Source organism: Sander lucioperca, chromosome 5 (genome assembly GCF_008315115.2).
Source record: "Sander lucioperca isolate FBNREF2018 chromosome 5, SLUC_FBN_1.2, whole genome shotgun sequence".
Classification (NCBI taxonomy): Eukaryota; Metazoa; Chordata; class Actinopteri; order Perciformes; family Percidae; genus Sander; species Sander lucioperca.
Genome location: NC_050177.1, coordinates 44,080,216 through 44,204,334, shown reverse-complemented (window position 1 = coordinate 44,204,334; position 124,119 = coordinate 44,080,216). Strand labels below are relative to the sequence as shown.

Genomic DNA, 124,119 nt, shown 5'->3' with positions numbered 1-124,119 from the left:
GCACCCTGGTGGAGGAGATGCATTACCCCATCACCCGTTATCATCCACTGTTTGCTTGTTTGCTTTACTGTCTCTTGCAATTCTTATTTTTTGCAGAAAGTCAAGGTCGATGAAATGGAGGCCACAGAGAAGTAGTGGAGGCGACTGGAATAAACAAACTATCAGACTAGAGGAAAAGAGCAGAGCATCAACACAGCATGGTGCTGGCAGACTTCAACTTCTTCTACTGTTGTTTTGACAGTGAGCAGAAGTTTGAGGTCTGTTGTAAAAATATTAGCCTGCAAGATAAGCTTTAAATGCACCCACCATTTTAATTTCCATTATCTTTTGCAAAAAGCTCAATTACTGGGCTTGTCATTTTCAAACAGAATGTTAAGCAGTAATTAGTATTGAATGAGTCTGAAGGCTTTAAGATGTTTTAGATTAGATGTGGAAGGGGTACTCCAGCAATTGAGTGTTGCACTTGGAGTGATTTAAAAAAAAAATTGATCAAAATATAGCAAAGCAGCGTTAGGTTTCTTACATGGGAACCTAACACTGGAACCTAAATTTCCGATTACACAATCTCCTTTGTTAGACCCTCCCTGATTTGTAAACATTCCTGTCTATACTTCAAACTCCACACGCCCAGTTTATAACTCAAGCTCTCAGGTACAAATCTGAAGTATCAATATAGTATCAGTCCATGTTTTTTCATGCTTTGGCTCCCTTCAGAGCCACAAAAGACATCATGCGTACATGTATTAAGACAATAAAGTTGAATTGAATTAAACCTTGTGATTATTTTCGTTATAGATTACTTTTTGATTTTTAATAATGAAATGGCAGAAAAATCAAGCCATTGCACAAGGTGATGTCTTCAGATTGTTTGCTTAGGCTGACCATCATTCAAAGATCAGAAGATATTCATTTTACAATGATTTGAAACTGAGAAAAGCAGCACATTTGAGAAGCTGGAACCAGTAAATGTTTGGCATAGATGCTTGAAAAGTGTCCTGAACAACATCGATTACAAAAAAATTGTTGTTGGATAATTCTGTTAAACAATCAACTAATCACTGAAGCACTACACAATGGCAATCTGACATAACAGTGGGGAGTGCTATTTGTCTGCAGTACCAGGTAACACTAGTCAGACTATGCAGAGAGATAAGGTGATGCAGTCATAGAGGGGAGGTGGCTGTAACTTGTTGGTATTGTAAAGGCATGTCGGCTAAAATACATTTATGTATGAATAAAGATGGAGATACATCTGTAATGATGTTATCACACTGCTTTGCCATAAACATGCGTCTGTGTGAGTAGAAAAACAATCATAATCACCTGTTATGCCTTCCTTTTAAGATCCCTTGCGGCCGTGATTAACCGTTTACCGCTCAGAAAAAAACAGGTTCAACCCTGGTTTCGAGACAAGCCGGCTGGCCTAGTGCTTTTAGAAACATTCAACCACGCACAACCTGATTAGCAAGTCCAACTCCTCTCTGTCTCTGTACAAGATCAAGACCCTGTTTTGCACCACAGCAACACACAAGCAAGCATGACTCTAATCTCTTACCTTTAATAGCAAACGACGGGTAGTTGCAATATGTAGCCTAGTGGTTGCTCAATGGGTGGCTTTATGCAATAAGCAGGCGCTTTGCAGGCAGCCTCCACTCACAGGATTAATTAATATTGTGACATGGTCTACGTAGTGGTGGGGTGAGCTAGCATGTGTGTGTGTGTGTGTGTGTGTGTGTGTGTGTGTGTGTGTGTGTGTGAAGGAATCATTGCTTCCTAAAGAGATTGTTTGAATGGGGTCTTTTGTGTGCCGACGTCATCGTGCTTTCACCCACTCAGCTAAGCAGGCAGGCCTTGCAGTTTTGCAGAAAGTTCAACATAACCATTGTTGTGAAGCAACACACGACTCGTTCTCAAGGGTCAGACTGTGTGTGTGTGTGTGTGTGTGTGTGTGTGTGTGTGTGTGTGTGTGTGAAAGAGAGAGAGAGAGAAAGAGAGAGAGAGAGAGAGAGAGAGAGCGAGAGAGAAGAAGTATGTGGTGGGTTTGTGCATGTGCGTTGGTGTGTGGGGGTGCAGGACAGATTTGCACACATTAAGTGTTTATCTATTTCAACTAGTGACATAATCAAAAGCTTTAAAAACAAGAATTTTAAGTACGATTGCATTGAGTGTGAAAGCACAAAACATATTTGGTTGGATTATGTGGATCAGACTGCAGCTTTTCTCTGCTTTTGTGTGCACCTGGTGACATAAACTACTGGCAGACATGGCAGTCAGCAACCTATTCCTTTCTCTACTCTATTTATACAACAGCCAAATCAATAAAAAAAAGTATATTTATTATAACACCATAATAATGCAGACTTGTGTCCTCCTCACTTGCCCTTCTGAGAAACATGGCTTCCAAGGAGGAAGAGTGTGTGTCTGTGTGTTTTATAATCACATCGGACCATCCTTGCAAGACAATAGCATCTCTGTCTGTAGGTACGGGAGCACTCTAATGGACCTACATCATTTGATAACCGTTGCGGCAGGCCAGTTCACTTCAGCTGTGTAAATAGATCTTAAAAGTGGCAAGCAGCTTGAGGTTGTAAAAGTTAGAGTGAGGGCTTTGGTGAGGTGACAGATTTTCATGTCTTGCCTTTGATTAAAACACACACTGTTATAAATTGTGTGATACTTGTCTGCATTTTATAATTGTATTAAATAGCTGTGTCTACCAAAAATATATAATAGTGTGCTGGTGTTTATAAAAGCTCACCTCAATGTTAAAATGTGCTTATTACAATGACCATATAAGCTAGTGAGCATGCTCACATGCAGAAATACTGAAATCATGACACGTATGAATCATAATAATGAGAACAAAAGACACACAACATATTGTGAATTGTAGGCCTATATGTCATTATAATGGTGGTATCAATGAGCTACAGATGTTCAAGCTGCAACATCCAAGACCAAAAGTGCCATCCAACTGACCAACAGTGGCAAGATAACTTCCGATTTAGAATTTCAAAACAAAATATTTCAAACCGTGTTGCGTCATTTTGACTGCTGTAAAATTCATTTAATCTGTATTTATGGCAAAACAATGTTTACGGCGCCGGCCATACGAGGTAGCCTAATTACCACGTTTAGTCCAAGAACACATCAAGCAGGGGTATAGCCTGTCTTAAATAATAGGCTAGTCGTTTTGAATGCAATGCCATTTAAACACATTCATACCTAGAGTTCTCAGCTGAGAGTTAACAATATGACTTGACGTCAGCTGGTTCTCTCTCAGATTTGATTCTCATTTTGGTGGGAGACTCTTTACTTTGGTTCAGATGATAATACTACGTTAACTAGCAAGTGACAGTATACGTTGTACACATACGCTACTCTGTGCTACATTCGTAACGACATTATAAGAAAATCAGCAACATGGGAAGTCTCATGTCTTCATTTTTAGAATAAAGTTCGTTACTTCCAGAGTTGTCTCTGTATTTCTGGGGCAAATTGACGCATCTGTATCCGGCACACCTAAAGCATCCCAAACGGCACCTGGAACGAAAAAGAAACTTACCACAGGTGTCAGTTCATCCAGGCTACAGCAGCGGAGAGCTCTAATTTATATATACATATATATTTATAGCGTTGATTGCACTCTGCAATCTGAGCCCGGAAGTGAACCGCGCGTCGTTGTGTTGCCGTATGGTTGCTGTACGAGGATGGATGGCGGTGTTTTGGAGCGACGGGGGAGGCTTTCCATATCCCTGCTTTATGATTGGACTCGTGGAGGTGGCGCGTGCTAGGGGATGGGCCAGATGGAAGGAGGTGACTGCATGGGTTACTATCGTTCTCTTACATCCATGGTTACTATGCTAGAGGCCAGGCGCACGGCACTCACACATACAACCACACGCGCACACAGTGCAGTTCAGAATCCGGAAACACTTATGTTGAAGCTGACATGTGTGATGCTCCTGTTTCGCTGGTTACAGCTCTTGTAAAAGTGAATACACATTATTTATAATTTGGTTAATTATGATTCAAGTGGGCATCCTGGACTGGGCCCATATTAACGGAGGCATAGTTTTGTAGATGAGTACAGCAATGTGATTGTAGTCTAAATTTAAACTTATGGTCACATGCTTTGAAGGGTGTGGCTGGGGATCTGACAGGTACAATGCACAATTCCAAACTTTACAGAACCCCAACACAAACACTACCGCGATCATGCAAAACCAAACCTTGAAAAAAAAAAACACTACTTTGATTTGTATGTTGGCCTACTGAGAATTGACCCAGATAGTGCAATTTATAAAGCCCCCACACCCAGCCAAAAAAAAACAAAGACACTTGCACAGTTGGATACCAAATATCGATGATACCAAGGGCCTTTGTGAAAATGTACCTCCTATTTGTGCTGAAATGAAGGCATATACACACACATGGGAGTTGTTGAGGGCAGGCAGTGCACTTGCTATTCAGAAATTCTAGGACTATGAGTGGATTTGAACTGGCAACCAATACAATGCCGAAGCATGATGCTGATAATGTTATCTGGAGGTTTGAAGTAGAGGGTTTATCTGATGTAAAATATCATAATTTCTTGTCTGTATTCTCTAATAACTGTCATGCATTATGATTGACTTTTTTTCTATCCAAATGTTTTACTCTTTACATTTTGACTGTTGTATTGTTGTAATCCTAAGAAATTACGGAGCTATACAAGTGTGACACTGGCAGTGTGATGACTCACTCTGCAGTATGATACAGTGGCAGTGTGATATATAATGGAGACAGAAAGACAAGCAGAAAACAGATTGACTGTCATAGCTACTTATTAATGGAAAAATGACACGGTGAAACAAGGCTTGCTGCTCCACTTTGTCGTTAGTCAGAGTTGTAATAAAAATCCTTCCTTCCCACCACTCTGTTTGCTAATAGAATAATATGGATAATCCATCATTGCATGATTGGAATGTATCTGTCATCAATTTTAACCACTATGCACCAAGCAGATTTATAATTTGAGTGACATCTGTTTTTTGCTGTCCTTGATACTTTTTTCTTATTAGGGTGCCTTCTCTAAACATATTTTGCTAACAATACAACTATTTGATGTGAGATTGTTCTTTCAACCGTTCTTTTAATGAAATAAATCCTTTCATCCGTAATTCAATTTCTCATTATGCATATACATGCTGTGCCACAATCTGTTCTCATAGTTGTCATTGTTATCGTGAATAATTTCCTTGATACTGTGTGCATCATTATTTCAGGTGCATTCAGCCCATGTACCTTCTGATTCTTTGCTGTCATAGAATTCTATGTGTCACAATTCACTAGGACAGGAACCCAAAAGCAGACAAGGACAAGGTAAGTAGAATGAAAAAAAAGGTGAGTTTTTATTTGGCTTTGTACGTGGAAGCAGGTGAGTCCAGCTGGTGAGGCAGTGGGTGGAAGTGGGTCGGCTGACAGATAAATGCAGATCCAATAATGATGGTGAAGCAGACAGCCAGGCAGAGGTGGAGAGAATTTCCCAGGTCACAAAACTGCAGACAGAGGAACAGGCAGATTAGCAACGGCACAACGTCACAAAACAGCAGAACAATTGTTCTCAAACTCACTAACTGATACTCTAGCAAACATACTGGTGAGGCTAACGAGCCAGCAGGGAATGGATGTCAGTTCATGGCTTAAATGGTGGAGAGGTGATGATCAGGACCAGGTGTGCAGATTGCAGATGAGACACAGGTGTGGGTGGTTGCAGATTATCCCGCCTTGCTTCGTCGCCAGGCAACCAGACAGGGTGCGTTCAGGAACTCCCAGAAAACAGACTCACAGACAAAAAACAGGAACTGAGGCAGAACATGAACTCAGGAGGCGGGATTCATGGCACTATGTCCATCTTCAGCTCTATTTGTTGTCTAAAATCCTTGAAAACATGGTCTCTGCAACTGTTAGACATGCTGGAATCTGGCCTTCACCAGAAACATTCCAATTAGATTGCTTTCCTCAGATTCATGTATAATATTTGAATGCATCTTGATTCTAATGAGCTGTATGTGATATCACTGATATTTTTTCTGATGTTTCATTAAGACAACTTTTCTTAAACAATAGTTGCATTTTTAAACTAAAATCATCAATCATTCTGAAGTGGCCTAATACTTAACAGTAGCCTATGTCAATCATGACAATTGAATGAGATTGTTTGATGTGATATTGGTATTTGTAGTTATGCCAGCTGTATGTAGCTATGTTTTGAACTTTCAAGACATTGTGCTGCATGTTGTTTGTCTCTTCTGTTTTCATTATCATGCGCTAATGTTTGTATTACTGGAGAGCACTTTGTTTTTAAAAAGCATAATTAGTTACACTATTTGTGTTCTCATTAAAATAATCAATATTATTTATGAAAACAATAAAGGGGCTTCAATAGTATGGAAGCCCACTTATTGTTTTCATATTTTATCCACAAATTATTTGATACTAATTAATTGGATTTCACTCAGGCACCGCACCAGACAGCTACAGCCTGGTGGGGTCCTTTTCCACTGGGCAGAGGAGGATTAGCAGTCAACATGCCGACTGTCGGAGTAAAAAGGGATCTTCTCTTTAAAGCTTTGGGCAAAACATACAGTAAGTCATGTTTACTACATATTCAAGTAATTGACAAATTGTCCGCTTGGTTATCAAATGTTCCTTTGGCTCTAGAAGACCGAGGAAGTCAGAGTACTGCCTGAAATAATTAGCCTGATGGTTAGCAAAGCAGCAGCTGCTCACGAGCAACTTACTTTACCTGTCTTTATTAAAACCGTCTTAAATGAGATTTTATTTATTTTAATATTTTTTAAAGGAAATTCGTGCTTAATATACATTGTATTTGTGACAATAAAAAAGTAGTATTAGTTAGTGCGCCTCTCTGAGCCAAAGAGATTGCATCATTTCCCCCGGCTTCTGTCATTTAAATCTGAGCAGGCTGCTGTTAAGGACCTTTTATATATGTCTACTCTATGTTAAGGACCAGCAACGGGAAGATAGCAGCCAGTGAGTACTTAACGCATTGTAAAGCTGTTTTAGTAATAACTGTTTGTTTCTTGTTTTAGCTGATGAGGAGTTTGATGAGCTGTGCTTTGAATTTGGGCTGGAGCTGGATGAAATTGTGAGTAAACTACGTTAAAGGATATCAAACCATAGTGTATCCTAATCCTTTTTCATAATCACAATAGACCCTTCTCATGGTGTACAGTTTTACTTGTCATAGCAATAAAAAAAAAATAAAAGAAGGAAAAAAACAAACTGTCATACCTGTGTTTGACAAGTCTGTCCAAATGTCCAATGTGAGAAAGGTCGGATTCTACATTTGTGTCAAAACGATCCACTGAGCTATGAACTTGGTTCTGACCCCATTCCAGACCTCAGAGAGGGAGATAATCAGCCGAGAGCAGGGTGACTCCAAGGCATCAGGAGCATCTGACGTCATTCTGTACAAGATTGATGTTCCAGCTAACCGCTATGACCTGCTGTGTCTGGAGGGGCTGGTCCGTGGACTGCAGGTCTTCAAGAATAAGTGAGTGGTGTCCTGTAATGCTAGAATTGGCGTACTGCTGTGGTTGCTACAATCTAAGTGAAGGATGATTGTAATTGCATGCCAAGGTTGACCAACCTACAGCATACCTCAGCGCTCCAGCGTTTCAAAGTAAAGGCCGTTTTATAGTCGTGCGTAGAATCGACCGCAGACCCCTCTGCGTCTACACCGGACCCTATGCCGTAGCCTGACGTGCACCTCTCAAATAATTTAACTACACGTCGCGGCCACGCACTGACTCATTTCCAGGTTCTCCTTCTCCATAAACAACATTAAATCAAGGAACGGGTTAACTCTTCCAGCTACGGATTTCCCACTGTGTTCAGAAAGCACAGGGAAGACACTTTGTTTTTCTCACTATGCCTCTAGAGTCACAACTTGCTCCGAAGACAATTGCCGTCACTCTCTCACTTTCTCCCTCGCGCTATCACCCACTCCCCAGGCACACACACATGCCAGATCGAGGCACACACCAACGCACAAGTAAACAAAAGTTTCGCGATTGACCCTCCGGAAACCACACCCCCCCTAGCGTTGTTGCGGTGAAATGCACCGCGATGCAAAGAAACACGTTCAACCCCGACGCAGAACTCCGAAAGGGTCACAACGCCGTAGGAGCGACGGCGTAGCTATGGTGTGGAGTTTGTGCACAACCGTAAAATGGCCTTAAGGAGGATGGATATGTTAAGGACTAAAATGTATGACTATGTTTCGTTCAGGGCTGCACGATTATCAGGAAAATATCTAATTGCGATTATTTTGACCGATATTGTGATTGCGATATGATTCCCCATATTGGAGGGAATGATCATTTTTGTATCATTATTCTCATTTTCATTGAAAAATATTGAAATTAAAATGATTATAGTGGGATTTTTGCGAGGATTTAGTCTGTTGGATACAATTTGTAGGCTAGGATGTCTCTGCAGCACCACAATACTTAATTCAGAATGGTTTGACACATATTTTGCCTTTAACAAATATTGCGTATTTGGATATTGCACTAGCGATTTTGATAAAATTGTGATCAATTGTGCAATTTAATTTTTTTAATTTTCTAGTTTTGATATTACTAAAACATGTGTTTTTGGTTGAATGAGGCTTGCTTAAATACAAGGCGCTTCTCCATTGTGGTTGTAGTGCACGCAGACTTCAGGCTCTACTGTTGCTACAGATATTGTATTTGTCTTGCAGGTTGGAGGCACCTCGCTACAGACGTGTTAGCCCAGTCAGCGGGGAGCCTCAGAAGCTGTTTATTACTAAGGAGGTGGGTGGTAACATTCAGACTTTTTAAATGGCAATGGTTTGTGGCCTGAAGCTGCCATTAGTTTGGTTTATAAATCAAACCAATGTGTGTATTACCATGGTAACCATAGTTTGTTCACTTACTAACATATTTGTTCTGTGCAGACGGCGGCAGTGCGACCCCATGCTGTGGCAGCAGTGTTGAGGAACATCACCTTTACACAGGAGCGCTATGACAGCTTCATCGAGCTGCAGGACAAACTCCACCAAAACATCTGCAGGTCAGATTAGCGGTTACACAAAGTACAACTGCACACCTGCAATACCTGTCGCCTTCTGCTAAGTGATGCCATTTAAAAGTAACTGCAGGAAATCTGGTTACTACCACTGTGTGTATAGTCTTTATAGTCCCTTTGTTAGGTACACCTGCCTTGTATAACCTGACCAACCTCAATTTGTTTTCAGCGCTTTATGAACATGCTTTGAACAATTCAGTGGAAGCACCATACAGATGCTACAATGTCCTGTTTTTTGTTTTTTTTTGGCCACATGTTGCATGGGTGGCAGCGTCCGGCCAATAGTTATCAACAAAAAGTGTTGGCAGAGAAACAGCAAAAGATTAAAAGGACTGAAGAATGCAAAATTAAAAAAGAAATTGTATGACCGGGAAAGGAGGAAAGCCTTGTTAACATCGTTGAGGCTTTTCAGCGCTGCTGAAACCTCCGTGATTTCAAAGGAATTAAAACTGATGAGGGCTTTTGCCGTTTTGGACAAGTGAGTAATAACTCACTCCGCTGTTTTACTGTTTTCTTTTTTCAATAGGTCAGTTTAACCTCGTCCGTTTTTATTTGTGATGGCTGCCCCCAACTGGCTGGCTTTACAGCAGTAGCGACAGTTTGCTAATCCACGTCCAATCCAAACGTGAGCTAACATCGATTCTGCCATATTTCGTTTAGTCAGCAGAGACACAGACAGCAGAGACAGAAGTGGTTGCAATCAGTGTGCTTCCATAATTCTGGGGCGGAGATTCTGAAGGGAGGGTTGTATTTGTTTGGCAGTTGAGTTCAAACACCTACAATCTTCACGCAGCATCGCTTACTGCACCTTTTAAATGGTCTTTTTCGTCAGACCAAAAGTCAAGAACACAAAGATATTCACTTTACAATGATGTAAGACAAGAACAATGCACGAGCTGGAACCAGCTAATATTTAACAATTTTGCTAAAAAATGTATTGATTATCAAAATAGTTGCAGACTAGATTTCTGTCGATTCACGGTTACACTTTACTTCAAGGTATCTACATAAGAGTGACATGACACTGTCATGAATGTGTCATAAACACTATAAACAAGTCATAAACGTTTATGACATAACGCTTCTTTTAGTAAGTGTCATTCGGTTTTTATCATGACACGTTATGGTTAGGGTTAGTTAGGGTTCATGAGTGTCATGACACAGTCATGACACTCTTATGTAGATACCTTCAAGTAAAGTGTTACCCGATTCACTAACTATAATCGTTTCAGCTCTACAATAACTTGTACTTATTAGCATCTGTTTTGTTCACTTCCTTTTCCAAGAATCAAGTAGGGTAATATGTTACTATTTAAAGGACAATGCTTGTGTCATTTAATTCTTTTTTTCCCTTTTAGAAGAACAAAAGCAACTGTGAACTTATCCCACTGAAGTATATTCTGTGTAGTTGAAGCCTGATATTGCTTTTGCCTTCATGCCATTGAAAGCCATTTATAGTGGTGCGTTTGGTGACATATTCTTTCATTTCAGTAAACATGACCATGTAGTGTAGTCTGCTCACTCCTCCAAATGGGGAATGTTAGGTCACATCATCAGGTTTCTGCTCACACCATGGCAGAAAACACACCTCTGTGGTTGTTTTTTTTTTATAGTAGTTGGGAAGAAAAAAGACTCATAACTATGTTCATGCAGGAAGAGGAGCCTGGTGGCCATCGGGACCCATGACCTGGACACCATCTCTGGTCCTTTCACATACACAGCCAAGCCTCCCGGAGACATCAGCTTTAAACCCCTCAACCAGACTAAAGAATACACTGCCACCCAGCTCATGAGCCTCTACAAGGTGAACAGATAATTGGCATTTAGAAGGGCAGTTTGTCTTTTTGGGTGGCGCTAACCTGCCGTTGTTCTTCTGACTCATACAGACAGACAGCCACCTGAAGCATTACCTTCACATTATTGAAGACAAGCCTGTGTACCCCATCATCTACGACAGCAATGGCGTTGTCCTGTCCATGCCTCCCATCATCAACGGTGACTACTGTCTCTGTCTTCATGTGTCTGCCTTCAGTTCTGGCTATGTTTTCTGCCTGTCACACAAAGAGATCTGACCTATTACATCAGGTTTTTTTAAATCCAAAGCTTCAACTAAATAAATATGGTTAAAGCTTTAGTGCGTAACTTTTTGATATTACGTAAAGTTTGTATTATGTGACTTGCGACAGTTTGGTTGTCATTACTTAGAATTCCTCATGGGGGCGGCAGAAACCAGTCACTATAGCTTTAACCAGCCAATCATGAGCTAAAGTTTTAAAAGAAAAAGTAAATGTGAACTTTAGAATTCCAAGGTAAAAAAGAAAAACAACCTTAAAATATATGATCTAGTCTTATAATATTAATCTTTTGTTTTTCCAGGTGACCATTCAAAAATCACCCTAAAGACCAAGAACGTTTTTGTTGAGTGCACAGCCACCGACCTGACCAAGGTACTACTGAGAGGAGAACCGAACATGTTGTCCTGTCAATGTTATCAAGGAAAACAGACTTGAGCTTGTTCTCTTGTTTTCTCCAGGCAAAGATCGTGTTGGACATGATGGTGACCATGTTCAGCGAGTATTGTTCACAGCCTTTCACGTAAGTCCCATATCTGGCTCAGATACTAGCTTGTTGACGGACAAGAACAACAGCATTTTGGAGGTGGAAGATGAAATTCTCTGGTTATTGTGAAACACTTGCTTAGAGCCATAAAATGGTGATGCTGATCATTTAAAACATGTTTGCCTCATCTTCCAGATTTAAAGAATTGCTCATTTACAAAAATGTCCTGTTTGCATTGTCTTGCTGAAAACAGTCCTGCTTTGACCACCTCCTTCAAGTGAATTAGCTACCATGAACATACAGTAAAGTGTCCATAATGGATGTGATGGCATTTCTTTGTGCAATATTTCCAAGTGTTACCTTTTTTTCATCTTCAGACGGCATGAAATATGCCGAGCTTTACCAACCCTGAATAACAGTAATTACTTAAAACCTAAAGTCTCTCTTATAGAGGGTTTGTGTCATATGCCCTATGTTCAAGATACTGATGTTTTCTCTTCATATTAGGTGATGTACATATACCCAATACCATCATAAAAGATAAATAAATGACTAAAGTGTAAGAGGATTACATAGATAGTGATATTTGCTTCTGTTGCTCTTTCAGGGTAGAGGAGGCTGAGGTGGTGTACCCAGACGGCAAGACCTGCAAATACCCAGTACTGTATTCACTACAACCGTCTTGCGCTGTGTCCTTAATATTTTTTATTTATTTATGTGACATGAATTTCTTCTTTAGTCTCCTAATTCTCTGGTTTTCTTTCCTGGTCTGTACTTTAGGAGCTGGCCTACAGGAAGGAGAAGTTGTCCAGTGAGTTCATCAACCAAAAAGTGGGCATCAAGTGAGTCATTTGGACCTACTCTGTATAATAGTGCAAGATCAAAGTAAAATATATGGAAAGTGCCTGCAGGTAAATGTTTGTTAAGATTTTGCTTTGTCACAAGTTTTGCATCAACATGCAAATTCACAGACTGACCGGTTTGAGTTGGTACACCTGTACTATCTAACACAATCTGGAACAGCAGCCCTGCAACAAATCCTTTGTAATATGAGAAGAACAGAATATTAGAAACACCTCAATATCAGTATCACCACTAACTACAGCCTCATAAATGACCACATTGTTCATACCTCTCTGAGACAGTACCGACAAATATAAACTTCTCAGATTATAGTTTGGGCTGTAGTATTGGATTGCATTATTACATTGGGCCTCATGCAAGAACATTTTATATCTTAAACTTCTCTTACTTTTTTCTTAGAGGTTTTCTCATACAAGTGTCCCAAGACACTTGTTGTAAATCGCTCATTTCAAACTGATGAATGCCACTTGTTCATGAGGAAATGTGTTCATGAGATATGATCATTTGCACAATTGACAGCCCTAAATAGCTATATGAAACTGCTTGTTCCATTCTGTTTGGGGGCAACTTTCATTCACAAAAATTCCACCTAAAAGTAAAAAAAAAAGAATTTCACACTATAGAGCTTTCAAGTCCTGCTTTCAGAAATCAGCAGAAAAAAACACAACAGATATAGCAGTGTCAGTTTAGTATTATGGGACCCAAAACAATACAAAAGATTCTCACCAATAATGTGTCATCAGAGCAGCGCTGTACTGTGTAACAGAAATTAAGAGGGAATGGTTTGACATAAAGTTCAACGCTATAAAACGTTCTGCTAAAGCAAACCACTTCACGTCTTAGATGGGAGGCGGTTAACTGGTAGTGACAGTCAGGGAGATACAAGACAAGAAATAGGAGCCGTATACAGGTGATGTTATGCAGTCTGTTACAGTAGAGGATGTTCCCCCTGACAGCAACCTGCATAAAGACCCTGAGGCAGCTGGCGGAGTGAGAGAATTTTCCTATCTACTCAACTGTAGCTGTTTCCATGTCAAAATATGCCAATAAAATAATGAAAAAGAAAATTAAAAAATGAAAAGGAAAACTTTGTCCAACCTCTCAGTAAACTGTCAAGCCATAATGATGATATTGTGAGTAGAATATTCATTTTGCTTCAAAATATTTTAGTTGATTTCTGTAACGAACTCCAAACTTTTTATTAAGGCATCAAATGTTCCACTGTGGAGAGACTGAGGCAGACAATCTGTACATGACTTGTATGACTGGTCTGCACCAAATTCTCTTGGTGTTCATTATTATTTTGTTAGAAACCTTAATAAGTCCTACTTTTTAATAGTGTTATTAATAGTGTTTGTTTTGTGTTCTCCTGACAGTGAATCAACTGAGAAAATAGCCCAGCTGCTGACCAAGATGTGTCTGCGCTCCCAGGCTACAGGTGTTGGTGATGAGATCGAGGTTGAGATCCCGCCTACACGGTCAGACGTCATCCACGCCTGTGACATCATGGAGGACGCCGCCATGGCCTACGGATTCAACAATGTCCCCCACACCACACCACGCACCTACACCGTAGCCAACCAGGTGCCTGGGTTTAACTTCTACATGTTTGATGCCTGTGTAACCAAATGTCATTGTATTTTACCAAACATGCTGTGTGTTCTTATGTATTTACTCTATATGTTGACAGTTTCCACTGAATAAACTGACAGAGCTGTTGAGACAAGACCTGGCAGCTGCTGGATTCACGGAAGCCCTCAACTTTGCCCTAGTAAGAAAAAAACACAAAGGCACACATCTTTTAAGGGAAGAAATAAAACAGTCTTCCTCTTATGAATGAAAAGCTGAATTCATAAGCAGCCTTAGGGGTTTTGTTGCTACAGCTTTATTTGGTCTGGTATGAGCTTATGGTGGCTAATGTTAGCTAATATTTGCAAATTTGGGTTAAATATTGCTGTATAACAAGTTTATGACTGTGCTCCACATGTGTGACTGTTATAGTACGGTTAGCTAAACAGTAGCATTTAGCATTATCCCATAACCATCACTTTTAGCCAAAAAGTTACATTGTCTTGCCTCCATAAAGGAATTTGTCCCTCTTTCTTCCTGTAGTGTTCTGAAGAAGATGTAGCAGACAAGCTTGGGAAAAAGATCTCAGAGACCAGGGCGGTTCATATCTCCAACCCCAAGACAGCTGAGTTCCAGGTCAGTAAGAATATAACATGAGATTGTGTAAATAACTCTACAATGCTTTAATACGTTGCACCTCTGCAGAATTGTTTGAAAACAAGAAAATATATACTATTTATAGATTTAGAATAATCTTCTAGCCTCAAAGGAAAGTTAACCTGAAACTGAAAATTTCATTTTCTACCCAGCCATGATTTGGTTAAAAAAAAAAACAACAACCTGCAGCTAGATCATGTGGGCTCAAATTAATCCGAAAGGCCTTTATCTGAATTTGTCATGAGACAAGAGAATAAATGGTCATTTAAAGGCCTGTGCTGTCCCTTTTGGCTCCAAAATGTATTTGCAGTTGTGCAGAAGAAGATGAGTACAGTTTCACTTTTGCATATTTAATGTTCATATTGCACATACTTGGGTAAAGTTGTAATATATTCTCTGTGCTTCGTGGACACTTTAAGGTAGTTCTGTGCCATCTGAAAAATCACCTTGCTAACTAATGTCAGTACAGAAGTGAAACCAATCTTCTGGTCACAACACAAAGTAGCTTTTTGCAAATTAGTACGCAAATTATGTCCAGGGACATAATTTAAGTGTTGCAATATTTATTTCTGTGAACTCATTAAAAAATGTTGACATTACGTCAAGAAAATTATACTAATTTGTTTCTTAGTTCATTTTTCTTACTAAAAATCTTATTAATTATGAAAAATCAGGAAAGTAATGGAAAGTATTAATTTAATAACATAGACAATGATGCAGGAATGTTTTAAAAAGTCAAAACCATAAACTGTGGTGGTGTTTCTCCAGAAGTGGGCACTCTTGTCCTCTCTGAAAGATTGTAGCTATATGTATGTATCCAGCTTCACCACTGTTTATCACCACCAGGTGGCGCGCACCACCTTGTTGCCAGGCCTGCTGAAAACCATAGCGTCCAACAGGAAGATGCCCCTTCCCCTCAAACTGTTTGAGATATCTGACGTGGTGCTGAAGGATGAGACCAAAGGTAGGCGAAGGGGAGAAAATCATTTTGTCTTAGATAACACGTACACACTGTACCTAACACACCATTAAAACAGTTGAAACCCTGTTGCTCTCAACAGCTCTGTCAGTTTATTCAGTGGAAACTGTGAACATATAGAGCAGGGGTGTCAAACTCAACTCCCCTAAGGGCCACACTAGAAAATGAGAATCATATCAAGGGACAGACATAGAGTTTATTGCTTTTATGTCATGGGAAAAGTCAAATATCATTGACTGTATTATTGCATGTCTCATATAGTCTTCTCACTTACAGTTTGGTTGGTAAAAATGTCATGGAAAATGCCAAAAACGTTTGGAAAAAGCATTTAAAGCAGCCATATTATGCTAATTTTCAGGTTCATAATTGTATTTTAAGGTTGTACCAGAATAGGTTTACATGGTTTAATTTTCAAAAAACACCATCTTTTTATTGTACTGCAGTGCTCTCTCTCACTGCTGCAGATCCTCTTTTCAGCTGGTCTCTGTTTTAGCTACAGAGTGAGACCTCTTTTCTTCTTCTTCTTCTGTACTATCTTTGATTGCACTCGCACGTGCAGTAGCTCAGATGTAGATCATGTCAGCTAGCTAGCTCCATAGACAGTAAAAGAAAGGCTGTTTCTACAACTTCGGTCAGTTACAAGGCAGGATTAGCTGGGAGACTTCTAAATGAGGGCGCACATGTAAGTAGTTGTTTTGTAGATTATGGTGAACTTGTGTGTGTTGTAGCAGTGCTTTGCTATTGAGAATGAGGTAGCATGCTAGTGTTAGCGTTAGCATTAGCATGCTAACGCTAACGCTACGAGCTAATGGTTGCGGTTAGCCTGCTCGTTTCAGCTTGTGACGTCACAAGCCGTGCCAATTTTGAACAGCTCACCCAGAGACTGAAGGCAGGACACATTCAGAAACCGTATCTCACTCTAAACAGCATGGGTGGATTTTTTTCAAAGTTTGTATGTGTGTGGAAGCACCAGAGACACAACATAACACCCCAAATCCCAGAAAAAGTGATTTTTTTCATAATATGGGCACTTTAAAAAAAAAAGTGAAAAGTGACAAAAATTAGGTGGGCCAAAATGTATTGTGAACCTAAATGTATATAGGGGCCGGATCAAAATTAGCAAGGGCCGGATTTGGCCCATGGGCCTTGAGTTTGACACGTGTGATATAGAGTAAATACATGAGAACACACAGCATGTTTGATACAATATAATACAAATACAATTATATTTGGTCACACACGCATCAAAGTAAACCCAGGCACCTGGTTGGCTACGAGGTAGGTGTGTGGTGTGGGGGACGTTGTTAAGTTCGTAGGCCATGGCCTAGAAGGCACTAGGATTAGGCAATGGTTAGGGTTAGGTGCCTTGAAGTCTGCGGTCGCAGCGCTGCCTTGAAGTCGACGTTGGGGGCTTAAAAAACCATCGAGCAAGCTGATAATAGGTGGTCAAGATGTAGTTTGACAATGTTAATAAAAATAACAATATTACTAATAAGTACCCAGTTTATTCTTCACATCTAAACATCTTTTAGATAAGAGGATGCTAAAAGTCTGTTGGTTACTTACGTGATATGATTAATATGATTTAAATGTATACACTTGTGAGAAATCTGAACAAATTGTCTTATTTTAATCAATTTGAGTAAAGAGTTTACCATAGACGACCACTGTAGTCTTGATTGACACTTACTGGCAGATAGATAGATAGATAGATAGATAGATAGATATAAAAAACAATGTTGGCTTGATATTGTATAGCCCTTTTCTCAATGTCCCTGACACCCCACCATCCCACCAACCAGATGTCGGGGCGAGGAACAGCCGGCGTTTCTGTGCTGTTTACTACAACAAGAGTCCGGGCTTCGAGGTGATCCATGGCCTGCTGGACCGAACCATGGAACTGCTGGAGGTGAAGTCGGCCCGCGTGGACGGCTACCATATCCAGGCTGCAGAGGGTAAGAAGCCTTGAAAGGGAGGGGGTTGAAAACTAACAGTCAGGTCTATATGAATATACTTAAGGGGTCGCTTTGGTGGTAAATAGCTTTAAAATACAGGGAGGAGAAAATCCCAGGGATTTTAACCCCTGTGATTAAGAACATGTTCAGTTACCTGCCAAGCCGGTGAACAAATAAATCTGTGTCATGTGAGTTATGTAAATCCATTCTAGCAGCGACTGCATTGTTGTTTGTTACCAGGGTGTTGTGTGCATTTTTAGGCCTTTATTTGTATGGGACAGCTTAAACTTGAAAGGGGAGAGAGCGAGGGGAATGACATGCAGCAAAGGGCCGCAGGTCGGAGTCGAACCCACGGCCGCTGTATCGAGGAGTAAACCTCTATATGGGCGCCCGCACTACCAGGTGAGCTACCCAGGCGCGTTTACCCTAGTTTATTGAGGGGGCACAGTTTCCATGGCAATGACATGCAATATTTTGCTGTTAGTTTCGATTAGATCTATGGAGGGGATGGCCAAAGAATTTGGTATACAAGAGAAAACAATAATATTGATAAAGGTGGCAGAGACATGGGCTAAAAATATAAATGCATACTTTTATAATGAGATACTTGGTTTTGATGAGAGAGTTCTGTTGCACTTAAAAAGGGTGATTGATGTGTCTTTAAACTGCTTAATCACTTTTCTGGTTTAATATGCTTCATATTATTGTAACTAGAGCTAGACAGATCAATCTGACAATATTAGCTTATTTTAGATATATCGTATCGCTGTATATGTCAGCTGATAAGTAACAAGAAATTGCAGTGCCGGAATGCAAAGCTAGTTTTGAGGTCATTCACCTTTGTTGAACAGAGAAAAACAAATTACTATCGGACAATATATCTTTAGCTTCCAAATATCAATATCGTATCAGCCTATAAAATCCAGTATCACCCGGGCTATAATTGTTAGAGTATTTCAATTATTATTTTTTTTTTCTTCTATTTTTAAATAAATGGTTGGCTATTTATCTCTTTACACATTTATCTCTCAACATATTTTGATTAGAAAGTTGAGTAAATTGAGAATCTAAGTTTGACAAGCGCGATTTCCTAATCGCAAAGGCTGCGATTTGGTCACATGACTCGCGAGAGCAAATCAGTCTGCACTCCGCAGAGAAAGCATCAACTAGCACGCTAACACTACACTGTACCTTGAGCTGATTTCTGTCATTCAAACAACTCTGAGTTGTAGTTTAAAACTTCTACAGCCATTTTAATAAAATGAAGGGTTTTATTCGGGCTCGAGTCCATACATGCAGTTAATGGATACAGGCACACAGAACTCAAGGCTCGGTTGGCAACGATTAGCTCTGATTAGCGGTTAGCTCCGCTTAGCGGTTAGCTCCGTTATAAAGATATGAGTGGAGGAGCTGCCACTGAGAGGGGTAACAACCAGACTGATAAATGACGTTCGGGGAGCTTTCACAGCAGCGTGGCCGCGGTGTTTCAACAGTTTTATTAGTACAGTTAATCCCACGGCAAGAACACCAGCAACTAGCTAACGTAACGATAGCCTCTCTGAGCAAGTGCACACGGCAGCGCGCAACTTCACGAGGGGGAGGGGCTGGAGGCAGCTCCTCTCTGTGCACTGTAAAAAAAATACACTGTGTGTATATATGTATGTATGTGTGTGTGTGTGTGTGTGTATATATATATATATATATATATATATATATATTTTTTTTTTTTTTTTTATGTATTTAACTGTCTAGTGTGTAATTGTGTGTTGTTCATACTATGAATGAATGATTTATTGTTTGTCTTTGTTGAATAATACAGAAGACAAAGAGCTTAAAAAAATAATCAAATATCTAATCGCAGTATTTGGGAAAAAAATCGCAATTAGATTATTTTCAAAAATCGTTCAGCCCTACAATCCAGCATGGTCAATAAGATGTTTACTTTGGTCTGATTTACCCAGGCAAAGGAGAAATGATTGTCCAAATGTTTGGAATTTTTTTTCACTAAACCCGTGGTTACACTCTGATTAAATTAATATACCACCAGACTTTTTACACAGCATTGTAATGAACCAAAAACACTCGGTCACAGCTCTAGTGATGGTCAAATGAAGCTTCGCTAACCACTGTCTTTATTTTCTGAGCTCACTAGATGGCGCTCTCTGTTCACCAAAGGGTTGAAAACACACTGAATTGCCATTCCTTTAACCTTTTTTTCTTTGAACAGAGAGCGCCATCTAGTGAGCTCAGAAAATAAAGACAATGGTTCGCGAAGCTTCATTTGACCATCACTACACAGCTCCATGGATGTCTTTAGACTGAATCATTCAAATGAAAATGTTGTGTGCACAGTCACACAGCCTTCTCTTTTCTGGTGTCATCTGATGCCGTCTGGCATTGTCTATGTTTTTCTGTGCAATTGACACAAGCTAAAACTAAACAGATAGGACTTGTAGTCAAAACTACTGACGCTAACATCAGGTAAATGTCACTTGTGCGTTCTATCTGGTAAAGTGATACTGTGAGTGAGATATGAGATTATATATCGTTTATAAAAACGATACCTCACACTGTGCATAGCTTACAGGTCATTGAGCCTCCATTTTCTACTGCCTATGGAAGGAACCAACACAACATACTTTTTATGACAAAATGTTGTAAAAGGTACTTAAAGCGCAACTCTCGCCAAAATGCAACCTAGGGTCTTTTTGTGAATATACCCGAGTCCAACTTTTGTTTAAAAGCATAATTGGGACGGAAACGCCACTTTTAAGATTTACAGTATTCTCGTTTTCAGTCAAAAGGCCTTTTGAATGGGAGTGCTGGGGGCACTACTATGATAGCATCAAAATCACTATTTTTAAAACACTAAGGAGGCTCGACACAACATGAAACTTTGCTCGAAGTATCACCAGGGGCTCTACACATGAATCGAGCATTGAGAACATTGTTTACACAGAGTTTATTAAAAAAGGTTTTAACAACTCACTGTAGCTGTTGGTTTTTCCGGTTGCCGCCATCTAGCCATTCAAAAAGAGTCGATCTCCGAATGTGAATGAACGGACCCCATAGGAGGAAATGTCATTCTTATATGAGGCTCCGTTTTCAACTACAAGGTCAATGTTGTTTTTCACTAACGACAAAACAACAAATTATCCGTGCATTTATATGGAACTAAGCTTCAGGAGCTTTCCATCTTTACTCTCCTCCCTGTTAAGTTGCATTCAGAGATCGACTCTTTTTGAATGACTAGATGGCAGCGACCGGAAAAACCAATAGCTACAGTGAGTTGTTAAAACCTTTCTTTTCAGTAAACTGTGTGTACACAAACAATGTTCTCCATGCTCGATTCATGTGTAGAGCCCCTGGTGATACTTCGAGCAAAGTTTCATGTTGTGTCGAGCCTCCTTAGTGTTTTAAAAATAGTGATTTTGATGCTATAATAGTAGTGCCCCCAGCACTCGCATTCAAAAGGCCGAAAACGAGAATACGGGCAATCTTAAGTGTTTTTTTCCGTCCTAATTATGCTTTTAAATGAAAGTTTGACTCGTGTATATTCACAAAAAGACCCTAGGTTGCATTTTGGCGAGAGCTACGCTTTAATGATTAAAAAAAGGTGCTTCATTTCATTTGATAGGTTTAATTCATTTAAAATAGAAACCACTTTAAAAAGACATACAATAAGAAGCTACAAATGAACGTGTTACTTTTACGTCATGGGCTTTAACTTAAAAAATAAAATAAAAAATAAACTCTGGCCCACTCTTTATCCCCTCTGAACCACAATTCCCTCATTTCCATTTCATTTATCTTCTCTTCTACCTCCAAAATCTCCAATTCGTCACCTTACCCTAATACATCAAGATAACGCTGCTCAGTCGATGATGGATACCAAATAGCAGTGATGTACAATGTTCTGTCATCGCTTGGCTCAATACAAATTAAAGCTGTCACTCATGGTTCATGGGTTATGGGCCAAGAACTAATTTCAGACAACTTCGCTGTGTCTCTAATGATGAAATGCATTAAAGGAAGAGTGCAAATGTGTTCTCTCTGAAGTTTCATCATGAGTGAGATGGCTAGGTCAGTCATGTTGCATCAGCACTCCGAGTCTTTGAGACCTTCGATGAGCTTCATTCTGAAAGGCTGTTTTTCACACTAATGGAGAAAAACAGTCCTGTAAACTGTAGAGTCCAAGTTGATTTGACATTTACCAGTGGTGCCATGTGACTGGCACAATAATACTTGAAATACAGTAAAGCTGTGTTTAAACGGCTTGGCCAAGTTGGGTTTCATCTTTCTGATGCATCCGATCTGTTCCTGCAAGATTAGTAATCCGAAAGGTTCGACTCAAGGGTCTGACGCACTGCACAGGCCAATCTGCGTGCATTTTCCCAGAGAGACTCTCATACAACATTTGAGTGTTGTGTTCCTCGCTCAGTCCTTCCTCTTTCTCTCTCTCTCTCACTCCACCCTGTCTACCTCTCCACCCACCTCTTTTCCCCCCTCTCCCCTTGACTTGCATGCTCCAAGGTCACACTGCAGCATGTCTACTCTGTTGGCCCATTCAGACTGCAAATCAATGGGCTCAAGTATCAGCGAATGAGAGCAGTGAGGAGAAGGGAAGGCTGCCAGGGGAGCGGATATGAGATGAGACTAGAGAAGAGGGTGGGGGAGGCAAGAAAAGGTATGAAAGCATGTAAAGTCTGCAGTGTGGTAGAGTGCATAGGAGTCACGTCACCCACTGCAATGCTGAGCAGCAAGGCTGAGACTGGCACATACAACACCCACCCACGGGTGCTTTAGACTGTCCATCTGACACACACACACACACACACACACACACACAAGCGAGCTGAAATGCTCTCACAGTATTCACTAATGCATAACACACTGGACACTCACTCCCACTCAGTCTATCTTCTCTGCCAATTTTTTTTTCCACACTTAATGCACCATTAGCCCAACTCCCATATGTCAGCGTGTCCTTAACCCCATTACAAGGTCCTGACCCAGTCTAGGAGCTCACCTGTCACAGACACACACCCTCAGGATGTGTCGATCAGCAGGGCAAAACAGAACTACAGCTAACTCCCCATCACTCCCAGCATAGAGAGAGTGAGGGGCTGAGGGAATACATGTCAGCTGAGTTTCCTCCACTCAGCAGAGGGAAAAAGGATAAAATAGCAGGTCAGGGGATCAGAAGTGGAGGAAGAAACCACTTAAGAGGCAGATGCCCGTGTTTCACTCAACAACTGTGTCCAATGCAAAGTCTTGGCCCATATTCTCCATCAGGAAAGCGTTCATGTGACTCTTTCTTTGCTCAGTAATTGACCTCAAGTGTTCAGTTTGTATGTATTTTTGAAGGTTAGTAGTACTGTCGTTTGTTTGTTTATTTAAATCTACAATAATAATAATAATCTTTTTTGGTCACTTGGGCAGCAGAAACAAGCTACAAACACAACATTCACATGTCATCACCTTTTAAGTTAATATGGCATACTTGCTTATTTATACATCCAGATGTAGGGCTGGGCGATAGGGAGAAAATCAGATATCACAATATTCGTGACCAAATACCTCTATCGATATTGCGGCGATATTCTAGGGTTGACAATTGGTGCTTTAACAAAATATCTTCACACTTAGATTTTAGATAAATGATCATCAGTAATGTGGACATAATGTCTAAGTGGGGAAAAGGCAAATAATAGAACAGTTACAACAGTCTGGTAAGTTCAGAAAAGTACATCACTTTACTGTAATGCAGCCTTTAAAACCAGGAAAAGACAACACTTATGTCATATTACGATATCCAAAATCTAAGACGATATCTAGTCTCATATCACGATATCGATATAATATCGATATATTTCCCAGCTCTATCCAGCAGTTGTAGAGAAACATTATCATTCATTTGGAGTCATGTTTCTGTCCACCTCTTTTAGCTCTGTTTTCTACCAACTCCTGGGGAAAATATCTGGCTCATTAGCTGCTAAATGCTCCACTATGTTCACTAGCGTTATAATGGAACCCACGCAACTTCTAGGCAAGACCCGTCCTGCAATAACATTCACACACTACAATGCCTAACCCCAACCAATCGAGCTGCATCGTAGGGTGGGACTTGCCTAGAAGTTACGTGGGATCCATAATAACACTGTTCACCAGCTAGTCAGTAACTTTGTCTGTCTACCGTTTGGTGCTGAGCAGGTAGCGCAGAGTTGATTTCTAGAACTTTTTTTTTCTGAAAACAGCTGCCTGCCGAAAATGTCTATAAGAGCAGTGAGAGTGAACCAAAAACAAATGCAAAAAAAAAAAAAAAAAATTGCCCTGCAAATGAATTGCTAATATGTATGTATTATTGTCGTCGTACAAAGACCACAACCAAAATGAAATGAAACTACTAACAAGTATTGTCTGTGTATCTATAGACTGATATATCCAATTTCGTCGTGCTGTAGAGCTCAGTTGTTGTCCAGAAACTATTAAATACACATCAATGAGCCACACTGTTGTAGCCTGGCTCCGCCCTCCTACGTACTTCCGCTCAATTTTCATTTTCCTTCAGTATGTCTCTGTACAGATGAAATGCACGAGAGTCTGGTAGGACCAAGGGGGTAAGCTTCGCTTCAGAGCTCGAATCTCCTATGGCGCCATTTTGATTCTACAAAGTGATCACCCCCCGTTAGCATTCCATTGACTGCCATTCATTTTGGCGTCACTTTGACAGCAAATAACTTTACATCTGAAGCGTTTAAAGACTTTATTTGTCCATTGTTTATTTCTAAAGAAACATGACAATGTATAAAAGGCTCCATTACCTTGTACCTCACGTTATGGCTCCGTAGCAGACGTTTTTGTAAAAATAGGCTAATGATTGTGTCATAACCACGCGACTTACTGTCCCATAGTAGAGGAATTACCGTATAGAACAGGAGAAGCTCGCAGACAGTTTAGACTTACATTAGCTGTTTAAGTTTAATTACTAATGTTAACTAGCATTTTAGTTAGCAATAATTAGCCTGTGTCCATGTTATCTCCTTACATATACATACACTCTCCATCTCTGCAAGATTGGGAATGATTGAGATTTCTCTTGGCACAGCTACCAGAAGACTTCCAACTTTCAGACACGTTGCTCACGTCACATTTACGTCGTCTCTCTCAGTTGGAGGCTGCGCAGTAACGCTCAGCGCTCACCGGAAAAGTGCTTCTAAAGGCCTTCACTGGTCTCCGTCCAGAGACACGGGATCTGTTGGTCCATTCTTATATACAGTCTATGGGTAGGACCAGGCTAACACTGTTGCACTGGGTGACATGTTCCTTAATTATCATGAACATGCGCGCGCACACACACACACACACACACACACACGCACACACACTTTGACTCAATGCCACATACGGCGTACTGCTGCAGTAAATACTTAGTAGAGCAACAAATGTGTATTCCGCAGCTCAAAATAGTTCCTAACAAATGCACCATTATCTCTCGTTCAAGTAACGTTTGTTAAAAACTACAGTGCCCATCCCTTTTTTAGTCTTGTTTTAAGAAATGAAACTTCTTGACATGTATGTCTTTAGTAGATGTAAATAGCAGAGGTGTGACGAGATCTCGCGATATTAAAACATGACAATATTTCTCGTCGAGGTGAAAAGTTGTCTTGAGATATCAGTACACGAGTGCAGAATTAAATTGGTACTACCAAGGACCGATTCACGTTAAATCAATCGGTGCCAAATGTCGGTACCTGCGAGCTTCTCTGTCCTCTGCATGTTACACAGAGAGCTCAGCGCTGACACACGCGCAGAGCTGCGGTGCAGACGAATGAGACTACGTCGCCTCTGCAGCTTGTTCAAGTCACAGTGAGTCACGGCAAGGCCGGTAAAGCGGTCATAAATGTGGTTACAGAATTCAAAACTTAACGCAGACAGCGTTTGCTGCAATATAATATAATATAATGGCGAGATTGCGGTGCAGTTAACGTTACACTTCTGATTCCAAATGAGACAGGCCAACAGCTTTCTCTATACCCTGGTCACTGACTGACAGGCACAAAAGCGTTTTCTTGCCCTGGTGACAGACTGAAGTTGGAGGGCAAGGCAACTTTATTTCTATAGTACATTTCAGCATCAAGGCAATTCAAAAAGCTTTACATTAAACATGAAAGAGCAATTAAAAACGGTCTAAAATAGAATAAGATACAAATACAAGAATAAAAGTTCCAGTGCAGTGTAAAGAAAATGAATAATTATTTGATTTAATAGGTTGTAGGGACGGGTTTGGGAAGGGAGAGGGATGATGTTCTAAATGAATAGGATAAATAGGTTTGGTATTATTTTTTACAACTGAAATATTCTTTGTTATTACAGAGGGACAGTATCGTAAAAAGGTTTGTGTGGCAGCATTTTGGATTCCCGGTGGAAACGCTGCAGATATTAGGTCTGAAGAGATTTGTTATACAGGAGAGAAGCTATTTGAGTTTGTGGCAAAACCTTTTCTCGTTTTTTCATTTTGTGACTTTCGATTCCAGTCATATTTTATCATTGAAGTTTTCTTTAAAATAGTATTAAAATGTTGTCTCGTGAACCCAATATTGTGTCTCGTCTCGTGAGCTGAGTGTCTCGTCACACCCCTAGTAAATAGGCTTGGAGCTATGAGGACTAACACATTGATGGTTTTGGTCTTTTCATGGGATTTGCCGACAGTAACCAAAAATATAGAATATCGCCAGCCTTGTTCTTTACCTGATCGTCCGAGTGCTCGTGTTATTTTTCCCATTGGAATTTTTGTTTGTCTGTTTTAGACATGTCACCGCATTCTCCTATATCTACAGTTACTTTGGTGAGCACAATGTTATCATAACCAACAGAAATGATGACCGTCAATTAAAGTCACTGATACTAATAATCCATTTAGGTGTGTTAGCAGGTCCTTCATGCAGGATGAGGCCTTCATTTCACTGCAAGTTTTTGTTGCTTCAGTAAGAACCTGTGTGAACTTTATATCCAGTTGTCTCCAATAGTCATAAATCCTATGGCAAAATGTTGGCAACATCAGCCAGTTATATTGGTTATCTGATACAACCGTCTAATTCTCCTTTCCGCTGAGAGCTTTGCTGAAAGTTGGAGGAGAGTGGGCGGAAAGTGGCCTGGCTCAAGTGTAGGATTTTCATTGACTGATTGGTTATTTAAGATGTACCAGAGCTATTTATATAGTTGCCATGGCATCCTGCTCATGGTACAAGTAGATGACGTGTGAACCGACAAAAGCACATTCCACTGATTTAATACACCTAACAGACACAGAACAGGCAACCAAAATAAATGATAGAACTTTCAGCTTCAGTTGCCTACACACACACTACACGCACACACACACGCACGCACGTACGCACGCACGCGCGCGCGCGCTTGAAAGTACAGTCCATGTGTTTGGTAAGCCTTCATCCATAGTGATGAGTGAATATCTAAGTAGTGGGCTCTGGAACCCATTTCCCAGCGTGGGAAGAAGCAGTGCACTCTGGGAGAATGTCATGTCTCTGTGTGTGGGGCTGTTGTCATGGCAACCCCTGTATCTTGTTAAATCTCTGACAAGTCCGTCTTTCTGTCTGTTTGCATGTTGGTGTTTTTGAACAAAGGGATCCTTTCACATTGACTGTACATACTAACCATCAGATTTTAATCAGAAGAGGAGAAATGTGTGTATATGAAAGTGACCGAGACAGAAAATCTAATTATGATCAAATGGCCTGCAAAGGTAGTTGCTTTAGAGTAAATGACCTGTGGCATTTTCACATAACCAACAGCGATCCTGCTTCTACCCTGATAAAGCTACGTTTTTCACTTCCTAAAGGGCTTTCCGTGGAAAAATGAATCATTAATAACCAATGTTGGTGAACAAATGATTATCAAGAGAAAATCTAGGAACAAGAAAGCCAGCACGGTACCGCCCACACTGTATGACTCATGATCTCTGTGATATGGTGAGCGCTCATCACCAGGGATGTCATCAATACTTAATAGAAAAATGAATGCTTCTGCAAGTGCAAATACATTTTACAGTGTGCATGTTTCAACTATGTAGTGGCAGAAACATGATCCAAGAAGCAGCCAGATCAAACAGATGGCATGTTAGATAGTAACACACTGGTCAAAAATAGTTTGTCAGGATGAAAACTGAAGGTGATAATTGTTGTTTTAGAAAAGGAAGCTACAAAAGGATGTAAAGTTCCCTGGCAGTCTGGGCTTTAGTAAGAGAAGAGGTGCCAAGTGGAGGTGTTATAAAATTCACTTCTCACTTAAAGTCATGATGTAATAATGATGATCTGTTTTCTTTTTTCTCTTAGATTCCACCTTTTTCCCCGGTCGCTGCGCAGAGATCTTTGCCCGTGGAAAGAGCGTAGGGCGTCTCGGGGTCCTCCACCCGGATGTCATCAACCGCTTTGAGCTGACCATGCCCTGCTCGGCCCTGGAGATGGACATCGAGCCCTTCCTGTGATTTCACCTTCCTAAACTCCTACTCAAAAATACAAAGAAGTCAGACAAAAACAGGAAGCAATGAGATTCATGAGGAAAATATCTGAGGCTTGAAATTTTTCAAAAAGATAACCGGTGTTTGGCTTTTGTGGTTGAAGTGTGTTGCAGATTATCTGTCAGCTGTTGCATTAGGAAACTAAAGGATAAAGAATATGTGCAGCATCATTATGTGCTGCCATTGTGTTTTATGTATTATAAACAAGGCTGCAGAAGAAGGAAAACTTAACGAGACTCTATTGTGTTTTCGATGTGAATGGTGTGCATCTGTGTGTAGGCTCGTACATGCATGCCTGGTCTTAATTTAGGTTACTTGTGCTTTGGGGTTAGTGCATGGTAATTCAACTCAGTGACTCATTACCTGTTGCTTTGTTGCCTTGGTTCTTCCAGTGGCCACACTGCAGAAACCACCCTCACACATGACGTCCCCATGCAGGAAGTCATCGAGCACAAGTTCCCCACGCAAGACGAATCCTTGCAGGCCCCGTCATCCCGTCCAACTTCCACAAAAACCGCGTTTGGGGACGTGAGCACGGCAGCCGGCCTTAAATCGCTCAATGATTTTCTGGCAGACAAAAGCTACATAGAGGGCTTTGCGGCGTCCCAGGCTGACATGGCAATGTTTGACGCCATCCCCTCTGCGCCCTGCTCGACCTTCTGTCACCTCATGCGCTGGTATAACCACATCAAGTCTTTTCAGAGGGAAAGAGCCAGCCTCCCGTCAGCTAAGAGTCAGTTTGTCCTCCCAGCTACGACAAGCGACGCCAGCGACGATGACATTGACCTATTTGGCTCGGACGACGAGGCCGAGAGCGCCGAGGCGGATAGAATCAAGGAGCAGCGCCTCGCTGAATATGCTGCCAAGAAGTCCAAGAAGCCAGCTCTCGTCGCCAAGTCCTCCATCCTGCTCGACGTCAAACCCTGGGACGACGAGACGAACATGGCCGAGCTGGAGCAGTGCGTCCGCAGCGTCAGCATGGACGGGCTGCTGTGGGGGCAGTCCAAGCTGGTCCCAGTGGGCTACGGCATCAAGAAGCTCCAGATAGGATGCGTGGTGGAGGATGAGAAAGTGGGCACCGATCTGCTGGAGGAAGCCATCACCGCCTTCGAGGATTATGTTCAGTCTGTAGATGTGGCTGCCTTCAACAAGATCTGAATCATATCGACAGTATAAAATCACTGATGGTACCATCTCATGTTTTCTGGTGTTTATAGGTGATGTAATATGAAACACAATTTTCAACTACTATTCCAACGTCCATGTAATAAAATAATGAAAGCTCAGGTCCTTCATTTGAAAATGCTGTTTATCCTTTGATACAAGTACAACATATTCTTGCTTTCAAACATCAAATAAAGCCTTTATAACTTCTGACTTTCTAGCTTTGAATCTTTTTTTGTAGTGCACGTTGTTAGAGGCACAGGTTCATTACACAGACTTCCACTGTTTATGTTGATGTTCACTGTCAATTCAAGGAGAAATTGTTGCAGCCAGTATGAAACTGAGCTGTGCCGGATAACAAGCTGTCTTGTAAATTAAGTCTGACAGGTTCTCCAGCATTCCTTCAAACTCTACTGTAGCAAAGGGAGGTTAACTCTTTCATTACTACACTGCTCCTGAACATACAATAACCAGGCCCATATGGTGTAGCAGATGGCCTGTTCTAACCTGCCAAGTAATAAGACTAAGGAGGGGGGGGGGGAGACGTGTGCCGTTGAAATTAATTTGCCAAGTTTCAGTTAAACTGATTTTGACAGGATTATCCTGACTGATATGTGCATGTCTGGCTCAAGGTGGGGTAACCGGGAACTTGGCGTGTGGACATTTTTTTGCTATTTGTTGCTTCTGTAATACACAACGCTCCAAATAATGATCAAACTGGGAAGTCATAAAAACGACATTGCTATGTGAGCAAAATATTTATTTGCTTTCAGCTCATTTACAAGTACACTTGTGAATTATTCCCAGCTGAAGCTCATTGTATAAGAGTTAACAAAAGGTAATTTGATACACATTGAAATAAATATGAGGTACATTTTTGTTATGGCAAGTTCAGATAATTATACAGCAGTCTTGTGTTAATAGGTCACAGTAGTCCCAGTAGAATGAATACTTTATTGACCAATATAGAATTGACAAGTCCAACAGCTGTGTATGTGGAAAACTTATACGGCACTTCAATCTCTCTTCTCCTCCTGGCACTGTCGTCATTTTTTGCCACTCTGTACCACAAATACAACACCTGCAGGCTCAGTGTTTTCATAATACGCCGAGTTCCCACTAATGCTAAAACTCCCACAATGAAGCGGGCAGCACCTAATGCCAGTGCATGTGCTGTCAGTGTGGGTAGGGGTACAGGTAGCAACCCCTGGGGTTCAAAAGTCTGCCCTAGCTGCTCATTCACCCAGTATCCCACAGAGCACCCGGCCCCTACTCCTAGAATGGTGGTGGTATCCCCCCGTGTAGTGCTGTAATGGTCCAGCTCAGGGTATGTGTAACTGAGGAAGAGGGGCAGTGTCAATGCCGCGATGGGGGAGATGTGGCTGGTGAGCTGGAAACGGTCAAAGGTTTCCCAATATGGGTAGGTGAGGAACATGATGATAGCTGAGATTAAAGCGCCACAGATCACATCCTGAAAGCAGAATAATGACAATATTTTACCAGGAGCGCTTTAAGCAATAGGTCAAAATACACGTGAGTTAGACGACAAGATCAATTAACACTCATACATGTGTTATTTAGTGAGCTTCAGAGGTGCTGGTAGGTGGATTTTGGTACCTCCGGACAGAGCCAGGCTGGCTGTTTCCCCGTTTACAGTCTTTGTGCTAAGCTGCGCTATCTGGCTGCTGGCTTTAGCCTCGTGTTAACCGACAGATTTAAGAGTGGTATTAAACTTCTCATCTGACTCACAGCAAGAAAGTGAATAAGCACATTTCCCAAAATATCACACTATTATATTTTGTATATTCAGAAAAAAAAATCTTTTAATTATGAGGTTGCCCTGATAAATGTGTACTTAAACATAACTGATTTAATAACATAACTTCACATTATGGCGTCAAGGTTTGTACATGAAATAAAGGGAACATTGTGTCACACAGTGCCTGCTGAATTAGTATAGTATTTTAGTAGAGTATTGGTTCAAAGCTTAAGCCAGACAGTTTAACCAGACACATATGAATTATGAAACCTGAGTTGAGCTTGAATGTTTTATGCATATATGTGTGTGTGTGTGTGTGTGTGTGTGTGTGTAGGTAAGGACTAGCATACCAAAACTGAGTGCATGCCTGTGTAGAGGCGGCTCAGACACACCAAAGACGACAGCGTCAGTGCGATCAGCAGACCCACCTCGAACTGAAACTGTGACACAGAAACACACACTTAAGATCACAAACCATCACAGCGTCTGGTATGAAGCTACCTTACACACACACACACACACACACACACACACAATGACAAACACCACTCCCTGATTAGGATGATACAATCTGTGAAAGTAGAATGGTATGTGTCACGTCCCTAAAATCCCTAACATTCCTCTGTGAATACACATTTGTCATTTTTTTTAACCTTCTTCCTCTTTTTTCCTGTAAGTTTGTGATCAAATCATCCATTCGTCATCCTCTTAATGGCGACGTGTAAGTCCTCTCTCTGCCACTCTGTCCATTCTGCCGGGTTGACGTACTGCCCGTCATCAAGTCACTGCTCCTTTATTCCGCTACTGTCTCTCCATCCTTTCACCCCTCCTTCCTTTACCTATGGCGGCAGGTTTTGTTCTCCCCTCCATTTCAATAACAGTGAGAAGAGAGGCCTTGTGTATTCATTCACCTCCTACACCCTCCCCTCCTGTGCCCCCCTCCTCTCCGCCTTTTTTTCCCTTCTGTCTTTTCCTGTCTTTTGCAGCTGGAAGCCTATTCACTGGTAGTTCATGAAGAGAGGTTTTTTTGAATGGCCACAAAGGATGCCAGGGACAGGAGGGGGTCACTCTGTGATTGACTGTCGTGACCTCCGACCTGCGCCGGGAACTGGGTGAGCTGCCCCGAGGCCTTGTGGCTTCAGGAGCCTCTGCAACAGCCCGCTACTCATCTATAGCAATGCATGTTTTCTTTTCTTTCAGGGGAATCCTTGAGGAATTTCAAGTCACAGTTAAGTGTTCTACTGTACATAGGGTTTCTGGGGGTTGAAGAGATGATCTCTCGGACCTTGAGAACGGCACTGCAAGAAACTTGAGGCAAATAGCTGAAATTATGTGACCATAAATCAGGCTGACAGCTGCCGAGGCTGTAAACTACTTACTGAAGGATTCAGCATTCGCTCAATTCTTCATTAAAACACAGTGCTTTACAAAGACAGCCTATGATTGAGCCACTGAGTGTTTTATTGACTTGGCAGTCGAGTGGAAGAGATAAAGAGGGGAAGAGTCAGGAGGAGGAGGAGGAGGAGGAGGAGACGTGGACTGACAGTCATTGACTCAGTCGAGTCCATCAGGAGACCAAACAGCGGCTCGACGGATGTGGCTGACGGTGACTGATGGTGACTGCTGGCCCCGCCCCTCCCTGCCCATTGTCCAACAGCTCAGTCAAGACTCGGTGATGGACAGCGGGGCCACTCCCTTCATCCCAGTCAGCTACCAGTGAGCTGGCTGCCATCCACAGGCTCCCACTGCCTCAAACTGTTCATATGGATCGACTGATTAAACACTGACTGGTGCCTCGGCTAATTTTAAAAGGATTGCATAAATTGCAATGGCATTTTAATAGAACTGTTAATGAGATACCTATCGTCATAACTACAGGTCAACATCCACTTATCCTATGTTTCATAGCTCTAATGGGGTTTAAGTACATCATTTGCTGTCAGCAATGGCGGTATTATCTTTTTTATAGGGATGAGTCAGGTAACCATCGACTATCACAGTTTCAGTAATAATATCACAGTTGCCAATTAAGAAACAATGTACAGTAATGGTTATCGCCATCTCTAAATATCAGAGTGATGTTGTAGCTTGTTGAAGTTGCTCATATACCATCTAACTTGGTTATTATTGATTACAATCCTGACACATATCATGGGGCAATAATGGTATTGTGTTTCCACAATCACGGTAGAAATTATGTATTTAGATTTTGAAAGTAAGACAAAATGAACAAATCATTTAAGAATTTGAGCAGGAAAATACATTTTTGACTTTTGGCAAGAGTGTGTGTAACAGTGTGTGACCTGTTATGGACCCAAGCCAGCTCCATTTGCTGAGAAAGAGAGTGCGAGATGCAGATGAAAGCGTCTCACAGACCATAATAAAATACACTACATTATTAAGCAATTTCATATTTGTGACTAAGTGCTGTAGCTCACAACTGCCAAGGGTACTTTTGTGCCGGTTTACTGCATGTAATCATAGCTTGCAGTGACGCTCACCTGTATCCTGGACGGAGCGCTTAGTAAAACGGTGAAGGAGATGGCGGTGGCGGCCATGGCGTGGGTGGAGGGCAGCCCGTATTCGGCATCAACACGTGTCTCCAGCTTGACCACGGGGGGGGAGAGAGGGCGAGGCAGCTTCAGCGTATCTTTCATCACCTGGCCGATGTACATCACCAACTGTGAGAGGAAGCAGGGGTCCCACCAAATATATTTAATTATATTCAGATGTTTATTTTTAATGTTTTATCAATGTCGACATATCATTTTTAGAAATAGAAATATTCAACATTTTTGATCAAATTTCACACTTGTTTACATGAATTCTGTTGAAATAAAAAGTTTAAATAAAGTGTGAAACAATCTTGCTCTTTGAAGTGCCTATTGGAACCAATATGTATGTAGGTATATTTCTGTTGCAACATTAATGTATTTAAAGAATGCAGAGAATTTAAAATGGTATTGTTGGCTTCATCATCAATACCTGAAAGTCTACAGCATCATCACAATTAAATAGCCAAAATGACTACAGAAGAATGCTGCAGTGTGCGGACTACAAAATCTGAAATTAGAGATGGAGGAAGATGATAATAAAGTAATGAGTAGAGGAAGCAAAAGCCTGATCAGGCTATGCTCTAAAACTAACCACACAGTCTTATGAATAAGTAATCACCATTCCTACGCCACAAAAAAAAGAACTGCACAAGAGTGGAGACCCACCCTGGTATGAAGTGCATATGCTGCAGTCATACAGAAACTAAATCTATTGTGAGGAACTGAGAGTTGAAGAAAGGATTTGCTGACACAGCGTCTTCAGCTGGCGGGGTCAGACAGAGAGCTCTTGACAGAATGACAAGGTGTTTGTGTGTAGTGGTGGTGTATACAGTAGGTATTGGTGTGTGTGTGTGTGTGTCCTGCCAAATGTGCTGCCTATTCTCTTTCATGAGATCCCCAGCGGCCCTCGAAGGGGCAGCCTGCTCCAGCTCCAGGTTTATTTAAAGCTTTGCCTTGTATATTTAATGAATGGCTGTCTAAGCGAGGAGCAGGGAGGCAGCGCACAGAGAGCAAGCAGGATACTTATGTGTGTGTTTAAGGGAGAGAATAGAGAGGTTGTTATTACCATCTCTACTGACACTGTAATCAAGAAATGCTAGTTGTTACCATGGCAAATCAGATATTAAAGTACGTTTGCTGATCGCTGTTAGTGCAGCAACTTGAAGACATATAAGGCACACAGATAGAGAGGGGCAGACAGTGACAGAGGAAGAGATGAAGTACACAAAACGGCCCAAAATATGTGAACACCAGAACAGCTTTTTTTAAAACGGATTATTACATTGTCAGAGTTTTTCCGGCATTGAGGAATTTTTTGGCACCCCCCAAAGAGGTTTTAGCCAGCCCCAAAGGAAAATCACCAGCGCCAAAATGATAAGAATTGTGAGAAAAAAATAGTAATTAAAATCCTCTTTGAGCGCTTATCTCAGTTTTTCCGTCCAGAGTCTGGCTTTGTCGGACTCTCCCAGTGATTTTAACGGTGGTATTTACATATTAATATATTTTTTTAAAGCAGTTTTGTTGATTGGGGTTGTACTTACTTAAGCGTAATCAACATTTTTGTTTATCAAATTGTCAGAAATAACAGGCAAATGCATGTAGATTTCTGTCAAACAAGGTAACACAGACTTTTACTGTACGCTGACCGATCATGCTTACTGTTGTGCGTAGCCGACTCAACACTAGGCAACTCACACCAAAACAATCTAAATTGATAAATAGCACTGCAGGTAAGAGGACAAATATGTATTTTTGATTTTCGGGTGAACTGTCCCTTTAAAAGGTGCAAAAGTATATGTATGTCCACATACTTTTATAGGTTAAGAGACAGTATGCTAAATGAACATAAATAAAAGGAGAGAATGAGATTAATCCTTACAACAACAGTGTCTTGTTCTTTCCAAAAGCTAAATCGTTTTTCATCTATCCTGCTCCACTGGTACTGCATGAATATAAAGTTTGTTATTCCAATATTTGCATCTACCTAGACTGTAGCCGACCTACACACATGCACCCAGCCAGAATAATTGGCACCATGAAGTGGACAATAAACAGAGGACAAGCAATGGTGAACTCATGTAGCACGTCTGACCCCATCCATTCACCATGACTGTATTCATCCACTGACTGTGCTCCCCCCTCGGCCTTCACACAATGAACAGTTCAAGTGCTTGCATGATACGATACCCTCGTCCCACCCCCTGCACACCATCACCACAAACATATTCAACTGCCTCATGAGCCAGTGTCTCATTGGTGTCTTTGTACAAGTCACATCAAAAGGACTGACCCAGAGACAGCCTGGTCAGATTAAGGGAAGAGTTAAAGACAGGTCAAGACACACACACAGACAGATAGTTGTGCCTGGGTGTGTTTTCTCGTGAATAAGTGTATTGATCGAGGCCAGTGCGGCTTTGGACTTTGATCTGTCAACATGTGGCTCAGAGAAAGAGAGAGAGAGAGAGAGAGAGAGAGAGAGAGAGAGAGAGAGAGAGAGAGTGTGTGTGTGTGTGTTTAGGGAAGAGGGGCTACAGGTCACTGTTTGTATGGAGAAAACACACACTATGTTTGTTTTGCCCCACAGCGACATGATAAATAGGTTACTAATTGCTACTAATTGTTACTACTGATTTGGTTACTAGTTCATATTTTTGTGATGCGTAACAGCCCAATGGCCACCAAGGTACTTGAAAATAAAGTTATGTTGATAACATAGATTTTGGAAAGCTACTCCCCAACACTGATGGTGATAATAAATTAAACTCTTAGGGTCAATTCTCAGTGACATCCAAATTATCTGTGCACACAAAACAGTAACTATCTGAGAATACAACACATTTTGCTTTTATAAAGATCTTAGTTTTTAACTGTAAAGCCACTGGAAGTTTAACTTTACTGACTGTAGAACTCATAACATAATAGATAGCAAAACTCAGGAAACTCCAAGGCACTCTCTTTAGAAACATTAAAAAGCCTTTATTGTTATGGCTTGGTCATCTCAAACATAATAGAGGTCCATTTGTGCAATAGGTATTTTGGGAATCATGCTGCTGCCTGCTCTCTTGAACCAAGAAGTATTTTCTGCAGATATGAAAGAGTTCCTCCATATTTTGACTGTGGAGCCAATATGCCAAATCCTCACAGCATGGTTCCTTCAATTTACTGAGATAGCCTTAATGAGGCAGGACAATTTCTTCTGGGTCCAGTTTTAAAGTTGTGCTCAGCCTTCACTGGACTGCTCATTGACTTACAAGTCTCTTGTGTTCTTGAAACTTGCATATATTTCTTAGAATATTGCTTTTGCAGAGTTTTGTACATTTCTTGTTTTGCTGAGTGGGCATTCACTTATCCATTAATACAAACACAAAATAATTAATTTACAGCAAATGGTTTTCAAGCACTCTGAATGTGTAGAACCAGGGCTGGACTGGCCATCTGGCATACCAGGCATTTTCCCGGTGGGCCGACACACTTTTGGGCCGAATCGCCGATATAATTTATAGGCCTTTTTTTTTTTTTTTTTCAATCAAATCCAGGATTGGATTCCCCACTCCCGGCCCTGAGACACGAGCTGTAATAGTTATGCTTATGCTGGAAGTTTAGCATCCACGTTAAAATGGACAAACGACCACCAAAGCGCGAGGGAGGTACAGAGAAATTACGGGATAAAAAGATTAAGAATCTACAGGCGGATGCCTCAAAATGTGCCAACATTTCTGACATGTTTGGGGCATTACCTGAAGTCGAGGAAGGAGGAGAGGTGGCTGGCTATACAGAGAAGCAGAAACAACATCATGACAGGGAAGAAGCTGATCAGGAGGAGAGTGACCATGACAGGGCCATGGGAGCGAGTGAGGAAAAGATGGAAGAGAGAGTAGATGACGACGTGGTAAGGAGTAGGCACATCATTAACAGGGACTCTCAGGAAGGGAGGGAAGGGAGGGAGGCTGTGTGTGTGTGTGTGTGTGTGTGTGTGTGTGTGTGTGTGTGTGTGGGCTTGTTTAACTATATTCGTGGGGCCAAAATGCTGGAGGGTTAAGACTTGGTTGTAGAATTAGGGATAGAATTAGGTTATGGTAAGGGGCTAGGGAATGCATTAGGTCAATGACGGGTCCCCACAAAGATAGTGCCACAAACCTGTGTGTGTGTGTGTGTGTGTGTGTGTGTGTATGTGTGCGTGCGTTATGTGCACCTCACATCATAACGACAACAAGCAGTTTGGCTGTAACATTAAAGTGAGTGGCTCTCAGGTAACCTAACTGTTTAAGCTTACATTGAAAATGCTAGCGGTTGGCCTGTTGGGTAGCTGAAAAGTCTGTGTGATCTATAAAATCAGTGTTGATACAAGCATCAGTGTTCCTTGAATTGCTTAATTAGCTTCTCTTGTATTGGTGCTCTTTTCCAGGGCATATACTACTCTCAGCTTTATTGTAGCTTTTGGGAAGGGTTATGGTTATGGTTATTGTATTTAGCAGACACTTTTGTCCAAAGCGACAAAATATGAATCTTACAATAGTTAAAATTAACAGTAAACAGTTTTTAAAAGTTGCTAAGCCAATATTAAGCAAAATAGTAATAATAACAATAATGGTAATACAATATCAAAAATCAATAATAAAAAAATAAATAAACAAATACCATAAATATACAAATCATAACTCTAAGAATGAATTAATTATTTAAGTGTAAGATCAACAAATAAGTCTTGAGACCCCTCTTGAAGGATCCAAAACTATTACATGAACGCAGAACACTCATATCATAGAATGCACGCATATTTTAAGAGGACTGTCTGCAGGGAATGTGTCTGACCAATCACGGTGGGTGTGGGCCGCCTGGGCCAAAAATGCCAGGGCCGATTTTTTGTCCCAGTCCAGCCCTGTGTAGAACAACAAGTCTACTGTCATGGTACATTTCCTTTTACCAGTGCAGTGCCTGTTCAAAACGTACCGGTTTGGAACAGGACGATTACTTGGCCTCTGGTATTGCTGCTTGCAGCTTTCTTGAGAACCGCTCATCCAAACAACTTCACACTCAACACTGTGCTTCCTTGGGCCCTGAGCAATACACTTGCCATGATGTAGTTGCATCCCCTAACAATGCTAGAGTGTACGGGTGATTTGCTACCAACTAGCTTTTTGGGACCAGGCTATTCCCAGGAACAAAATGTTCATTCCAAAAGTTACATCGCTGATGCTTGAAATATTTTAGTTTGCTACAATGTAACATCTCTGGCTAGTCTTTCTTCATTTGCTCTTGAATGTACTGTAGCAAGCTCCATTAACACTATACTAATATAATCTTTAGCTCATGGCTTGTTAATCATTTTTGTCAATGGTTATTTTTTGTCATGGTTATTTTCAAGCACTTTGTGGCAGAAAAATGTAGTTATTATGCCACATCGACCACTGTTTCCTTGTAGTGATGACAGGACAGGATCCCACTGGCAGTGTCTTTTAATTCACAGAAAGACAAATTCTGATGTCCAGCCTTTATCACTGATGGCTGATCCAGGACTAAGGCCATATAGCTGAAAAGGTTTTGTCTCCTGGAAACAGAATGAGCTTGGTCATTGAATGTGAAAAAACTTAACATGCAGTTCCTTTCTAAACATTATCCACATCATAGTGCATGCCCTCTATGTACAACTTGAGCTTTTTGATATTCCAAATAGCACAGTAGGTTCATGATTTGCATACCACTATGCTACAATAATACCATACAACACGGCAATGTAATTCATGACCATATGGTTAGTGACAGTTAGTGTTTTCTAAGTCAACCAAAGGCACCCTGCAAGTAAGGCAACAGAGAATAGTGAAGGACACACAAGGTGTCTGAGTGTGTGAGTGTGTGTGTGTGTGTGTGTGTGTGTGTGTGTGTGTGTGTGTTTGTCAGTCAGTTATGGACCTGTAATGTGTTTGCTCATGCATACAAGTTTTAATTTGCATGGATGCACTTCAAACATTGGCATGAGTTGCCAGTTTTGAGTGTGGGACAGAGACAGAGGAGAGAGAGAAAGAGAGAGAGTGTGCAGCCCTCCATGAACCTTAGATAACTCCACCAGCACAATGGCAGGGTGCTGTTAAAGTTAGGAGTGCCGGGTGATGCGCCCCGAGGGCTGACAGACCAAATGTTTGGTCCAGAGAGAGAAAGCTCAGCGTGCTGATGAGGCCAATAAAACACTCTGCTGGTAGACTAGGGGGAGGAGAACACAGAGAACAGCTAGTAATGTCTAACTAGAGGGAGGGCAATAAGTGTCTTTAGCAAGCGAGGCGGGGAGTGTGAGCATCTGTGTGTGTTGGTGTTTATGTGAGTTTAGAAGGAGTTCACACAAGGGCCTGGTGAAACCAGGATGCCAGAAGAATAGTGTCTCTTCCCCTGGGGGCCAAACAAGGGGTTCAGACACAGGGCACCCACCAAGCGCTCGGGGCGGGGACACAAAGGGCACAAAAACACACTGCCCATCTCACACAGTGCGGGAGTGAGGGTGTATGGCTGACTGTGTGTCTATAGAAGTGTCAAATACACTCCTTCTGGTGGACCCGGTTCTAGGCAGGGAATGCTCCGTCTGCCCCACAAACGCCAGTACCCTCCCTTCTGGGATTACATTTGGCATTTTTTAGGCTCTCTTGTTGTAATGTGCTGGATTCTGTCAGAATAAACATCTAAAAGGGGATATCCTAGCCTAGTCTTTTTCCACTAATGTGTCCCCACGTGCGGCCTCTCACCATGTCAGGCCTGGGGATATATGAACATGGTGGTGTCAGAGACAGGTCACTGAAAGGGGGAGAAGGATGAAAAGAGGTTGAAAGGTGAATAGAGTGAGATGAAGAGCAGAGAGAAAAGAGAGGTGGCTTTGTGGAACGAACCGAAATCAGACTGACGAAGAAGGAGACTGAAGTAAACACACATTTTCTCTCTAGCTGTGACTTACACACCACATGTTGACCAGGCGTCGGCACAGGAATGGGTCCAGGCTCCAGTGTATGCAGGGCAGACAGGTGATGTAGAAGATTTCATGCCCCAGGCCTGCAGAGAACAGGAAGAGAAAGTGCAAAAGCCAGTTCCTCACCTCATACTGAGGCCTGCTGCAGCCCTGCAGGGAATAAACACAGATTAACACAAAATACAATAGGGCCAGGTGCCTAAAGATGGCTCCTGGAATGGTATCACATCAGATTACATCTATCCAGCAGGTCAAAATGTATTGAATTTCTCTATTCAAGTGGTTGAAGTAGCACATGAACAAATACTAAGCCAAATTTAGTATTGCACTTCCACGAGTTAGGGGACTCCCAAGAGACAAATTAGAAAAAGAGTGGTCCAATGTCGTTGCAGCAGAGGCAGACGTTAGTTTCTATGCATGCAAGTTCCAAAAATGCTGGATCCTACATTTCCCATAATTCAACGGATTGGCATCTTTCATTGGATGCCCCTGCCTCATAAATGCCCACTTCTTTTAAACCTCACACCTCTGGTTTGTAAAGCAGACATTCTGTAGTTGCAAGCCCAACCTAAGATAACCCTGATGACATCATTATGACATCATCAGGGTTCACAAAGCTCTTCCAGAGCCATAAAAGACATTATACAACAGTTTGTACAGGCTAAGTAATCCTCATAATGAGTAAACTGCAGTGCCCATAAGACTTTAAAACGTATCCATCTAAATAATGTCATAGTTTCTACATGTATATTTGCTTAACTTACACCATTTAGATTAGCTTTTTGTTTGTAATATACAGGATTATTTTTGCAGCTATTGGAACTTCTTAATATTGTAAGTATTGTAAGAAATAAATAGCTTATTACCCTTTGTGGATTAATTAATATAAAACAATGTCCATGCTAAACACCACCATATAGGAGCTCCATTTACTGCACATTATCAAGTGATCCTAAAGTCCTCCAGAAAGTAATTTGACTGTGTTCATCTTCACCTTACAACAACCTAAATACATTGTTTGCATACGGAAAGGGAGTCACATCCACACTACTACGTTTTCATTTTAAAACGGCATTTTGAAACAAAAATGATCTCTGTCCACACAAGCGAAAGCTCCGTAGCATGTAGCCTATAATAAAACCGCTCCATTTTGGAAATGATTTCCATCCATATTAACACGTCTGACCACGCATATCACATGACCATTCGCATTATACTGGGCATGCGCATGCGTGCCGGTATAATAGTGATGGGACAACCGCCTCATTTACGCAAGTCGGTTCAATCGGACGTTCGGTCGTTGGTTGGCCTACCGAGTTAATAGATTCAGTCACCTATGGAGAAAGAACAACAGTGGCGAAAAGTATTTTTTTCAACTCAAACAGGGTTAGCAGTGTTTTTTAAATGTCTCCGTTTTAGGGGCTCTAAAACAGCGGAGTAGAGTGGACGCCAGGTGTAAATATACCAAAAGATATGCATTTTTAAACAAAAAAGCCTATTAGTGTAGATGTAGCATGCTGCTGAGGCAACAGAAGAACGTAAACATCCCACACAGCTGAGGATCTTGTGGCTGAGGGAGACACCCAGACAAACGAGAAAAGCCAGTCAGTTTATTAGGCCATGTTATTTACACTGTAAACCTGGGGTGTGTTTTAACTCTTCCTAAGTTTCAAGAATTCCATGTAAATCAAAGCTATATTACCAAAGGTTTGTCCATTTATTCCTTTTAAATTAATCTCACACGCTGTGGAAATCAAATGCAAATACCCTATATACTTACTGCAATAGCATTTTGGTTTCCATTTAGAATTAAAATTACGTTGTAGGGTTCAATGCATTTAGGCCTATATGAGAATACCACATTTTCGCAGTAGTCGACTTACAGCAACAGCACATCCATTCTCCTTGTAGTTTGAATTATTATCCTGGTGGTCCCATCTTCCCTTCAGCTGTCCACGTGGTACGTCGGCATGGACCGGGGTTCCACTCGGAGCGCTCAACCTCACTCGGCTGTGATGCGCGGCTTCGACCAGGAAGAGTCCGCAGCGTCTCTGGAACCGGGCCACGAGCTCCGAGTCATGGAGGTAAGTCAGGAGCTTCGACATGTCAGGTGAAAGAGACAGAAGTGCAGGAACAGGATACCGTGGATGTTCTGAGCAGGAGAAGTAATGGAAGGTGATATTTGCCTAGGCAGGGCGCAGCTGGCTCCGTACAGGTGCGGCTGCTGTGCGCCACAGGTGTGCGCAGTGGGGCGGGGCTAGACCGAGGTTGTCTTGAGTAGTAGTAAGTTTGTCTGACTATACTGGGCTGGTTCAGCTGTAATCACAAAGTATTTACAGCGAGCGGAAGTTAGATTTATTGTAGCCTGTATCCAATGTGTCAGGTCAATCTTTATATTGCTGAGAAGAACTATAAGCAATGTAGCTATAAAGTTAGGGATATAAGTAAGAAGGCAGCTCAGTGGTCCACAACCAGGCTGCTGTGGGATTCAATTATATTGTATGAGTTATGACATAGAAATATTGATAACTGACCATACACAGCCAAAGTAGATAGCCTAGTTAAAGTGACTATATGTAACTTTTAGATGTTTCTGAAACTGTGTAATGTTCCATCTGATGATCATAAATGACCTGTAACAGCAAACAACACTAACAGTGAAAAGAACGCTATTTGTATATAGTTTTTATTAATGTCTTTACATGGTCCGATTTTTCCCACAAAGTCACAAAATGATTTAGGGCAGGTAGACAGCGCTTCAGAGCACACATTCTCAAAGGTCACAGATTTCCTTGTAACACCGGAAAAGCCTGTGTTACTGTATCCAGTCAGGTAAAAGGTACCAGGAGATTTCTTTATATAGCTTAATTGTATTTTAATTTTATTTTAGAAGTTATCTGTTGTAGTTATGGCTGATACTGGGGCAGGGTCATCACAGGAAAGAAGGAAATTAAATGAAGAACAACTAAAAGCTTAAAGGACAAGTGAAAGACAACGTGTAAAAACCTGAGTCGGGCTTTCAATTGATGGAGACAATTACGGGATTTTAAATTATTCAAAATCAACCTCAAATTTAATAATTGGAATTATAAAATAACTTTAGATTGCGCAATGTGGTTGACTTTTTATTCCTTTCAGTCCGTGTTTGTGTTGGCCTACTATTTTCTTTTCCCTTGTCACCCTGTAGTTGTGTAAAGCATCCTTAGGTTTCATGAAATGCTCTATATAAATCTAAGTTATTACTATGTTGGTTGCTACAACAATCTCTTAATGCTTTGGCTCGTGACACAGTGACAGTGATACCCGGTTTAGCTCACGATACATCCAAAGTAGGCTAAGTTACCGTATGCAACACTGGAAATTAGGGCTGTCAAACGATTAAATTTTCTTAATCGCGATTAATCGTTGAATTTCTATAGTTAATCGCGATTAATCGCATGTTTTATCACATGATTAAAATTCTATTATTTTGCATTTCAGAACTGTTTTTAAGTACATATTAACAATGGAAAGCCATTCTTCCCAGTGTATCTTGATTGGGAATCAAATGAATGCAAAGAAAGTGACTTTATGAACTTGATTTTAAGATTTGTATTTGTTTATTATATATTTAATCTAGTCACACATTTAAATTTAACAACAACTTTGAATGCACCACGAGGCTGTAAATTACCAGTTTCATTGAACGCATCGTCTGTGTTTTTCCGACAACAGCAGCTGCAGATTGTTACAATCATAGATATATATAAAGGCTAGATGTCTCGTCCGCGCTGCTGGCCAATGGAGGTCGACGTCCGCACCTGGCGGCCATCTTGCCACAGTCAGCTCGCTCACTCGTAACATTGTGTTTTAATGGTGCATGTACTTTTTAAATAAGCATAACTTGCTCAATTTTCTACCGATTTTTAAACGGTTTGGTTTGTTATAAACGTCAGAGATGTAGTTATGACACTGCATACTTATGAATAATTATAACCATGGATTTCCATATGAAAATAACAAACAGAAAATATAGGTGCAATGAATATACACAAGCACAAGGTATTTATGTTAAATCAATATATAGGCTACTAAAACTCATATATATATATACACACTTTTATGTATATATGTATATTACTAATATATACTTTTATATGTATATTACTAATATAATAAAATAATTTGAATTATTACATGTTTATTTTAAACAAGTTTAAACTATTATAAAAGTGACATTTATTTGCAATAAAAAATAGGTACAAGATTTCCCTTTACAAATATACATAAAGAAATGCTGCATGTTGAAATACCCACCCTGTAGAGAGAACTACACTACTGTGGAGGTATACACATGGAGGATAGAGATAAAAAATTCAAAAAATTCAATTCAATTAATTCATTCAATTTTATTTGTATAGCGCCAATTCATAAAAAAAAAGTTATCTCAGGACACTTTTCAAATAGAGCAGGTCTAGACCGAACTCCTTATAACATTATTTACAGAGACTCAACAGTACCACCATGAGCAAGACTTTGGAGACAAGGGCAAGGAAAAACTGCCTGTTAAGAGGCAGAAACCTAGGACAGACCATTCGGCTCTAGGTGGGTGGTCGTCTGACTCGACCAGTTGGGGTGAGAGAGAAAGAGAGACAGCGAGAGAGAGAGAGAGACAGACAGACAGGTGCACAGCAACAACAGTATTGGCAATGGCAGTCAAGCAGGACCATGGCAGGAGGCTCCACTAGGATCCATGAGAACCTGCGAGACGAGAAAGCACAAGAACTCCGGGGAAGAAGTGAAGTTAGTAACATGCATTAATGGGACATGAATGAGTGCAGAAAGAGAGAGAGAGAGAGAGGAAGAGACAGTGCACCATGGGAAATCCCCCGATAGTCTAGGCCTATAGCAGCATAACTAAGGGATGGTTCAGGACTCACCTGATCCAGCCCTAACTATAAGCTTTATCAAAGAGGAACGTCTTAAGACTTCTCTCAAATGTGGAGAGGGTGTCTCCCTCCCAAACCACAACTGGAAGCTGGTTCCACAGGAGAGGAGCTTGGTAACTGAAGAGACTATAGGAACCACAAGTAGCCATGCATTCAGAGAATGTAGTGTTCTAAAGAGGTAATAGAGTACTATGAGCTCTTTAAGATATGAAGGGGCCTGACCATGAAGAGGAGGATTTTATACAGACAGCAGCTCTGCTTGCTGGTCCCAACTCTGGGTTGGCTCTTTTGATTGAAAAGGTTGCCTACCCCTGGGTGTAGTTTCAATGTTCACACATGTTTATTCATTCAAGTGTATGAGTGACAGAGCAAGTGAGATAGCCAGTAGTTCTCAAACTTTTTACACAGAGTACCACCTCAAATAATATTGGGCTCTTAGACTACTAACACCATCATAGACCTTTCTGGGTACCACCAAGATAAAGGATTTAAAATAATAAGCCATATGATGCTCTCATTTGTTTGATATTCCACATGCAAATACTCACAACATCAGGTTGAGGTGCATCCTGAGACAAGTCCATTGGCAGGTTGTTTTCCGCTCTTCTAGAGGTGGTTGTGCTTCTTGTTGCTACCAGCTAAAATAAACGTAAGTAAAGACGTTTTGAGTGTCTAAAATGTGCTGTAATAAAAAACACATTATATAACTTGCAGTAACAAAAACTAAAGTGACATTTAATCACATATTGATATATCAATCTTATACACCTTGAATTATTGTTGGTCAATGATACACATACCCTTTAAAGATGAGCTGGAAAGTTGTAAATGGTTGGCACCACACCATCTTTAAGACAGACATTCTGCCCCATTCTGTCAAAGTCCTCACTCCTGAAGTTCTCACTGCAGAGCAGTGTCCTGTCAGAGGCAACAAAACCGTCCCTTCTTAGAGCAAGTTCCCACTGCCTCCTCATCTTTCCGGTTTTGGGAAACCTTAAAAACGTGAGAAATGTACCCAGATATATAAATTATTGTCAACATTTCCAACCCTTTTTTCCTTCTTTCAATATTAACGGTAAGTTAATTAACGACAAAAATACACACCTAAATTATCATATGTTTGGGGTAATTGTATGTATGCATGTGCATGTATGCATCATGTATGCATGTATGTACTTCAGAATAAGACAACCACACTAAACTAGTTATAAAAAGGTGTCCAAAAGAAACATTCAGCGATTGTGTAAACAAACTTCTAAAAAGCCTTGGGTCAACAACAATCTTGTAATACTATTATGTCATAGCTATGCTAAACTGTAACGTTAGTTGCTACTAGGTCTCACTCAAAGCTTCTTGTTATTAGCCAGCTAGGCTAATAACTACAACCACACTCACAGCTTCTTGTTATTAGCCAGCTAATAACTACAACCACATCCACAAAGACTGTAATTTAGACAAAAGATTAGTCATCATAAAATCGTTATTGGTGTCAGTAAAACAGCTCGATTGTGGCCTCAGACTTGATAACTTGCGCAAGTAGTAGTGATACACAACTATGCTGCACGATTAAGTCGTTTTTTCGAAAAGAAAAGCTGCAATTTCAACATGTGCAAGCATCCAGAATTATAGCCACGTTAATAACGTTTGTAAGAAACCAAACCATTTGTAAATCCGTCAAGATTTCAGCGAGATAAGAGTATTTGTGTTCGTGCAGATCACTCACCTTACATCAGGTACCACAAAGCCCGCAAGAAAGCTTGACTGTGACAAGATGGCTGCCGGTGATGACGTTAGAGACTCCACCGTAAGACATCTAGCCTTTATATATATCTATGGTTACAATCCTCTACAGTGAAATACAGACAAACTTTACACTGTTTAGCGTTAGCTGTCAGCATTGTAACCGTGTTTAATCCAGCTACTAGCTAGCGGTAGGCTAACGTTAGCTGCTGTTGAGTGTAGTGTTAGCTAGCGTCTAGGGCTGCTCCCTCTTAGTCGATTAGTCGACTAATCGGTCGTTTTGGTCTTAGTCAACTTAGATTTCTTTAGTCGATTAGTCATGTTTTATGCTTTTTTCATGCTGAATGACTTATTTCCAAGAAACGTATGAGCACATCTCTGGTAAACTAAATTAAAGTGGTGCTTTTGCATGACTCTTTGCAGAGAAACTCAGATTTACAGATCTGTTGATTAAATCAACTAATCGATTAGTCGATACAATTGAATAAGTGTTAGTCGACTAAGAATTTCTTTAATCAAGCACAGCTTTACTAGCGTCACGTGCAGCGATGCCTGTAACGTCTGTTTCAGAGCATCAGAGAGAAGTGCAGACATATCAGTGGCACCGGAATGAGGCACCGAAATCCGCGTTGCTATTCCTGCAGCAGCAGGATGTGTTACGAGGAAGTACGGCAAAATAGTAGCCTGTTAGGCACGACGCAAAGCCGAGTGAAGTGAAAATAAATTAATAAATGGCAGCATGCGATTAATACGATTAAAAAAAATTAACGCATTATGCTCGACCCTTAATCGCATCGCGATTAACGCGTTAATGCTGACAGCCCTACTGGAAATACAATGATGCATCTGTAACTTATTCTCTTATTGTAAATTAATGATTATCTGTCTGAGCAAAACATTCATCGTAACTATATGACCTCCCGGTAACACTAACTCAGTAATCTGCAGTGGGCAATACAGCACCGTAAAGAAAAGACCTTTACGATAGCAGGTGTGGCAAAAACACTACTGCTTTTGTCCAAAGGGGCCACTAGAATCAACACAAACTGAAAGTTACAAATAGCCACTTTAACTTAGTTGCAACTTTTATCTGTACTGGTCATTCTGCACTTCTGCAGTAAATTATCATTTTCAACATTTTGGACACAAAGCACAACATATGTTTTAGGTAAAATATGACTGCATTATTAAAATATGATCCTCCTCTATCATCATCATCATCATCATCATCATCATCATCATTACCATGGTAATGAAGATTCAACCTTGAATGTTGAAGGCTTTAGGCGCTAGCGTTGTTCCTGTTGGAGCGCTTATTAATCTCCCACCAACAGAGATCCAGTAATTGGTTGCTAATTGTTAAAGAAATTGCAAAAGAGCAACATTTAGAGGACGCTTTCTAAAAGTGGACTTTTGGCTGGGACACTCAGCAGGTCCTCAAGGGGTCAAAAAAAGGGGATTTATTCATATTTGTACCATAAACTCTGCAAATTGGACAGAATGACAATTCAAGGATCTACTCTCACTACATTTGTCGTTATACAGTAGGGGACTGTGGCAATGTGTTCACCCCCTTAATTTAGAACTATATTTCCCTGTGCATTAACCACTTATAGGCTGCATATAATAATAATACAGTAATATATCAAGCAGGGGACATAGGCCTCTGACCCAAGTCAAATCAGGACTAATGTGTTCACGGATAGTACGGTCTCAGTGATGTAAATAGAATGAATACAACTCTCACTAAGAATGCATAGTTATCAGCTTCAGAACATATTGTGAGTACAGTTTGAAGAATATTTCACAATATGATCACACACATTTGCTCATTGAGTTCATTGAGTGATTTTTACACGATTTATAAAAAGCTTTTAGACAACCCAAAATCAGCAATATCTAATACAAATGCTGTTTACAGTGCACACATAACATGATCTACAACATGTAGACCTAAGGAAATATTTGCACCATGCTGAGATGCCAGCCTCTACACTCCAAATGATTCTGACATGATTCCAATTCCCATCATCAAACTAAGATCTTCTCTTTTTCTATGGATTGAATAACAACATTGTTCTACTTAATCCCTTGTGTTGTAAGACAAGGCCTATGTTTGTTTGGAGCATTGCTAGATGATCTTTGACAGTGAATTGACGCCCCCGGTTGACCAAATTAGCGCATCCTGGCATATAGGCCTACGTAATTGCACACACAAACAGCAATACACACTCTCTCTAACGGGGACTTTCAGGCGACAGTTTGCTCTCTCTCTCTCTCTCTCTCTCTCTCTCTCTCTCTCTCTCTCTCTGGATGGATGAGCCCTCGCATCGGAGTCGCCATCATTACATCACCTATCCCCACTCAGCCGAACACGAAATGAGAGCTTTTAAATATATTTAACCGGGACCCCGATCGTCGTTTAGACTGAGTAGCAGACGCCCATCCCATAATAAAAACAAATCAACAATATATATCTGCGGGGATGGTGGCGTTTCAATGAGCGGGGAGGAGAGGAGGGGGAGAGGAGGAGAGACGTGTACCGTCATCAGCATCTGTCCGCCAGCTTCCTTTTGTTTTCACCGGAGAATGTGAATGGCGAAAGATGACATGGCAGAGGTAGATTTGGCATCAAACGCAGCGGAACCCCCCGGCGAGGCCCCCTCGGCGTTTCCCTACGAGGAGTACGAATGCAAAATCTGCTACAATTATTTCGACCTTGACCGCCGGGCTCCAAAGATCCTCGAGTGCCTGCACACGTTCTGCGAGGAGTGCCTGAACACGCTTCATCTTCGGGAGGAGCGGCCATGGCGCATCAGCTGCCCCGTCTGTCGCCACCGGACTCCTGTGCCGGATTATCGGATACAAAACCTGCCCAACAACACCAAGGTGACGGAGGATTTCCCGCTCTACATCGACTCGGACCCCCTGCCTCAGGACGCTCTGCCGCCGTACCCTCCCCCGCTGCACCCAGCTCTGGTCGCCCTCCGCCGGGAGGAAGCGTCGGGGACGTCCAGTGTCAGCCAGGCGACCCCGTCCACCACCGTGTCCACTGCCACGACCCTCTCCCAGGACTCGGTGCGCTACGACAGCTGCCAGAGCTGCAAGAGAGTGGCACTGACCACCGGCTGCGTCTGCGTGATCTTCTCCTTTCTGTCCATGCTGGTGTTGCTGTTCATGGGCCTAATCTTTGTGCACAGTCATAGCATTCCTCCCTCGCCGGCGGGACCCATTTGCTTGTCGGTTGCCAGCATCCTGGCCATGTTCTCGGTGGTCGTCACATGGCTCATCTGCTGGCTCAAATACAGGCCAGACCATGAGACAGGCCGGTCATCCGCCACCAGTAACTCCCGGAGAAACGCCTGATAGGCTGCTGGCTCTGATTATTGCTGGAGATGTTGTACTGTGGATGTGTGATTGTGTACATAATACCTCCCTTTACCTTTTCTAGGAATACATCTTGTCCAAAATGGCCTTTTATCAGGATAGCAAACACCCAAAGGCCTTCATGTTGTTTGGAGCAATAGGCCGACATGATCCTTAATAATCTTTTCCTTAAGTTGTGTAGCCTACTTAAATTCACAGTAGGCCCAGCTGACTGGGCATCTCAATAAGTGAACGTGTCCAATACTTAGACCCCTGTTGTTGGTCTAAGCTGAGGTTGGTGGTTTGAGGACTGAATGTGAAGTGCTTATTTCCAGGGTTTGATACCCTCCCCACCCTATCTTGCTAAATTATATGAATATGCCACTATGGTAACTGCCCATGATGATCCACTCTTATATCTCAACAACACACTGTTGTATTGTACAGATACTTTGTAATGTTCACTTCTGATTTTCCAGGTGATGGATTTTGGTTTTTATGGAGGCTTGTTTATGTTTATGTGAGAAGCCTCCAAAATGTCACTCTGTTACAAAAAAGTGATGTCCACAATCCAGCTGTAAATAGTCAAAAAGTGGAGTGGTATACTGAATAGGTGTCATAAGTTTTTCCTGAAGACCTTCCTAACCCCTGTCATTGAACTTATTCTGATGGCACTGTTTCCTTTATCACTATATGAAAACTGCACCTCTTCCAGGGATTCGAAGAGATAGCTTGTGGTTTTGACCATATTTTTGGCTGCTTTTGTGCATGTAAGGCCCCTGAAAAGTCAAGGCCTTTTTGTTTCTACTTTTTTTTTTTTTTTTTTTAACCAAAGGGACATTGTCTCCTGACTCGTGTGCCTCACCTTGTTGCTAAATGAAGTAAAACTTCACTGTAATCATGATCAAAATCATGAAATCATGCACAGGCCTCCTGCCACCGACAGCGTCCAGCTGGAGTGTCGGCAGGGATTTCCTCTTTCTGTCACATGATTTACACAACGGAAGTTTAAAGCAGGGTTTCCAACATGGAGCTGCCTCCCAAATCGGCACCTTTTTATACTTGTGAAAAATGTGGGTCTTCGCATCTGGCTTCGAAGAAAGGTCAGAATAGATACCCATGACTACAAGTAGGCAATGTGTTTAACCGGTATAATCCAGGCTAAAGTCCACTTTCCTTTTCTTTCTTCAAAGTGTGAGAATCTAAAGTATCTGTTTCTTAGCCGGGCCAGACACGGTGAAAAACTGATTAAAGGATATATTTGGTGTCACTCTGGTTCCTCTGAGATTGTCAGGAGTCATAATTACTTCTGGAAAGTGAAAGAGCCCCATGAGCTTTGTGGCTGAGAATAGAAAGAGGCCTATAAGAAAGATATAAACACTTTGTGTTATTTCAGTACCTGCACCAACACAATGCAAATATTTAATTTTCCTAAATCAGTTTGTATGGGCTTTTTCCTCAAATGCATTGTGGGTCTGAAAACAGAAACACTGAACTAACCTTTGAACACAGTGTAATCAAAAAAAGGCTAAAACTTAAAAGGCCTATAATGGGAAAACTTCTTACTATGAACATTACTGTGAACCGTTGGTAAATACTGTGTATGTAATCGTTGCTACAATCTATACAATTATTTATTATTCTTGCATATGGCAAAAAGTGATACCTTATTTGTGTTGCAGTGTAAGACCCTCATATTGACAAGTGTGTGATGGTCTGCATGTGTTCTGGCTCCCTGACATTCCTGTCAGCATTTAGTATAGAATTTGGAGATGATTTGGACACCAACGTGGTTTAACCTATAAACACGTGTTGCCCTTGCACACTCATGGTATCGCACTGCATGGGGGGAAAAGCAGAAATACAAAAAGCACTATTCAACATGATTCTTACACTCCCCAATCTGATTCATGCTTGCTTCAATCATCCTGCTCAACCTTTTTCCAACTTTTAGATGATGCACTTTCACCCTCTTATTTGACACAAGTAACAGGGTATACCTTTGTTAAATGGACGCATATTGTATTTATTTCAGAGGACCTAGAAAATGTTGTTGGTTTTTATGAGAACCTGTGGTTGTTGTTAAAGTACCAAAATTATTTGCACAGAGAAATGTTATTTATGTGCTGTTTTACATAAACACATTTCAGTAATAAAGGAAACATGAATACCCATGACATTCATTCTTTGTCTTTGTACAGTGAAGCTGATAGAACAGCCTGTTGCCAAGGCTGTATTTTATCATGCTTAGTCTTACATAATGACGATATATAAATACATAATGGTTATACATGGGATATGATTTAACCCTGTACACAAGTTGATAAGATAAGAGACTTTATTAATCCCACACTGGGGAAATTCCTGTGCTACAGCAGCTCAAAAGAAAAAAAATGTACACCAGAAAAAATAAAGTACACACGTGACACTCACATGTCCACACAAGTAATACACATTGTGTTTAAATAGGAATCGCATGTTAAACATAAAACCAGTGTGGTTACTGCTGGTGTCAGTTAAGCAGGCTGGAGGATAATCTGCTGTGCAACAAATATGCCCCCTACTGGTAGACAAAGAATGCTACACAATGTAAACCTACCTCTCTGGCTCAACTGGATTGCACTGCTGATGTAGGTCTAGTTGTGTAAACTTCTTGTGGCTAAAACTTGATTAAAAGTAAATACATTTTTCAATATGTTAATATCACAGACTGAGCTTGTGTTTACCTGTTCGTACAAGGCTCCCTTTAAGTTCATATAAATTAAGTCATTCAACAAGATTTTCCCCTCATAAACAAACAGAATAGATAAAAACCAATGTTTGACCAATCACCATCGAATTACAGGTTACTATTCATGCTTAACATAACTAGAAGTTCCATGCACGATAAATTAGAGCTGTCACACTGTTGCCTGAAATAATACAGCTCCCTCCACTCTTTCATTCTCAGTCTCTGGTTGGTCAGATCAGTGTAGCAGCACAACACTAAAGCCAATTGTATCTGTGCCTAGCTGTATTTTTCAATCAGCTACAGTTGCACTGATTACTGGAAAATAGTTTGAGGCAAGTGCTTGTTTACAAATGAGGCATGGCAACTAAACAACGTGAGAGACAAGTTTTTGTAAGGATGCTGGGCTAATGAATTTCAATGCCTCTCATTAGACATTCGGCTCTTTTTTTTTTTTTTTTACCTTTAGACATTTCCGGTCTCTGTTCTAGCGATAGCGTGACGTCGGTCAACAGCGAGGATTTAACTCTACAGTTACATACAAAAACATAGCTTAGCATATAGCCCAGCATGCAGCCTAGGGGAATATGTGGTTTATGTGTTCAAACGATATTATATATTGACAGAATAGTACAGTATACAGGTCTGCAAAAGATTTTTTTTTCTCATTTCAAGGTGTGCTTTTATTTGCGATACAGTGGCCTAATATGACAAATATTTTCAACAATTCTGACTTCTTGCATTGAGCTACATTTTATATTATTGTCCTTATTAGTGAAAATATATCAATTGTATTATTAATTAGTGCACACGTTTGTGTATTTCACGTAGTCTGAGAGTTATGAAGGAAAATGTAGAACATGTTGAAATTGCCCCCGGTCTCCCCTGCAGGCTAATTACTTATATTTTCCTTGTTTTGTATTCCATGTCATGGTAGACAAAACATGACCTCGACATACAATGGTGACATTTTACGCTGCTTACAGTTAAACATTAAAACTATTACACCATGAAACACTGAACAAAACTGCATTAAAAGTGCGTCAGGAGACAGTAAATCATAGTTCTCACTATAATAAATAGCTAGATTTATGTAGGCCTATTTCAAGAAGTATAAACGATATGAACCTAAAAATGTAAACAGTGGTGGAATGTTAAGTATGCCTACTTAAGCACAATGTGTGTAGGCCTATACGAGTATTTCCATTTTATGCGACTTTACACTTCCACTCCACTGCATTTCAGAGGAAAGAAATCCTACTTTTTACTCCACTATATTTATTTGATTGCTGTAGTTGTCAAGTGTTGTTAAGATTAGCAATCTGTAAGAATATTCCAGCAATAGGCTATAATATTCCAACATTGCTATATATGATAACAACTTTTTGAATGGGGCCATTTTCCATAATGAGCACTTTTACAATAAATAACATCCTTATGTATGGTACTTTTACTTCAGTAAAATGTCGATGACTAAGCAATTTTTTTCATTGTAGTAGGCTCCTGTTACTTTTACTTAGCCTAAGTCAAATATTTAAATACTTCTTCCACGCCTGGAACACAGATGAGAGATGAATATATTTTTCTCTCTTTTTCCTCTCTCCCTCTATCTCTTTACTCTTTATTTACGCCTGGATCTAAATTATATTAACTTATAATTTAGATCATGAATAATGTTAGATTTTCCCATTGCTGATAAAAAAATACAAAATACTGTATATTAAGGACAATGACGTCATTGCATAGCCTACTCACTGGTCTATTAGATAATATTAAAGTGTTAAATAAATACAATAAAGTAGATCACTCTGAACGTTCCTCTCTGTGGACTCACTGTCAGTCATAATAAAAATTATCATACAATTATTTAATGGACATTGCTCTATTTTAGCCCCTTTATCTTTGTATGAATTACAACTGTAATAGGGTGCAATGGAAACTAATTGATTTGACAAAATGTGTGTTTGTGAATGCCGTCCACGCAGAGCATGTGATGCAACTCATTTATTTCTCATCAAGCGAGATTTCTGACTTTGAATTTCATCCCCCGGTAATGGATTGGACACGGAGATTCAGTGTCGCTTTTAAAGAAAGGGGCCGATGTATGCATCATGCCTTTCTCTGTTTTCCATTTGCCCCCTCTTTTTTTTCTACTTGGCTGTAATATCCAATATCAATAAGATCACTGACACTCCCAAATCGTCACGTTCGTCTGCGTAAAGACTGATGGTTTCTTCCTTTCAGTACAAACACAAAACAAATATTACTATTATAGTCCAGCCTAATAGTTCATCCTTTATTCTGTTAACTCAGACTGCTGAAAACATTTAAGGTCCACGTGTTAACAGTGGCCTATTCATTTATTTGCCTAAAGCCCGCAAAAGCCAATAATAGCCTACCACTCATTTGATGATACTGTGGCCTGAATTGGAACTCAAATAACACCTAGTATAGTAGCTAATTAAGCCATATTCTCAAAGCTTATCGGTTTCATTACAAATTTACAAATTCCCCTCTACTTGAAGCTATGTTATGACAACTTGCAGGAGTCATTCATGTCTATATAATAATCCTCCGCCTGAAGATAATGACATCCTTCTCAGCAGGTGAAAGGCCCCCCGTTAGCCCTGCTTATTTTAAACTCAGCGTCCACCCATTGTTCGCCCGCGTTTTTGACAGCAAAGTCAACATTTGAAGTGCGTTTTTTTCCAAAGCAACTAAAAGAGGCGATTGTTAATTGAAGCCTACTTAGCCTGTGGGACATCTCTTCCCTGTAAAGTAAGGTAGATGACAGGGACTCCGATGGGCACCCCCGTCAGGCCCCCGTTATGTATAGCCCATAGGTGTGTGGGTTGAGACATGAAAGTGCTGACCATGCGCTGGGGGTGCTTTTCAGCATTAGTTTGGCATGAGTCACACAAAGGTGTCAGGGCTTTCTTTGCAGGCGTTAAACAGAGAAAACATATTTTCAACTCTACTCCACGATTTTTTTTTTCATATAGGCCTGGGTCTATACATTTGATCATACATAGATTTACCAATGTGCTTTCTTGTACTGTACCTTGATTGCCTATTGATACCTGAGGTAAAACCCCACCTGATCGACGTGAGGAAAGGTCGGCCCAGCTGCGGCTCTGCCATGTGTCCGAAATCACATGGAATGAATGATTAAGTAGAATAAATCCAAACACCGTCTGTACTCTGTTCGTGCATCGGTGCAACGAATCAACGTTGATGCTAAAATAGTGAGGACGGAGTGGCCTTTTTTCGAATGATGGACAGCAAAGTAAAACGACCTTTTGTCTGATTTCAAAGCTCAGGAGCGGAACCTTTGCTTCAGTGATTGATTAGGGACTAAAGGATGCTGTGACCCAAGATACTCAGCGCCTAAAAAGAGAGAGGGTCCATGGCTACACTTTAAAAAGAAACAACTCACCACTCCACTATTCTTTTTTTGGGCGGTGACAATATTGATTATTAGACATTTGTTGATGGAAATACACCCACTTCTCTATTAGTGGCACTGAGCTAGACTGGCTTTACGGCCGCCCTGGCGTCGTATCCTGCTGTGGCGCACGTCCCCCTTTAGATCGTTCTCGGCTGGCTGGTGCTCAGTCTGAAAACCACAATAAATTCCTTGAGGTGCACACACTTTAGCACCATTTGTGTCATATATGAGGCCATGGGGTGAAAACAAATTAGGGGTCGTGTGCGACGGCATGCATTAAACAGTTTACTGATAATATTACGCACAGATTTGTGACTAGATTAGCAATAGAGAAATCTCAATGATGAATATATTGTTTGTTTTATCAATTCAGATCTAAAAAAAAAGGTTTGGCCTCATAGGTTTTGCCTCATAGGCTACTGTATTGTTGAATACGGACAGAATCCAGGTTTGTTTTTGGTTTTATAATTTGAGAGTTTAGATGAAGAAAAATTCAATAGAAACCGTATAGCCGAAAAGAACAATGTCAGGAACATTGGTCTCTGTGCAAATGTGACCTGTTGTGAAATAAACTGATGAAATATGAAGAACCTTTCACTCAGCATTGAATTTGGTCGACAAAACGTGGCTGGAAGTCATTGTGTCAAATAATATATGATCTATATCTAAAGATCCATAGATGGAGTCGTCAATGAAGTACAATATATAATGTATATAACACAAAATAATCCCAATGCAATGCAATTACAACAGCCCAGAAATAATTATATTATTATAAATGTTCCGTTTTATTTAGGATTGAGACTCTTACGTGGGTTGTTTTTCTTAGGCCTATATGTTATTTCGAGGCTGTGCTGGTGCTATATTGGTCTGAAAGTGTTTTCTAATATGTTGTAATTTACATATAGGCCTATGAAGAAAAGTGCAATTTAATTTTCAGTTACATTGGCTTACATCACACATTACACAGTTTCTGGTCAGTGCATGCCGACAGTGTAGGAACATTGTCTATGTATTACTCCTATCCTTGTTTTATTTTATTTTAGAATAGAGTGAGTGGACGATGATTCATCGACTTAGCCGACTGGAAGAAAAACTCACATCAGGACCAATGTGTGTCTGTGAAAAATAGTTTGTGACCTACTAATAATTTACCACATTAACTAAATAGCCTAATTATACCTCGTAAGTCATCGTGTGTTGCTCCACTTTCCTCCCAGTAGTTCCCTCAACACATAAGCAGCTTTTGAGACTTTTTGGTGGTTAAACAGTACATGCAGTGACTCTGCCATAGCTTTGGGTTTTGTGAATTGACGCCCCTGTCCCATCTGAGCGGAACTGTGACAGCGTCTCTGATAGGACAGAAGTTTTCAGCCTCAGCCAATCACCGCGCCCCACTGCGTACCGGGTGTAACCTCTTGACCAATCACAGCCAGGAGCGCTGACGGGGAGAGAGAAGAGCTCCGCTACTTTTGACTGTCTCCTCTCACTTTGAAACAGTGTCAACAAACAACAACAACAACAATATTTTCGTCCTAACAGCATCGTCTTCGCAACCAAATTTCGAAGAAGCCCAAATACTGGCGAATAAAACGGAGGAGACTGAGAAACTAAGTCGTATCAACATCAAAAATTAATTCTCTTCCTTTTTTTTGTCGTCACATTTGACTCCTCAGAGGGTTGTGGCTGCCCCGGGATACACTGGTGCTCGGCTGTAGCCCGGGTGCGGCTAACTAAGGCTAACCAAGGCTAACCTTTCAGGAAGCTTCCTCACAGGAGAAAAGGCGATTTCAACGACGACCTCCTGCTGTAAACTCTGTGTTGGAGCAGCAGCCTCCCCGTTAGGAGGAGGTATCGTTAGTCACTGGGGTGTTGGAGGTATGACTGCGTTGGCGGGGTCAATACCCAGGATGATGCGACCCACGCTGGCTCAGAACTACCCCCGCAGTGGCTTCCCACTGGAAGGTAAAGCATCACATTGCCAAAGGAAGGTTGCCCTGGATGTTGACGGAAGATATGTGGGTTTCAGTGCTAGTTAGTCAAAAGTCACTATTACTTTTAATGTAGCCATAGACCTTACATCCAGTCTTCTCCCTTACCTCGGTTATGGTATTTCACTGTTTATTTCTAACAATTTTTGGTGTAATTTGAGCAACTTTCAGCAAACTTGTTTGCAGGCTATATAATATAGCCTATGAAATAGAGGCATTAACATTATGTTTAGTCTTTACACATTACATAATGTTAATGTTTTAATGGGATAGCCTACTTTTACACAGTATGTTTGCAAACATATTTATTGTCAGCTGTTTTTGGAGCAGTAAAAATAAAACGACTACTTCATATTGTTATTGGTGTATTCAGTTACATTTGGGGTCAGTTAAAACTTTACTTCTCCTGGTGTTGTGTAACCTATAACAGCATGCACTAGATCCCTTTGGTGACACGTTCGTTTCATATTTTGATTACATAGTGTCTACCCCGTTGGGTCAAGGCCGTGTGAACCAACTCGGAGGAGTTTTCATTAATGGCAGACCTTTGCCCAACCACATCCGACATAAAATCGTGGAGATGGCCCACCACGGCATCAGGCCGTGTGTCATCTCCCGACAGCTCCGGGTCTCCCACGGCTGCGTGTCCAAAATCCTGTGCCGGTACCAAGAGACAGGCTCCATCAGACCCGGGGCCATCGGTGGCAGCAAACCCAAGGTATGGACCAGAGAAAGCAGATCAGAGGCTCCTGTACGATATGTGTAGCCTCTTTGTAGAATATGTATAGGCTAAACCATTTTGATATAAATTCACACTGAATGCTTTGGCTTATTCTTAACAAAAACATTGACTTGTTTTTTAGGTTATAGCATGTAAAGGCATTGTATGCATTGTGCCCCAAGGGCCACAACAAAGTGAATAAACACTGCGACTTTTCTGACCTTTGAAGCAGGGAACAACGCCGGACGTAGAGAAGAGAATAGAAGAATACAAGCGGGAAAACCCGGGTATGTTTAGCTGGGAGATTCGGGATAAATTACTGAAGGATGGGATATGTGACCGCAACAACGTTCCTTCAGGTAAAAAAGATAGTCATAGTCATAGATTAATTGAAATACTATTATTATTATTATTATTATTATTAGGCTGTTATAATATATTTGATTTGATTAGTCTACGTGTAGCCTAGTTTACATTCTATCTTTTTTATTTCTTTATATTTTATAAATTTGAACTTCGACCACAACAGGTTATCATAGCCATACTCGAAAATATTTCATACATTTATACAATAAATACATAAGTAAAGTAAAACAAATATGTCCCCCCCCCCATCGTTTCTTTCAGTGTTTTAATTTTAAGAGACTTTTGCCAACTTAATATAGCCTAGGCCTTGTTTTTTATTTCAGATCAATGGCCTTTTTTTGTCATATTTTAATAGTAGTGCCAATTATTTTAAATTAAATAGCTTACTTTGTGAGTATCTTTTCTTTTCTTGTATTTCTATTTTTGTAATTTCTACTTTTTTAACGAACTTTTGCAGTGAGCTCCATCAGTCGCACCATGCGGAGTAAGTTCGGGGGGAAAGGCGATGAAGAGGAGGATGAAGAGGAAATCGAGAGGAAAGAGTTGGAGGAGAACGACCGGAGGGCCAAACACAGCATTGAAGGCATCTTGGGAGACAGATGTGAGTGAACTGCTCGAGTCATTGTGGCTGATGTAGAAGAAAAAAAAGTTGGCTACTAACTTTAGCTGGGGTTATCTATTTCATATCAGTGACCCCCACACACACACATTAGAGCGCAGTGGAATCATGTTTGATCAGATACGGTCTCAGTGAGCCCATATGGAAGGAATGTGATTATAATTGTTATTAAATATAATTGCTAAACTGTCTATTTAAAATGTACTTTGGGAATATTAGTATAGCGACAGTGAAAACGTAACAGGCTATTTATCCACCTATATTATCTAATTGGGATAATTTCCAGTGACTTAAATTATAGAGGAATTCCTTCCCATTTTGCAGGGTGACTTCAAGAAATCTGTGAAACGCTATCAGCCCCTCCAACCTGTTGATTGCTTTGGAGCAGGGTGTAAAGGAGAATGGTTTTCCTTAGTCGTGTAACTAGCCTCTCTGTGGAGTTTTAGCATGCTGTAAAGTTGTTGGCTGGGGGTGGAGAGTGTGGGTCGTCCTTTGTTGGGAATTCTTTATCGACCATATCTCTCCAGCTAATGCTTTTCCCATGAGGCCATATACCGTAAATCAAACAGCAGGTGATGGCTTTGTGCGGGAAAGGAGAATGTGGAGTGCGGGTGTGTATGTTCAGCAGTGGTTTAAAACCAGTGTGGATGAATAACATTAAGTCTGCATATTTGGATGCACCTATTTTAAAACTAATTTCATTCTTGTGGATCCGAGAAGCCGTCAACAACATTAGAAATGATTCCACTATATTTGAGTGTAATGCCTTAATACATTGTAGTAGTTGGCTATTGTTTTATGCAACAAATCAATTTGTATTAGTGTTTCAAACAGCGTTCAGTGGGACCTACTGCAAAAGCTATTCAGCCTTATAAAAATCATATATTTTATTTAACACGTGAAATTCATTCAAATGCAATTTAAGTTGTTTTATTTATTTTTTTTCTTATGGATTTAAACAAGGCCGAATAGACTGAAACCAAATTCAAACCCAAAGTGATTTTTCGAAACAAGTGACATCAGTTTATTCCCCTCCTGCTAACAAAGATTCTTAAATATTTGACAGTGTCTAAGCCAAATCTTGTTTAAAACTACATAAAGTGGTAGGCTATAGGATGTGTTGCAAGCCAAGGAATAAAACACATTTCTTCGTTTCCCTCATTTCACTGTCACAGACAGAAACAGTAGCCCGATTGTAAATTTGAAAGCGGTTTGGGCTCATTATACAGCTACATTAGGCCTAGTTAGCCTAGCCATTTTTAATGTCATTACTTTTTTGCCTACGTCATTATAGTGGAAATTCGACAGGCTTTACTTTCCAAATTATTACAACCTCCATGATCAGTCGTCTCGCCAGTGAGTTGTTTGTAGAAACCAAACTGTGCTTGTCATCACTTACTGGATGCAACCAATTTAAACATTTTTCTTTTCACTTAGGAAAAGTGAATTATACTTTTCAGTGGGCTCAATGTGTGACAGCTAAATTGAAATGGGGCAAGGCATTTCCGGGGGAAAACACTGGAGGTGATTGGACAATTCACTCTCAGTCCAACTTCAGAGCTTGCGATATTGCAGCCTATAAAGTTATAAGAAAGACACATATTTCATATTTTAGCACTTAATAAGATAGGTACTTAGCTAATAATCTATCATCATCTATATAAGCTAGCACCAGAGACTAAACGACCCCCAACACGAGTTGTTCAAATAATTTCCATCTCTTCTCTTTCCACTTTTTAAAACAGTTTAAGCAGCGAAATGTCAACATGTAGCTAGCCCACCATTTCCCTGCAAGCACCTTCTTCGTCCCTGCATCAGTCAAATAGGGGAGGAGAGATAAAGGACTCATAGTCTGAGGAGACAAAATGTCCCCCAGATGAGTTGATCAAACATTTGTTCAACGGTTTCCAACTCCTCACAAAGACACGCCTCGCGCGCACAACGGGACGCTCAAGGATGAACTTGGGAGACAAAGACGCGAGAGTCTATTTGGGGCTCACGCTTGGGCTGCGCGCGGACAAAAGGCCAGCTTGGAAACAGCTTTGGCCGTCGCTAAAGAAGAAGGCAACCTGTTTATAATTCAGTCAGAGAAAAAGCTTCTCCACAGAAAAGCCCGACAAAACACACTATGAGGCCGCAATGAAGGATGAATTATTCAGGGAGCGCTCCGGCACGGTTTAGAGGGCCCGTTCACCGAGAGAAAATGGCCGTTTTCACCTACAAAATGTTTCCTTTTGGGGTCGGCTAAAGAAGCCCAATGCCATTCACAATGACAATTGAGGCCTCTGAAATCCACTCACGTATTGCCCAAGGATGCGTGCTCGCCTCCAAAACCTGCGCACACGTGTGCGCGCACAATTATGTATGATGTATGATGTAGCCTACTCTTTTCGAAGTAAAATGTAGAATGCAATTTGTTTTGATAAATGCGCACAATAGGAAGACACACCCCCCTCTAAACTAACTATCAAATTCTCTTCGGGGTCTTTCTAAAAAAGAAAGTTATACACAGGCCTACATTTTTCTGAGTTTTTGTTTTTTTCTGACGTCAGTAAACAGACAGTTTTTTGCTTTCCTTTTGCATCTGTGATGTCAGAGCTTTAAAAAAAGAAAAGACAACATTGTCTGATTCAGCAGCTTTTGAAAAAAGCCTGATTCCTGTGTTTATGATAATATTCAGTCTGTAATCGGCCGACCTTCTCCGCCTTGAAGGATGATGCTAATAGTCCTGAGCCGTCTCCAGCCTGTAACTTATGATCTATTATTGATTCTTTGATGAATCTCGGCCTTGCCCCCTCGAACATTAATAATGTCTTTTAAATGATGTCGATATTGTGCTATGTCACATTTAATGACGGAGGGAGTGTATTAAAGAGTTATTTTGGTGAATGGGGACCAATGTTCTCCCCGGAGAGCCCCGGTTTGGCCCGGAGCGCAGCTTCACAATGGGGGCCACGGCCACCCGTCCTGCACTGCGCACAACTCCGAAAACTCTCCCTCCCAGCCCCCCCGCCCCCGCTCCGCCTCCTCCTCCTTCTCCACCACTTGCTCCCCAAATCTCTTCAAGCAGATTAAATCGACTCTTTTATTTCATCTCACTTTCATCTGGAGAGCAACACCGCCCCTCTCCCTCTGTGTCCTACTCTCTCTCTGTTTCTCTCAGCCTGCGGCGCACAGCTCGTTTCATATCTGGCTCCATCCTCCAGAGCGCACAAAGGGAAGTCAGTCCCGTTCCATAACGTTTCTAATTAAGTTCTTTATTAACCGTTTGCGGTTTGATTCTAAATATATTAAGTTACAATTTCAAAATGTCATGCCTAAAAATACAGTATATTGCAGTAAATCTGATAAGTAGCTGATTCTGATTTAAATTTGTTGTTTCATTTGCTATTTTGGCCACCACCTTTATCTATGTACTTGTGAATTTGTCTGCTTTGGAACAACACATATTTGTTGTAACTTTTTAATACAAGATAACTTGAGTTAATATATATTAACAGCAAATGAAATAACGCCAAATTTCAAAATAACACCAGTGCATTTTATAAGCATATGCACACCAAAACTTATTTTTCAAATACCCGTTGGCTAGTTTTCTGACTTTCTTGAATGGTGGCTTCAGAGCATAATAATAATATAATATATGGCCAAAAGTGACAGTTACTTTAAAAAGGCACTACAGCCTGTTGCTCAATTAATGAAATATTGAATGGTAATAATTAAAATGTAATCTAAAGGCGTATCTTTTGACATTGCAATATAAATTCAACCACATTTTCTTCCAAATTCCCATTCAATAAGTAAAGTTAAACAAAATTCCTACTCAAAATCCCCTCCTCCCCCCCATGTTCTATTAAATATTTATATATCTGGCAGTAACATTGGCCCTCCAGGCCTTTTTCTGGGCTGTACCAAACTCCCAGCGTCATAGTAATTAACCCTGGAGACAAAGTTAATGATTAAAAAGACGCTGTGTCCCCGCCTCCTCCCTTCTCCTGCTTCACATTTTCACAGTGTATCTTTTAGAGTCCAGACTTTGTTAGGTGAAATTAGCCAGATAATACAGAGGAGCCTTGTTGAGGGCTGATACATTTCCATTTAGGCCGGCCGTGTGCAGGCGCGCACACACACACACACACACACACACACACACACACACACACACACACACACACACACACACACACATTCCACTCTGCAATGCAAACAGTCAAAGGGATAACTTTATTTGGTGAAAGGGGATCCTGGAAAGGGCTAATTGAATAAGCCAAGGATCTTTGAAAAACCCCTACCATGGTGAGCGCAGTCATCATGTCATAATTAGGTTTATTGAGGCGCATTCCTTCAATCTGCCTCCATTCCCCCGGGCTCATTGTATCCAGGGCCCAGGCCAATGGCTGGAGGACAAAAGGGAACCGTGAGCACACAATACATGAAAGAGCCATAAAGATTTAGCTTGCTTTGTCACAGAAACGGAGTAGGACTTTGTTTGTGTAAATAATGCGAGTGAATGAAGAACTTGGGTTTCTCTGCCATTTGGGGTGAAGGATGGCGTGCTGCAAATGTAATATGTGGGCACAAACTGGATCAGTGCCAGGGCATAGAGAGGAGGAGAGGAAAGAGAGGACTAAGGGAGGAGGAGTGATAGGAAGAAGCAAAGGAGCAGAAGTGGAGGCAGAGAATGGGTTGAGAGCACAGACGGAGCAGTGTGTTAAGTGTGTGATGATGGATTTTGCAGAGGCATTTGACCAAAGACAGACAGTTCTATTAACTTTTGTTTACCAGCTGTTTTCAGTTGTTATCTTAACAACTTGAAGTACTCAGACTGTAACGTGTTCACTGATAACACTTTTCCATGATGAGAATATTTGCAAGTAACTTTTTATATATCTTTCCAGTTGCTCATTATTATATTTTTTATGCATACTAAATGAATGATCAATGAGCTCAATTGTTTTGCCTTTTTGTTTTACTTATGGTGGCTTTTAAAGCAGTGTTCTGATATACGCAACAGTAGTCATCAAAGATACCAATTATAAGAACACACAGATTTAACCATTTAGAATATTAAACATGATATTTCATTTCAGTGTAAGTTGTAAAGCTCAACTTAGTCAATTAATCGATAAGTCAATCAACAGAAAAATAATAGCTAACTATTTTGGTAAAAGATTGATCGTTTAGGTCTTTTAGTTTTAGCAATTGCCCCAAATTCTCTGGTTTTAGCTTCTACAATGTGAGAATTTGGTACTTTTATCTGCAATATATTTGGGTTTTAGAACGGTGACCAGACAAAACAAGACAGAGGATGACACTTCGGACTTTATGAAATTTGAATTTGCATACATTTTTTCCTTTGCTACCATTTTATAGACCAAACGATTAATCGAAATCGAGAAAATAACCATCAGATTAATTGATAACGAAAATGATCTGTATTTATAGTCCTAATAAGTTGCCAGTTACTGTTTCTGTCTCATCAAATTGGACAAAGACGGAACCAATAAGCTCTCAATTGGATCTTATTATAGCTATTGGCTATTACTGGCCTGAGCCAAGTGTCTGGTGAAGAGGGCTCTGTCTGTCTGTTGAAAGAATGAATGTGTCACTCAGTGAGTCCCTGGGCACGAGGGCAAAGGGGGGCATGAGGGCCAAGTGCCGAGCATCAAATCACTCTCCTCTACCCCGGGGCTCTCTCTGTCTCTCTGTCCCTCTCTCCTCATCCTGCACTCCTCCCTCTCTCATGAGTTTTTTTCTAATAAGCCCATGCATGATGACTATTCAAGCATGAAAACATAGTTATCTGCAAATGAATGGCTGCTCTATGGTTCATTAAAGCCTCTTTTTCCTTTCACACTCTTATTGTGACCCTCTGATATCAATTCAAAGGGCAATTAATGAATGCACACCAACTTTGAAGTCAGGGTGATTTCTGAGAGGGAGGGGGCATGTGCGTGTGTGTGTGTGTATGTGCCTGTGTGTGTAGGGGGGGAGGGGGCAGGGGGTATTTAGGGTATTCCCCCTTCAAGACCCGCTGTAGCGCCCCAGCCTTCACCCGTGATGGACTAGCCACATTGAGCTGAGAGTGAGCGAGCCCCAAAGACGGTTTGAAGGGAGTGAAAGAGTGAAAAGGCCCAGCGAAGGTCAAGTAGAATGGCTCGCCTTAGAATAAGGCCCCTCTTTATCTGCTACAAGTATGCACTATAGGCACAACAGCTGGGGGGAAAGGGGGAGAGAGGTTGTTTTTTAATGTGCATGAGTGTGTTTGTGTGTGTGTGTGTGTCTGAGAACGTGAGGAAGCATGTGAGTGCGAGGGTTTTCCTCTCATGCATCTGCCTGTGTTTTTGCGAACATGGTTGTTTTTAAATGGGTGTGTATGTGCATGTGTGTGTATCAGGGGTTAGGGTTAAGTGTCAAAGTTGTCAGAGGCCAGCCGGAGGCCAGTAAATGCAGCATCTATGGTGCTGATGTGGGACAGGCAGCTGTCAATCACCTGACTGATGAAGCCTGACTTTCATTCAGAGCTTTGTTAACTAATTAGCCCAGAAGCTTTTGTGTCGTGACGGAAAAGAGGCTTAAAATGTGTGTTTAAAATGCTGTAGTCATGCCATTTGGGAATAGCTTTTGTAATGTGCACACTCTCAAACTTGAAGGCACCAAGCAGACACAGAATTGTGGTTTTTGATTGGTTTAGATTTGTGTTTAACACTACTGGTGTTCGAGCTTTACAGTGTAAGTTACAAAATGCACTGTGTGATGAAAATAATCCATTTTGTTCAGGCTTTTTTGAATGAATGTAGCGCTCTGTAGAACTTGTTTACAGGTACAGTATTTCCGTGTTTAAATAGGGATTCTCCGCCAAACCAGGAGTTCCTTAGTAATATTTACCATCTGAAAGTTGAGGTAAAAAGTAGGAAACTCAGATCTACCCTCACCCATGTAACATGAATGCAGCATTATACAGTACATTGCTACTATTCTAAATGTCTTAGTAGATCCTGTTGTACTTGCATTTTTGCCTTAAAATTTCATAAAAGAAATTGCACTGGATCAGATTCCTTACATTGTTAAAGCATGACCATGATATTAAGGTGAAAGTACTTGACATAAACCACAGTTGTATGTGCTTATGGAATGCTTTTGTGTTGTTCATGATGGATACATTTTTTTGAAAATTCACATGAATTCATAAGAAAGATGAATAGCTGCTGTAGTCAGTAGACGCAGCCTGGCAGCAGAATTAAGAGAGATGAAACTGTCACACTTCCTCCTTGTCAACTAAAACAATTGAGAGTGACAGTTAACAGCTAACCTTGTTGGATTTCAACAAGTGCCCCACTGACTGGAGTTGTGAGTTAAAAGACAGGGAAGAACTGCAGGGTCACAGGGCCACGGAGGGTCAGTCTCCCCCAGCGCTACACAGGAAACAGGGTTAGAAATACATTTAGCTACAAATGACAGGTAACCATTTCCTGATACCCCCCTACATCCTCAACAACTCCCATAATCCTTTGTTGACAGCATCAGACTCCTAATGCCCTTTGTCATGTAATTTTTTGTTGCATAACAAGGCTGTGACTGACGACAGTTTGCTCACATCATTTGTTTTTTGTGTAATCACAATCCCATGCTTCAAAACAGACACGCACACGCACACGCACACGCACACGCACACGCACACACACACACACACACACACACACACACACACACACACACACACACACACACACACACAGCTCTTGTACACTCTCATTTACAGGGCAGCTGTGAAGGTTGAAACTCCTCCTTAGCAAGTCAAGTGAGTTCGCCCTCCAACCCCCCTCCCACACGCATACGCACAAAAAAAAAATCCACACACACTCGCACACACACTCCATCTTTTTCTTAACCCACCAGAAAGAGTCACAGATGGGTCCATAAGCTGTCAGTAAAGCCATTATCCGGCCCAGCATCTGCCTGTCTTGACTTCTATATACTGTTTAATGCAGTCGGCCAGTCACTTAGTCCCACAGCTCCTGAATAGGAGCAGCATGGTCGGCCCGCCCAAATAAGTGCTGCGTTTGTCTCCTCTGCCTTTTGTTTTGCGATTTTTTGAGAGGAGTCGGTGGAGAGAAGGGGGGCAATGTGTGAGAGGCTCAATTTACCCTAACTATTAACCAAACCCCCAGAAGAGTTACTGGGATGTCCGCTGAGGGGTGTAAATAGTCCACATATGGTCATTCAATTCCCCCAAGTCCCAAAATCCAAGTTCCCCTTTCACTCCCTCTCTATCTGTCCCTCACGCACATGCATACATGCTTAATGTGTACTGCATCATGTCGCGGTGGACATATTTAAGCCTTTGTGTCCCTATCTGAATGCCCCCCTCCCCTATAAAAACAGCAATGCCGAAATCTTTACAACAGTCTGTTTCTGCTAAATCCTCTATTCTCCTCCTTCCTCTGCTCCTTGTTTTTCTCTTCCCTGGGATGGCGTTGCACGGTGGGATCCATTTTGGGCGTTCTTGGCTTCGGAGAGGTTGTTTTGGCTTGGAGTCCCATGCACTGTGTGCCTCTCAGGGCTTTAGTTTGGTTAAATTAAACAGTTTTCTTTTCTCCTCTGCCCCCTTCCACCCACCCCGTTCCAACTGCTCCTCTCTTATTTTGCGGCTTAATGCTCCTCGGCTCCCGGGCAATCTTGTCGAGGCTCCTTTCCAGGCCTTTTCTTGCTCAGATAATTTTACCCTTTTAAGGCTCATATTTTCTCATATTTTGATGAACTGACAAGAGCCAGTACCATGTCTGCAACCCCCCGCTCCTTTAAGCTGAGGTGGAGCAAAAGTATACAGAGAGAAGTCAAGTGTTTACAAGGGCTATAAATACAGCATTTTAAGATATAGCATATGTATACAGGCAGGCAGCGATATGAGGGTTAGAGTGGATAATTTGATTGGCCAAGGCTATTTGACGGTGCCAAATCGTTGTGATCAGATCTTAGGGATAGCGAGGCGATGACGGCAAATGGGGCACTCTGAAACCACAGGTTTACAAGGTTGGAAAAGATCAAGAGAGGAGCAGGGGAAAGGTTTCAGTCTTTTCTACTCTTCCCTCTCCTCCTCTTTGTCTCGGTAAGAGAGGTAATATATATGCTGATGCTGATCATTTTGGAAAGTGCATGTGTCTGTGTGTGTCTGTCTGTCTGTGTGTGTGTGTGTGTGTGTGTGTGTGTGTGTGTGTGTGCGTGTGTGCTTGACCACACTGAAAGGCATGTGAGCAGGGCGAGCATGTTAATGGACGCCTCAAGGCTGACAAGCTCGATTAACGTAGCCTTAAAATGCATGTAGAATCAGGGGAAGCCCAGCGCTGTGGACATGTGTGTCCACATGTGGGTCATGTGCTTGGAGTGCTGCAGTCTTTGTGTGTGTGTGTTTATGAGCTCCTGAGCCAAACTGTGGGGAGTAGTGAGATTCAGGGGTGATTGGGTGGCTGCCCTCCGTGTTGGCACAAGGTTGCTTCTAAAACCCCCTTTACACCCTGTGTGTCACCCTATGATCTTCATTACCTGCCACTTTAATTTGCATTACATTATATTTAAATTTTTTAATTCTAGGCATGTGGATGATGCGTAAGCAGACATGCATAAGGCTTTACAGTGTCCTTAACACACACACACACACACACACACACGCACACGCACACACACACACACACACACACACACACACACACACACACACACACACGCACACACACACGCACACACACTCGTGCGCACACACACACGCACACACACACAAACACAATGCAGCAAGTTACTGTGAGTTTAGATTGCAATTGCCAAAAATGCTTCTATTAAAAATGTATAATTCTCTAATTAATTCAAAATTCAAGGATGTTGTAAAAATTATTATCCATCACCTAAACAAGTTGCTTTTACTACCTGAAAGCCACAGTGAAAGTTACTTTTAGTAGGGCGCATATCTAACACTCATTTTCAGGTTTTTTATGATTTTATATAAAAGCCTGTTGCCCTGCACTGCCCTTCTCACCCCCTCAGGTGCTCTTACAGTTCCCTCTGGAGGAAAGGGGGTGTTTTTTTTTGGGGGGGGGAGGGGTAGAATGCCCCCCGGCTGTGCACCCATCCACCCCACCTCCCCCAAGCCCTCTGCAGAGCCTCTTTATGCCCCCCCCCCCCCTCCCCACAGCTCCCCCGTGGGGCAGGTGACAGCCCTCCACTGTGAAGGGCCGAGGGAGCCATGACGGATTCCACAGATGGACCGTGGAAATCGCCGGCAAAGACCTGAGCTCTGTGGAGCAACAAAGAGCTTGAGAGTCACAGAGAGAAATATGGGTGGAAAAGAGAGAGATGGGGAGAAGGGAGACAAAGAGAGGGTGAGAAGGAGGGAGAACGAGAGAAAGAAGAGGAAGAAGAAGGTGGCGATTGTTTAAGGAGAGTGGCGTGCCCAAGTGCAAAAAGTTTGTGGGGTAATTTAGGAGTTTGCTATTGTTTGAAGTGAAAAATGTGCAAGTGTGACGTTTTCTCTTACTGCGTTTTATACAAGCTAGTAGCCATTTTTATCACTTAGTGTTCTACCTGTCAGCCATATGATGTTCAGCCCATGCATCTGGTCTCTCTGTATCATTTTGTTCCACTGACCCTGCTTCCCCACAAACATCGTTATCATTTTGTCCCGTTGTCTTATCTGGCTGTATCTTGTGATGTATAAACTAACGAAGCGAAGTGAAACAAATGAGCCCGCTTAAGTCCTCTGTAAAGGATCTGATTCAGGGTTGTATCACGACTAGACTCCTGAGACTTCAGAGGTGCCACTCTGTCGCTTCTTTTGAAAAGTTCTCAAAACCTCGGTAGCAGTCATAACCGATAGGTAATTCCAAAGTGATTAAGGATTTTCGTGGCCGCCTCAGCTTTCCCAGGGCCCAAATCCCTGTGAAATGCTGAGGAACGTGCATGCTGCTAAAGTCGGGGGGGGGCTACAAAAGCGAAAAAGCATTCCTAGCAGCCCTCCTCCATACAGGAACTGGAGGGGGAGGCTACAAAAGGCCTCATCTCTTGTTTTTCAGCCATCCTGTCCAAAACTCCAAAGCCTCGCACTCTACACCCACAAATTCCTTCCCCACCATCTAAAACACAAGTCCTGTAACCCCCACTAGTCATATGTTGGTGAAAATGTTTGTGTTTTTTGTTTGGTTGGGGCCTGAAAAGCTGGAAAGATTTTGTCACCACCCCGTGATAAAATTCCAAAACTGCTGATGAAAGTAAATCCTAATTCACAGTGGCCATTTTGAAGTGTCTTTTCTTGTCTCTGCAGCGGAGAGTGGTAGCGTATCATTTCTGTTAAAATGCTGAACTCACACACAGGTGGATACAGAGCTAGCAATCAGCAATCTGAGTGCAAAATTGCAAGATATTCAGCAGAGGCTTAAGGCAATGTCTCCATTTCTCTCACTCCCCCTTTGAAAATATTTTACTTATTGCCTCCCTCTTGCTTGAATGTTTCTTTACCAATTTGCTCCTAATGCATGTTAAGTTGACTCCCACTGCTATTGGTGTTGCAAGGAGAAAATCGCCGAAGGGGGAGAGAGGATCAGTTTCACATGAGGGGCCCTGAGATATTTGGATTCTCTTCTATTTTATTGTTGCTTCTGAGGGGGAACTAATACAGTGTTGCACACAACTTCCCCTGTGCTGAGAGGGAATTAATTAAGTGTAACACAAAAAGTGGGACTTTGGCCTTGGTGAACTTAGAAGGGAGCCAATGGAGTGTTTGAAGTAGTGAGTTAAAAACCAAGCTGCCAGCTTATAGAACTTAGTTCACAATAGTATTAATACTGATCTGAGACACAGATGAAAAGTAGAAACACAAAAGCCGTCAGGACACATGATATCACTGCAGCTCAGTCAGGCCGAAGATCACACTAGGTGACAAGTCAAAAGAACAACTTATGTATTTCTCAAATTTCAGATATTGATTCAATCAATTAGTGGATTGATATAAAAAATTATAAAACATCAATTTTAAGAAGGGTGTACGTCATTTATCAAGCAAAAAGGCCAAATGTTCTATGGTGGCAGCTTCTCAAATGTGACACCAGGGAGGAGCTCTGACAAAACAGTTGATCAAAAATGAATCGGTAATGAAAGTAGTTGATAATTGAAGCCCTAGATCCAGTATCAGTTTAATTTGTGCGTGCGTGCGTGTGTGTGTGTGTGTGTGTGTGTGTGTGTGTGTGTGTGTGTGTGTGCGTGTGTGTGTGTGTGTGTGTGTGTGTGTGTGTGTGTGAGTTGGGAGTCAAAAAATGTTATTAGCTTGACACTAGACTGTAGATATAGGGATAATTACTTGGGTAATTAGTAATAATTAGATTTATTTTGTTTATACGGTAAATTGGTACTGCACACATTTTTCTTGCTAAACATTTAATGTCCCATTTAGACTCTGGACATGACGACTTACATCCTAAGACTTGAGACTGACTCACTGTGATTTCTTATTATCATCTGCACAGCTGCTGCAGAAATTGCCCTGTCCGAACTGTGAATACTTGTGACGAGACAAAGAGAAAAGAAATTTGAAGAGAGAAAATTGATTCATATCTACTCCTACTTAGCTTGGTTTTAGATAACCTACCCTCCACTCCTACTGTCCACACACACACACACACACACACACACACACACACACACACACACACACACACACACACACTCGAAGAATGGCCCCTGGATCCAAATTAGCCTTTTGTGTGACTTTTAGTCTACCAGTCTCCCTGTGGTGCTCTGGGAACCTTGTCCAGTGGGATTATTCCTGAGGCTCAGAATTTTTCTTCTGAAAGGAGGTCTGTTTGGCTACAATACCACGAGGAGGACCAATACCTTATGGTGTTTGCGTGTGTGTTTGTGTGTGTATGTGTGTGTGTGTGTGTGTGTGTGTGTGTGTATGTGTGTGTGTGTGTGTGTATGTGTGTGTGTGTGTGTGTGTGTTAGAGTGTGTACAGAAAAGAAATAACCGACCTTCTATAAGTGAAAAATATAAGTAAACAAGTGAAAACAGAAAGCAAATCAGTTGACATTTCGCCATTCTGTTGAATATTACAGCCACCCTATTATCACAAAAATATTCACCCACAGCACTGTGACATATTGGTCTATAACACCAGCATGTGTGCTGTTCAACAGGGTGTCAAAGGGTGTTCACTTTTGGATTTATAGACTGACTCTGCTGAAGCTGTTAAGCTTCAGTGTGTGTGTGTGTGTGTGTGTGTAAGTGGGGTTATCAGGAAGAAACTTTAATAATTTCAGGAGCAGGCAACTTTTGCTTGATTAAACACCTGATTTTGGGAGAAAATCTCATCCTGACTGTTTTCTTCCCTAATGTGTTTGAACAGCGAGTCACTCAGATGAGGGCTCAGATGTTGAGTCTGAGCCTGATCTGCCGCTAAAGAGGAAGCAGCGGCGCAGTCGGACCACCTTCACGGCAGAGCAACTGGAGGAGCTGGAGAGGGCCTTCGAGAGAACCCACTACCCTGACATCTACACCAGGGAGGAGCTCGCCCAGAGGGCCAAACTCACCGAGGCCAGAGTTCAGGTACCTACAAAATGTTTTTTAGGAACCGAAGAGAGAGAAAAACTGATTTTAGCTTGTGAATCACAGGAATTTATATGATGGATTTTCAAAAGGGTTTCATATGCTCAGGGGTTGTACATTTTACCTCAGTTTCACAGATAACCATGAAATCCTTCAACAGGAGTTAAAACATGAAAATGTTTTAAAACATGGCACAAACAATCTGCTCACACATTCACTTCTGTCTGACCTAACACACTACTGTGCATTAATAGTAATGACCTGCCCTTACTATGAAAATCCCTCACATACGCACCCACACTTTTAAACAAAAACCTTGTGGCTTTATACACTCTTTGACCATTTAAAGGCAACCTGCTGATCTCTGTTTGCTACACACACACACACACACACACACACACACACACACACACACACACACACACACACACACACACACATAGTGCGTGGCACTATCTCTGTGGGGACCCATCATTGACATAATGCATTCCCTAGCCCCTTACCCTAACCTTAACCATCACAACTAAATGCCTAACCTTAACCTTTACCCTAACCATAACCATAACCTAATTCTAACCCTAATCCTAAAACCAAGTCTTAACCCTCAAACAGCCCTTTAAACTTGTGGGGTCCAGCATTTTGGCCCCACAAAGCTACCTGGACCCCACAAGTATACTGGACTCCCGGTTTTTGGACCCCACGAATATAGTTAAACAATAACACAATAACACACACACACACACACACACACACACACACACACACACACACACACACACACACACACACACACACACATTTCTCATCCTCACTCCCAGGGGCCCAATCTGGACTTTCTTATTTCTGATCTGGAGTCCAGTAAATTCTCCTTCACAGGCTCCACATGGGAATGTAAGCAGGCCCAGCATGAGCCCCGTCCATATGGGCACGGAATGTCACTCACACACTCCGAGCAACCAGCCATGATACACACATCTAACCCATACACACACACAACTTTTGTTTTTCTCACATTTTAATAATAATAATAATAATAATAATAATAATAATAATAATAATAATAATAATATTCACAATGTCTCACCTTCCTTTTAAGCTTCACCCTCTGATAGAACTGAGAACAGTTATTGTTTTGTGTACCGTATATGTATGTGTGTGAATGTATATTTATCATTTAAACAAATGGAATGTCTTACACTAGTTGCTGTCAATAGCTGTAGCAGATTTTGTTGCGATTTTTTACTTGTCTGCTAACACAATAGCTGGATTGTGTAAGATTGCACACTGTAGTCTGAGGAACACACAACACACACACACACACACACACACACACACTAATCAATCGTTGTCATTGTCGTTCTAGGTTTGGTTCAGCAACAGGCGGGCGAGGTGGAGGAAGCAAGCAGGAGCTAGTCAATTGATGGCATTTAATCACCTGATCCCAGGGGGTTTCCCACCTTCAGCAATGTCCAGCATCTCCCCCTACCAGCTCTCTGACAGCCCCTACCCCCCCTCATCTATAGCACAAGGTAAGAGATGAGACAGACTCATATAATGGATGCAGTGGTTGAGAAATATACACTGTAGCAGTTCAAAGTGCCACGAGCATAGGGTTTGTTGTTGATGCAAATAATAAACTCTTAACATTTAGTTTTTTGGGAAAATAATTAGAAAGCTTTGCTCTTATAACATTGCATTACATTTAAGTTACAACACTTTCAACTTTCTGATGGCTTTTATGTTAAGGCTCTTCTCAGTCTCAGTTAACTGTAGTCAAACAGTATGTCTGTGTACAAGTCATGGAGAGAAGTTGTGAGTTACTGTACATGGTGTAGTAAACATTTGTGTGCACTTCTGCTTTTTGGAATAATTATGTTGAACTAAGTGTATTGAAGTATTGTTTATATTTATTGAAACTGTTAATTTTGCAAGTGTTGGTTGATTTAAAATACGCTTTAACACTGCATGAAAAAGACTTAATTTTGTATTAAAAGAATCAACGTCTTTTCTTTATACATTTTGAATACACTTGAACATACACAAATGTAAGTTTTTATTGAATCCAGCATTTTTTCTTCTACTTAGGTGAATTTCAACACCGTAACAACAACTCTGCTAGAGTGGGATGTTTTGGTTTTAATTGTCTTTTCACTTATCCCAGTACTAACCACTTAGCAGTTATGTTCTGCAACATTTTGCTGACAATCCTTCCACGTGTTTAAACTTACCATGTGATGCCTTCGATAGTGTCAGAGCCCCCCAGCACGGTGCATCGGCCCCAGCCTCTCCCTCCCTCCTCGGGCCACCAAGCCACCGGCGGCGGAGGGCAGGTAGAAGGAGGCTCAGCCTACTGCCTTGCCTCCGGACGCCACTCCTTCTCAGGCTACTCGGACAGCTTTGGAGGACCGGCCAATCCCATGAACCCCGCCATAGGAAATGGACTCTCTCCACAGGTGAGACTAAAGGCTGAAAATTGTGGTTTTGAGCTGCTTAAAGTCAGTCTTGAATTTAATAGATTAAGATAATTAAACTTAACTTTTCAGAGGAAATCTGAATCACAAAAGGGTTTATTGCCACAATAAGGTACACTTATGTGGAATTTGCCTTGGTGAATTGTGCATACATAAACAAACAAACAAACAAACATAAACAATCTAATCTTAATTTGTTAAGACAATGTGATTTGATTCCATAAAAAATAATAATATTCTTAAAATTATTAATTGTTAAACACAATATTTCAGTTGAAAACTGATATCGGATTAATTTGTTTTACACACAAATGTAATACTAAATACAAAAGATTTAAGTTTTTGTTTTTTGTAGTGTATTAATTTGACAGGAATAAGACTGTGTTTGACACTGTACATGCCTCTAGAGACTCAGATAGTTTTACTTGCATGGATAATACCCATAACATGTCAAGCCAGAGCTGGGCAGAATTAGATTTGAGCATGATTTCAAAGAGTTGAACCCGGTTGAGGTATGCATGATTTACCCTGTCAGACACACAGCTTCACACAATACCTCAAGAGCTTTGAAAAGTCAAACACTCTTCTCAAGTAATATTTCATGCAGGTGTGGAACACATAAATGCACAGGCTCCCAGCCTGCTTACCGATTTATTCACTCGTCTACTAAACACTATAAACTGTACGCTCTACAATCACACACTCCTCGGCAGTACTGGAGGAGGGCTTTCTCACTGTTGGAGGGGAAAGGTAAGATGACTTGAGAAGGACAGAGGACAATTGAGTGTGTGACAAATGAGAAGTGAAAAGACAATTACAGCCAATTATCCAGGCATGAAGTCCCAAGGTCTCTGCACCTAGACAGAGGGTACAACAGAGGAGACAGAGGAGTTAGACCTTAACAGGCAGAAAATGAGATTTCAGCCTGGCGCAGTCTGACTCCTCAGAGAACAGGCCGCAGCAGTGTGAAGACAGAGACACACTCGCACGAATACACACATGCGCACAGGTCCACATAATTACAGACACACACACACACACACACACACACACACACACACACACACACACACACACACACACACACACACACACACACACACACACACACACACACACACACACACATACACATACACATACACACAGTGTAGATAATTGATCTACTCCATGACATTTTGAGGATCAGTTAAGGATTTTGCAACATCTTTTACACAAATATTACATGACATAGTTGAGCAGCATGGCTAAGTGAACTTTTCAACCTTCTGTTTAGATTGGAAGATTGATTACTGCATTTGTTATTTCCAATACAGCAGCAATACACTAATCAATTAGCATTTTTTATTCAAAAATAAGTGCATACTACTTTTTATTTTTCAGCCATTTTGTTTTATGTGTTTGGGGCACTAAGTGTGTGCATTCCTCTCTCTGAAAATGCTATTTGCCGAGTCCGCTTTTACTTTTACACACTGAACAAGCATCATGTGTGCATACAAACATGCAGAGATACACTGCCGCATGCATAAAACATGAACAAACTGAATCTACTTTACAAACAATATTGTGCTTAAAGGCAGCTAGACACAGCATTCTCATGGTCATGTATATGTCCACAAACACTGCTACACACTCCATGCTATGCTATAGCCTCAAGGGAAGCTTCTTGTGATTGCATTCTTAAAATGTTTGCCTCAACATTCCTCCATGTAATAGCAAAGGTTATAATTTATTTGTATATATTTCATACAGCGGGAAAGGAATGTCCCGTCTCAGATGTTCCCCCCCTGCCCCATCCCGACATTCTTCGCTGCTAAGTCCTGGACGCACTGATTCAGGCCGCTGGCAACGGCAGAGTTCCAATATGAAACACCCTGGATGGGCCAGCCAGCAGGCATCTCATGAGAGGGAGAGGCTCGGGAGAGAGGGATAATGGGAAGGAGTTTGATAAAGAGATAGGCAATCAGACAAAAGCACAGAGAGGAAAGTCACCAAAAAATCCATCAGTTTAAAGAGCATGTATCCTTGCTCCCTGTGGCTTGTTTAAGCAGAAACATATCCTTACTCTCTTTCTGTTTTAGGCCAAACCCTCCAAAAGCAGGTTAATTTTCTAGGAAACTGTTACCGGGCATAAGAGGAAACGCAACTCCCCTCTCCAAATCAACATGGACTCCTCCATTCACCTCCCCTACTTGGGAAATGATTTAAGCAGGGCCATGTGTGTGTGTGGATGTAGAATAATATGTCACTTAGAGGGCCAAGAGGACCCAAAGAGCAGCGTACCTGCTTCTTATTAGGCAACTGAGCCTTGAGGGCTTTGCTTGGTTGAGAAGGAGGTGGGATATGATACATTTAGAGGTAGCAGATTCAGTTAGAGTTACTTTCATAAGGGATGAAGCCAGTCTTAATTTCTTATTAACGGTTTACTGAGCACTTTAATGATGGACAGGTAAAGTCAGCGAGCATTGAAGGGGGGTAGGTAGTATCAAGTCAGTTTTGAAACTAGTTGAAACACTTTGCCCCACGGCTCTTTTCCGTCCGTTGCTGGCCAAGGAATATTCCCCCAAATTTGATTATCTGGTTGCTAATAAAGAACAGGTCAAGAGCTAACAGATTTCTCAAACTGCAAATCTATTCAGAGGTCGAAATGAGCCGAGCTCATGCAGACCTTTCTTCTGTGTTATCTTTGCCGGCATATCTTTCCCTGAGATAAGTTGTTATCTTGTGCCATGGGTTTTTGGAACAGCGTCCAAAAGGAATTTTAGAATAAGTGGAGCCGTGGATGTGAGACAAATTGCTTAAGTCTTCCTTTCTGGTGCTACAGTATCTCTGCTGGGACGGGCCTGCTTGGAGCCTTTTGATGTCCGCGACAGGGGGATTTCCTATGTGTGTCTGAGTGTGTGTTTGTCTTGGTGTCTGTATTGCAGACACCAAGAGACATATTACACATGGTACATATTACACACACTCCTGTGCTTGAACACAAAAAAATTACAAATATTTTCTATATTATAAAGCCTTGTCAGAACACAACAGAAAACGTGTCTTCACGTCACATATGATGCTGCACACCTCTTGTCTGTTAAAAAATATGGCTAGGGTTAGCGTCAATCACTGTAATTTAAAGAAATTCAGCCTGTTTTTAATAATTTTATTTACAGTATGAAGTCTACATGAGCAAACAAATGGAAGGGGACACATCCATTGTCTTCTGCTCATTTTCAACACAAGTTAACTGTATTCACTACCGCAACAACACTACAAGTCCTCCTTACATTAGAGCCACTCACAGTGCTCTGACAGTTTAACAAACTAATTTAACTCTCTTCTTCATTCCTTATTTCTTTCCTTCCAAGCAGGTGATGGGTCTGCTGAACCCTGGCGGTGTGCCACATCAGCCCCAAGGTGACTACGCCATCTCCCCTCTGACGGGCGGCCTTGAGCCCCCTGCTGGCATGGCCGCCAGCTGCAGCCAACGCATGGATCACATCAAGGGCCTGGAGGGTCTCACCAGCGTTCCCTCCATGTCAGCTCTGCCCTCCCTGCCTAGCTCCCAGTCCTACTGCCCCCCCTCCTACAGCTCACCGGGCTACACCGTCGACCACGTGGCGTCCTACCAGTACGGCCAGTACGGACAAAGTAAGGTCAATACACTTCACCTTTTTATTCTTACCTTTTACTTCCACGCCCACACCTGCACGAACAAATACAAAAAATCATACCATATGTAATGATAATAGTCGTTGCTTACACATTTACTCTTTTTTTTAAAATAAAAATAAAAACTTGAGTTAAGAGTGACTTAAGAGTTTTCCAGAGCAGGTACTGAAAAAACCCGCAAACGCCAGCAGCAAAAGGAGTATAAGCAGCATAATAAGGACGAAAAAAAAAAAAATGCTATAGCAGACTAAGCTTCTCCATCCATATTCCACACTTTTAAGCCTCTAACAGCTAAGACATTTGACTGTTGGCCACCATCATCCAGTGATGCAAGAAGTATTAGTATTAGTTATATCTGGTGTAGTCTCGCTTTGCCAGACCCTCCTCCAAAGTGCGCTGGAGTCTGTCTGGCTACACCACATAGCATTCAGGGTTATTGGCATTTCTTTAAACCAATCACAATCGTCTTGGGCGGTGCCAAGCACCGGAGAAAAGCCACGGTGCCGCTTCAAAATAGGCTCGGAAGGAACTTGTTTTGGTGGAACGTGTACGTTTAAAAGTTGTTTTAGTCATGCAACAGAAAACTCAGACTGGACAGATACCTGTAGTAGCTTTCGGGATTTAACTTGCAGAGATCTGACAAAAGGTTAATGAGGTTAAGGTCCTCATATATCGACCGGAGTTTAAAATACCAACACAAAGGAAGCCCAAGGCAATGGATATCCGGCCTAAATGAGTGAATTCTGGCGTTTTGGTTTTGGCCTGGTTTTTCCCACGGCAACGGAGCAATCCCGGAAGTGGAACGCCAAGAATATATACTATATCTGGTGCAATAAGTGTATTGTGCATCTTCCTTATCAAATAAATAAATAAATAATGTTGTAGCTGGTTCGAGGTTCATGTATACTCTTGAGTATTTTAATCTAAAACTAAACTAAATATAGTGGAGTAAAGAGTACAATATTTACCTCCGAAATGTGGTGGAGTATAAGTATGAAGTAGTATTAAATAGAAATACTCTAATGAAGCCAAGTACCTCAAACTTGTACTTAAGTACAGTACTAAATATACTTGACTTTACTAGTTACATTCCATCATTGCCACTACCAATTGACTCCATTCACACAGCATGCACTTAGTTTATAATCTTTAGGTAGTGCTTGACATGCTTTAAAGAATGGGACACATTTTTTTGTCATTAGGTAGCCTGGTCCTGACATGAAAACTTGAATCATATTGAATAGGGAAGAGCTTATGAGCGTCATGTACTTCTGTCTGAGTGCATTTGCAGTCTGAACATTTTGGGTTTCTAACTGAGATCAGATAAATCACGTATGCAATTGTCCTCCTTGGGATTTTGTGCAGTTTGATAGTTCTTCATGTAAAATTGGTTTGAACAAACTCAGCCTGATCCTGGGATAGAAACCTAAATGTAAAGAGAGCAAGGAGAGAGAGAGAGAGAGAGAGAGAGAGAGAGAGAGAGAGAGAGAGAGAGAGAGAGGGAGAGAACACTGACATAGCTTGATTAATAGAGAGTATAAAGATGACGGTCATCATGCAGCTTCCGTGTTTCAGTCATGATTTCGAAATGATGTGAATGGTTTTACAAAGCAGTAGTTGTGCGGCTCTTGCAGTTGCTGACATGTTTGTTGTAACAGTTTTTTAATCTATGAACTGAAGACTTTTCCAATTGTCTAGTGACTGGTTTTATAGTGGCCTTTCACCTTTTTCAGTGAAAAAATTAAGATGAAAATCTGAACCAAGTCAGCCGACACAGTGTATGGTTATTGGGTGTTCTGGTAGCGAGACACATAATTTGTAACCGCAAATTCCTTGCTTTGATTCAGGTCGCTGTAGTACTACTTGTTAAAGACAGCTAACATTTTTCCAGGGCCAATCATGCAGTCTCAAGTGTTGAGGTTAATTGTGCAGATCTGATTGCATCTATGAAGTGATCAGCCCAGCACTGATACTGCGGTTCGGTACTCTGCCGAGTCAGCTCCCATCAGGGTAAAGTGTAGCTGCAGTAGAGCCTGATAGCCCTCCTCGGACTGTTTGCCCTCAGAGAATACCTACTTCTCCAGCAGTGAGAGGGTCTTTTCACTTCATATTACTGTTACGTTAAGGGTTAAAATCAACTTCAAACAAATCTCCATCGAACTTTGGAAGGCAACGTCGTTTTCCGTCACACCGTGATTACAGCGGCCGCCGTTTCCAATTTTGGTCTACAGGGGGTTGACCAATCAGGTTCATCCACTGACCTTGTGGCAACCTCAAGACAACCGGGCCCTTCAAAGAGCGTGGCAGGGGTCCAACAAATCTGACTGCATGTGTATCAAATGAATATCTGACTTAATATCCGAGAGCAGCAAATGTCCAATGAAATATCTCGGTCAGATATCTCGAAGTAAATAGAATAAAGAATTAGGGCGACACACATGAAAAACCTCTCTGGCACTGTGCGTGGACACATATACACACACACACACACACACACACACACACACACACACACACACACACACACACACACACACACACACACACACACAAGCTTAAAGGCAGCCACCAGGACAGCACACACACTGACATACACCTACACAGCGTTACAAGCCTGAGCAGTCCATCTTGATGTGATTAATCAGTGTGACTGGATAGCCAGTGTGCGGTTGGGTTTGGAGCTGCAGAGAAAAGGTCCTTTCTGGGGGTGGACGGATCCTAATAGCCTCTGGCAGGACGGCTATTAGAAACAGGTGCTCGGACTGAGGTCAGCTGGGGAAGCAGTGTTGGAGAGTGCTGCTCCAGGTTCCAGTGTAAGAGACAGGTCCACACTGCTGCACAGTTTTAACGACGATGTAGCTCTCACTGGACTGACTCTCGGAAACAACAACAGTGGAAATCCATGATATCCTTGTTTGTTTTTATTTAGTAATGGTTCTGTTGCTAAGCAGGCCATGCTGCGTTTCTTTGCACAACCCTTTGCAGCGGTCACCTGTCAATTCTTGTGCCCAGTTCGGTCTTTCTCTTTGGATTTTCTGTTGATGAATGTGTTTCTTCATCTGCTCAGCCATGGTGGCAATCGAAGCTCACACTAACTACTCAAGTCAGCGACATAAAATACACTTCCTGTGCATCAGAGCAAGGATCTGCAACCACAGAGACACAACTCTTTATTGTGTATTGTTCTGTTTGGGGCTTTTCTACATATTGAGTTTTTAATAAAGAACACACATTTTAAATAGCTTGCTAAAATAAGGTGAATTTGTGTAGTATTGCTATTATTTACACATACAGCAGTGGATTCTGGGACCCCAAACAATCAGGAAGTAAAGCCAATGACAACAAATCACAAGGAATTACATTCTACAATCAGGTACTACATGATGGGTATTTTATAAGTTGATTCCAGTACTTTTTAGACAAAACATTTTTAAATTGCACTACTTAAATTATAAAATAAATACATAACATACAAATTATTCAGAATTTCTTTACCCAAATGTTATTGCTGGCAGCGTGGAGGAGGCTTTAAAGAAGCTTTTAGATCATGTTAGGAAATATAATTTATAGAACACACAAGTGAACACTTAACTAAATATATATAAAGTATGACATGTCGACATAAATAAACTTTTTGGGGAAATCTTGTCAAAATCTTCTAGGGGTGTAGACTTGAGTATTATTTAGCATGTTACGTTGCAGACTTAGCTGCTTCTGAGTGTGAGAAATCTTGTATTTATTTGAGGCATCCTCACACTCCTGTTCCCTCCCTCCATTGACCTTACACCCCAAACTATTAGCACATGCTAAGCTAACAATAGCCACATGTTAGCGGAATGTCACGCTAAAACATGTGCCCAAAAATTTACTGCGGCCATATATCTCTTTTTATCATCTTTCCACCTTATTTTTTTTTTCCAAATCCCTTTTCACTAGTGATTTAACAACTGTTTCATCCTCTTTTTTACAGGTGCCCTTTCTTATCTGAGGCCTGAAATCACCTGATCAAGAGCTTCGAACTTCACAGAGGGACATTTGTGTGTACAGTGATGGAAATCTTGTAATATCCGGACCAAAATTAATTTTGCTACCATTTACCAGGACACATTCTCTACTGCAGGACATTTTATTATTAATTGTTGTTGGAGAAATTGACAAAAAGAAGAAGGGACCACAAGAAGGAATATCAGACCAAAACTGTTGATTGACTGTAAACATTGCATCAGATGAACGGCAGAGATGTCAGCGCTTAATGAGGTTGGTGCAGTGGACCATCTACAGTGCCATGACACGGCACTTTCCACAGGAAACTCTAGTGACCAAACACCATTCGTGGACTCTGCCTGTGGGGTCTTTGTGAGGACAGCAAACCCAAATCTCTTCATCATAATCTGCCAGCCTTTGAGGCAATGCTTGAACAAACATGTTTACATATCTTAGGGCCACATGAGTACATATAAAATTCCATGTATCCCCTAATTAATCCCCAAATTGTATCTGCAGAAAGGGGGAAAAGAAAAGGGCTTTGTTGATTTTTTTTGCATTTATTTGAGATCTCTGCATCCCACACATGGAGAGAAATTCCAGAGACAGAGAAAACAAACGTGAGGAAACAAATCTGGGGGTTTTATTGTATCAGAAACTCTAATGTACACCACAGCTGTACTGCAGTGAAAGTTCATTCAAACATTCCTCCTACCTCCTCCTACCTCCCCCCCCCTCTCCTTTTGCCTTTCTGTCTCATTGATGTTTCGGACGGTGAGGCAGGGATCCTGGCCTTTTGTAGTTTTAGAGAGGAACTCTGAGGAGGTCAGGGGGTGACTTTAGGGAAAGTGACAGATGAGAGAGCAGTAGAGGAGGGTGGCGGAGAAGTGGCTTTAAAGGAAGGGGGGGGGAAGACATAGGCAAGATCGATCACAGGGTTAAAAACCCTTTAAAGATCCTCTCCCAGCGAGAAAAAGCCACCAGGTCACAAGTCACGAGAGTTTAGACAGCCATTCTCCCATCTGACCAGAAGTGCAATATCATGTATCTTAGACTCGACCTCACAATGAAAACAATAACAAAACAAAAAAATCTTATGTGCCTCTTAAAGTCTTACGAAAGAGTTCAGATTCATTCTCTGGATCTAGTTTGGGACTTTGCAAAGGAACAACACATGTGCCTTTGAAGGCTTTTGGGTCCAAAACTAATTTGAAACATGGTTAATATTGCTGGAACAGCTCACTGAGGACCACATTTATAAGGACCTAACTCAGTGTAGTGTCATGAGGAATGCCAATGTAAACAGAAAATTACCAGGAATGACAAAGCCAAAACTGTACTTTATTTTTTTGTTGTGTTGCTTGGGACCTCTTCTTGTTTCTATTGTGCATACTCATGAACATGTTGATTAGGTTTCTAAAGCATTCCAGACATATTTATTGTCTCAAATGTTCTGTACGTCAACAGTGTCGTGGTAAAAATTCCCACAATGTACAAGTGAGTGGCAATACTTTATCCATCAAACTACGGTTCAGAATAACAGAATGCCTTCATAAGCACTCTTGTTTTGTAAATCTGTCTATGTTAGAATGAACCAGTCCTTTTAATTCCTTTGATATATTTTTTTGTATTATTTGACAAAGCGATATGACATAATGTCATGTGTACAAGCGCATTATCACTACTATTTATATTAAAATAAAAATTCTGAAAATAGATGTCTGTTTTATTCATGTTTTGTTCATCTGATGGTATTTAATTACTAAATGGACTCTTTGTGTTTATTTTTGCCACAGCATGAGACAAAGAAAGTGATTGACTCTAGAAAGGAATACCAGTGCACTGGGAGACAAATATGTACTTTTAAAGGCGCTCATGTGAATCCTCCAACCAAAATAGGCCTGGCCAAATGGGGATCACCAGACATCCGATTTGACATTGAACACAACAGGCTTTCTCACAGATGGCTGTTAATGCTCAGACATCTGCATTTGTGTGTATTAATACTCCCGCTGGCCCCCTGCTACTGTAACAAACTGACTTTTGTTTAACAACCTCTCCGATGAAGAGAACAAGCCTTAAAGCGTTTTGGACAAACAGCACACCCAGTCCCTCCAAAAACCTCTGCAAGCCATCCACCCTGCTAACATACACAGGGCTCACTCTCTCTGTCTGTGTGTGTGTGTGTGTGTGTGTGTGTGTGTGTTTGTGCACCACATGCATTCATACATTATGTTCATGTTCACATAGTGTTGTTTCTGTGTGTGTGTGTGTGTGTATGTGTGTGTGTGTGTGTGTGTGTGTGTGTGTGTGTGTGTGTGTGTGTGTGTGTGTTCATGCAGCCTGAGGGTATTAAGCCTAATTATAACATTCTTTTGATTAATAGTGTCTGCTGGCAGAGGGGGGGGGCTCTGTGTGCAGCCGGACCACACACTATAAATAAAGTCTAAGTCAATAACAACGTTAAGGATCACTCATAGTCTTGTCAGCTCTGTTTGCTAAGCCTGAATAATTTAGCCAATGAGAGGACACTGAGACACCCACGCCAATAAACACACACACACTCTGGAAAAGTACAAGCAGTGGCGCTCTAATCACCTGCGGTGATTAGATGTGGCCACACTGTTGGTACATTTGGGCACACACACACACACACACACACACACACACACACACACACACACACACACACACACACACACACACTGTTTGCTTTCTTAATCAGTCCATACCATTAAAGATGAAGACAAATCACACCTGCAAAATTCCAAAGCTGAGACATTACTTTTATTAATGAACACTCCCTTGCACTGAAAAGGCTATTATTTCTTTAATACACCCCAGAGTGTCGTTAAATGGAACTATTTTAATGGTATTTCATAATGACAGATTTTTGGATTGTCGGACCCTCGCCTGGCAGCAGAACTGCCAACAGGTCTTTTTGCTCTATGCATACAGCTATATTCAAATAAATCCAAATTAAATGAGCAGATTCTTTCTTAAAAATATTATTTTCACACCTGTGCGAACTCCAGAGGAGTTTGATTGTTGGCTCAGGGCAATTATCAAGGCGCTAATTCATTTTGTGTTCTGCATAGTGTGAGGTGATGGTTTTAAAGACTCTCCTGCTGAGACAAATATGTTACTGCTGTGCTCGTTTAGACTTCCGAGTGAAATAAATGTAGTATAATTAAAACATTTCTAATGTAAAATCCCATTACACACATATACAATAAGTCACTCTCTGTCTTTGTCGTTCTCACAAACACACATTGAGGGAAACACTTAAAGCCTTTTATAACCACGCGATCCAGTAACTCACATCTTAGACAACCCCCTGGGTTAAAGAATTTGTTTTTTTCCTCCATGTTGCGATCTAACATGACCTCAAGATCACACCAGCAGCTGCTTCTGTCATTCTCACTAAGTTGAATGTGTGTGTATGTGTGTGTGTGTGTGAACCCTTTCTGATTGTGTAGACGTATGTCTCTACCACGTGTGCTGTGGCTATTTGTTTGAGTGCATTCAGTAAATAATGTAAAAACAGTTATGTAGTCAGAGAGAACCAGTTGGCTCTTTGACTCAGTGGTTGGCACAGACGGTTTTCAGTTCAAATCGGATGACCAGCTGGCTGGTGTTCCTTCTACAGTCCAAAGACCTGCAGGACACAGTGGGTACAGTGGGTAAAATGGAAATGAATGGATGCATAAACTTTTGAAAAAAATCCATAATCTATACTGTAAATTTATACACATCTTTAATTAAATTTGCTGAGGCAAAAAATGTCTGGCCTAAATGTCTAAACAGGTAATACTGTTGTGAGGATGAGAAACACATGTTAATTTAGAAATGATGTCCCCCTCTCTTAAAGTGACAGTACCCAGCTTTTAAAAGGCATTATGAATACTAATACTAAATTATGTAGGCAAAATAAAGCTAATGTACAGATTTTCTTTGATTGATTGTTCATCACAGTGATAATAGACACATAACACTGCAGTCTTAAAATGGGAACTATTCAGATGTATTATAGACTATAATGCAACAGAATGAGGTATATCAATGTTTAGTGATCTTAAACCCCCTGAAGTAATTATTTTCAAGCACCAACCCGCATTATTTGTTTTTTTTATTACAGTGTTTGCACTTTGCCTTATTATTAATTTACATTGCCGCACCACTGAATTACTATAACTCCTCAAAACATCTGATCGGTCCGCTTCTTCCTGCACAGGAGATAACCAGGTGGAAGGAAGTGTTTCGGGGTGTCTCCTACGTACCCCAGCTTGCCATGCAACCCCTGTACACACACTTAACCCCTGACACTCCCCAGCATTCACACACTCTGTCATCACAGGTCCTGGCTGCTGCTGACCTGAGCACTAACACATGCTGGGGACAACTTAACCTCTGGCCCTCTAGAAGGAAAAACACATCGACAGAGGAGAGGGAGGGCATCGCAGGGGTGTGACAGGAACAGACAGAGGAGGAAGGGGGATCAGTGTGTGTGTGTGTGTGTGTGTGTCTGTGTGTGTGTGTATGTGTGTATGAGACTGGCATACAGCCAACCGATTATACACAATTGTAAAGTGACACATTTCCACATTATTGCTCTCATTTGTTTATCTTCAATGTCTTGTCTCCAACTAAATAACACATCTCTTTTGTTACGTGAAAACCTTCTACATACCAAATTTGGTGGGTAAATTTTTTTTCGCTTCCTTAAAATTCAATGAGGCAGAGGAAACCCTTTCGGAAAATATAAGAGAAAAAAAAAAGCATGGATCTAAATTTGCATCTAAATTACAAACAAGGTGAGGTGACGGAAGTTTGATATTTAAGTTGTTTGTTGTAAGGTTTTCATCATATATAGAAATGTGTTCTGTACATTGTCATGTTCCCCCTCCGTTTTAGTTGTACTTTAGTTTAGTTTGTTTAGTTGTGCTGCAGTTACCCTGTGGGAATCTTTAAAGCTTCATCATGTTTTTTTTTCTTTTAACTAAAAGAGGTATTAAAAGAAATATTGTGGCCTGTTTGTGAGAAAAAAAATGTTTACCAGACGCATCTTGGCTTGGGCCCCTGAGAGAAATAGAACCAGTACAAATATATTTTGATTGGCCCATTATTGCTAAGAAAATAATGTATTTATTCACACTTCTCCACTGTCCACAACAACAATATATAATGTGTTAATTGACAAAGATATCAAATATTAGACAACAGAATGGTCATCAAAATCATAATTTATGGACATTGAAGTTCAAGTCAAAATGAGGAACCTACTGTAGATGAAAACCATACTTTCATGCCTAAAAAAATGAGTTTTGGCAGGAGAAACTTTGACAAGTATGAGACATCCGTTTGTCTTTTAGCAGACCGAGAGGAATCATCATAGACCATGTGCATAATGAGTTTCATGCTTCTGTTGTTTCTGATTGGTGCAATTTAGGATGTTACAATGGCACCTTGTTACAATTGCCTCCGAGCTCCCCTACTTTAGAGGTGCTGGTACACTGTAAACCCAGAGTTGTAATATAAAAATATATAACATAGGTATGGTCATTTTTAGACATTTTAATGCAGAAATGTTACATATTGTACCTTTAAGTTTCACCATGTGCAAAAACTTAGACAGTTTAAGGCAACGGGTTTCCACGCAAAGGTCTAGTAAAGTCAACCAATTTGGGATAACAGTGTAGGTGGATTATGTCCATACATTCTGATAAGCTAACCTGTTGCTAGTTGTAGCTTTATATTGAACGAACAAATATGGTGTAAATCTGCTTATCAAACACTTGGCAAGAAAGTGAATAGGCTAAACCTTTTAATGCTTCCTTTAATATTAAATTACAGATTATAGGAACTTTAAATACACTTCTTCCTTGTCACGCTGCTGCCCTCATGGATTCTCAAAATTCTGGAAGCTGTAAATGTAGCTATATTTTGGCAAAGCTATGAGTGTTTGGAACATACTGGGTGGACAGCTCAGAAGCAGTTTGTGATGTAGGAATAGTTTGACACTTTTCTTACAATGATGTTTTGATACCTTTGTTTCCATCAGAAACATTGGAGTCAATTGCCACGACCTGAGTCCAAGCTGACCACAGCTGCTGTTCTATGTGAATAAGGAAACTACAGATATTTCATAGTCATTCAAGCCAACACTGGGTGAGGGTTTGATACTCAAATTGCAGATTTTTTTGTGGAGTATCACTTTAAGGGTAATCCACAGCAGCCAAGAGACTGTTTTGACAGCGGTGGAGCCAAGCAAAAGTACCAACAGAAAAAGCAGGACTGACTTAATCAATTGATATTTTTTTATGGAATCACATGATGAGAGAGAAACAACATGAGGGAAGAAGAGAGAGCAGAGGATTGCAGACAACAATTTGTACAGTGTTTTTTTTATGTGTGTCAGCGGAAGCGATACAATGTGTTTCTCTGTAAAGGCACAAGCCAATTGGCAGATGGTGATGCAGATCAGAGGGAAATGGCTGGAGGAATGAAGTCAGACAGGAATTTCTAGGAAATGACGGCTAGCAAAACAAGAGCAACATGACCGCATCATACAAGTGCTGTGCCACCCTTCAGCTGTGCGCTGGCACTGCTTTTAGGTTCTTACTTTGCCCAGAGAAAATCACATCCTGTGTGCATTCACATGGGATAAGCAAAGTCTGTATTTTACTCAAAGTTACTGACATTATTCCCCGGATATGATGTCAAAGCTCTGCGTAACAGTTTAAAAGATTAAAAATTATTTACATCATCATTGCAATTTCGCTCTTCTGATGGATTGGAGCTTGCTCTTTCTATAAATGGATGGGTTTTCATGCTGTGTAACGAGATAAGCCTCCTGAATTTGCACCCAAAATGCTGTCAAAACTTCATTTATAATTGCCAACATTGCCTCCATAATTCTCGACCGGGAACGATGCAAGAAAAAGGTGTGAAGAAAACAAAATACCTTGCAAAAAAAACAAAGCGATCCCAAATTCCAGAGATGCCGATTTGCACAGGACTAATATTATCTCACATGATCTCTGTGTTTGGCAAAATAAGGTAGGTCATTTTCGGTGGTTAATTATTTTTTTTGGGACAAATTACGTACATGGAAGATTCGCACAGTATTAAGATCACAGATGACCTCTGCAATTATTACAAATGACTAGAGGTCCCCCATACTAGTCCCGTGTGAATAGAGTTTTAGAGGAACAATATCAGGATACCATAACATGCCACAAACAATTTAATGTGACTAGGTGATGTTTTTGAGCGTTGATTGCAAGCACACGCATAAGATGAACATATTTGAATTTACGTTGGTGGCTAAAACAACCATTTCACCATTGTCATATGCTGTTATTAATCTTACAGCCACAGATAAATACATTACCTTATTGCTATGCATTCTGCAATTTCATTCAATGGCTTTCAAAACAAATGCACATGCTAGCCAGATCAAGGCCTTTACAACATAAGGCAACGGTGCCCATTGCCGGTGGTGAGATGTTGCAGTTTGTAACGGTATATTTGGTAAGACGCTAGCGAAGCAAAACAGTACAGACAATAAGCACAGCAGAAACATCAGATAGGTCTGACCACTGACTTACTACACATCGTTAAACATTACAGTTATGGTTGAAAATGATAACAGAAATAAAGAACTTTGCTGATTTTTTATATATGTCCACAATTCAAGTTATTTGTCTAGGAGTGAGTTTTTTGTTAGCTCAACGTCAGGATGATTTGGTCTATAAGAGAGCCAAAAAAACCACAGGACTTTCATGTGTGATGCAATGATGTCTGTGACGTCATGTTAGGTCCTCATTTTAGTAGTTTTATGTGAATCATTTTAAGCCAATCCCTGGTGTTTTACTAAACCTATCTAAGTATTTATGTTGCCTAAACTTAACTAGTTTTATGTGTTTAAAACCACGTCCATTATGTCACATGATTACAATCACATGATTAAACGGCCACCGTGTAAATAGAACGATCACGTGTCGTTTTGGGAAACTTGTAATGTTGTTTAGGAATGAGGATGTCTTGGCATGTTATATTGCACACAGTATAAGTGAAGCTGTTGAAACAGTTTACCTCTCTGTACAGTGTGTTACAGGCCAGAGGTTACTGTCAAGTCAGCAGAGGACATGAATCCAATCCAGTTGTCAATATCCATTCATAATTAATGGTTTTTATTTGCCTTTGTCTTTTCATGGGCTCTGTGGTGCTGTATGATTGACAGGGGAGCGCCTATGAGTTCATATCTGAGACTTCATAAGTGCCTTGCGGCTGCAGATTGCGCAACATAATTGCCTACACGTTACACAGTCAGTGCAGCGAGGTTTGGCCGGGAGTCTGGGGACAAACTGGCAACCCTGTATTTGTGGTTACATCATGTTGGCGAGTGTGAAAGCTGAAAAGACAAGAGAAGGAAAGTGAGTGATTAAGATGCAGAGTGAATTAAGAGGAAGAGAAAGGAAAAACAACACAGAGGAAAGTTGGTTGTAATTCGCACACACATCCTTCCAAAAGGGCGTGGTACAGAGGGCTTTTGGCATTTGAGGTAAAATTTGTAATCCCTGAAAGAAAGCAAAGGGAGAGAAAAAAGTAATTCCCAAATCAACAACAAGCAGATTGACAGAGGCAGATGATGGCCAACATTTCTTGGAGGATTCTACCTACTGAGATATAGTGTCTCTGCAGAGCTTGTTGTGTCAGTGGGAGAGTGGTGGGAGCTGGGAGGTATGCAAAATCTTTTTTGGAGAGGTATGTGATGTAAAACGGGGGAAGTGGGATAGCAGCTGAGGCTGTCCAGCACCCATGAATCAGGCTGAGGCACCGTGAAGCAGCGGCCCTCATAGGAGCCAGATGGGCCCTTGGCTCGACACCGGCAGGGATGAAGGAACACACACACACACACACACACACACACACACACACACACACAGAACGCACGGACGCACAGACACAGACACAGACACAGACACAGACACAGACACAGAACCAGAACAATACACACACACACACACACACACACACACACACACACACACACACACACACACACACACACAGAACGCACGCACGCACGCACGCACGCACGCACGCACGCACAGACACAGACACAGACACAGAACCAGAACAATACACACACACACACACACACACACACACACACACACACACACACACACAAACACACACACACACACCAACTTTGATATTTCTGTGGTAGAGACGCACACATAAGGAGCCCCAAAACTGACAAAAGCAAGTAAAAGGTTATCAGACATGTCAAAAATATAACTGAATACATCAATAAATAACACTAGTTAGTTAAATAGGCCTAATTAAAATGGACTACTATAAGCTTTATACTTTATACTAACTAATCTGCTGATGAAACACATTACAAATTTGTTTATTTTACTCTATTTTTTACTTTTTTGGTCTTTGCAACATTTAAGCATGTGTACCTTATTTCCCCAACACAGCTTTTCCCATTTTAATAAATGCTTATATTACAATGAGATGGGTGTGACCATGCATGTCCAGGGTATTGGTTCAGTGTGTGTGTGTGTGTGTGTGTGTGTGTGTGTGTGTGTGTGTGCGTGTGCGTGTGCGTGTGCGTGTGTGCGTGTGTTCGTTTTGGAGGTTGCATGCACCTTTGATCCTAGCATGGAGGAAGCTTTTTTGAACAAGGTCATTAAATACCAACCACTCCTAAACACCATCTCAGATCCAGGCTATAGGTTCCGACTATTTGTTTTCATATTTGGCAGCTTAGGTAACACACACAGGCTGGTCGTAAGAAGGAGTCATCATCTTGGGATGCCCAGAAATAAGGCTAAATGGCTAGCAAAGTACTGTGCTCTGTCTGCTATTATAGGCAGCCGCCATATATGGCGAAAGCGCTGTTACTTCTACCCACAAGAACGGAGGGATATGCTTAATATTATCAAGACCTACTGTATGCCAATGGCCCATGATTTTGTATATGTATTTCACTGCATCTATAATATTTATGTCCTTGTAAATTATTCCCTTCAAGTGGACTTAAATACATTGTTAAAATGTGTGTCTAACTATCTAACTCCTAAAACAGCTTAAAAGTTTAGTTTAGTTGATTTGACATTGCGAGGAACAATACTTTAAATCAGTAGCACACCAAGCCTACAAAATAGCAATCATAAAACAGTACTACAGAGACACACACTTGGTAAATAAATAAAAAAAAATATTATAAGGACGGAAGCATGGTGTCTGTGAAAAGTTTTGTCCAACTTCTTGATTTTCATTTGGCATCAAGTTAAAACGTCAGTAGTTTAAACACTGTTTTTGTAAAAGAAAAAAAACTAAAAGTATTCTTAAAAATGTATATTGAAACAAAAACAACAAAAAAGAGGGGGGACAACAACAAAGAGAAAAGGAGGGAGCAGTGAGGTAACTGCAACAGATACTCTGCCCTCAGATCATTTGAGCAGGTCAATGTTTCAATGGGGCTTGAAAAGTGTATGTTTGCTGCAATGAATGGTTTCCTAAAGCCCATCATCCCTGTCTGCTTGACTTAAGTTAGACAGACTGTGACTGATTTCAACCCATAGTGAACCCTTATGATCCAATGTTTACATGGCGCAAAAGAGATGGGCCGAGGAAAAAGAGCCGCATTTTATGGACTGGATAATTATCAGGTTTTGATGGTCATTTCTAGAACAAAGACACATTTGAATGTTTGTTAATTTACTGATATTTACGTATATACTTATTTTTAATCAATACAAAAAAAGTTTCAAAACTTTAAAAAGTTCAAACTTTGCAAATATGCATAGCTTAAATATACAATGGAGTTATTGGTATGGCTTTATAATAAAATAATTTTTTTTCAAGTCAGCTCATACACATAGGAATTAACAATAATGTATACTGAATATCTATTTTAAATTATTGCATATATTTTTGTTATAGTTTGAAAGGTGAAAGCCTTTTTGTGGGAGGTCCGTATATCGGCAGACTTTTAGTGTAAACGCACAAACTTCACTGCCCAGTTTGTATGTAAAAACAAATCTCTCTCCATAAACATCTGTAGCCGCTTTTGATCATGTTCATAAATATTTCCATGATTTTATCCACTCACAAAAATCCATGGGCCTATCCAGAGCAGTATGCCACAGTCTGCTAATTATTATAGTCTTCCAGAAGACCAACTGCTTTGAAATATGGCCGTAATGACATCTATCAAATTGCTGTGGCAGGATTTGGTTTTTGTGGTGTCATATATATCCAATAAATCCAATCCAAGGGAAAGTAGAACAAAGGGCGATAATTATGAACAGATAGAAAATGAGACCCATCAGATTGAAGAGGCTGAGTCACACTGAACAGATGCTCAGCCTTCAAAATATCCACAATACATACAACTAAATTAGAATCTGCAAACATGAAAAATCCACTTCTTAATTAACTTTTATAGGTGGATTTATTATCAGCAATAACTCGAAAAGAAATAACATACACAAGTTATTTCAAGTGCAGCTCAGACACACTAAACAAAGATGTATTACATATTTTGTGATCAGTTGTGATTTCCCTTTATTTGAATGGGAAAAACTGATTTATACACAGACCTAATACACAGAAACAAAACTATATTTCCTGCACTGATGCTTCTGCAGTGTACACCCAAGTAAAGGTTTCCTTCAGCCTGTCATTTCCAAAGGAATTTTCATATTTTGTTGCCTTCAAGTGCCTTGCCATTTTAAGTTCAGTGCACACAGATACCCCAACAGGAGGACAAACATGTTCTATGATACTCTATTTTTGGTGTGAAAAGTAATATAGAGTCCAGAAACCATGTGAAAGTTATTCGCGTCAGAGCCACAGATTTTTTACATTCAGCCAATGTGCAATAAAAAACAATGAGAAACATTTCATTAACCTTTTAAAATACATTTTGTTTCTTTTGTTTAATCTTGTGTTTTCTATGTTTATTTTTACCGGCATCATGCAAGTTCTCACTGAGGAGGATTTAAGGTTTCCATTCATTCATTCTACTTTTGGCTGGTGAATATATACAATTAAGTTCATTTCTTAAACTTCATTCTGATTGTGCAAGTGGAAATGTAAAAAGGAGCCATCATTTAAAGCACCCAAATGTGCAACATAGTGTATTCCCATTACAGTAAAACTTGGGGATAAAAACTGACAAGGAGACATTGAAGGCAGCATTATCCACAGAGGCTTGTTTCCTGCTACAGTGGCTTTTCTGCTCTCAAGGACATACACTGCTGAACACAGACCTCTGCTGGATACTTGTTGTAAACAACATTCTAGTTCACTTCAATTCATCCAACATCAAACTTGTAGACTTGCTGTTTTAAGGTACAACCTCAACCTGCATTGGATTATCCAATATACAACAATTCTGGTTGTTATTGTGCTGAAATGTAATACTGTCTATGATGCAATAGTGGTTCTCATGCTTGTATATCTTGGTCTAGTGATTGACATGCCATCTGATGCATATGGTGTCAAAGGGCTACCCCAGTGATAAAGTATGTCACTTTCATAAAGTTGGGGGACTCACAAAAGACAGATAAAAAAAAACCAAAGCAGCAGAGGCCGAGATATCCAAACTTTTAGTCCCTATGGGTCAAGCTCTAAAACCCTGGATACTACAATTCCCATAATGCAACCCAGTGTCTTCCATTAGGCCCTCCCTAGTGACTGCCTCCAGTCCACCAGACTTTTGTTATACATTTTATGTCTCAAGCCCAAGATGTGTGAGACATAAAATGACATAATCAGTTATTTTCTCTATAGGATCACAGAATACATTATACAACTGTTGAGTATTATATCCTACAAAATATGTTACCAATATAAAGTTGGTATAAATTCAATACACTAACTATAAACAATGTTTCATGTTAGGATAAGGTTAGTCTCGCTTTGCCAGACCCTCCTCCAAAAGGATAAGGTTGAGACACTTTTAGACCTGTGGAATCAGTGTATGGCACATTTTAAGGGAAATAACCGTGAAATATTTGACTAGAGGAGCTTATAGCTGCTCCAGTTGGAGTTATCTGTTTATATACAGTATATCCATTTCTCTTCTGGAAAGTTCTACCTATTTCTCATTATCTCTCTTTATGGTATTTTAATTGTTTGTTAATTAAACTCTGACATCCTATGAATATTAGGAATTGTCAACTGTTCACACAATACAGTAATGTGAACTATTTAAATTAGCTGGATACAAACAAAGCTACAGGCTGAAAATGGCAAGTTTTAAAGAAAATTTGGGTCATGCCTGCTTAGTTCTTTCGGGGAATGATTGTAAAGATTTCAAAGAATATGTTTACTACAATTACTATCTAACTGGGACGTTTTGGGACCGATTGGCAGGGATTCCATGAATGTCACTCTGAATTTGCTCTCACCAGTGTATTGCTGTGTGTATTTTGTTCATAGAACATCCCCACCAATTGGTCCCAAAACATCCCAGTTAGACAGTAAATGTCGTAAACATATTCTTTGCAAATCTTTACAACCATTCCCCGAAAGAACCAAGCAGGCCTGCCTTGTTGCATGACCCAAATTTTCTTTAAAACTTTTTCAGCATGTAGCTTTGTGGACCAAGCAGTCAAGGAACACATGTTAAAAGTTCAAAAGGTTGGGTTTATTTCCCCCAAAACAATGATTCACAAGCAAATAAGGCAAGAGTTATAGGGCCCATTAAAAGGTCAACAAAAGATAACTACTGAAAAATAAGGCTAACAAAATCAAAATTTTAACTCTTTAACAGACCTTCCAAATGAGACGTGAGGGACACTTATATACAAACTGACCAAACCAATTAACTCACAGAGGGGAGGACAACATGGACAATAACTTACTTGCAGGAAGAAACCCTGATCCCCCCTGCTGTCAGATCTTTCGGAAAGGTCCAAGACTGGAGCCTCTGCATAAAATCAGGTTCCACCCTCTGCCCCATCTTTTGTTCACCAGGAAGAGAACTGCAGCCAGGTAACTCAAAGACAAAGAGAATTAATATAAAGAATTAAATAAATCTCAATTGCAACATGACAAACAATGTAAACTATGTGGTAGAAGCAGTGCATTATCTAGGTGCTAATAAAGTAATTTTAAACTGAACAAACTAATGTCTTTTATGTACCATTATGTGACTGCAACTTAAAATAACTGAACATGTGGTGATGTTGGTGAGTGTATCCAACCTTAAACCTTCTGTTGAGCTGTTGTGGCCGTGAAGGCCCTCATGCCCTCTGTGGAAGCATCTGCATTTGTTATGTGTTACCTGTCTGTATAACTCCATGAAAAGACAATTATAGTTCTCACGTCAAAGTGTCCCCATTATAGCATGCATGCTACTTCTGTTTACAAATCCTCACCATCTTTCATAGCAGGGTCCACCCAATAAGCCCACCAGGTGGCAGCAGTTGCCTGCTTTTGACTGGAGCTGATGAACCGATTAACCCCCACTTTCCACCCCGGAGTGAGAGAATCCTCAACCTCCCAGCACAGTAACAGAGATATGAGCCTCTCTTATGCTGTTTTAACTCTGACATTGTATGCTGCCAACTGGGCTTTAGCATATGGGATAATTCTGTATGTATGTTCAAGTGTGTGTGGGTATGTAATATGTCTTTATGATAAGTAAGTTGTCAAGAGTCAATCTTGGTTTCTTTTTCCCCTCCTTGCTCCTTAAAGCATGCACACGCACCTTCTCTTTGCATATTGCTGGTTAGAGCTGCATGTGTGTGTTGCTGCAGTCTCCTGGGCGCTGCCACCCTGCCCTGACTACTAATGCCCTACCTGCTTCTCATTAGACTGTCCCGTTTGAGTCCGGCCATCTGCACCAGCTGGTTGGCAAACCCTCTGCCAACCGTTTGATGTCGACGAGGAGCTCAGCGACGCACTCACGACAGTGTCCCAGCGTCAGACTTATAAAGATCATTGCTTTGTAGTTGTGTTTTTTTTTTTTTTAAGCCTGAGAAAAGTCCTGGTGTTTTCATCTGGGCTGGCAGGCTTAAAGAGGACCTAGGTTTGTTTGGATGGCATCAGGCAAAGGTACTTAACCAAGGTTTGCACAGTTTGAGCTGCCTTAGATGTGCTGGATTTGTCTTGGCAGATGCTTAAAGAGAAGGTGGATGAGGTGATGTAGTGGTAAACAGAGAGGAGTTGGAAGACTGAATGTACAAAATGTCTTCTTGGCACTGGGTTAAAGCCTACAGTATTTAGCAAAAGCAACATCTCAAAATATTTCCATAACTTGTCAACATCTCCCATTGAGATTGAAGGAAAGTCAATAAGGTGTACCTGCTTTCACCTGATATTATCTCCAGACACAATTTTTTTCTGCCATTAACATTCGCCAGTGGATTCAAATTGCGTTCACACTTGAACACTTTTTAATACTCATGCTATGGATGCTTTCCCATAGTCGTAGTTTTCAATATTCTTTTTATTTTATTTATTTATTTTTTGATTAGTTTTTGGGGTTTTTAATCGACAGGATAGCTTGAAGACAGGAAAGGAGAGTGAGAGGAGGGACGACATGCAGCAAAGGGCCACGGGTTGGATTCGAACCCAGACTGCTGCCAAGGCCTCAGCCTACATAGGGCACACACTCTACTGGGTGAGCTAGAGGTTGCCCCCAGGTGATTATAGTATCTATATATTATATAGAAAGTAATTCAGCACCCGATTTACAGAAAATATAACTGAATAATTTCAATATGAAAAATAATTTAAAGGTGTGGAGTGGGAGGTCTCTGCCTCCAACCCAATATAATGGAGTTGAGTGTAATTATGTATGTGGTGCTCAGCACAGTGAAAATTCAGCAGTAACATCTGTTTCCTTAAAATATAAGCGCCCGGTTACTCTGGATAACCCACAGAACAGTTTTCATCTGGACTATTTCTTCAGTACAGAGAAGTTCAAATGAAAACTGCTCAAAGTGAAGTGTATGGATTATTCAGAATAACCCTTTTTTGGGTGAACTGACCCAGAGAGAGTTGTGCTGTGTTTAGCATCTCTAAATACATGCTTTCAAGATAACAAACCATGCCCTCCTGTTTTGTTTTTTTTATCACCAGTGTATGTATCAGCGACTGCTCTGCCCAGAATAAGTCTGACTATTTTGGCTCGCTCTGATGTCACGCTGGCCTGTGGGGCATGCAGAGCCGTCTAAGGGAAATATGACAGATGCCTCTGGATGTCTATGAGGTGAGTAAACATGTGTTCAGAGATACTGGATATGGGTAAATACACCCACAAGCACAGGCTGACACATGGCCGAGCTAATCCTGGTCTCAATCTCTTCATCTAGCTCTTTGCCTTCATCGCTTCATCGGCATCCACACTTTGAAAACAAAACTGCGTAAACCCAAGAGTCTAAATGAGAATGGAGTGAGAGGGGATGGGAGGACAATGAGAGGTGTTGGGAGGCAACGTTTTAAACATGGTAATGGCTCACTCTCCATCATGTGGAGCCTCTTAGGGCCTGCAGCCGCCAGACCTGTGCTGCTAGTGGACCACCGAAACTTGAAGATAAATTAATCATTGCCTTCTCTTCCATGCTTTTCATCACTCTTTACTCCTCCTCTCCTCCATCGCAGCTCTTTCTCGAACTCCCACAAATACTCGCCTCTACCTCTCTTTTATCCCATTCATTCTCCATGTGTAAACATTTGCATGCAGCATCTTTTTCTTGTCTCTTACCTCTTCCCATCTTCCCCATCTATCTCTATCACAGCTTAAATCCTCCCCTGCCTTCCCTCCAGCGTCTTATACTGATGTGTAATGCTGACCCACTTTATTTGACGGGGAAGAAGGAAGCAACGACTGAGGGAAAGGAACGATGGAAGGAAGGACATCAGAGCTCTCCTCCTCCTCTTCCTCTTTTCGCTCTCTCTCCCTGCTGCTCATGTCCCACAGTGCTGTGTTTAAGGTAAATATTTTTACAGCACCATTCATCACAAGGGCTTCTGGGACAGCCTTCCCCACTTCGCCAACCCCTTCTATCCGCAAGATCAAATATTCATATGCCCTCCCTTCGTCTCTCTCCCTCCTCATCTCACCATAACCCGGTGTGTTTAACCCCCACATCATGTCAATTCTAGTTGACACTCCCACTCGTACTTTTTCGCCCCCTCACGTTTCACATCTCCACACTATAACTCCCATACTCTCTATACCAGTGTAAGGGTATGTGTGTCATGTATGGGTCACATTTCACATGCAGTTAACACATCAGGTGGGAGTGACATGCACAGCCTATTCCCTCATGTGTATTTCAGTATGTTGGCTAAGATAATTAACACTTTCCTGCATACAGTAATATGCACGTGATGACAAAATGAAACCGATGCGTCTCAAGTGAAGCTGGAAGAATAACATAAGACTGATGCATGCTGAGTCGATGCTTAACTTCTGCTTGTCTTCCACTCTCTCCTTCCTCGAGTTCTAACAACCTCCCTCACACTCACCACCTGTCACTCACCTTCATGGATATTGTTCTTGAACCCAAAAAAAAGTCCATAGAGAAAAGGAAATACTATAGTGGTGACATGTTGTGGCTTTGTCGTACCTTGTCTGTCAAAATCTAGTTGTAGGGAATTTATTTATATTCTGCTTAAATGGTGCGTTTTTATTTGTTTTAATAAAGTTGTGTTTAAACCAATTACTGCAAACTAACTGAGAAACTGAAACCTAGGGCCAGCTACATTTCCAGCATAGGAGTAGTTGGTCTCTAGGTGCATAATAAAGCTACCATGTAAAGTAATAGTAAGCACTTTACTAAATGGGTACAGGCTAAATACACAATATACAGCGAGCAATAGGTAATGGGTGGTGATAAGGGGCCAATGGGGGCCCAACAGTACACTTTTTGCCTAGGGGCATACTAACAGGTTAATCCAGCCATACAAAGAAAATATAAAGACATGTCTCATAACTCACTTTAAGACATGTTATAGGAATATTGTGGTTATACGATAGGAGATAAAATATAACATATAGCACTGTATAATAGAGTCAATGTAAATCCCACAGGAACTTAATAAGATAAGATAAGATAGACTTTATTAATCTCACACTGGGGAAATTCCTGTGCTACAGCAGCTCAAAAGAAAAAAATGTACACACATCAGAATAACACAAATACACATTAAGTAGACTTAGGAGAAAAAATATACATAAAGTATAAGAAATCGAAAAAATAGAATTAGTTATAATAATAATAATAGTAATAAAACAAACATATTTACACAATAAACACCCTTATATAAACAGACAGTATATTATAATACAACAACGGGATTAATAAAGTATACATTATTATTATTATTATTATTATTATTATAACTATTATTATATAAACACAGATATACAGATGAGTAAGGTGCGGATGAATATAAATGACATATTGCACAGTTGGAGGTAACAAGAGTAATAAATAGATAAATATGCATAATGCAGAATATTGTCCAGGGATGGCTCATATTGCAGAAACAGCTAGCAGTAGAGGGATTATGCAAAAATCATGCTAGCTCAATACCTGAGGCCACTCGTGGAAAGAAAGGACATTTACCTAACTACTGCACTTGAGTAGAATTTTGAGGTAGTTGTATTTGTACTATTTCCATTTTATTACTTTATACTTCTACTCCACTTCAGAGGGCAATATTGTACTTTTTACAGCACTACATATTTTACATATATGACATATGATGAGATTATAAAACATGATGCTAGGCCAAACAGCAGTATATACTAGAGAAGGTAAAATTAGCTCCTCCTTAACCAGCTACAACATTGTAATGTCATTTAGTACATTACCACTGATCCAATTACAGAAGTAGGTATAATAAAACATTATGAAAGGGCCTCTCTGTATAACGTGTATTTAAAATTAAAGCTGCTTATATCAATATTTTCATATTGACAGTGGATAAAATGAGTGTGTAATGTAAACCTACTTTACACTACCTGCTCAGCACCAAACAGACAAGCTACTAGTGAACATGGTGGATCTCTCTGATGAAGCCAGCTGGCAGTGAATGCTCTTGCCCTGTTCCCCACAAGTAAAGTTATTAAACGATGACTCTAACTTGAACTTATTCTCGCATTGCCAGACCTTCTTCCACAGCGCTGCGGCGGAAGGTCTGGCTTGTCCACACAAAATGCCTGGATAGGAGAAAACCATGCTCTGGTTAATTGGCCATTATTTAAACCAATAATGATCGTCTTGGGCGCCGGACACAATGACGGTGCCTCTGTAAAATAGCCTCGGGAAGGAACTTATTTTGGTAAGTCTGACGCGAGCGCTGGAATTAAAATGGCTGAGTGTGGGATGAGAATTTTATTTAAAAAAAAAATGTTTCCGGAATCAACCGGAGTTTAGAATGCCGACACAAATAAAAGCGGAAGGTGAGGAACATCCAGCCACAAATGAGGGACATCCGGTGGAACCGGAACTATCCCGTAAATGAAACGTCGGCGATATAGACTAACTTGAACTTAAACATGTCTCAGAGAAAATTATGGCTGGCTGGATCCCCTGAAGCAAAAAGGCTGATAGAAACTAGATGGAAACTGACGCATTCCCTTTTCGCTCTTTCAATGATGTGATACATTTGATTATGGAGTTATCTGGGTGCTAGTGGCCTGGGAAGATGCACTTGAGACAACATTTTTACTTTAATAACACTTTTAAAGGTCTGCTGATATATTGTATATGTTAAGATTTGTAAACATTTTATAAACCATTTTTGATTATATAAATATAAAACACCCCAAAAACCCAATGCACTTCTATGAATGTGTTGGAAATAAAGCATGGGAATGGCAAAAAAAGGAGTTGGTGGAAAAAAAAAGGAGAGTCCATATTGAACTTAAATTTGTCAGGTGGCCAGAAACATAACTCCAAATGAATGATTATATCTCTAGATTTATGTTGCTCTCTCCATTCCCTCTCTGTGTCTATAAGAGTATTCTGTGATGACAGAGATTTAAACCTAGATATGGCCAGCAACAGGGAAGGACAAGGGGGAGACGGAGCGAGACAGAGAGTCAGGGAGATTTAAGGGGCATCTGAGGAGAGGGATGGAAGTGAGATGGGTGGAGGACAGAAGAGCACATGGAGAACCTGCGTTTCCTGTCTCCCCCTACTATGAATATTTGATGTGAGGGACTAAAACCAGCTCCGTGAACTCTGAAAAAGTGTGACAGCTGAAAAAAAAAAGGAGAGCGGCTTACAACAGCCATCCAGAGGAAAAGCGCAGGGAGAGCTGCTACTCTGAGAGATGTCTGAGCGAGGGAGGCAGAAGAAGAGACAAGCTGGAAACTGTGTAGACACACACACACACACACACACACACACACACACACACGTATTATGAGGGAAATGGTATAATGAAAGGGGAATAAAAGTGCAGGCCTACATGTATCCTTTGCTGAAAATACAATGACATGATGTTTATTTTTGGTAGTTAAATGCAATCTTAAATTCTCCCAGTCTTAAAATCTGTGTTTAAATCTAGTTCTAATCTTAAAATGTAATCCCTGCTCTCACTCTAACCTAGCCTACTGAAGAGGTGAGAACTGCCATACTGTCTTTACTTTGGAGCATTTTGTCTGTTCTCATGAGGTCATGTGGTAATTCTAAAATGCAGTGGAACACACACACACACACACACACACACAGGCTTGCACACACTGACACACTGAGGGCAGGCAGGGCCATTGAAATATTGATGGAGGCTCTCTCCTTGCCGTAATGAAAAATTGTCCTCCGATAAATGTTTCATCCGTCCAGATGCATCACCTACCCATTTTTAACAGATGAGGCAATTTGCTGTATAGAAACACAAACACTGGGGAAGTGGGTCTCGCTGCAATTTGTTCCCCCTGAGCATACAATTGAGAGGGACAAGGTTGATATTTTAAAACAGAAAGGGGAACAGAGGAGGAGGAAGCAGCAGCAGCACTTTACATCTTATTCTCACCCACACTGATTTCCCTCACACTCTTTACATAAAGAAAGCTTTTAACTGTGTATATGATGGTGTAATGACATTTTTGTTAAATTAAATATATTGACATAGTTGCTGATTAAGTAATCGTTGCAGCTCTAGCTGGGGCAGATGGAAATGTCATTAGTTTTATCACAATCCAAAGTGCTGGATACAGTGACATTTAGACCACATGATGGCACTAGATGGTTAATGTAGCATCAAAGTTTTTACAATTCATCTTGAGGGGAACAAGAATTAGTGAACCACATTTTATGACCATCCAGCCAATAGTTGTCAAGAAATTTCACTCAAAGTGGAGGAGGATCACAAAAGTCAGTAGGATTCATCCTCTCGAGATCATGGATATCTGTACCAAATTGCATGGCAATCCATCCAATAGCTGTTGAGATATTTCAGTCTGGACCAAAGTGGCCAACCAACCAACCAACAGACACTGCTGAATTCTCCCACCATTGTGTGTGAATGCTTTATTGCCCCTTGGATGTTGTAAGCTAACTCAACATCTCAGGGCTGAAGATAAATAAAATCTATACGAGCAGCTAGCGTGTGTGAAAAGTATACGTTTCCTATCAGCTTGAGCCTCCGACCCACTAACCCACTTTATACCCTACCAGCAGCCCATGGTTTGGTCATGCAATGCAGCATCTGCTGTTCAGCTCACACCACCTGCTTGCCTATATTTGTACACTCTTCATATACTATATATATATATATACATATATATGTGTATCTTGCATGCCACGTCATAACCGCTAAAGAGCTAGAGCTTGCACACAAGCTGTTTCAACTGTCCAACCGTTGCATCATCAATAATTGATTGTTTGCTAAAAAAAGAGTTGCATGAATAGTTTTACTTGAGTCACAATAGCAATATGCACACTCCTCTCTGTAAACACGGAATTACACTGATGGATCAGAATGACTGATTGCCCAAGACCTGATATGTTTTCCGCTGCATGAAAAATAACATGAATGTTTTTATTGTTCATGCATGGTGTGGCTGGGTGCGGCTGCTCTGGGTTAGATTACAGCAGAGACTTGTTTGGGACATACTTTCCTCCTCTGCGACTGTAATTAGAAAAGCCTTTCTGCTCCCTTGCTCATACAGCAAACATGTACTGTAAGTGAAACTCCTCTGCGCTATTTTCCCAAACTCTTTCCAGACTGAATATGACTTCAACTTGTTTGATTGGCAGTGCATGAGAGCCCAACACAGAAAGCAGGATTGTGTGCACAACGGTTTGTATTAAAATGCATCCATCCTTATTAAGATTCAGAAAGGATTGGCTGAATCTGTCGTTATGGTACACTCTGTCGCTTCATTGTTATTGAGCAAAAACCCATTAAAGCTGGGCTAAGACTTGGCAAGCTTGCATGATGCTGCCAAAACAACTCCGCTGACATTGTCTGTACCCTTGATACCTCAGCCATTTGCTGGTCTCATGCTGAATGATAGAAATATTGGAATTCCAATGATTTCCCCTGGCAAAGCCGAGGCACTTTCCCATCTGCTGTTAAACACAATACAAGAGGTGAAACAGCTAAATTGAAATGATAAAACAGTTTCAGCGGGTGTTTTTAGAGACAATGGTGCCAATCAGGAAGGGCCCTAAAGGCATCAATAAGGAAAGAGCAATGTCAATAAATTTGCCCAAAATATCCCTCTGTCAGGAGGCTGGGAGCAAAATGGCATTCCTTTTCCTATCCTAATAATCTGTCACTGTTGGAAGCTCAATATGACTGTCACTTCATGAAATATTCCATGGGCCTTTAGTTTTTGACTGGCTCAGGGGCAAACGCCTCGCTACTGTGCTGAATTAGTGCTGTACTATCAACCACATTACTGTTGTTGTACAGCTGCTTCATTTTTAATAGTGAATTCAATAACCTGTTTGGTGGCTTATCTCTACAGTGGTGATCCAACCCAAATGCATGAGCTGTAGTTCATTTAGTCCAGTGCTGGGCTGGCCACCAAGACAAATACATGACTAATAAATGGTGGGATTGGTCCACTGCCAGTCTGCTTATGCTTCCCTGATTTGATTTATTTTTTATTCCTTAAATACCAATTAATCCAAAAACATATACATATTAAATATTTTCTACATTACATTATATTTTTTATGTAGTAAAACAAACACTTTTAAGTCATGACTCATAGGCTTGGGGTTGTTCAGTTCATCAGTAAAATAATATTAAACTAGTAATATTTGAACAAACGTATGTGACACAAAGGAAAGGGTAAAAATGGAAAGTTTGAAGAATGAAGTGTAGAAAGCAAAGCAAATGCAGATGCCTCCATACAGGCAACCAGGGGCCACTAAATGATTTAAGATTTAAAGAGAGTTGTTCAAGCCCTTTTTTCTGCATCTTTCCTGTCTTTCAATGATATAGAGTTCATACATGTACATACTTTTATCTTTTCCTGACTTGACTACTGCAACTTTCTGTATTTCTGCCTCAGTCAAAATCCACTTTGATGCCTCCAACTGGTTCAGAATTCCTTTGCAATGCTTCTGTAATAATGGGTATGAAAAAAGAGAGCACATCACACCTGCCATTGCACTGGCTTCCTATACATTTTAAGTGATTTTAAAATTGTATTACTTACTTTTAAAGCGCAATATACATATACTGGCCCCAGCATATACAATAGATCTCTAAACACCCTATAAGTCTGATCATGCTCTTAGATCCTTACTTTTAGCTGTTCCCAGCTCTACCTTTTAAAATCAGAGGGTCATGACCCCCAAACTCAGGAATGCACTTCCTATAGAGGAAAGCCCATCAATATCTGTCAACTTAAAAAAAAAAAAGTTTTTACAATAGCATTCCTCTGAAATTGCACTATTTATGGGTGTATCAGAGGTAGACTGATTAGTCAATGGACAGAAAAATAATCAGCAACTATTTAATTATTGATTAATCGCTTAATTAATCAATGGTCATCTGGTCAATGGTACCAGTGTAGCACATGCCAGTAAATTTTATATATCTAGTCAGACTAAACAAGAATGTTATGACACAATCTTGGGCTTTAAGAAATCTCATTCAATATATCATCCAGCCCGTGGCCATTTATTTAACGATTAATCGATTAATCAAGAAAAACCTCTACGTCTCTACCCAACTAAACACCTATAGGAGATTTTGGAGCAACGTGTTGGACAGCACTCTTCACCAACGTCATCAAAACAACAAAAAAGAAGAATGAAGTTCCACACACTTCAAGAATCTATGTCAAGGAGCACCAAAGCGGCAAACCTTGCACCTTCTTTGTTGCCCAGCCGTATATGCTTTGCTAAAATTATTCACCAATTTAGGGGACAGTTGTTACTTTTTAATGAAGCTTATAGATTATTAGTAGCTGCAAGGAGTGTGATTGCCTTGAGTTTAAGACAAAAGTGTTACAATAACCCATTTAAGCTTACTGTGTTTTGTCTTCTGACCAGTCAGTGTGTGTGTTGACCAAAGTGGCCTCCAGGGGGTGACAAGCTACAGGTTACCAGAGCAGAGAAGGAAATAAAGAAGAATTGGACAGCTGACGCTGGGCTGGGATAGCTTTGAGAGCTTGGAGAGCTTGGAGAAGATAAACTGTTGAAAGAGCAGAGGAATGTAAGTCAGACGTGACCGCCTTACCATGGTTGGATGCTTGAAAGAAAAGAAGTACAACACTGTAATGTGGAAAAAAAGGAAATGGCCGTAATAGTAATTGTGCTAATGGGTTTGTATATATTGATTGTAGAGGTTATAGCTTTTGAGGGAATTTTTGTCAGCCTTCTTCGCTTTCCCCCATTGATCTTTAACTCCCAAATGCATTGTTGGACTCTTTCCTTTTTCATCTAAACTGTTGTCATTGAGGTACACCATTAACTCTGCTGTAATAAACCATCCTAGGTAAAAGCTATTGCATTAGTATACTGTACATTCTCTAACTTTCCATTTTCTATTTTAATCCTCGACATGTCCAATTAAGTGCAAACTAACTGAAGCAGCCTGTTCCTGTACACGTTGTTCATCCAGATGAATTGTACATAGATGTAATAGTTCAGAGATACAATTTCATGAATGGTGTAACTATATATTCTATTAGATATTTTTTGACACTATTAGACCTGCTGCATGTTTTAATGGAATTTAGAAGGGAATGACATGTCTGTTTCCATATTTTGTTTGTATTTTCTAAATGCAAACTATTCAGTAGGAATGGGGTTAAAGGGCATCACTAGGCAGAGTGGGCTACTTTGAGACAGCTGTGGGAGGTAAAGGTAGGTCCAAATGGGGATTCGGTCTTTTGTCCTTTTCTTCTCACCTCCTTCCTGCCTTCCCCTCTGGCCAGCAGCAGCCTCCTGCCTCTTGGCAACATGCAGGCAGTTACTTGCTGGGGAGGTTAACTGCTGTGATGTGTCACTAGCATTTTCTTCAAATGCTTCTTGGAACAACCACAGCCAATAAAGAAGAAGCAGCAAAATAAGTGTTAGTGTTTTTGAGTGTGATCATGAAGCCAATGCCTCAGCAGCTGAGACGATGAGCCTTTGTACTGTAGATGAACCCTGGTGCTGGAACCTGCTTTTACTTTTGACTGAGAGAAACAAACCTCACGAATAAAGACACCAATCATTTCAAATTTGACAATATCCCATGATTCCTTTGTGAATTTCTCCATTCATGCAGTAGCTTGCTGGCAGCCAAATGAGAATGAATAATCACAGGTGGTGGGAACAGACATTGGCATTACCAGAAGGCTCTTACATCCTGAAAGCACTGTTGTGTGCAATTGCCTTGCAGCATCAGACAGCACCCATGCATCATAACAATACAGCAGTGGCACAATCAGGACATATTGACACAGCACTATAGCCAGGTTGGCAAGGTGGCAATCATGCCCACACACTGGTAGGCCTGGCAGAAACATGATCTGGAAGAGCTGCCGACTGGGGCCTTGGGCATGGCTGTTGGCATGCCTTGGCATTTATGGTGCTAGTGTAATGAGTGTGTGATTGATTGGAACCACAATAGGGGCTCATGTACTCAGAGCGGTATACAGCACACGCAGGCGGGTGGCACTCCTGGATTAGAGGCCCCCTGGGCTCCCACCCAGATTAAAGGGTTACATTAAACAGCATGAATAAAAGATTGAAATTATTCTCTTTGGAGCATACCCCTAGGAGAAAGGATTGAAATGTGTTTACATTTGTGCCTGCTGGGAAGGATGCTTTGGATGAAGCTTTTACCATTTCCTATTTCCTCTTGAAATAAGAGGAAATATGCTTGCAGCAAATGTCTCCATTACTTTATGCATCCAAGGGCAAGCAGAATTTAAATATGTAATTACCAGCTACAAAGTGTACAATGGGACACCCGTAACATGATTATGCCAATGTTAAAGGTTACCTCAGTCATTTGGATAATTACATTTACATGCTTGGGGCCAGACTCTCCTTGAGGAGGAAATGGCATGGAGGGAGCAGTAGTGCCACCTGAACTGATTCGGAGGCATCCAGGAACATATAATGTTATCATGCTTTAATGAGGACATTTGAGCCCGTGGTCAACATAATTTTGCTTAAACCTTAAGAAGGAGGATGGCTGTAGGCGCTTTTATGATTTTAATCTCTCTAATTGGTCCTATAGTTTATGAGCTAATGTAATGAAGGAGAATGGGGTGCCTTAATCAACTACAGGAATTGTGGGTAAACCAGTGGGCAGCACAGGTCCCTGGCAGGGTTCGACTCCCACCCCCTGACACACTATTTCATTTCAACTCACCGATCACTTAACCAAATGAATAGTCTGCTCACATGTCGTCATGGTGATATTTCACACGTTTTTACCAGCATCATAACTATTACAGTCATTACCCCCACTCTTCCTTACTGTGCTTTGCTTATTATTTATTTATAAACATTACAGCTTAAACAGCGTTTTTTTTTCTACAGCGGTTTATACCCAGTCTTGCCAAGACTGAAGTGAAACACTCATTTTACAGGATGTAAAAAAGAACCCATAAAAATGTAGATTTACTGCTACATCAAGGGGAATAAGGAAATAAAATCCAGGATTCGGTGCCATCCCGATTGGGGATTTATCAAACTGTTTCTATTGATTGGTAATCCATCATTCAATGTAGGGCAACGGGCTAACGCAAGCGGAACAAGACTCGCACATAATCAATGGCTGATAATACAGAGGCTGCTCTAATTATTGACGACCAGAGCACTGCTCCCCTCTGTTTCCCTATTCATTCACAGAGGGGTCAATTAAATAGCCGTCTCGGCCTCAGACTCTGGTTGTCCAGTTGGTTAGAGCAGGCTGGTGTCCCATGGGAGACGGAGGTGAAAGGGTGACAGAGACAGGGATTTAGGGCCTAAAGGCGCAACGATACACAGTTGGTGTTTCTAACCAAGGAGCGATAAGATGTAGACAAGATTTACTTATCAGTCAGCTCATCGGCAGCAGAATCACAGGTGCAGCCTGGCACGTGATGGGCTTCGAACAAAGTCACAAAATCAACAATAACTCAAGGCACGGTTTCCTGCTCTTATTCATTATCTTCTTTTCAGACTCTTCTTGAAGGTTATGTGTGTGAATATAAGTGTGTGTGAACCCTTGTTAAACTGTGGCATGCTTAGTGGCTTGTGGTTAGAAAACATTTTCCATTATTTTGCACTTGGTGTGCTGACAAAAGTCTTTTCAGCGCAAGCATTCCAGACATTTCTCTGTCTCTCATGTGAAAAACAACTGGACAGTTAACTGGACGGTAAACTGGAAAAACAAACTTCAGCTCTCGCTGTTCCTCTCAAATACACACACACACACACACACACACACACACACACACACACACACACACACACACACACACACACACACACACACACACACAGGGCCGGTAGGTGATGCTTGGTGGTAAGTTAGGATATTTGGTCTGGTGAGAGAGGGTGGTCTGACATAGCTCCTCCAAACTGCAACACTCAGACAAATGTTGTTCATGTAGCCGGGGTAAAATTAATTTACCCAACTACTAACCAACTTCAACCCCCCTCCCAAAACCATATCTGCCTCCCTTCACCTCTTTATCTTCACTGACCCAGTTCTGTAGGTATCCTCTTTCTTCACCAGGTGACCCTTGACCCCCCCAGTGGTGTCAGGTGATATGTCAACGGGACAGTGTTACCAAACCACAAATATGAAAGCCAGTCTCAAAACAATGAATGAGGGCTCACAGACACAGATCTGACCTGGCAACCCCAGGAGTTTGTAAAAAGTGGATATAAGGGAACCTCTGTTTGAAAAGAAAAGGCTTTTGCAATATATCTGCTCTTTCTCAGTCTGTATTCAATTAAGATGCACACTGATTTGTTCATTTAAATAAAACACATTGTTTTGTGTGTTCTGTTCTGTCTGCTTTTTGGTGCTGGCAGGTTGTGAACAGTGACTTTTATTTACTGATGCCTGCTACCAGTGACTTTCACATTACAAATCTAATTTAACCAATTGCTAATATCGATAATATTAATTCATGCAGCTTTAATTCTAATGTTGTATCTTATATACAATATGCATTTGACACACATATTGTATGTGGAAAAGTATTCATATCTTTTTTGAGATACACCTTTTATATGTTCCAAATCAGACCGTCATCACCCAAAAAAAGTCTGCAAAGGTTGTCTGCACAAGCAGCTTATTACAACCCATATTTACGTTTATTGTTAGGACCAACCTCTAGTAGCTGTAGTACCTATGACAGGCGCAAAGGAGGAACTCAGGTGACGTATTATGAATGTGACAAACACAGGATTTCACCCCAGAGACTGCTGTTCATGTCCCCTGTGAAACCAAAAATCAATGTTGACTTATACTTACGTATGTATGTTAACCTAAGTTACGTATTTAACTTACAAATGTTTACGTACTTAACAAACATACTTATTTAACCAAGTAGTTTGTTTCAATTCACAACGTAAACCACGTGTTTAAAACTGTGACCATTTCACAACGTGCACGGCCATGTTGTTTTGGGAGTCATTGGCAAACACCTATTCTGTCATTTTCTGTTAGTTATTAGGATGTGTTGCCCAAACATATTTATCAATGTTGCAGGAACTTTATTATTTATAACATTTCTATTCTTTTTCAGTCTAATGTAGTGTGTATCACTTTTATTACCACAATTTCAATTGTTGTATGTTTTTTGCATTGTTAATGCTGCCCACCTGCCCATGTATGCTCTTCGATCTTTTCGTTTCCTGCACCCTGCCACTATTTGCTGCTGCAATAACCCAATTTTAATTTACAAACCTAATCTAATCTCATCAAAATGTGCCATTATTTACTTTGATTTTATGTTTCCAGTGGTTTTGTATCTGTAGTTAAATTAGTAGATTGAATGTAATTAATCTTTCCGATGTGATGCATTTCAATATAATTTCAGTGATTTACACCAAGCTGTGATGTCACCTTTCTCGCCTGACATGTCAAGCTCTAATTAACTCTGTGATAAGAAGCGCAGAGTGCAGACAGAATAGCAGTGATCAATCTCTCCTCTGCAGTCAGAAGTGTAAATGTTTAGATGTACAGCCGTGTTTCTTCCCATGTTAACACAGACATCCATTAGACAGAGCCAGCAGTTCTAGACTCCCTCTGACCTGCTGGGCCTTTATCACTGGGAGACTCTGCACCTGGACAATGGGTGTTTGTGTACATGTGGGAGTGGATCAATGCAAGTATAAATGTGTGTGTGTGTGTGTGTGTGTGTGTGTGTGTGTGTGTTTGTGTGTGTGTGTGTGTGTGTGTGTGTGTGTGTGTGTGTGTGTGTGTGTGTGTGTGTGTTTGTGTGTGTGTGTGTGTGTGTGTGTGTGCGTGTGTGCGTGTGTGCGTGTGTGCGTGTGTGTGTGTGTGTGTGTTTGTAAGAGAAAGTGTGCGGGTTAATGCTTATTACAGTGTGTATGTGAGCGTGTCAGAGACTTCATGAATGTGTGCATGAGTGTGACTTCCTGAGCGTGAGTTTGTGAGTGTTTTTATATCACGGGTCAGATTGGGAGAGACTGGGAGGTTGATGGGATCATGACATACCAACCACAACACCCCCCCCCCTCTGCACACACACTCATCTCCCTCACCCTCCTCGCCATATTTCAGCCCTAGTCTGACTTTCCTGTTTGAATTAGAGGTGCAAACATCAGCCTGCCTTGATAAATGGTGTTTTTCCAGGGCCAAAGGATCAAGGCAACTGTAACGTAGTGTAAATTGATGAAGAAACAAAAGACAGAGAACTCTGTTGTGTGACTATAGTGTGTGTTGGGGGGGGTGGAGGAAAGCTACGAGGGGCTGAATGTGGAGTGGAAGAAATAAAGGGATAGATGGGTTTTAAGTTGGTTTAAAGAAAAGCAAGGCAGGGGGGGCATCAAGAATGTCTGGAGGCCACTCTTATCTCTCTGAATGAAAGGAATGCACACGCACACACACAAACAGAGCAGCTAAATTAAGATGTGCACTGAAGGAGAAGCAAGAACAAATCAATGGGCAGTTTAACACCCATCTTCCAGGGGATATAATGATACCTTTAGGGTAGACACAAATGTGTGTGTGTCTGTGTTCATGTACTTTTAGCTGCAGGGGACTTGGGTGTGATCATACACCCACACACCAGCTCAATCAACATCCCCCTTCCTACTATTCCTGCACCCCAGCAGGCCTGTCTATCCGTCTGACTGGAACCTCTTTTAGTGGGGTAAAAAGGGTGTGTGCATGGGCTCTGTAGTAGGGCTCTGTGTAATGACAGAGCGGCAGGGTGTCCCTAAGCCACCCGTGGGTGTACCTGAAAGAGCACCACCCCCCTGAATGAGGACTGCAGTGGCTCTGTTGTTAGCTTTGGCTTGGTGAGCTGAGGGGGTTGGAAGGAATTAGCATGTGTTTAGTTTTGGATGACAAAATAGTTACACCAAACTTCATTCAAAACAGGTTTTTGTCATTTGGGACTAGCTGTTTTTTTGTTGTTAATGTTCACTATGGCTTAATTTAGACATGACAGGGCATTTATGGAAAGAGCCACAATGCCCACACAATATTTGGCACCTGGCAATGTATGATGATGTTTTTCATTCTTTAACAAAGTGCATCACAGATGGACTTTCAAACAGATGTCTTATTTGTTTTTGATACCTTAATTGTCATAATTCCTTTTTCAATCATTTTTCATTGGTTTCATCATTTATTAGGCAATTAATTCTACTAAGATATCTGACAATGCACAAGCATAGAACATTCTCTCACATGCTATATGTAAAGTGTTTTGCTGGATATTGGATGAAAATTATAAATATAGGGAGGGAGTGCATGTCTGATTATTGTTGTGGTTGTATAAGTTTTTCCCTATTTCTTTCTTTTTAACTCTTTTGCCCTATAAGACAAGTTAATTTTTTATTTAGCATATTGTCATTTTTTAGACTGAACATTGTTTATTTTATTGGAGGATGATGGTACAGAAAAAGTAAAAATTTAAGTAAAAGATTTTTTCTTTGGATAAGAAGTATGTACCATCCATGCCACATTAAAGCGCCAATCCCAATGATTGATAGAAGGCCTTACATACCATACCAGGTGTGTATCTTTGCAAATGATTAAGCTCAAATGGAATTGGGCAATAGGTTCTGCATGTCACTGTGAGAGAGAACAGTACGTCTTGAGTCTACTGGGAATACAGGTGAAAAACAAACAGGTAATAAGGAAAGGCAAGAAATAGCTCCATTTCTCAGTTGTGATTGACAAAGTTGCAGTATTTAAAACTACTAAACTACTATGAAACTTCCAAATTCCAAAGGTTTTTGCATTTCTTTGCTGTAATTAAGCAGTTTTATTGAGGATCATTAAATTTTCAGTTTACAACATCTAAAAGCCAGATTTTAAAGACAATTCTTTTGGACATGGTTTAATTAATCTAAAATAATTTTTTGTGGTTTTACAAAAAGAATGGAAAATTATATTAGAATTAGATCAGAAGACGTCAAATCAGCGAGGTAAGGAATGTAGCACATAGCCTTCGATTTCATACATTTGGTTTGTTCAAATCTCCATTCAGTGACATTTGGGAAGAGTTGAACAGAACATCTTTTATTGACTCAAGGAATTACATTTGAACATGGAACATGTAGTGTAATTAGTTGATGAATAGGAAAAGAAACACTTTCTTCCCTCTTTCTTTATTTCTTTTTCCCCTCTCTCACACACACCCTGGCTGACCCTAGTGTTTTGTCATCATCCATTAGTAATTAGGAGCTGTTTCCTGAGTGTGTATCCAGAGGCTTGCTGAATAAAGGCTTTAGAGGAAATAATAATAAATAATAATCAAGCCGAACCAATTAAGACTGATTACCCTCTGCATGATGCTGGGTGCTACACACTGCTCTGCTCTTCGACACATGCTGCATTTACAGGTTTGTGCTTATACGTGAAAATCTATGTTCAGGCCCGCAAACATGCAGCTGGGTTTCTTCCTAAGTAAAGCCAATTCCATGCTCCAGTTCATAATGTTGCAGTTATCGTGAAACCCTTGAACATTTTACTCCTCACAGGGGCTCAGACTGACTCCAAGAGACCTGGACTCTGCCTCTCAGGCAGGCTCTAAGCCCCTTTAAGCCTCAATCTTAGCAGGAGACAAAAGCTATGTGGCTTGGGGAGGATTAGGAATATGGGTGGAGAGGGTCGACATCCCAAAACGTGATTAAGTGTTCGGTAAGTGACAGAGGAGGGCTCGTGAGACTTAAAGTAACGTACTGAAGACGCCAGGTCCTTTCTGATGTTAAATAAGGCTGGGAGATGCAGCTCAATGGGGGGAGCAGGTGACAGTAGGGAGGAAGACGCAGAAGATGTCAATAAGTAACGCTTGGCCTCTGACAAGGAAGATGTGACTGCTTTTGTTTTCGCTGCTGTCCTAAGGGTGGACCATAAGGGGCTGTGATCACACACACACACACACACACACACACACACACGTTGACGCACATTTTCTCCAGTCTGAAATGAATACCTACATTATTGATCAGAAAATGAGAATGCTTTCTCTGACCAAAGCACCCTTTATGTTGGTTGAACACATTTACTCTGACCCTTTAAGATGCTGGAAAGAATCATTTGTCTATCTGTGAGTACAAATAGGCTAGTAGATATCCCATTACCCTAACCAAAAAAACGCATAGGGATTTATTATATTCTTCATGTATAAACACATGTATTGTCTTTTTATAATCCACAATGCATGTTTCTCTATACTTTCTCTCAAACATTAAAGATTCATTCTGCTACTACCCCTGCCTCTCTCTTCCTGTCACTGTCAATGAGTTTTAATGGCGGGTAATTGTCATCTGTCAATGGCCCCTGGGCCTGTTCCCAACGGCTGGTTTGTGACTGACACCCACAGCCACTCTTCTAAGAAGTGCCATATGGCCACAGTTAACACGGACATAGGACTGTAACCCAGCCTTATGAGAAGAGAGTGACAGGACTTGTGGATACAGTGTGATGTGTGTGAAAGAGAACGAGAGCAAACACACAGTAACAGATTGGCTATAGATTTCTATATCTGCATTAAGGGAATGGCTCTGATTTGTCAAGATTAAACACTGGTAGATCAGAGGGAAGGAGTCAGTGCGTTTTTTTTATATTCTGCTGATACTTTAAATGTGTGTCAGTGGAGTTGGGTTGAATGTAATAATGCATATAAACATGTCTCTGACATAGGCTAACAAAAAAAACAACAGCAAGGATCTCAAACTGCATACGACAAGTAGCTAGGCAAATTTGGTAAAATGCATCTCTTCTCTTTGCTTGAGATTCATGTTTTTTTGTACATGGTCCATAACAAATAAATAATAAAAGATCAAAGAAAGAAAGATGGAAATGACTGTGTCTGGCAGATGTATGAGTCAAGAAGAAGAGAAATACATTGAAACAAGACTGAGAGTCTACAGCCAAGCTAGAAGCTCTGTGAGGCTGCACTGAGACACAGAGGTGCTCTGAGGAAAGGGTCGGGATATACTCCATCAGAACTAGTTCTTTTATGTTGTCCAACTATATTGAAAATCAAAACTTTATAATTATAATTGTTCTGAATGGCCACATTCAAAGCCAGGGTGAAAATCTGACCATCATAGTGAAGGGGGAGACACAACCTTAAATACGGGGATAGCCACACATTTTCAGACAGTTTCTTCTGGAAGCCGTTCCAGAAAGTTTAAGAAATAGTAAGACAAAGTTAGTTTTTATTGTCCCTTTTTTAGTTGGAACAGTCCAGTCCAGTACACAACTGGAAATCAATTCAATCAAGAACATGGCATACATTAGGAAAGCGTTATTTACACCAATTTTACCCAGAAACTATTTTCATCAGGAGTTCAATCATTATTTCTTCCGGTTTGTGTCCCAGTAGAAAAAGCAGAAGTCATGCTACAGTGGTGGCTTGCCAAAATATCCAACTAAAAGGTAAGTAATGTAATTTTGCTAAACTTTTCTCTTGAGTATAAATAAAATTACTGTAAATTTAAAAATATTTTGATGGTTTGGGAATACATGTTTGCCCACATCATTTGGATATATTGTCATCACTTTGTTTAGCCTGGTGTAGCATGACAAAACGCAAGTAAGCTAGTAAATTTCTGACAGTCAGATGTGTATGCTAAAATAATATCAATATTGGCTGCATTCTATTAAGGTATGGGTTAATGGCACATGCAATTAGAACAGAACCATATATTAATGTTAAATTATTTTTAATTTTACTGGCCTCTGGGTTACAGCAAACAATGACACACTTGTTAAAAAGTATGTTATTTAGAATGTAACATTAGCTTACCAAAATACAAAAAGAAATAAAGAACAGGTCATTCAGTAAAGAGATGCCATGGCTAATTGCAGTACAATTTTGTAAAGACAGATACAAAGAAATACCAATACAATACTTATCCTTTACTTGATTGAGGGTATTTGCTTGCAACCAACATATTTATGAAACCTGTTAGCTGTGAACTGTAAGTACTCTTCTAGTGTATGCATATATTACTCTTTGAGCAATAAAATCAACAGCTTTTTCACAGGCCTAAAGTATTGCAATAGTTTTAAATTAAAAAAAAACCCTCCAGCAAACAAAGCAGCACACAGTGCCAGCCATTCCCTCTTTCACATTTTACAAGTGCTACTCCTGCATTCCCTGATCCTGTACTGGAAAAGTGTGCATGTATATGTGAGCGAGTGTTCTGGTGTCTGGAGTCATTTACCATTGGCTTAGTGTGATAAATATGACCTGTCTCTGCTACTCTGGGTTACGTGCCATTGAGGGATGGCGGCTGTGTTTGGTAACTGAGGACTGAGGCAGGAGAACAGGCCTAGTAAATGACTTTAACCCTGGGAGAGAGTTGGGTTATCATTAACAGGGGTGAAACAGCGTTGCACTGCTGTCAGAGCTCTAACCCGTGACACAGACGTAACAAGGACATGAGATGTTTCACTACAGTTTTGACCTTGCATCATTTTAGTGGGGCTGCATCCTTGGCAGCTCAGCTGCTTAGTTGGCTGGCTTTCTTATTTTTGTACTTTTTAGATTTATGTACCGTGCACGTCCATGAGTTTCAGAATGTCCATGACTGCGAGTGCAAGACAACATGCTGACACACACACTCATAAACACACACGCTTCCTTGGTGGCTGTTTTATTTTGAGGGTTTTATTCCACCGTATTTTTAGCTAACTATCCTTTACAAAATATTATCATGTCATATCAGAGAATTGGTTCTGTAGGCATTTACCAAAGCCTTGTTTGGTGCCACAAAAACCCTTTAAGAAAATGGTGCTCATACAATGATGCTCAAATGGTCTGACAAAGTCCCTTCATTGTTCCCTGAAACACTATTGGAAGAATATTCTACAAACCAAACTTCTCTGACCTTTTTAGTTGAGCTAGCGGCATGGCTCTATGGATGGCAACGCTGATCTGTCGGACCACTTTGGTCCAGACTGAAATCTCTCAAATAGAGATGTCCTGATCAAGTTTTCCTTGGCCCTGATCTTATCCTTTAATAGCCTAATCCAATACTTATATTTACTGACTTAAATGATTAAATATCTAAACTATTAAGTTGATCAGCTTGAATTATTGATGTGAATGAAAGTTTACCTTGGAGATAAGATTGATGTGACACGATCAGCTAGCAAGAGTTTATTGTTGGGGTGTTTTCAAGTTACTCAATGAATTAATATTAATTAGTGACAGCTGATATGAGCTGCCACCGACAACGTTTGTCATTTTAACAGATCAAGGAGATGGTCAAAGCCAGCTAAAAGCAAGAAGCTGCTACTTGAATGTTTTGTGTACTGCTCTTTGCTAATAAGACACAGAAAGAAGACATAACCGATACAGCATTGGAGTTCAGTGAATCCTTGTGTTTCGCCAACTTCTGTGTCACATCTCAGTCAGTTGCACAGCTGCGCCCAAGTAGATTTTTCACATTCACACACTCTAATTTTCACTTGCATATAGTGAAACGCTTGCAGTGACAAATCACAGTAGAGTAAAGAAAGGATTGGATTTTGATTGGTTTTATTTTAGCTGATACGATCCATTGAAATTCACCCGAATTGGCACCGATACCAATCCTTAGGATCGTCTAGGGACATCTCTAATCTAAACAAATATTGGGACGATTGCCATTACATTTTGTATAGACAAAGATCAATCCTACTGATTTTTTTCTCTTGTACAAGCTGGTGGAAATTGGTAGTTTAAATTGAAATGTCTCAAAAACTATTGGATGGATTGCTAAAAGAAAATGAATACCCTCCTCAGTATAACTTGTATTTACTTTGGTGACTTTTCATTATGCTTTTATTATGATTATATTCATCAATCAAGTCAAAATGTTAACTTCTCAATGTGGTAATAAAATTCTCATCAGCTTCATCTGTACCTTAGCTTTATATAATATAAGCTAAATCAGTGCAAATAAGATAATGTTACCATGACAACACACTAAATGAATATGTGAACATGATAAACATGCTAAACATCAGCATGTTAGCATTGTCTTTGAGAGCATATTAGCATGATAAAGGTGACATGTAGCTCAAAGCACCACTGTCCTTTTACAGCTTCAGAACCACGAGTTATTGTAGACTCTTAGTCTTGTTAAAACAAATGACACATTTCTTTCTGCCATTATATTGTTATAGAACTCTTTTTTTAGACGCACTGTAAAACCTTCCTTTATCTTTGTATAAACCACCTGTCTTCATTTCACATAAACCTCTGTCATCGCAGCTGTCTTCTCTTCTTCTCTTCCTCCCATTCCCGTCTCCTCTTCCCCTTTACCAATCCGTTTGTCAGTCCATCACTTTCTAAATAGGCTAAGGAAGCACAGCATTGTTGTTGATTTCATACATGTCATACGACACAATTACGTTAATAGCTCCCTGAATGGATTTCATGGAGAGTCGGTTGGATTTGTTTGGGAGGCAGTTTTGAGACAAAAAGAGGCTGTCATCTCTGTTTGGCCATCAGCTTCAAAGCTCTCATTAGCAGATGAGAGATGTGACATTCCTGCTGCAAATGAAGTGATGATTTCTTTATAATGAACACATTAGAGAATTATTAAAAATGAGTTCATAGTTCCTTCTTTTTTTCTTTCTTTCTTATTTTCTTTTAGCTGCAAACATTTTAATTTATAGCTTTAAAAACAACAGCTTTTGCAATCAAATATATTTACAGAACATTACAGTAGATTGGTATATTAGACATTCTCGTGCATGTCAAGGTGTGTTCAGATTACTTGATATGCACTGTAAGTGGTTTGGATTTATCTCAACGCACATGAGCTGTTAGAGGAAAGACAAGCAAACTCTGGCAAATAAGGGCTCCTGGCCAGCAGAAAATGCAAACACAGACTGCTGGCTTTGGGGTTTGGCCAGACTGGTGTGACCTTAGTGATCTCTGTGTAAGAACTGGACTCCACTCTCTTAATCACATAACTTTGCAAATGATCTGTTCTTTTGAGATGTTGATGCTATGGAGCTCTCTTTTTGTTTCACTCGTGCTGCCCCTGCTTCACTGTAAGCATCGAAGCAATCATGAGTGCTGCTCCTCATTTAGCATTTAAATCAACTCCAACCCCAGCTCTAATTCTAGACTTTCAAGGGGAAAAAACTTTGTCTAAACTAAGTCTAATAATAATAATAATAATAATAATAATAATAATAATAACAATAATAATAATACATTTTATTTATAGAGCGCTTTTTAGGGTACTCAAAAGACTCTGTGTAAGTTAGAAAACAATACACTAAAATAATATAACAAAGATGAACAGCAGTTCTGAAAAGATGAGTTTTGATCAGTGATTTTAACATAGATAAGTGCAGTCTCGTATGTGTTTGGGGAGAGAGTTCCAGAGGGAGGGGCAGCTATGGAGAAGGCCCTGTCACCCCAGGTCCGGTGCATGGTGCTGTGTGGTGGAGACAGGAGGTTGGCAACAGAGTAGCGGAGGCTGCGGGAAGGAGTGTGGTGGTGGAGCAGGTCAGTAAGGAAGGTGGAGCCTGGTTTTGGAGGGCTTTGTGAGTTAGGAAAAGGACTTTGAATTGGATCTGTCGTGGGACAGGGAGCCAGGGATGATGTGATCACGGAGAGAGAATAGGGGGGCCTTTATTTCCATATTTATTATAGGGAGCAGTGTTGGGAAGGATACTTTCAAAACCTATCCCGTTACAGAATACAGAATACATGCCCAAAAATGTAATTTGTAACGTATTCCGTTGCGTTACACAATCTGAGTAACGTATTCTGAATACTTGGATTACTTCCACATTGAATTGCATTTTATAAGTGTAGGAATGCAGCCATCAGATACAGCTTACTAAACAGGCCTATTCTGGTGTGTTCTTCTGTTCCAACTAGCTGAATGTGTACCTGAACAAGCAGATCGATTTTTGTATTTGTAGTCCCAAACGGCATACTACAAAAATCTAACCGCAGGTTCCGGCTCCATCTCTACCTCTATTAGTGATCACGCAAATAGCAATTTTTTTTCATTTTCTTATTGGGGCTTCTGGGAAATTCATGGAGTTGCCTTAGTTTATTTAGAGAGTAAATAAACTTGTTAAAACAGAGAAGTATCGTCATGTAATCCATTGATTTCAACAATGTAACTGTATTCTAAATACCAACTATTTAAATTGTAACTGTAACGGAATACAGTTACTCATAATTTGTATTCTGAATACGTAACGTCGGTACATGTATTCCGTTACTCCCCAACACTGATAGGGAGGCATGTACATATCATCCTCAATACTCGGATCAGATTTACTTCTGCACCCACAGACGTCTTCTGGCGTGATGTTGGAAGAACAAGTTCATTCTAAGATTATTTTTATTTCCTTCTCTCAGCCTGGAGGCGTCACTACAGCTCAGCCTGCTATTAGACCTAAGAACTGCATTTTTAACCAACCTGCCAGTAAACAGTCAACAGAAGAGATTGCTCTACAGTACATTTTATTTTTTATCAAAGTCAAAGCTGCACTGAGTTAAAGCAGCTCAGACAGATGCAGAGGCTCATTGTGCTGCTGCCTGGCTAGCAGCCACCACAGCAGCAGCCTTGCGAGTCAGGATGTTGCAGACAGGGAGCCTGAGGTATTTGTGCTTTCATAGCCCGCAATGCCAGCCAAAACTGAGTCACGGTGCTGCGGGGAGTTTCACCGTGGACTGTTAGCTTTTGTTGGAAACTGTGGCTGACGCC

At 40.8% G+C, this 124,119-nt stretch overlaps 4 protein-coding genes and 3 long non-coding RNA genes across 18 annotated transcripts; 4 read left to right on the top strand and 3 right to left on the bottom strand.

The window, feature by feature from the left end:
* Positions 1-5,369: 5,369 nt before the first annotated feature.
* Positions 5,370-5,889, bottom strand: LOC118495086. Its single transcript, XR_004897407.1, has 2 exons — positions 5,640-5,889; positions 5,370-5,540 (listed from the first exon to the last, which is right to left on the bottom strand). It is a non-coding gene; the product is annotated as an uncharacterized LOC118495086 (long non-coding RNA).
* Positions 5,890-6,504: 615 nt separating this feature from the next.
* On the top strand, positions 6,505-29,617 carry farsb (phenylalanyl-tRNA synthetase subunit beta). The gene is made up of 18 exons (XM_031283602.2): positions 6,505-6,630; positions 7,098-7,153; positions 7,407-7,561; positions 8,774-8,846; positions 8,990-9,105; positions 10,774-10,924; positions 11,007-11,115; positions 11,497-11,567; positions 11,654-11,715; positions 12,287-12,338; positions 12,460-12,521; positions 13,920-14,127; positions 14,234-14,314; positions 14,656-14,748; positions 15,616-15,733; positions 17,551-17,703; positions 28,056-28,203; positions 28,633-29,617. The coding sequence occupies exons 1-18, from the start codon at positions 6,573-6,575 to the stop codon at positions 29,396-29,398; spliced, it is 2,532 nt and encodes an 843-aa protein (XP_031139462.1). The 5' UTR covers positions 6,505-6,572; the 3' UTR covers positions 29,399-29,617.
* A 41-nt stretch (positions 29,618-29,658) lies between these two features.
* Positions 29,659-49,926, bottom strand: sgpp2 (sphingosine-1-phosphate phosphatase 2). Of its 2 annotated transcripts, XM_031283603.2 has the most exons (6): positions 49,879-49,926; positions 42,551-42,983; positions 40,656-40,817; positions 33,665-33,844; positions 31,514-31,603; positions 29,659-30,875 (listed from the first exon to the last, which is right to left on the bottom strand). In XM_031283603.2, exons 2-6 carry the CDS (start codon positions 42,770-42,772, stop codon positions 30,330-30,332), a joined length of 1,200 nt encoding a protein of 399 aa, XP_031139463.1. In that variant the 5' UTR covers positions 42,773-42,983; positions 49,879-49,926; the 3' UTR covers positions 29,659-30,329. The 2 variants fall into 2 exon arrangements, with proteins under 2 accessions (XP_031139463.1, XP_031139465.1); XM_031283605.2 differs by lacking the exons at positions 42,551-42,983; positions 49,879-49,926 and having other exon boundaries at positions 40,660-40,817.
* On the top strand, positions 49,444-52,878 carry LOC116039022 (E3 ubiquitin-protein ligase rnf152-B). Its single transcript, XM_031283776.2, has one exon. The coding sequence runs from the start codon at positions 49,931-49,933 to the stop codon at positions 50,699-50,701; it is 771 nt and encodes a 256-aa protein (XP_031139636.1). The 5' UTR covers positions 49,444-49,930; the 3' UTR covers positions 50,702-52,878.
* Positions 52,879-58,337: 5,459 nt separating this feature from the next.
* On the top strand, positions 58,338-85,991 carry pax3b (paired box 3b). Of its 11 annotated transcripts, none has more exons than XM_031283763.2 (9): positions 58,338-58,842; positions 59,351-59,586; positions 59,822-59,948; positions 60,413-60,556; positions 73,963-74,162; positions 75,526-75,691; positions 76,410-76,615; positions 79,990-80,272; positions 84,264-85,991. In XM_031283763.2, exons 1-9 carry the CDS (start codon positions 58,758-58,760, stop codon positions 84,296-84,298), a joined length of 1,482 nt encoding a protein of 493 aa, XP_031139623.1. In that variant the 5' UTR covers positions 58,338-58,757; the 3' UTR covers positions 84,299-85,991. The 11 variants fall into 11 exon arrangements, with proteins under 11 accessions (XP_031139623.1, XP_031139627.1, XP_035857361.1 ...); XM_031283767.2 differs by having other exon boundaries at positions 59,819-59,876; XM_036001468.1 differs by having other exon boundaries at positions 59,819-59,948; positions 76,416-76,615; positions 79,993-80,272.
* Positions 59,625-81,381, bottom strand: LOC116039017. The gene is made up of 3 exons (XR_004102226.1): positions 81,229-81,381; positions 67,831-67,837; positions 59,625-59,635 (listed from the first exon to the last, which is right to left on the bottom strand). It is a non-coding gene; the product is annotated as an uncharacterized LOC116039017 (long non-coding RNA).
* A 12,283-nt stretch (positions 85,992-98,274) lies between the features above and the next one.
* On the top strand, positions 98,275-101,248 carry LOC116038849. Its single transcript, XR_004102185.1, has 4 exons — positions 98,275-98,305; positions 99,130-99,237; positions 100,400-100,529; positions 101,059-101,248. It is a non-coding gene; the product is annotated as an uncharacterized LOC116038849 (long non-coding RNA).
* Positions 101,249-124,119: the final 22,871 nt, after the last annotated feature.

Excerpts from the sequence above, each read along its gene's own strand:
- farsb (XM_031283602.2), top strand. The coding sequence starts at position 6,573 with ATGCCGACTGTCGGAGTAAAAAGGGATCTTCTCTTTAAAGCTTTGGGC. Across the intron at positions 7,154-7,406 it reads GGCTGGAGCTGGATGAAATT|ACCTCAGAGAGGGAGATAAT; the intron begins GTGAGTAAACTA and ends ACCCCATTCCAG. Across the intron at positions 12,339-12,459 it reads GCAAGACCTGCAAATACCCA|GAGCTGGCCTACAGGAAGGA; the intron begins GTACTGTATTCA and ends TCTGTACTTTAG.
- sgpp2 (XM_031283603.2), bottom strand. The coding sequence starts at position 42,772 with ATGTCGAAGCTCCTGACTTACCTCCATGACTCGGAGCTCGTGGCCCGG. Across the intron at positions 33,845-40,655 it reads GCCTGGTCAACATGTGGTGT|TTGGTGATGTACATCGGCCA; the intron begins GTAAGTCACAGC and ends TTCCTCTCACAG. Across the intron at positions 31,604-33,664 it reads GCGCTCCGTCCAGGATACAG|TTTCAGTTCGAGGTGGGTCT; the intron begins GTGAGCGTCACT and ends TCTGTGTCACAG.
- LOC116039022 (XM_031283776.2), top strand. The coding sequence starts at position 49,931 with ATGGCGAAAGATGACATGGCAGAGGTAGATTTGGCATCAAACGCAGCG.
- pax3b (XM_031283761.2), top strand. The coding sequence starts at position 58,758 with ATGACTGCGTTGGCGGGGTCAATACCCAGGATGATGCGACCCACGCTG. Across the intron at positions 59,587-59,818 it reads TCGGTGGCAGCAAACCCAAG|CAGGGAACAACGCCGGACGT; the intron begins GTATGGACCAGA and ends TGACCTTTGAAG. Across the intron at positions 59,949-60,412 it reads CCGCAACAACGTTCCTTCAG|TGAGCTCCATCAGTCGCACC; the intron begins GTAAAAAAGATA and ends GAACTTTTGCAG.